The sequence below is a fragment of the Loxodonta africana genome, chromosome 23 (assembly GCF_030014295.1).
Source record: "Loxodonta africana isolate mLoxAfr1 chromosome 23, mLoxAfr1.hap2, whole genome shotgun sequence".
Taxonomy (NCBI): Eukaryota; Metazoa; Chordata; class Mammalia; order Proboscidea; family Elephantidae; genus Loxodonta; species Loxodonta africana.
This window is the reverse complement of record NC_087364.1, coordinates 25,040,425-25,162,320: the sequence shown is the minus strand read 5'-3', so window position 1 is coordinate 25,162,320 and position 121,896 is coordinate 25,040,425. Positions and strand designations below refer to the sequence as shown.

Genomic DNA, 121,896 nt, shown 5'->3' with positions numbered 1-121,896 from the left:
GCATTTGGCTTTATTAACTTTCTAAGATCTCTCTGGATATAAGAGTTTTAGATAAGGGACTGTGAATGTGTATTAAAAGTCTAGAAAACACAAAACTCCAGTTAATTTAACTATTACAAAGGCCAGACTAGGCTTTCAGTGGCAATTTTAATATCCAAAAACAAGTGTTAATTTTTAGCTTCAAAGTTGAAAAAAAGTTGAAGACCCAAAATGTAGCAGTCCCATTATTGGACAATTCTTAGTTCTTCTCTGCCTGCCTAACTTTGAAGACTTGGGCCTCAAGTATAAAGATGAGCATTTAATATCTTTTGGGGCTCATGTATGAATTAGCCTCAGACATGCCACTCAGCTTTCTACCTATAAGAGAACCATATTTAATGTATCTATTTCCAAATACATATATACACCATCTATATCAACTAATCTTATTCCTTGAAAAAGTGAAATAAAATAAACTCTTAGCTAAATCAATGAGCACCTAATAAACCTAGTATATACCAAGGACTTTATGGTCAATTAATTGTGAAAAATAAACCTGCTAAAATTTCAGCATAAAGATACATAAGAAAGTTTTAATATTTCCAGTGAACACACACATTACACATAACACACATCACACTTTAATGCAGGGAGATATCAAGTTTAATTTCCAGGAAATACCAGTTACAAGGATTTCATATGTACATTTTACTTCATTAAAATTATGGCACTTAATGTAACAGCAGAAATAATTACATGGCTTCACATCCAGAAGCAATACAGTTTTGGTGGCGCAAACATCCCTTACTACCAATAAAGGTAAAAAAAAGTTTCAACATATTCCTTAAGCCCTTAATTGCATAAAATATTATATTTAGCATCATTCACAGCCAGTACACTTATATAGACTAATTATCATTATCTTTCTTTTACATTCCGCAAAAGAAACATGTTAACGTAAATAAGTACGGTAAAACATCTGAGCATGATGCAAATTAAATGTCAGTTCTGAATCATTCATGGGGAAAATACAAGCTCATAATTTGTCTTTTGAAAACAACTGGATAATTGTCACAAATATTTTACAATTAATGTTCTCAAAGTAAAATCCAAAAAACCCCACCAAGTGCCATATTGAAAGTCAATTTTTTTAACTGCAGCACCGTTAAGACATGAAATAAAAGACTGCATTCTGTTCAACCACACTAAGCAAATTATGACACTTGTGGAAAATCTGTATACACAAACATAACGCAAGTGTTCTAACAACGGATAAATGTTGCTCTGGTGGGCAGTCTTCAGAAACAATACTAACATCTGGTTATAAGAACTGCCACCATTTTGAGTTTCCCATACGCTATCTCCATGAAATAGGAAGCCTGTAAACATAAAGTGTAAAAAACATTTAAAATAAAGATGTAAAGTGCACTCAGTGCACTCTAAGAAGTACTATCTGCACGCTCTTAATCAAGTAATGTTCAGGATTAAAATACTGTACCATTAAGATGTAAAATTGCAACAAATTCATAATCAGATCCAGCTGATAAGAAAACAATGCATCCAAAAAAAGATGCACTTTAAAAAATGATAAACTCCAAAGACTTAATTCCCCTTATTTGTTTAAATCAATGATATGTCCAGTGTTTCATTAGCTCCTTCAAAATTAGCATGTTAAAAACATAAAATCAACTTCATCCTAACCAGACATTATATAGACTCTTACCTAAGAAACTGCTAAGCTTTGGTTATGTAAAGTGCAGTTCAATAATGTGCCATCCTAGCCGTTCAGAACATCTAGCAATCTTTCAGTTCATCACCTTCAAAATAAATGCCTTTTACACTCGGCTAAGGTTTCCTGTTGGTATTCATATTAATAATAAGCCAAATTCTTCCAGAACAATCGCAGTGTACATCACAATTCTCAGATACATGACAATGAAGCTTAATGAAATACAGCAATTCGTATTTGTGCTCTGACACATGAAGGATCTAGCTCTGCTCCTTTTTTAACTACTTCAGACTTTCTGTTGTATGAAATTCTCAAGCTTTATTATTATACAAGCAGTACATTCCATCACCCTCATAGCAACCTCGGAAGTGAACCTGTCGTTTGGAATCTGTGGGAAAGGAAGCAAGTCAGGATATCTTGTTTTTAGGCTATCTACACCATAAGCTTCCAATGTATGGACATCATTTGTCAGTCCTTCAAGCTGCTGACTATACTCCTCTATTTTTTGTGCAAGTGCAGTTGGTTTCACATCTTTATCAGACTTTCCCCTTACAGCATAGTCAGCCGCAACCAGAGCTAATTTCGTAGAGAGGTAACATTTGAAGCATACCCATTCATTGGCATTTTTATGAAGGTCATTTCTAGCAGCTGAAAAATTTGCTCTAGCTTGTCTTAGCCATCTACGTGCTTCAACAGGATTACCAACAGACTTGAAAGTGGGAGGAACGAAGAACCTTTGAGAGTAAGTCTGTCCAGCTGCAGGGGGGCATTTTTCTTTATTTTGTTGCTGCCTTTCAGATTTATGGCTCGTTGCTTCTTGATTCCATGAGGTATAAAATCTTTGAAATGAGTACTTGTCTGACTGAAATCGGGATGCTGAAGTGGAAAAGGTTCGTCTTGAAGCTCTGTCTGCATTTTGATCTAGAAAAGCCTGTTTCTCTAATCTGTTGATTTCATTCTGCAAATGCTTAAAAACTTCATTAGCAATATCGTGATTCTCTGGATTTTTGTCAGGGTGCCACTTCAAATATAGCCGTCTAATGATCTTTTTTCTTTCAGATTCTGGAAGCTTCCAGGCTTGCTCCACCACTGATGTCACTTCTTTTAGGATTTCTGGTAAGGAATGAACTTTCAGCTTTTTGGGGGAAGGATGTTTTGAAGATGAGGTTTTGTGGCTCTCTCGGCCAGGGAAAAGAGGAGGAATGCTCCGTAGTCCTGGGGCTAGAAACTCTGTAGGGCTGGTTGGTGTGGAAGGAGCACTGTCCCGGCTATGAGAACTTTCATCAGGCCTTGAAAACTTATATAGATCAAGAGAACTAACTATTTTATATTCACTATAACCAATATCAATCTGATATATCTTTCCTAGAAAGCTAGAATTGTCCGCATCTTCTCTTTCAACTTCTTGTACAATAATTGCATATGTATATGTTGGCTGGTATGATCCGTAGATATCACCACCTTCCGCATCAACAAGGTATCCAACGTATTCTCCTGGGTAAAAAACATTCATTGGATCCATAAGCAGAGTATAATGGATTTCAGCAGGTATAGGAGTGCCAGGCATAGGGAGTTCAAGTTTTGATGGTTCCGAGGAGTCATATTTCACTCCTAAACTGTCAAGTTTCTCACTGATCCTGTAAATATCATTGCATCCTAGCATAGCAATTAAATATGAAGTGTCCGAAATCAAATTGTCAGTTGCTGACTTAAGTGTCATTGCTAATGCTAATAGGAAATTAATGTCTTTACTGTCCGAATGCTGTATGTAGAGCAGAATGACTGCATTACCAAATCTCTTCAAAAAAGCGAAAGTTTCACTTCTGCTGTGGGGAATTGGATTAAAACCTTTAACCCTTAATGTCGTTTGAAGCTTTTCAAAACAGGAAACTTTCAATCCTTCCCTCAAGGCTTTGCAAAGTTTTACGGCTTTTTCTTCATTGGCCAGGAAAGCATTATCATTTTCATGCTTCATGATTCTAATTAGCCCTGTAATGAACTGCTCAGAAGACAAGAGCAACTGCAATCTTCCCTGAAGAGAACACAATGCTCCAAACTGACAGACTTTGGGAGTCTCTTCATCTAACTGTTCTTCAAGAATACTGCTCAATAAACGAGGTCTGAGTTTTTGAGGGAAGAGCATTATCAGCTTAGTGTGAAATCCATGGTCCTTCCCTAAGTAACACTGGCTAAGATCAACCAACATTTGCACACCAATATTCCCCTGGATTCTACTTTTATAATGTGGTGCATCATCAAACACTAAGACATTGGACTTTACCAGTCTACCATCCTGGCTTGGAAGGTGAAGGGCAAGGTCTCGTGCATTCTCAAGGTCGTTTCTAACCTTGACTGAATCATTTTGTAGACTCCTGAACAGGCCAGAAACTACTCTCTTGACTGTCCGCATTTCATTAGGATCCAACTGTTTTCCTTCAGAATTTTTGAATATGCGGCTCAACACTTCGACATATTGTTTGGTTGAAATAATATCTTCAGTGCCTAAATGTTTGAATAGCTGATGAAATGTTCCAAGTTCTAAAGGTAGCTTGTACAAATAAGGTTTAAAATCAGATTCATATTCTAGATTTATCACTACCTCCTCAGGTTTCAAAAGTTTCCAGCCATCTTCTACCATCACAAAGGCAACACCCCGCAGTTGAAATCGGAACTCCCTTTTTTCTGCACTGAGAAATTCATATATGCTCCTTAAGACCTTAGCTCTAGTTTTCACCATTTCTTCATCCAAAGTTGTAATGTTGCATATGTTTCTGCAGTTATTAATGACCTTATCAAGAGGGGGATCCAAGTTAACATTAAGCATACTTAAAACTTGTTCAAGCTGTTCCTGTGGACCAAGGTCACTACCTTCTTGTTCTCTGATACTCAAGGGGGTAGCTTTCTCTGGAAGAATAGGGCAGGATGTCCATAATAGCTGCAGCACATCACACTGCTTGAATTTAGGGTTTACCTGTGCTCCATTGAACTTTATAAGAGGAAGTGTTCCATTCACCTCTTGATATTGAGGATGAAATCGAATGAATTCAGCTGGGGCCCGCTCAGGACATAAGAATGGAATCAAGGACAGTTCTTTCAGAAAATTTCCAGACAGCAAATCCATTCGTTCTTGGAATATATGATGGAGAAGGATATCAACTGTATTTTGCAATGTTTCTTTAGACCAATTTTCTGTATTAGCTCTCACACTGATTTCCTTAGCAAACTGTAGCAACTGCTGCTGAGAAAGTATATATTTCAGTCCAATATTCCTTAAGAATTCCACCCAGGATGTCATAAATGCAACCTGATTTTTGGGTTTTATAAGTTGTTCCAATTTTTTAAAGAAATCTTTAGGAATAAACAATTTTTCAGGAAGCATAACTTCAAAAACCTTCACAGTTCTATCATAGAAATGCTTTGCTTGCTTTAGTCGACTGTTAGCATCATGGATTATCAACAAGCTTTCTAGTTTTTCAAAGAGTTGTTCCTTAATTTCTGATACTTCTTCAATACCAGATAATCTGTTCTTAAGATAGATCAAGTGCTCTAATTTTGCATCATAAGAAAGATTTTCAATTTTTGCTAAGAGGTGTTTCAAATATACCTCAAGATCATCTACAGGTACACAGCCAACCATCTCATAGAGTTCCTTTAAGTGTACTTTTTCTTCAAGGAATGCTGATGATGATGATTGTGTCCACTTGTCCACTTCAGCTGAAGGGATACTTTTTGTAAGTACGTAGCATGTTCCAAATTTTGCAATGCTCATGTATCGACCACTGATGGATTTGTAGCATGGAAGTGACTTTAAAATTTTAATGTCATCCTCAGACATCAAGTGACTCAAGTTGCAGTTGAAATACATCAAAAGTGCCTCAAAGTCATTTTCTACTAATTTTTCAGTTCTAAATGTTGAAGTCTGGACCATATAATGTACAGCCTTCAAAATGCTTGAGGGGCTCTCTATGTTTGCCGTGTGACATGACAACAGAGGAACGAACATGCTGTCTTTGGAGCAGATTTTGTTCAAAGCAAGCTGAATACAGCCAGCTTTCATTAGGGCATGAAAAACTTTATCAGTCTGGGCATTTGGAAAAACTGCTATATGCATAAGGCTTAGAGGAAGCAGAACGTCACCTTCAGGAACCACAAGCTGATTAGCTGAAACAGTAAATTTTGTTCCTGGAAGCAATGCCCAGTCTTTTAGAGTATCAACAACGATGTCAAATGTTGGTTTTGCTTCTTCCTGGTCTTCTTTCAAACTTACAGATTCGCTGATAAAATGCCATGCATTCTTCAGCCAAGACTCACTTGCAAAATTGTCTTTCCACCGCGTACAATTTTTGGTCTTATATTCGCGAGGCAATACAGAGGATAACAAATCAGCAAAGCTGGAAATGTCAAACACTTTAGCAACATTACAGTTCAATAAAATATTACTATATTTCAAGTATAATGTATTCATAAACAAGTCTTTGCGGGATGGAATCAATTCATGATAAGTTGTTAGAAACTTGGGTCGTTTTGCATCAAAAGTTTGCAAAACACTGTCCAATGTAATGAGAAGGGGCAATCCCTCAACTTCAATCTCATTTTCTTCTGCATCCTTAAAACAATAATCAACTAAAAGTTTTAAACTATGAAAAAGTTTTAGGTTAGTCTGCTGAAGACGACAAGGCAGCTTCCCAATATGGCAATTAGTATCAGGAGAGGAAAATGTCATTAAAAAAGATCTAACATCAGCAGGAGTTACATAACTAACAGGAATATCTGCATCTATAAGACAGTGGTAAAGATTGGCAGTTTCATCACAGTTATAAACCAAGTTGAAACCAATTTCTAAAAGTAGGTGTTTTAGTCTGTAGACATTCTCTGCTACTGTTTTTCGTGTTGTGATATTATAATCTGCATTTTTTAGGTGCTGTAATTCATCCTGTAGTAAATTGTCAAAAAATGGTCTAGTTTTATTTGAAGTAGACATATTAATCCAAGTAATTATAACTGCAGAGTGTAAATCAGAACCATCAATATTTGGAGCCCGTACAACAGGTAAAAGACGTTTCATGTCTTCATGAATAAAACTATACAGCGCTTTCACTAGGCAATATAAATCTGGCTGCAGATCAAGCCTGTTGACTGGGAAAAATGACAGAAACTTTTTTAAAGTGTCCTTCACAACATGAATGGGCGTGTTCTGTAGAACTGACATTGTTGGGTCAGAGCCAGGGAAGTACCGTTTTTTCAACTGGGTGAGTAACTCAACATATGCGGGAGCTATTACTGCTGTCATTAAGCTGTTATTCCAGTCACTTCGAACACCAACTCCATTATCGTCGCGCCACAGATTCCTTCTGGCTGAATCTAGAGCAAAATGGCCGTTCACATGAAATGGCAGCCCTGTCTCCAAAGAGAGGGGCAGAAAGCAGAAGGCCCGATGGGGTTTTTTATAGTTGTGAGTGATGCAGGCAGCCACTCCACCACGCGGGAAAAGAGTAATATCTTGGTTCTTGTGAGCTGATACAACACTCTTGGATACCTTTTCCATACTTGAAAAACCTGATCTATTACAAATTAGCCATGTAGTGAGATTTCCTTCAGAGTCCTCAGTATCCATAGTATAGGTTATTTGTTGAACTGGTATGTCTTTGAGCTGCCTCTTTTTAGTAACACTGTCAATTACTGATGCATGAAATTGCTTCCTTTTCAGTCTGTCTCCATCGGTGATCTTGCCCTTTACTGAATACAGCACATTTAGAGCGCCTGTAGCTTTATCTATTTCACAAATAGAAATTTTCTCCATGTGATTAAGAAACATTAGAAGTTCTGCCCCATCTGAGCGCAATTTGTCCAAAAGATTCTGGACCATCCTGTCTGATGATGGAACTGAGGAAATTTCTGAAACTTTTGCCATATCTGCATTACGAAGCGGAAATCTAAACATTGTGCAATTATCCAGTTTAAAGTGCGTTCCCAAATAAAGATCCAGAACATCTGAGAACTGCGTCCTAAAATCTGCATCCAAGTCTCTAAACATGCGTCCAGGACTGACTGATGTGGCTCCTGGTGCGTACCGGGCATGAGGATCAAAAATGCACAGGATATCATTGCCAGAAATGAAAGAAGGGCAGTCTGTAATATGATACACAGAATTAAATCCTATTCCATACTGTCCCGTTTTACAAGGATTTCCTTCTTTGGTGCCTTTTCCAAGATTCTGAATTCCTCTGACATCATCTTCTGTAAAAGGCTGATTATTATATACACACAGTGCTGGCCCTTGCAAAGGTGCCCACTTATCATCAAAAATTCTATCAACTGGGTGCTGTCTCGGGTCGAACACAAAGCAGATTTCGGTGGCTTTTGCATCGTCAGCATTTTGAAGAAGCTCTTTCAACATTTCCTTTTCTGAAGGATAGGCATTAAGAATACTCTTAATTCTGCTGGTCAGTTTTTCTTTCTGCCCAAATTCAGTGCCAAGTGTTGTAAAGCAGATGTTAGATGCATATCTTTCCAAGGCTTTATGCCGCTTTGGTACTGCTCCTAGTTTTACAGCTACTTCCCTGGGTATATCAGCATGACAATATTTCACAGTGGTATCTTTAACTTTTATCCAGGGACAATCATTGTAGCATAAAGATTTGGCAGGGAGAAGCACTAGGTTAGTATCTGGCAATAATATTTTGCCATAATTTTTCTCACAAAATTCTTGTTTCTTTTCTCTAATGAGACTCCAAATTCCTTCACTAATTATTCGTCGGCAAAGCTGAAAATTCTCTTCAGTTATTTGCTTTGTTCCTCTTTCTTGATCTATAGATTCCAAAACAAGGGCAAAATCTTCAACAGTGAATGACTGCCTCACACCTACACTTTCAAACAGTTCACGGAAATTATTTTTATATTTATTAGGCAATTGATAAAGATATGGTGCTGCTTCAAAATTCAAATGAAAAGAAACTTTTTCTGGGTCAACATATGCATTCTCAACTAGAATGAAGCTACAGGGTTTTAACTTTTCAATAACTGATAGCTTTGAGACTTCATTTTGCATCATTGCTTCATGAAGGTATTTGTAGCAAGCATTGGTGATATTTTCCTGGTATAATGTAATTCCATCATCAACTGATTTGGCAACTTCTTTCAACTGATTTATAACCAGCTCAACTGTTGGCTTCTTAAGTAATCCCAAAAACTCTTTAACAGCCAATGACATTGAACCACAACCTCTGAAGGAATGGGAATTTTCATTCAGAATTGGTTGTAGAAGACAAATCACATCTTGATGCTCAGCTGTGTAAAGGTCAGTGGCTGCAAACATGGTTTCAGGTTTGAAACTGTTACCTTTCCATTCCAAAGAAAAACCTGCTGGTTTTGTTAGAAATGGAAGGAAAGGGATTGTTTGATATCTTGCAGCAAAATCTTTTGCTCTAGGATCCCTGATTTTTAGTTTTTCATCAATAAGACTTAATAGGATACTACTTCTTAGACAAGCAGCAACATGATCACTTTTATTAATCTCGGCTACTGACTCTGCCCGCTCTAGCATGTCATCCCATAAAATGTCATCTTTTGCCATGCCTAACTGGACTAGTTTAATCAAAATAATAGGATTAAGATAATCCTGAGTAGAGCCATAGGGAAATCGCCCATCTTTAATATCAAATAACTTTGCAACTCGTCCTTCAGGATGAATCAATCTCGATGGTAAAACCAAGGGGTGCCCCTCTAAAGAGCAAGGGATACAGGGAGTAACACGAAGAATCCCTGAGAACTCATCAATTTTTTCATTTAGAACAAAATTCATTAAAGGATCTCGAAGTTCTGCTTCAATTTCTTGAATGTTTGGGAAAAACACTTCTGAAAAAAACTGCTTCTCTGAAAATGTATTTTCAAGAAGTATCTGTCTGCAGCCAGCTTCTTCAAACCCTAATTTTACTGAAGAAGGAAGCTCAACAGCACAGAGGTTTTTCGACCCAGTCTTCTTGAGGTATTTCAAAAATATCTTGAAGGCTGCAGGACCAACATCTTTTCTTTTAAGTATAGAGTCATCTAGAAATCTCACATTCTTCATGGAAACCCATGTAGATCCATCAGAGAAGACTCTGGTCAGTTCTTTTCCTTTCCCGTGAGCTATATCTTCATAAAACCCTTGACAAATTACAGAAAAATCATCATGAACTAAGTCAGGATCAGGCCATACTGTGTAGTAAGTATAATCATCCAGCTCCCCACTGACTGCCAGGTCCCGCAAGACACTGAGCGCCTCTAAGTAAGCTTTCACCACAACATGTCTCATGAAGGTGTTATTCCATCGTCCTTTTGTATCTGTCTTCCAGATTTCCTTCCTATTTGAAGTAACAGCAAAACACCCATTGATGTGAACTGGCAAACCTGTTTTTATTCGTAAAGGTAAATAGCAGAACACTTCTCCAATGTGTGGCTTCACAATCCACTTCTGGTCCTGAATTTCAGAGAGTAGCACTCCTACTGCACCACAAGGAACAAGTCCCAGTCTCCTTCCACTTTCACTCAGGGAGAATTTTAGAGCCTCCCCTGTATCCATACTGGCACATATAAGCCACGTGGTACACTCCAAAGTCTTTTGTGGCAGCTCATCTGATGGCTTCTTTCCTTGCCCAGATTTAGCCATTTCAAAGAGAGCAGCTGGGTCATCATCTGGACCTCGAAAAAGTGGTGAGTGTAAATCAGCAATCCTTCTGAACACGTGATGGAACTCTTCAACTGTGATCTGAAGGATGCAAGATGATTTTGGTGCATCGGTGGGAAGCTTTTTATTACTGCTGCTGCAAGTCTTCATAAGTTTAGCAGCTTCTTTTAAAACACTTAAAACAGGGGCATTCAATGCTTTGGATGAACAAAATTTTTTTTTAATTATTATTATATCCTGGGCTAAGTTGGGATTGGTTTCTTCAATTTTCAAATATTTTAAATACATCGAGTTTACACTCTGAGTGAAAACGATAAGCCTGTGTCCACACAGGCTAAATTCATCCACAAGAGAGTATATATCTGCTGTGTTATAGCAAGTGCCACTGACTTCGCTCACTTTAGCTTCCTGTTGAGTTCTAAAGGAAAGTCGAAAAAGAGTTCCTTTGTAGCTGTAAGGTGCTTCTAGAGTCAAAGGTAACTGACAACCAAAAACATCTATAAATGGTTTGAACTGGTTAGGAAATTTCCTAAGTCTTTTCTGTTGTTTACTCCAATTAATTTTGATTCCAGGATTAGATCTGTCTTTAATGTGCTTACTGATATGGTTTATGTTTGGATCAAACATTATCATGAATTCTCGACTCATAATGATGGGAATGTCAGTGATATGGTACACAGAATTAAATCCAAGACCAAATTTTCCAACTTTGTCAACTTCTCCTCTCTTTAAAGACTCTCCTAATCTAGTGATATTCACAAAATCTGAATCTGAGAACTCAGAATTATTGAACGACCACAAAGCGGGGCCGTGGCAAGCGGCCATCCCGGGGTCCAGGAGATTCTCCCTTATGTCCATGTTTCTCCGCATGTCAATCATGAAACTGCACTCTGTCGCACCTGCGTCGTCAGCATTTTGAAGTAGTTCTTTGAAAATATCTGACACTGAAGGGTATTCTTCAAGGATATTTTTTATTCTCACAGTAAGTGGTTCTCTTTGTCCTGACTGCTCAAATCCCATATTTTCAGGATTGATCAATCTGGTACTAAGGCAGGGAACTTTTAACCATTCTGCAGTTTTCATGGGTATGTCCTCATGCACCAAAATGATTGGCTCCACCGAATCTTCCAGTAAGTCATTAAGGTCATCAACTTTGATGTCACAATAACAACATTCATGAATCGGCTTCATGATGAGTTTAGAAGGACCTCTGCTATGATATATGGGAACTGGAGTATTGGGGCTTGCTGGGATCTGATTGCTATACAGCCATCTGATGATATTCAACATAAGATGAAGATTTTGTTTGCTTTCTTGCTCAGTAAGCTCTTGATCACTTTTGAGATATATCTTCTGAATGACCATGGAAATGTGATCTGATGTCAACTCCTCTACAGACCCACAGACTTTAAATAACTGGTGAAATTTTGCCATGGTTTTAGGCACACTATGCAAATAAGGCTGAAGGTCCAGATCATGGATAGGTTTTATCACTGCTTGGGCAAGGGGACAAAATTTTTTGCCAGTCCAGACCCAAGGAAATTTTAAGTCCCTAAAAGAATCTTTGCCTTCATCTAGATGATCATGCATGAATCCATAAATTTCAAGCAAAATATGTTGGAACTGATAGTAGTCTTCATCACTAAAGGTTTTCGAAGTGTACCAATCCACAACAATTTTAAAGTGTTTTAAGACAGCATCGATGTTAGGTGTTGTGAAAATGCCTAATGCTTTTTCCAAGTTTATATGGATGCTTTCAACAAGAGGGATTGATGAGCCAACCAGAATTGCATGAGCTACATCGCACATATCTGGTGGTGCACAAAGATTACAGAGATCTCCTTTCCAGACTAAAGACCCTGGATAATTTGGAGGCCTTTCCTTGCAGGCTGGAACCCATTTTATTTTCCTCAATGTCATTTTTCCTTCAGATGACTGCAACAATGCCTGGTTCTTATTTAAGACCAGTAAGAGTGTCTTGGCTTTCTTTAAAAGAACGTCCTGATTTGGACAAGAACTGGCCTCTAAGGCCTCAATTCTTTTTGCCACTTGCACGACATCTTTCTCTTTGAGACCGGCTTCATTTTTCAAGCCAATCTGTCTTAAAGAGTGAAGAATATCTCGTGAGGTAAAAAGTGAAGGTGGAAAACAGATTTCTTCTTCATTACAAAAGAGATCCTGTAGTACTTCTACATCAGGATCAAAGAGCTCACTGGCTGACACCATCCTTTCCTGTGAAATCTGAATGAATTTTAATGGCATTAACCAATCAATCACATCTGAATTCTCATTCTTAAGGGAGGACAGATTCTCAAGAATCCACAACATAAGCTGTTTTACTTCTTCATTTGAGTAACATGCATTTTCAATGTCTTTTAAAACAAGCTTTAAGCAGCTAGTGGTCTTTAGCTTCTCTATTTTCAGCATGTTTGCCAAGCGAATCGTAGCTTCATCACTACTGTCTATTACAGAAATAGAAAGCCGGAGGTTAGGTGGAAGCTTGGCAGTATGATCTAAGACTTTACAACCTTTCAGTTTTGTATAAGAAGAAATTCCCTGACTAGATGAATGGTTAATTCTCTTGAATATTGGCAATTCCTGAATTATTCTTTTTTCCTTTTCACTGCTATCCGTTAAACTAGCTAAGAACTTTCTCAGAGCATCTTTGTGTGTTGGAAGAAGTGAAGCAATCTGATTACACAGCTTCTGCAATGGCATCTTCTCCATGATCTGCAAAACAGCACTTGGTAATGGTGAATGAACATACTTTTTAATAAGTGGATGCTGTATAGAGGTGTCTAGTTTTTTAAGGACAATTCCTCCAAGTTTCTGTACAATATCTGCTAAAAATTCTGGAAGCTGTGCTTCAGATTCATCATCTAAAATAACTAAGGATGGAATCCTGAGTCTAATGAGTTCCACACATGTCTGACCTTCTTCTAGTGCAGTTCTGGGGATAAGTGGCATCTCATCAAATAAAGTCAAGTCCTCCGAAAAGTGTATATAGAGATTCTTCCAAACCATCTTAAGCCATGAAACAGATGGGTGATTTCTGTCTTCACTGAATGGATACCATTGAACAAGCAGGTCTCTGCCAGGCCAGAATGCATTCATCACTTCTTTGATAAGACGTGCAAATCGTTCTGGATTTAGAAGCTGCAGCTGAGTACAGGGCCTTCCTGCAAATCATATACAGAAATGTTATAAATACATATAACATTTATTTATTTCATTTTCTATTCTCAAAGATTAGATAGTACTAAAAAGTCATTTTACGAGTTGTAAGTATACTGTAAAAAAAAGAATTTTAAATAATAATGACAGAATTTATACACAAATCCCTATTTAGAATATGGGAGAAATAATCCTTTTAGAAAGTGCTTATTTAAAATAAATGTATAAAGTACATTTAAATGTGCTTTAAAAATTATCCTGCAATATTCTGCAAATGGAGTCAATATAGGAACTAACTTTCAGTGCCTATATGTCCACAAATAAAAGCACCAAAGAAAATGCAAATAAAGTTTATATAGGTATCTTTTTATTTAAGGGTAAACAATTTATAAACAAATGTAATATGAATTGCTTTTAACTACACTATGCTGTTTTTCAACATTTCAACAAACTTCATGGCTGCACAGTGCAAAGAGGGGGGCTCTGATGTGAGGACAGAGGCTTGGGTTCTAAGTCTCAACATTTCTTGAAGTTGCGGCAACAAGGAGATTTACGTAGTTTTCTTTCAATGATTAAATGTGCAGGTTAGTATCATTTAACCCTTCTGGACTTGAATTCTCTCAACTGGAAAAAAGAGTGGGTGGGGGGGTGTCTATAGATTGCTCTTTATACATTCCTAAATATGTATATATGACCTTTCTAAAGGAGCTTTAAATGCTTCAGAGCCAAGCAAAGGGAGCAAATGGGCATTGTGACAAAGAGGGGGACTGTTCCCCTAACCAGAGCCACTCTACCTGTGTACGTTTTATAAATTAGGGAGACTAACAAGATTTTGTTTGAAGAAAAAGGTTTCTTTGCTGATTTTTTAAACCACTGCTGTAGTATAAAAATTGTACTTCTAAGGTAAGGGCACTTGTGTTTCTGACTACATACAATGTCAGTGGAAACAAAATGAAAAAGTGAAACTATGTATCTATAGATATATATTTGCCCGTGTAGGTAGATAAAAAGCCTCTCAAATTCAGTCTTATAGAAAACACTCAATTTCCTTTCTCCTTATGTGCATATAATTTCTAGACTATTCAAAGAGTAATTTTGAAAAAGTTGTAAACGAGGATACCTCAGGCCCCTTAAAAACTTCTTTACATTATTATTGTTACCCGAGAAAGGACACCATAATTTCAAAGTCTGACACATCAGAAAGATCATTTTATCTTTCACTAAGAAAATTACCTTTAGCGTTACAATGAACACTTTTTCTATCACTGAAATAGAGATTTAAGCAAGGGTACCCTTTTACAACTTTAGAACAGCGTTAGGCTGTAAACTTTACAGAAGCAGACTGTCACATCTTTTTCCTGAGAGCAGCTGGTGGCTTCAAATCGCCAAACTTTCAGCCACTTGCTTAACCACTGTGCAACCAGGGCTCCTCTAGGGTAAGCTAAGTAGTAATATTTAAGAAATTATAAAATCTTGTCAGCAGTCTGACTAGGGTAGCCTCTTTAGTCTATGAGTCCCATTAAAATATAATATTTATAATTAATTTTTAATAACAAATATTCTTTAAAAATGCTTACGAAATTGAATTAACTATAATTCCAAATGAAAAAAACCAAACCTGTTGCTGTCGAGTCTATTCTGACTCACAGCGACCCTATAGGACGGAGTAGAACTGCCCCATAGGGCTTCCAAGGAGCAGCTGTGAATTTGAACTGCTGACCTTCTTCTGGTCAGCAGCCAAGTTCTTAACCACCTCACCATTAAAAAAAAAAAAAAAAAACACCATTAGAGCTCCTTAACTACAACAGAATATCTAAATCATAAGTAAGGCAAAGATACAATATCAATGATAGAAAGCAGATTAGAAATTAAAAATCACAACACTCAGAAAACCAATAATGAAATATGCACCATACTTTGCTCTACGTGAGGAATTGTCACATGACATGCATTTTGGAGATACCCTACCTGATATCCCTGAATTAAATTTGGCAATTTATAAAACACATACCTACTTTCAGGACAATTATCTAATATTAATGTATAAATAAAATGCTAATTGAACACACACACCACATATAGCATGCAACTAACAAAGCAGTCATGCTCAAATGAAGAAACATGATAGAAAAATAAAGGAGAGAGAAAATGTAGGAAGACATAATTCTAAGGATTTAAGTCTATTTAATTTGAAGTCCTGATTTCTATTTTGTTTTGTATTTAAGCCATTTAGCTTTTACCTACAGTATAAATGTTAACACAAAAAAGTCTTCATCTTAGATTGAAAAGCACCTCTAATAGGATCAGCAAAATAATTTGAGCATTTTTATAAATTACTTTGTGTTTTTGTGACCTAACCTTTTAAATTAGCAGCACTATTAAAAGATGTTAATTATAGTACTGATTTTGTTCCTAGAAAGATTTTATCTAAACTATTATCAAATTTTTTTTTATTATCAAATATTATCGTTTAACTTAGAAAAAACTTTTAAAAGCAGGTTGTGGTTTCCTACAATCGGTTCTATCCCTTTATGCTGAACACAACCTCAACATAGTGAATCACTATTCCAAGCTGCACGATGTTCAGTACAAAGCTTGAGAAAGATTTTCAACTGGGATGGAAACAGGATATTATAGCCTGAATTTAGCTATTTTAAAACTTACCTAACCAAGAAATCTGAACGCCTGAATGGTTTAATTAACTGAGAGTTTACTATACTTGACCAGACTCCTGAAGGTGCACTGCCTGGCTGCAGTCACGGTGTTTTTTTTACTATACTTGACCAGACTCCTGAAGGTGCACTGCCTGGCTGCAGTCACGGTGCAAGGTTGCAAGCTCCTGTGGCTTTGTATACTTTCCTTGCACAATGAAAGTGACAATGGCAGTGCTGATGGTTAATGACTTCTAACAACATCCCACTGTTTACAGACACTCAAATACTTATATAAACATATGTAATGAAAGGGAAATCCCAATAAATTGATGTACTTCAAGTCAGTCAAATCCTCAAAAAAGGAAAAAAGAAGAAGGGAAGGAGAGAGGAGGAGAGAAAAGCCTGCTCCCCAGCGAGGCACCACACAGGAGCTCCGTCCAGGCGGCCAGCAGGCCCCAGGCAGGGAGATGGCACACGCAGCCCCCCGCTCTAGTGCTGTGCCCTTCCATGGGTCACAGACAGCAGCACCTGTGACCAAATGCCTTCCAGGCATCCGCGCTGGCATGCTGCTGCTTACTGTCCAATTTTAACTTGAACAGGAGCCTTGATAACTGTCAGAAATCACTGAGGTGGCTCAGAGCGTCCCTAGCTCAGGTGCTGCTTATGCCACCTACTTAAAACAAGTAGTGTTTTAACCTTTAATTACATCTTACAAAATATAAGATATACTGGTGAAGTCTTTAGAATATGATAATATTAGCTAGGTATGATAGGCCGCTTTCCATGTAAGCCTGAAACAAATTTAACATTTATATAAATTTTCATTATTACGATGAGTTGGCTTCTAAATTAATTTAATGTAGGTATAGCCTGCTTCAAAGAACTGACTCCAAAAATAATAATCACCACAAAACAATTTCTGTAGAGAAAATCTCACCATCCTCTAACTTTTCAAGTGACACTGGAACTTGGGGAAAATAATTCTGTAAGTTGAGTCAAAAATGTTTTTATTTAAAAATCAAATTAAGATGGCAGTTGGTACAAAGACATATCAGGCCTTTTAAAAATGACGCACCGGCCCACTTAGAACGGACATGTCTTCCGTAGCCAAGTACCAGGATCCTCTGCTACCAGCAGCCACATCACACACTAAGCCAGACTCTAAATATGTCACCCATGAGGTCTTGGAGCCAAAAAATGTCTCCCCTCTATCTTCTTAAATCTAAATGTATGCATATCTTATGATAGAGGTGCATTCGTATGACATTTTCCCATTAAATACCACAGCTTAATTACAGCATAATTATTTCACTTGAGATAAAATGTTCTATGAAATTAAAGTGCCCAAGTCATTTAAACATGGTTCTACTGTGGTATTTATAACAATACCTGTATTAGTATAGTTTCCTCTCTCCTTTATAGTAATAGCTGTAGTATAGTAATAGTAATCGTTATTACTATTAGAAAAAAAATTGCTGACGTAATTTCTAGCTACTGAGTAAATGGAAAAACAGGATTCAAATAACCAAATACACAAAAACACCAGGCTTCAAATGAACACATTATCCTACCTGAATATCCCCAGAGAAGTTGTTGTGCTAGAATATAATTAAATCCATTCTTAGAAAAGGCCAGCAATGTCAAAATTTTCACATGATGGCTGTAGAAACTATTCTGTATCTTAAAATAATGCTGTTTTTAAAATCTATACCATCTTTACGCACCATTATGTAAAAGAAAAGCCATAGACTTAACTCCAAATATAGCAGAATACACATTCAAGATTTAAAGATGTATTTCAATATGTATCTAAATCAAAACCAGATAAAGGTGGGTAATCTTAGTAAAGAAAAAAAAAAGGAATATATGCACAAATTACATTTCATCTACATAAATAAAGTCATTTGATAAAGTACCACTGGGCTTTTGTATAGACTATCATCAAATAATAGTCAAAGATAATATAAATACAAGTAAAGAAAGGAAGGAAATCTGATTTTTAAAATCAGTATAAAATCAATTCTGACTTCACAATAAAGAAAGAGAGATTTTATATTTCCATTGACCACTTTGGTAGCCACCAATATTTAAACATTCCTAAAACTGTTCCATTGAAATCTAAACCCTCCTCAGCTCAAAGGAAGTCATTTATTTGATCAAGTAGACCTCTGTAACTATAAAAAATGTTTTGTATTTTGGTACCTTAACACTCAACTTAGCAGCTAATACAGAGACCACTAACCTTACCAAAGGAATTTAAGTTCTTCCAAAACTTAACAACCTCCAAGTTACCTTACAGGCAGTCATTTTGTCAGTCAGTATTTACTGAGCGCTAAAAATACAGAAATGAATGAAACAGACATGGACCCAGATCTTCTGGATCTTATAGTTTAGTGGGAGGCAGATAGTAAGTAAATTATCAGGAGTTACCCGTCTGTAAGTGCTATGAAGAAGCACTCACTGCTGTAGTTACAATAGCAACTGCACTGCAGCTGCAGCAGTGCAATGAGACCAAGGGTCAGATACAGAAAATGCCATCATTAGAAGCTGGAAACTGTGGGGAACAAAGAAGACAAGCTGCCCAACTAAGTGAAGAGTAGTATCATTCTCAACACAGTCACTCAAAAGGAGGAACAGATCTGGGGAAAGGAGGAAGACTAATATTTTGAAAATACTGATTTTCAGATGATTACAGACTCCAAGCGCAAAATGATAACAATAGCTACCATTTTATCAGCATTTATGATGTGCCATGTATTATGTCAAATTATATAAAAAAATAAATTATATACAAGTATGTATAATCATTTAATCTTCAGAATAATGCCTTGTATAAGTAAAATAGTACAAAAAGCTTTTCAATACTTGCCTTACTTCGATAACACAAATTTGGATGAAATTCAATTGGTAAGTTGTGATTGCCTGCCATCCTCCACTCAAACCCTAATCTCATTTCTTTAACACCCTGAAATAAAGCACTTCTGCATTTTATGTGATTAAATTTTGGGGCCCCACATATACCCTCATGGAGGAATCTTGCTGTATTACATATTAAAACAATGAGGAAGCAAAGGCTCAGAAAAGTTAAGTAACTTGTTCAAAGTCACAGAATAAATACAAGTTTGAGCCCAAACTGGTGTTACTACAAAGTACTGGCTTTTAACCACCCACTCCACTCCACTCTGGAGACTAGGGTACAATCAAAGATAAGGAGGTCATTAACATAGGGAAGGCAGTTAAGACACAGAAATGGATGAGTATACTCAAAGACACTAAAACCAAAACCCAAATCTGCTGCCATCGATTCTGGCTCATAGTGACCCTACTGGACACAGTAGAACTGCCCTACAGAGTTTCCAAGGAGCACCTGGTGGATTTGAACCGCCGACCTTTTGGTTAGCAGACATAGCTCTTACCCAGTACACCACCGAGGTTCCCCAAAGAAAGTAAGGAACAACACAAAAGAGCTGAGGAAGGAGCCATAAGCTAACCTATCCTTAAGGGGGTGAACTGAGAATAGGAATTCACAAAAAAAACCTGACAAGCAGCCCTTCAGGTAGGAGGATACAAAAGAAAATGGTACCACGAGTGTCAAAGATTTCAAGGAGTCCACTGGACTTACCATCATGACAAAAAATCATTAATTGGTGACCTTAGCCAGGCAATTTTAGTGAAGTGAAGGTGGTGGAGTAAGGGTTAGGAGTTCGGCTGCTAACCAAAAGGTCAGCTGTTCGAATCTACCAGGCACTCCTTGGGAAGCCTATGGGGCAGTTCTACTTTGTCCTATGACGCTATGAGTCGGAGTCGACTTGACAGCAATTGGTTTGGTTTGGTTTTGGGTTCAGCCAGACAATTTTAGTGAAATGAAGATGGAAGCAATAGTCTGTTTGTAGTTATAATGGACAACGAGGACTATAGGTAATTAGCATATACTAGTCTTTCTGGAAGCCAGACTATGGTAAAACAAAAAAAACCAAACTCATTGCTGTTGAGTTAACTTTGACTCATAGTGACACTACGGGACAGAATAGAACTGCTCTCTGACGTTTCCAAGGCTGCAATCTTTATGGAAGCAGACTGCCTTATCTTCCTCTCACAGAATGGCTGGTGGGTTTAAACCACTGATGTTTCTGTTAACAGCCAAGCACTTAACCTATGTGCCACCAAGGCTTCGAGACAATGATAAAGTGCAGAAAAAGAAATCAAAATCAAGTTAAAAATGAGTCTAACTTACAGCAGCCTATAAGACAGAGTACAACTACCACAGAGGGTTTCCAAGACTGTAGTCTTTATGGCCAGTATGAGTTGGAATCGACTCAAAGGCCAATGACATATATAAAGCCTTGAAGCAAAAACACTGCCAGACAAGAATTATATATCCAGCAAAACTGTCTCTCAAATATGAAGGTGAAATTAGGGCATTTCCAGATAAACAGAAGTTAAGGGAATTTGTAAAAACCAAACCAAAATTACAAGAAATATTGATGGGAGTCCTTCAGCCAGAGAACCAACAATATCAGATAAAAACCCAAGACTAGAACACAGGACAGAGCAACCAGATATCAACCCAGATAGTGAAGTCGTAAAAATAGGTCAAAGCTAAAACACTAAGAAAACAGATGTCAATATGTAAAAGATGACAACATTAAAACAAAATAGAGGGACTAAATAGTGTGTCACATAACTTTTATATGGAGAGGAAGCTAATGCTACACCAACAAATAAAAGATTGATTTAAACTTAGAAAAAGAGGTAAATTTTAAGGTAACCACAAAGGAAACTAACAAATCTACCCATCAAAATAAAAAGAAAGAAAAACATAAAGACTCAGTAAACACAAAATTAACAATGATGAAAAGGAAATACATAAAGAAAAACAACTCAGCACGGAAAATTAAGTGGAACAAAGAAAATGTCAAAGCCACACACACACAAAAAAAAGACATCAAAATGACGGGACTAAACTCATAAAAAAAAAATACATACCAATAATTTCAAAAAAAAAAACCTGCTGTCGTCAAGTCAATTCCGACTCATAGCAACCCTATAATAATGACACTGAACGTAAATGGACTAAATATACACCAATAAAGAGACAGAGAGTGGCAGAGTGAATAACAAAAACACAATTCATCAACATGCTGCCTGTAAGAGACACACCTTAGACTTAAAGACATAAACTATGGCTCAAAGGATGGGAAAAGATATATCAAGCAAACAATAATTAAAAAGAAGGAGGACTGGCAATATTAATCTCTGACAAAATAGACTTTAAAGCAAAATCCACCACCAAAGATAAGGAAGGATACTATATAATGGTTAAAGGGTCAATACACCAGAGGGACATAACCATAATAAATATTTACGCACTCAACAACAGGGCTCCAAAATACAATAAAACAAACTCCAACATCACTGAAAAGAGAAATAGCTCCACAATAATAGCAGAAGATTACAACACACCACTTTCGGTGAAGGACAGAACATCTAGAAATAAGCTCAATAAAGACATGGAAGATCCAAATGCCACAATCAACCAACTTGAACCCATAGACATAAACAGAACACTCCACTCAACAGCAGCCTAGTATACTTTGTTTTCCAGTGTACCTAGAACATTCTCCAGAAGAGACCACATATTAGACCACAAAGCAAGCCTTAATGGCATCCAAAACACTGAAATATTACAAAGCATCTTTTCTGACCATAAAGCCATAAAAGCAGAAATCAGTAACAGAAACAGCAAAGAAAAAAAAAAAAATCAAATACATGGAAACACCTTGCTGAAAAACTATGGCAACAGAAGAAATCAAGGATGGAATAAAGAAATTCATAGAATCAAATGAGAATGAAAACACATCTTACCAGAATCTTTGGGACACAGCAAAAGCAGTACTCAGAGGATAATACAAATGAGAGTGAAAACACATCTACTCAGGATAATTTATAGCAGTAACTATACAAATTCAAAAAGAAGAAAGGACCAAAATAAAAACATTAACCTACAACTCGAACAAACAGAATAGTTGAAGAGGCCCTTAGGGACTAGAAGAAAGGAAATAATAAAGATTATTAAATGAAACAGAGAATAGAAAAACAATTGAAAGTCTCAACAAGACAAATGCTGGCTCTTTGAAAAGACCAACAAAATCAATAAACCAATGGCCAAACTGACAAATTAGGAGAGGAAATAACCTGAATAAGAAACGAGATGGGCAAGATCACAATACACCCAACTAAAATTAAAAGGATTGTAACAAAATATGAAAAACTGTACTCCAACAAATTTGAAAACCTAAAGGAAATGGACACATTTCTAGAAGCACACTACCTACCTAAATAATACAAACTGAGGTAAAAAACTAAATAAACCTAACACAAAAGAAGAGGCTGAAGAAGTTAAAAAAAAAAATACCCAACAACAAAAAAGCCCTAACTCTGATGGCTTCATTGGAGATTCTACCAAACTTTCAGAGAAGACTTAACACCACTACTACTAAAGGTATCTCAGAGCATAGAAAAGGATGGAATACTCTCAAACTCATTCTATGAAGCCAGCACAACCTTGATACCAAAGACAAGTAAAGGCACCACAAAAAAAGAAAATTACAGACCAAGATCCCTCATGAACATAGACTTAAAAATCCTCAATAAAATTCTACCCAACAGAATTCAGCAACAAAAAAAATAATTTATAATGACCAAGTGGGATTCATACTAGGTATGCAGGGATGGTTCAACATTAGAAAAACAACCAATGTAATTCATCACATAAATAAAACAAAAGGTAAGAAACTTGATCTTATCAACCATGCAGAAAAGGCATCTGACAAAGTCCAACACCCATTCATGATAAAAAGTCTCAGCAAAATAGGAATAGAAGGGGAATTTCTCAACATAATAAAGGGCATTTATACAAACCCAACAGCCAACATCAACCTAAACGGAGAGAGTCTGAGAGCACTCCCCATGAGAATGGGAACCAGACAGGGATGCCCTTTATCAACACTCTTATTCAACGTTGTGCTGGAGGTCCTAGCCAGAGCAATAAGGCAAGAAAAAGAAAGAAAGGGCATCCAAATTGGTAAGGAAGGAGTAAAAGTATCCCTATTTTCAGATGATATGATCTTATACATACAAAGCCCCACAGAATCCACAAGAAAACTACTGGAACTAACAGAAGATTTCAGCAAATTATCAGTATACAAGATAAACATACAAAAACCAGTTGGATTCCGCCACAACAACAAAGAGAACTGCGAAGAGGAAATCACCAAATCAGTACCATTTACAATAGCTCCCAAGAAGATAAAATACTTAGGAATAAATCTAACAAGAGACATAAAACACCTATACAAAGAAAACTACAAGACACTACTGCAAGAAACCAAAAGAGATCTACATAAGTGGAAAAACATACCATGCTCATGAATAGGAGGACTCAACATTGTGAAAATATCTGTTCTACCCAAGCGATCTACAGATACAACGCAATCCTAATCCAAATTCCAATGACATTTTTTAATGTGATGGAGAAACAAATCACCAACTTCATACGGAAAAGGGAGAGGCCCCAGATAAGTAAACCACTACTGAAGAAGGACAAAGTGGGAGACTTGACACTACCTAATTTGAGAACCTATTATACCACCACGGTAGTCAAAATAGCCTGGTACTGGTACAACAACAAAGACCAATGGAACAGAATTGAGAATCTAGATGTAAATTCATCACCTATGAGCAGCTAATATTTGACAAAGACCCAAAGTCCATTACGAGGGGAAAAGACAGTCTCTTTAATAAATGGTGCTGGCATAACTGGATATCCATCTGCAAAAAAATTAAACAAGACCCATACCTCACATCATGCACAAAAACTAACTCAAAATTGGTCTTTATCTAAAATAATAAAGATCATGCAAGAAAAAGCAATGACAGCGTTAGGAGCCGTCATACGTGGCATAAAAAGAAAACAAACCATAACTAACAACACACAAACACCAGAAGAGAAACTAGATAACTGGGAGCTCCTAAAAATCAAACACTTACACTCATTAAGAGACCGCCAAAAGGGTAAAAAGACAACCTACACATTGGGAAAAAAATTTTGGCTACGACATATCCGATATGGGTCTAATCTCTAAAATCTACAAGATACTGCAACGACTCCACAGCAAAAAGACAAATAACCCAATTAAAAAATGGACAAAGGATATGAACGGACACTTCACCAAAGGGCACATTCAGACAGCTAACAGATATATGATGAAATGCTCACAATCATTAACCACTAGAGAAATGCAAATCAAAACTACAATGAGGTGCCACCTCACCCCAACAAGGCTAGCACTAATTCAAAAAACACAAAATCAAAAATGTGGGAGAGGTTGTAGAGAGACTGGAACACTTATACACTGCTGGTGGGAATGTAAAATGGTACAACCACTTTGGAAATCGATTTGGTGCTTCCTTATGGCACTAGTTTTGTTTTTTTTTTTTTATAGAAATGGAAGTTCCATACAATCCAGCAATCCCACTCCTTGGGATATATCATAGAGAAATAAGAGCCATCACACAAACATATATGCATACCCATGTTCACTGCAGCACTGTTTACAATAGCAAAAACATGGAAACAACCTAGGTGCTCATCAATAGAGAATGGATAAACAAATTAGGGTACATATACACAATGGAACACTACAAAATGATAAAGAACAGTGATACACTCGTGACACATCTCACAACATGGATGAATCTGGAGGGCATAATGCTGAATGAAATTAGTATCAAAAGGATAAATATTGTATAAGACAACTTCAAGAACTCAAGAAAAGGTTTAAACACAGAAAAAACATTCTCTGATGGTTACAAGGATGGGCAGGGAGGAAGAGGGGAATTCACTAACTAGACAGTAGTCAAGAATCACCTTAGGTGAAGGGAAGGACAACACGCCATACAGGGAAAGTCAGCATAACTGGACTAAACCGAAAGCTAAGAAGCTTCCTGAATACAACCAAACACTTTGGGGACAGGGTAGCTGGGGCTGGGGTCTGGGGACCATGGTTTCAGCAAACATCTAGATAAATTGGCATAACAAAGTTTATTAAGAAAATGTTCTGCATTCCACTTTGGTGACTGGCATCTGGGGTCTTAAAGTTCGTGAGCGGCCATCTAAGATGATTGGTCCCAACCCACTTGGAGCCAAGAAGAATGAAGAACACCAAAGACAAAAGGAAAATATTAGCACAAGAGACAAAAGGGCCATACAAACCAGAGACTTTACTGGCCTGAGACCGGAAGAACTAGATGGTGCCCAGCTACCACCAGTGACTGCCCTGACAGAGAACACAACAGAGTCCCTGACAGGGCAGGAGAAAAACTGGAGCAGAACTCAAATTCACATAGAAAGACCAGACTTAATGGTCAGACTGAGACTGGAGGAAGACCCGAAGCCATGGCCCCCAGACTCTCTGTTAACCCAGAACTAAAACCATTCCCAAAGCCCACTTTTAAAAAAACAAACATTACCCTGGACTATAAAAAAATAATACTCGTGAAGAGTGTGTGTCCTAGTTCAAGCAGAAATATGAGCCCAAAGAGGCGGCTCCTGTCCGGAGGCAGGATGAGAAGGCAGGAATGCGCAAGATCTAGTTGAATGGACACAAGAAACCTGGGATGGAAAGGGGGAGTGTGCTGTCACATTATAGGGAGAGCAAGTACAGTCACATAGCAATGTGTATAAATTTTTGTATGAGAAATTGAGCTATAAACTTTCTCTAAACCACAATTAAAAAAAATAAAAGTTGTTTAAATGGTGGAACAAATCAATTAAATACAGAATGAAAAATATATTTGAAAAAAATAACTTCTAAACAAAAGTCCATAGTACTTTGTGTCACAGAACAATTAACCATTATTCAGACCAAAAAATACCAAATAAAAGCATTAACCAAACAAAAAAACTATGTATATTATATATTTGGGATGTTTCCTGCCACACAAAAGGAGCCCCAAAACATAAAATACCCTTGGCCCACACTCACTAATCTCCCCCCCACCAGATGCCCTGTATCTGTGGAAAGTAGAATGGCTTATCTGATGGTAAGTTTAGAAAGAGAGCTTGCATGTCCTGAGGAAGTCTCAAAGGGGCTGCTCCTCTGTGCAGGCTCTATAGTTAATTGGGGCAGACCTCATGGGAGGGAGCCTGTGGGCTTTCAGCACTGCCTCTGAGGGGACCAGGCATTAATCCATTTAATTCTGGGGTTTAATCTTAGAAGTCCACTTGTCTTCCACAGACCATTTTCTCAAACAACATAATTATTTGTAACAGGGAAGATTTTCTGACATTTATCTGCTTGACCTTGCTCTGCTTATCTCTTCACTACTTCAGATCTTAGGAAAGGAAAACAAAGGCACCATTTACTGGGTCCCCATAAGTCCCTACATTACAATGCTTCTAAAACATTACAAATGTTAATGGCAATAAAGTAGTATCAGAAACTAATTTTGCTGGAACAACAGTACAAAAATAACAGGGAAGACACATGGGAGGCAGTTATCCATCACCCATAAGGCCAGCTAAAAATATCCAAATGGTTAGAGATCAGGGTTATCAAGTCATTATAACAATGGTAACCTTAAACTTAAATCTAGATAAAGAAAATGTGACCATGAAAACATTCCTGGGAGGACTGAGCCACACATTATGGTGACAAAACAAAGAGAAGACTCCCATCTAGTGTTAATAGAAAACTCGGAATCAGCAATAATTACTAAGAATCAGTGACAAAAACAATGCTAACCGTGTGAACACAAAATAAAGAATCAGAATCTACAGTAGATGAAAAATGAAAACACATACAAAGTAGAAGACTGAACTTTGTAAATAAGCTAATTTTATTTAAGTTAATTTATAAATTTAACCAATCCCTAAAAACAGAACAAGATTCCTCATTCACCTAGAGCTACAGAAGAAAGCTGATTATTAAGTTCATATGAAAAAAAAAAAAAAAAGAACAGCTAGAGAAAACAAACAAACAAAAAGGCGACAGGGAAGGAGGAGCTAGGCCTAAAAAAAAAAAAAAAAAAGCCTACCAGGTATTAAATACTACAAAAAGTCTCAGTAATAATGACAGCATGTTACTGGTACATAAAGAGTGAGGCTGATGATGGAAAATGGAATAGGCTGTAAGTGCAAAAACAGACCAATATACAAATGGGCATTTAACACATGATAAAAACAGCATTTAAAACAAGTGAAAAAAAGAAGCGTTTTTAAATTAAGTGGTGTTGAGACAAACAGTAAAAGCCATATAGAGTCATATATCAGTACAGCTCCCAAATGGATTAGAAACAAACACCTTAATAGAAAAGTGAAACTATGCAGATAGCAGCAGAAAACAAAGAGTAAAATTCTGGGTGTGGAGAAAACGTCCTCAACTATGTCTCAAAATCTGGAAGTAATAAGAAAAAAGTTTCACGTTTGATTATATAAAAATCAAAAAACATTACACAAAATAAAAAGACAAATGAAAAACTGGAAGAAATTATTTGTAACTTATACCACAAAAAGTAAATGCTGAGACAGAGGCAAGATAGTGGCATGAACAGTCACATCCTCATGTCCCCCCCCCCAACAACAATGCTAGAAGAAAACAAGTAAAACATTGATGCAATCAATGATATTGGAATTATGGATAGCAACTGAAGGGCTGGAGAACCAAAGCAAACACTGAATCTAGAAAAAGATACAACCAGGTCAGTGGGAAAGCAGAGGTTCACAGACCATCCACATCCTACACCCACTGCCTGGCTCAGCATGGTCATTTTGGGAAGGCTGCAGACAGCACCTACAAACAAGGCGCTAAGGGCAGAAACAACACGGAGGACACAGACCAGGACAGAGATACTGAGTAAACAGCCCTGGAAAGGAGTGGCAAGTTGGGCACGGCATGCACCGAGACTAGGCAGGCTTCAGAGAGAACTGTGTGCAGACACAACACAAGTTTGAGTCCAGGGACCCCCAGCAAAGTGCAACCTGGGAAGAACGGTGTAAACTGGGGTGTAGGAATTCCGAGGCAAGGAACAGGAAATTCAGAGCAAACACTTCTGGGAAGTGGCACAAGGCAAGTGCAACAGTGTTGGCTTGTGCTCCTGTGTCTTGGGGAAGTGCAGCAACAGGAAAACACCAGGAATTGGACCCTGAGCCACACATCAGCCACAGATCCTGGACAACACTCAAGGTGGGAAATGTCCATCAGCCAAACAGCCCACCAGGAGTTATCTGGCTCCCCACAACCACCTGCCACCCTGGAAGAACTGGCTCAGTGCTGCTGGCCCACTGCAGGAAGGCCTTGCCCAGCACTGCCAGCCCACAGCAAAAAGGCCCCGCCCAGCCAACTGGTGGCCCTGAAGCCAAAAGCAGATCTCCTAGGCATAACGCCAGGATAACCTCCACCACTACTCTTTCCAGCGCAGCACAGAAAGGCCTGCAAAACTCCGGCAGTCACCTGACAGCTCACCCAGGACACAATGTAGAGCAAAGTACATGAACAGTGGGGCCTGGACACAAAGAGGTGAGGCTGACACAGTTTGGGCCAAGCCACCTGAGCAAAGAGAGGTGGGACAGCGCAACTAGGTGAGTAATGCTTGGATGGGAGTTCCTGGAAAGAAGCAACAAGGTGAGCATAGCGCAGAATGGTGAGCACAAACTGTGAAGACGTGGGGTGAATCAGCAACAGTTGCTGTTTTCAAGGGAGACCCTTAAGGCTGGTGTAATACAGCCAGCGCTCTTGGGGAGGAGTCATGTTGTGTATCTGTGTCAGCTGCAGCTCCTGGGTGGGGAACTAGTATCAGAGTTGTGTGGCTGAGGGAGCTCTGCGGTGAGCAACCAGGGGCTGCTAGCAACCTCAACAGGGGAACAGGTAGTAGAGAGGCACAGTGGCATCTGATACAGAGTAATACAGTCAACACCTCTAACACTGGCACAGAAGGTGACCACGACCACAGAGTTCTGTGCTGTAGTGGCTGAGCCAGTTAGGGAAACTAGAGGTGTAACAGTGACGGCTGGCACCCCTACGCAGGGAGACCAATAGTGAAGCAACAACAAATGTACCTGCATGAGGAGGCTGGAATAGAAATACAGAACTACATCTTTCAATAACATAAAATGATAATAATTACATTAATGCAGAGGAAGAACAATCTCTAGAGAAGGGGAAGAATTTATCTCCTAATTTATCAGAGCAAAAAAAAAAAAAAAAGGAATGTCCCAAAAACAACAGACAATAATAAAACATATGAAGAAACAGGAAAAGATGGCTTATGTAAATGATCAAAACAAGGGGGAAGAAACTGTGCGGAAAGTCAGATAATAGAATTTCACGACAAATACTTCAAAGCATTAATATTAAGTATGCTCAAAGAGATAAAAGGAAATTAGGAAAACAGTACAAGGATAAAACAAGAATTTCAATAAGGAGATATAAATTAAAAAAACAAAACAACTGGAAATACTGCAGATTAACAGTAAAATAACAAGAATGAACAACAAATACCATGGAAAGGAAACTGGAAAAAATACAAATATGTGGGAACTAAAACCCCCACTGCTGTTGAGTCGATTCTGACTGATAGCGACCCTATAGGACAGAGTAGAACTGTCACATGGGGTTTCCAGGGAGCACCTGGTGGATTCAAACTGCTGACCTTTTGGTTAGCAGCTGTAGCTCTTAACCATTATACCACCAGGGTTTCCAGGAACTACATAACACATTACAAAAGAGCCAGTGGGTTACAGAAAAAAATTGAGAGAAAAAAATAAGTGTCAAACAGGAAAGAAAACACAACATACCAAAAACTATGGGACTCAGAGAAGGCAGTGCTCGGAGGGAAATTCACAGCAGTGAATGCCCACATTTAAAAAGAACGATCCCAAATCAATAGCTTAACTCAACAACTTGAAGAATTAGAAAAGGAAGATCAAGCCCAAAGCAACCAGAAGAAATGAAATAATAAAGATCAGAGCAGGAACAAATGAAACAGAAAAACAATAGTGAGAATCAAAGAAATCAAAAGTTAGTTCTTTGAAAAGGTCGATAAAATAAGACAAAACTACCGGCAAGGCTGACAAAGAGAAAATGCAAATATCTAAAACGAGAGATGAAAATGAGGATGTTACAACTGATCTCACAGAAATAAAAATATTCTAAGAGAATACCGTGAATAGTTGTATGTCAACAAATTAGATAACTCAGAGAAATGGACAAACTCCTTGAAACACATAAACTCCTGAAATTAATTCAAGAAGAAATTGTTGTTAGGTACCGTCAAGTCAATTTCAATTCATAGTGACCCCATGTGACAGAGGAGAACCATCCCATAGGGTTTTCTAGGCTTTAATCTTTATGGCAGCAGATTGCCAGGTCTTTCTCCTGCAGAGCTACTGGGCAGGTTTGAACCATCAATCTTTCGGTTAGCAGCCAAGTACTTGACTTTTACACCATGTGGATCTTAAATGCCCCATAATAAGCAAAGATTGTATCAGTAATCAAAAACCTCCCAAAAAAGGAGAAATCCTAGACCAGATGGCTTCACAGCGGAATTCTATCAAACATTTATAGAAGTGACTCCAATTAGAGTTACACTTTTCAAAAAAATAGGAGAGAACAGTACCTAACTCATTTTCTGAAGCAAGCATTGCACTGTACCGAAGCCAGACAAAGACGCCACAAGAACATAAAACTACAAACCAAAATCCCTAATAAATAGACACAAAAATACTCAACAAAATTCTAGCAAACTGAATACAAAAATGAATTAAAGGAATTATACACCATAATCAGGTGGGATTTGTCCTAGGAATGCAAGGGTGGTTAAACATTAGACAATCAATCAATGTAAGAAACCACAATGTCTCTCTCAGTTACCTAGTGCTGCTATAACAGAAATACCACAAGCGGATGGCTTTAACAAACAGAAGTTTATTCTCTCACAGTTTAGGAGGCTAGAAGTCCAAATACAGGGTGCTAGCTCTAGGGAAAGGTTTTCTGTCTCTGTCAGTTCTAAGGGAAGTTCCTTGTCATCCATCATTCCTAGTCAAGGAACTACTCAGCACAGGGACCCTGGGTCCAAAGGATGTGCTATTCTCTTGGCTCTTGTTTCTCGGTGGCATGAGGTCCCCCTCCCCACCTCTCCACTTCCTTCTCTCTTTTTTATCTCAGAAGAGACTGACTTAAGACACAACCTAATCTTGTAGATTGAATCTTGCCTCTTTAACATAACTGCCTGTAACTCTGCCTCATTAACACCATAGAGGTAAGGTTTACAACATATAGTAAAATCACATCACATGACAAAATGGTGCACAATCACACAATACTGGGAATCATGGCCCAGCCAAGTTGACAGATATTTTTGGGGGACACAATTCAATCCATGACACACATTAGTAGAAAAAAGGGGGGTAAAAAAAACCAGATCATCTCAGTCGACACAAAAATGGCATTTGACAAAATTCAACACCCTTTCATGATAAAAACATTCAACAAGACAGGAGTAGAAGAGAAATTCCTGAATATAATAAAGGACATCTATGAAAAAACCCAGCTAACATTACATTGGATGGAAAAAGGCTGACAGCATTACCATTAAGATCAGAAACAACACAGGGATGCCCACACAAATCACTACTACTATTCGACATCCTTGAATAAGGTATCTGAATTAGGAAGAAGGAAGTAAAACGATCTCTTTTGCCAGATGACATGATTCTATACATAGAAAATCCCAAAAAATCCACAGGGAAACTATTCAAACTAATAAATGAATTCAGCAAAGTGGCAGGTACCAGGTCAACACACAAAAATCAGTTGGGTTTATATACATTAGCAATGAGCAAAAAGAAAAGGAAATTAAGGAAACATTACTGTTTATAATATCATCTAAAAGAATAAAATACATAAGAATAAATTTAACCAGGAAGGGAAAAGACTTGCATGTAGAAAACTCTAAAACATTGCCAAAAGAAATCAAAGAGGACATAAACAAGTGGAAGGACATTCTGTGTTCATGGATTAGAAGGCTTAATATAGTTAAGAAGTCAGCACTACTCAAAGCAATTTATAAATTCAATAAAATTTTCATGAACATTCCAACAGTCTTCTTGACAGAAATGAAAAAAAATCCTCAAATTTATGTGGGAGGACAAGGGATCCCGAGTAGCTAAAGCAATCCTAAAGAAGAATAAGGTAGAAGGACTCACACTTCCTTACTTTAAAACATACTACAAAGCTACAGTAGTTAAAACAGCCTGGGACTAGTGTGATAATAGACACATAAACCAGTGGAATACAAATGAGAGCCCGAAAATAAGGCTATACATCTATGGTTATCGACAAGAATGCTAAATCCAACCAATGGGGAAGAAAGAGTCTCTTTAATGAACAGTGGTGGGAAAACTAGACTTCTACATACAGTGCCACCACTGTGCCACCAGAGCTCCTCAAACAGCCCTTAAACGTATAAAAACGATACTGTTTCCTCCATAGTAAGACAAATGCAAATTAAAGTCACAGTGAGGTATTATTTCTCACTTATCAGTTGGCAAAAATCCAAAAGCTGAAGCACAGTGTGTGGACCCAACCATATGGAAACCCTCACATGGCTGACGGGAATGCCAAATGGCAGAGTGCCCATGGAAGGAGTGTGGAAACATCTAGTGACACTGCACATGCATCTACTCTGTAATACTGCAGTACACTTCTAACCTAGTCCAAAGACACAATGACAAAAATTTGAAATAGCATTTGTAAAACAATGTCATTACAGCATCATGGTACAGTGAGAGAAGCTTTATACACTGCTTTAGAAGGAGCAATCTCCAGAATATATATTCAGTGAAAACAAGCACAGTGCAAAACACTGCTTACAGTAGGCTATCTTTTGTGAAAGAACAAGAAGAAAATAAGAGTATATGTAAACATTTTTGCTCATATTTTCAAAAATAAACAACAGAAAGATAAACCAAAGCCTAATAAAAATAGTTACCAACAGGTGGAGGAAGGGAACAGTGGGGTGACAGGGATGGAACCCAGACTCTGTGAATTTACTGTTTTATCAATTTGACATTGGAACTACCGATACATGAATATTCTACACAATTTTTAAAAATATGAAAAACTTAAAAACTAACTAGAAAACACCTTTGGTAAGTAAACCTAGACGTCAAAACATAAATAAATCATTCTTAATCTATTTTGGTACTCCATAAAAGTGGACTTTGCAAAGGAGAACATATGGAGGCCAGTGATCAGCTTATTCACTGCGATGCTGTTCTATGCCACAGGGAATTTGAAAATTTCTGAACAAAAACAGTATTACTGTATGGCCTTCTTCCTCTTTTACCTGACTTGGCTCTGAGTAACTTCTGACCGATTTCCAAATTCATATCCACATTCAGAAACTAGCTGCCACCAACAAAAATATTCTCTTCCAAACAAAGAAATATAAGAGGTGGGGCCAAGACAGCGGAGTAGTCAAGATGCTTCCAGTGATTCCTCTTATAACAAAGACCCGAAAAAACAAGTGAAACGATTACATATATGACAAGCTAAGAAGCCCTCCACAACAATGGCAAAGTTAGAAAATGGACTGAGCAGCAGGGGAAGGGAGAGTAGGCTCAGCAGCAGCATGGAGCTGACGGACCTGATTCAGCAGGAACCCTCAGGTACAAATGCCTGGAGCAACTGCGGAGGGAGGGGGTGGTGGCAACATTCCAGACACAGTGTTCTCAGGGAGAGACAGCGAGCCACACAGCCTATTCATACCTCTAGAACTAGAGAAGAACGGCACTCTTGGCAAAAGGTAAGTACTTGAGTTTATTTTACCACATCCCCAGCCCCCGAGCCAGCTTCAGTGGCTGTTAATTTCCCTGGGCCTGAGATATGTACTGCTGAGTGTTCTGAGCCATTCTCCTGGTCTTGGAGAAGGAATAAATTCACAATTGGGGGAAAAGATATTCTGACAGCTCAACTATGCTGCAGAGCTCAGGACAGAAGTGGCTCCTGTCCAGGTACAAATGGTCCCCAGACTTTGAAAAACGTTCACCCCTGCATGGCACTGTATGGGCCCATTTCAGAATAGGCCCTTGTTGACAGACTGCAACTGTTTCAGCTGTGTATTGGAGAGGTGGGTTTTTGATGTTTGACACCACTTTGCCTATTAAACGGGGTCCTCACCTACCCACATCAGGGGCCTAAGGACTGGTGACTCCACACATATCACCTACCCACCTGTGACACGGGTCCAAGGGTAAGTGGTAACTCCTAGTCCTTACAACCAAAAGCAAAAGGTGCCCATGGTCTGGCTGCAGAAGCCACCTACCTATGTGCACTAGAAAACAGGGACTTGCTTTCCTCACAGACACTCAGGGGATGTTTGTCAGCCCCCTCCCTTGTTCAGAGCATGACAACCTGCTGCAAGCAGATGCTGGTGGCTACACCAATCACCCCTGACCCTCTAAGGCTGTAGGACAGAGACAGTACCACACACTTGATGGTCAACTACCTAGACACCTGAGCTGAATCCATACAACAAAAGTGAATGGATTCCTAGACTCATACACCTGGTAACACATCTAGCCATCTGGTAACAGACGTTAGACATTCAAAGGCCAAAATAAGCTAGCTCACTCAAGCAGCCTATTTGGGCATATCAAAACAAAACAAAGCAAGAAGACAGGATACAGGAAGCAAACATAAAATAAATTAATGCAATAACTTATAGATGGCTCGGAGAAAACAGCCAATATCAAACCAAATCAAGAAGCAGACCCTGATTGCTTCAATGAGCTCCAAAACAAAGAATGAAGTGATCTTCCAGGATGAAGGGGTCTTCCTAGAATTACCAGCTATAGAGTACAAGAGAATATACAGAACTCTTCAAGACATCAGGAACGAGATCAGGCAAAACACAGAACAAGCCAAAGAATGCACAGATGAAGCAGCTGAAGAAATTAAAAGGGTTATTCAAAAACATAATGAAAAATTTAAAAGGCTACAAGAATACACAGACAGCAATCAGAAATTCAGAAGATTAACAATAAAACTACAAAATTAGACAAGTTAAGAGAAAGAGCAAAATTGAGGAAATGAAAGGAGAATTAGTGAGACTGAAGATAAAACACTGGGCACCAATATATTAGAAGAAAAATCAGATAAAAGAATTTTAAAAAATGAAGTAACCCTAAGAATCATGTGGAATTCTATCAAAAGAAAAAACCTACGAGTGACTGGAGTACCAGAACAGAGAGGCATAACAGAAATACAGAGAGAACTGTTGAAGATTTGTTGGCAGAAAACTTCCCTGATACCAAGAAAGCTGAGAAAATATCTACCCAAGATGCTCACTGAACTCCACATAAGGTAGATCTCAAAAAAAAAGTCACTAAGACACATTATATTCAAACCTGCCAAAACCAAAGATAAAGAGAGAATTTTAAGAGCAGCTAGGGATAAATGAAAAGCCACCTACGAAGGAGAGTCAGTAAGAATAAGCTCAGACTACTCGAGAGAAACCATACAGGCAAGAAGACAATGGGATGACTTATATAAAAAACTGAAGGAAAAACATTGCCACCTAAGAATCATATATCCAGCAAAACTGTCTCTCAAATGTGAAGGTGAAATTGGGACATTTCGAGATAAACAAAAGTTTAGGCGATTCGTAAAAACCAAATCAAAACTACAAGAAATACTGAAGGGAGTTCACTGGTTAGGAAATCAATAATATCAGATATCGACTCAAGACTAGAACACAGGACAGAGCAACCAGATGTCGATCCAGATAGGGAAATCAGAAAACAAATCAAGATTAAAAAAACATTCAAAATAGGGAAACAGTGATGCCATTATATAAAAGAAGACAACATTAAAACAATAAAGAGGGACTAAAAAAATGTAGTCACAACTCTTTCATATGGAGAGGAAGTCAAAGCGATATAAAGAAATAAAACTTAGGTTTAAACACACAAACATAGGGGTAAATATTAAGGTAAGCACAAAAGAGACTAACAATACAACTCGGCAAAATAAAATACAAGAAAAAAATAAAGACTCAGCAAAAACAAAAGCAACCACAACAAATACAAGAAAGAGGCAATATATAAACTACTCAGCACAAAAAATTAAGTGGGAAAAAGAAATTGTCAACAACGCACAAAAAAAGACATCAAAATGACAGCACTAAACTCATACCTATCCATAATTATGCTGAATGTAAAGTGCCAATAAAGAGACAGTGACAGACCAGATTAAAACACACGATCCATCTATATGCTGCCTACAAGAGTACACACCTTAGAATTAAAAACACAAACAAACTAAAACTCAAAGGATGGAAAAAAATATATCAATCAAACAACAATCAAAAAAGAGCAGGAGTGGCAATATAAATTTCTGACAAAAAAAAATTGAAAGTAAAATCCACCACAAAGGATAAGGACCCTATACAATTATTAAAAGGACAATATACCAGACAGATATAACCATATGATATATGTATATACCCAATGACAGGGCTTCAAGATACATAAAACAAACTCTAACAGCATTGAAAAGTGAGATAGACAGCTCCACAATAATAGTAGGAGACTTCAACACACCACTAACGGTGAAGGACAGGACATCCAGAAAGAAGCTCAATAAAGACATGGAAGATATAAATGCCACAATCAACCAACATGACCTCATAGACCTATACAGAACACTCCACCCAACAGCAGCCAAGTATACTTCCTTTTCCAGCGCACATAAAATATTATCTAGAATAGACCACATATTAGGTCATAGAGCAAGCCTTAACAAAATCCAAAACACTGAAATATTACAAAGCATCTTCTCTGACATAAAGCCATAAAAGTAGAAATCAGTAACAGAAAAAGCAAGGAAAAGAAATCCAACACTTGGAAACTGAACAATACCCTGCTTAAAAATGACTGTGTTATAGAAGAAATTGAGGATGAAATAAAGAAATTGAAAGAATTTAATGAGAATGAAAACACTTCCTGTCAGAACCTTTGGAACACAGCTAAAGCAGTGCTCAGAGGTCAATTTATATCAATAAATACACACATACCAAAAGAGGAACGGTCCAAAATCAAAGAATTATCCCTACAACTTGAACAAATAGAAAGACAGCAACAAAAGAAATCCTCAGAAACCAGAAGAAAGCAAATAATAAAAATTAGAGCAGAATTCAATGAACTAGAGAACACAAAAACAATTGAGTTAACAAGACAAAAAGCTGGTTTTTTGAAAAAATTAACAATATTGATAAACCATTGGCCAAACCGAGAAAAGAAAAAAGGAGAGGAAGCAAATAACCTGAATAAGAGATGAGACAGGCGATATCACAACAGACCCAACTGAAATGAAAAGAATATAGATTAATACAAAAAACTCTAACAAATTTGAAAACCTAGAAGAAATGGATGAATTTCTAGAAACACACTGCCTAACTAAACTAACACAGAGGTAGGACAACTAAATAAACCCATAACAAAAGAAGAGATTGAAAAGGTAATTTAAAAACTCCCAATGAAAAAAAAGCCCTGACCCGGACAGCTACACTGCAGAGTTCTACCAGACTTTCAGAGAAGAGTTAACACCACTACTACTAAAGGTATTTCAAAGCATAGAAAAGAACAGAATACTCCCAAACTCATTTTTATGAAGCCAGCATATCCCTGATACCAAAACTAGGTAAAGGCACCACCAAAAAAAAGAAAATTACAGAACTATATCCCTCATAAGCTTAGATGCAAAAATCCTCAACAAAATTCTAGCCAATAGAATTCAACAACATATCAAAAAAATAATTCACTATGACCAAGTGGGATTCATACCAGGTATGCAGGGATGGTTCAACATTAGAAAAACAATCAATGTAATCCATCATATTAATAATAGAACAATATTATTAATATCACACGCAAGCATAATTTTGCTAAAGATCATTCAAAAATGGCTGCAGCTGTATATCGATGGGGAACTGTCAGAAATTCAGGCCAGTTTCAGAAGAGGACATGGAACCAGGGATATCACTGCTGATGTCAGACGGATCCTGACTGAAAGCAGAGAATATCAGAAAGATGTTTACCTGTGTTTTATTGACTATGCAAAGGCATTCAACTGTGTGGATTGTAACAATTTACAACAATGCAAAGAATGGGAATTCCAGAACACTTAATTGTGCTCATGAGGAACTTTTACATAGATCAAGAGGCAGTTGTTCAGACAGAACAAGGGGATACTGATTGGTTTAAAGTCAGGAAACGTGTGTGTCAGGGTTGGAGGTCCTAGCCAGAGCAATTAGGCTAGATAAAGAAATAAAGGGCATCTAGATTGGTAAGGAAGAAGTAAAAAAGTATCTCTGTTTGCAGATGACATGATCTTATACACAGAAAACCCCCAAAAATCCACAAAACTACTGAAACTAACAGAAGAGTTCAGCAGAGTATCAGGATACAAGATAAACATACAAAAATCATTTGGATTCTTCTACACCAACATAAAGAGCATCAAAGAAGAAATCACCAAATCAATACCATTTACAGAAGCCACCAAGAAGATAAAATACTTAGGAATAAATCCTGCCAGAGATGTAAAAGACCTATACAAAGAAAAGTACAAGACACCACTGCAAGAAACCAAAACAGACCTACATAAGTGGAAAAACATACCTTGCTCATGGATAGGAAAACTTAACATTGTAAAAATGTCTATTCTACCAAAAGCCATCTATAGATATAATACAATTCCCATCCAAATTCCGATAACATTTTTTAATGAGATGGAGAAACAAATCACCAAATTCATATGGACAGAAAAGAGGCCCCAGATAAGTAAAGCATTACTGAAAAAGAAGAACAAAGTGGGAGGCCTCACTCTACCTGATTTTAGAACCTATTATACTGCCACAGTACTCAAAACAGCCTGGTGCTGGTACAACAACAGATACATAGACCAATGGAACAGAATTGAGAATCCAGACATAAATCCATCCACATATGAGCAACTGATATTTGACAAAGTTCCAAAGTCAGTTAAACGGAGAAAAGACAGTCCCTAACAAATTGTGCTGTCGTAACTGGATATCCATCTGCAAAAAAAAAAAAAAAATGAAACAAGACCCATACGTCACACCACACACAAAAACTAACTCAAAATGGATCAAAGACCTAAATATCAAATCTAAAACGGTAAAGATCATGGAAGAAAAAATAGGGACAATGTTAGGAGCCCTAATACATGGCATAAACAGTATACAAAGCATTACTAACAATGCAGAAAAGAAACTAGATAACTGGGAGCTCCTAAAAATCAAACACCTATGTTCATCCAAAGACTTCACCAAAGGAGTAGAAAGATTACCTACAGACTGGGAAACAGTTGTTAGCTATGACATTTCTGATCAGGGTGTGATCTCTAAAATCTACATGATACTGCAAAAACTCAACAACAAACGGACAAATAACCCAGTTAAAAAAGGGGCAAAGGATATGAATAAGCACTTCACTGAAGAAGACATTCAGGTGGCTAACAGATACATGAGGAATGTTCACAATCATTAGCCATTAGAGAAATGCAAATCAAAACTACAATGAGATTTCATCTCACCCCAACAAAGCTGGCATTAATGCAAAAAACACAAAATAATAAATTCTGGAGAGGCTGTGGAAAGACTGGTACACTTATAGACTGCTGGTGGGAATGTAAAATGGTGCAGCCACTTTGGATATCGATTTGGCGCTTCCTTAAAAAGCTAGAAATAGAACTACCATACAATCCAGCAATCCCGCTCCTTGGAAAACGGCCTATAGAAACAAGAGCCTTTACAGGAACAGATGTATGCACACCCATGTTCATTGCAGCACTGTTTATAATAGCAAAAAGATGGAAGCAACCAAAGTACCTATCAAAGGATGAATGGATAAATAATAGTATATTCACACAACAGAATGCTACGCACCGATAAAGAACAATGATGAATCCGTGAAACATTTCATAACATGGAGGAATCTGGAAGGCATTAACCTGAGTGAAATTAGTAAGCTGGCAAAAGAACAAATATTGTTTATGACACCACTATTATAAGAACTCAAGAAACAGTTTAAACACAGAAGAAAATATTCTTTGATGGTTATGAGAGAAGGGAGGGATGAAGGGAGAGAGAGGTATATTCACTGATAGTAGACAAGAACTATTTTAGGTGAAGGGAAAGACAACACACAGTGCAGGAGAGGTCAGCATAACTGGTCTCAACCAAAAGCAAAAAAGTTCCCTGAATAAACGGAAAGCTTTGAAGGCCAGTGTAGCAGGGGTGGGGGTTTGGGGACCATGGTTTCAGGAGACTTCTAGGTCAACTGGTTTAGTAAAATCTATGAAGAAATCATTCTGCAGCCCACTTTGGAGAGTGGTGTCTGGGGTCTTAAACGCTAGCAAGCAGCCATCTAAGAAGGCTCAATCTACCTGGATCAAAGGCGAATGAAGAACACCGAAGACACAATATAATTATGAGCCCAGGAGACAGAAAAGGGACACATAAACCAGAGACTACATCAGCCTGAGACCAGAAGAACTAGATGGTGCCCTGCTACAACCAATGCCTGCCCTGACAGGGAACACAACAGAGAATCTCTGATGGAGCAGGAGAGCAGTGGGATGCAGACCTCAAATTCTTGTAAAAAGACCAGACTTAATGGTCTGACTGAGAGTAGGACCCCGGGCATCATGGTCCCCAGACCTTCTGTTAGCCCAAGACTGGAACCATTCCCAAAGCCAACTCTTCAGACAGGGATTGGACTGGACTGTAAGATGACAAATGATACTGGTGAGGAGTGAGCTTCTTGGCTCAAGTAGACACATGAGACTATGTGGGCAGCTCCTGTCTGGAGGCGAGATGAGAAGGCAGAGGGGGTCAGAAGCGGGCTGAATGGACACAGGGAATACAGGGTGGAGAGGAGCAGTGTGCTGTCACATTAGGGGGTGGTATAAAACAAGGTGTATATGAATATTTGTATGAGAGACTGACTTGATTTGTAAACTTTCACTTAAAGTACACACACACACAATGTAATACATCATACAGGGAGTTCTTATAGAACTGAGAATGATCCACAACTAAAGTGAACAATGTGAAGTCTCACAAACATAATAAGTAATAAGAAGTCAGACAAAAGAGTGCATACTACACAATTCCTTTGATATAAAGCACATAAACTGGCTAAACTGATCTGTGCTGCTAAAAGTCAGAATAATGGACACCCTTAGGTGGGTGTGACTGTAAAGTGTAGAAGGGCAATTTGTTGGGGGTGCTGGTAACCTTCCGTTTTTAGAACTTGGTTACACGGGTGTGTTCAGTTTGTAAAAATATCATTAAGCCTACATTTATGATATGTTCATTTTTCTGTATGTACATTATACTTCGATAAAAAGTTTTAAAACAAGAATATAATAAATAGACGGAGGGGTGTTCCAAAAAGTTGGAGTAAACAATGGCAGGATTATAGGAATTAGTATTTAGACTCTCAAAAAGGCTACTTTGAAGATGACAATTCCCAATCCAATGAGTCATCTAGATGTTGAGAAAAATTAGTCTCAGTTACTATCGTACACTTACACAGGCCTTATGGTAAGTAACATCTGCCTACTCATTTTTTTAAACTCTATCCTCAATTTGCCTTACCCATTCCAATTCCTGTTGCTTGTATTTAAATTAATAAAGAAGATATACAAATATTACCAACTTTTCCTGAAAATCTTTGAAAAGAAAACAAGCATATCCACACAATCCCTTTCTTAAGACAAATTCAAGTTACGATGAACTGCACTGACTAGCATGCTTTGTTTTCGTGCATTTTATCGATAGTAATATGTACTACATACAATGTTGCAACATATAATTTGCTGTTATCATTCTCAGACGCTCACTCCCAGATGTTTAATTTAATGATTTACTGTTCAAAAAAGGGCTGATGAAATGAAATGAAAACTAAAAAAAAAAAAACGAGGTATTCGACTTACGTCAGAACTGACTTACTACAGAGTCGTCAGAACAGAACCCCGTTGTCTAAGTCGGGGACTACCTGTACTACAAAAGACCCATCAGAAAGAATATGTTTTACAACCTTAATCAGTGGGACAAATCCAGAATTTTTCAAAGCAATATCTAACTTCGAAAAAAGCTCAGGCGCTAGTTTTATAATCTCCCCCACACACACAAAAATTGAAAAATAATAATAAACTTAGAAGTATGGTGATTTTTTCCCAATTAGTCTATATTTTCCTTAAAAAAAATTCTCAATAAAGGACACTCATCAGTCTACAAAGACACCAAGGAATTCTCTTTCCAAACAGTTTCAGAGTTGGTTTTGTCTGCATGTCCTTGAAGCGGATCACACCTAATACAAATCCGGAACATTCACACTAAACTGTGGAGGTCACAGTGTATGAGAAAGAGAGCCACTGCTGACAAAGCAGAAGACCTAACTTCCAGGCACTCTTCAGATGAAGACCTGAACTTACCTTCTTTCCTTCCTGTCTGTGAAACTGAACTAACAAGAGGTGTCCTCGGTACCACATGAGGCCACAAGTTACGAGTTTGAGGCTCAAATGAGAAAGAAACGGGAAAGCAGTTGAAAAGTGGTAAAGTGCTATACTGGGCGTTAAGATCTTATTGCCATAAAAACACACCATTGTACCAGATACAGGAGATTTTTAAATATATTGTTACCTTTGGATTTTTTAGATGAATGGCTATTGAAACATCTTAAAATATAACAATTATATCAGGCTGAACCATATGAAATTGTTGATTTTTTACAGGTCTAAAATGGATAACTATTGGAAATTTCATATTAACCTTCATAGAAAACTTATAAAAATTGTTTATATTTTTATAATCAGATTCATTTTAAACAACAACAAAAAAAAAACCTGTAATACCTCTGGTTTTGGCAGCTTCCTTTAAAGCAGCTAGAATGTGAGGCTTCAAGTTTTCCAGAATAAATCTTCCTTCAAGACCTGGGAAAAGGGACCTAATAAGTGGAAGAAAATACAGCAATGTTATTATAATTTTCTAATACTTTTAAGGTAGAGAAATTCAAACACAGAATTTCAAGTTAAACCTGGTATTTTAGATAAAATTTAATGCACACATCAAATCAAATGACAATACTTTCTGATCAAACATTGAGCTTTGCTTTAAAACGTGAGGACACTGGGCACCGCATCCAAATTGAGAAACGTTCTGAAGACCTTAGAATAAAATTAGTTACATTTTATGAGTCGGAATTGACAGCAACAGGTTTGGGTTTTTTAAAGGGGTTTATATTTTCTGAGATGTCAACAAACCCTCTAAGTTATAAAGGATTATTTATTTTAATTAATATAAATTACATTTCATCAAAATAAATAATTAACTAATGTCACCTAGTTATTATTAGCACTTTATAATCATCATTTTCAGTGTTCTGTCATTGAAATTTCCAAGGAATACAACTGCTTGGAAAACTCTTTTTAACCCATAAACATTTGAATGCTGTTCACTTTAAAATATAAAAACGTATCCTTTAATATCTTAACAGATTATATCTTCAAAATTCTTCCAAACTATAAAACCTGCACAGCTAACCGATGAATTGTACAATGAAGGATTCTACATTGGGAGGGGGAAGAGCCTTTAAGAGTAAACAAGGATTTTAAAGGTGCTGACGATATACCTTGGATAATCTTCTGAGGTAATATAAATAACATCTTGATCTGATACAGATGAGGAGAAGGGAACAAAATTCCCATTTTGTAAAGGCAGAAGCTCCAATCCAAGCAGTTCGCTGTAAGCTTCGTCGGAAAGCACAAATTCTAGAAGGTGGAGCTTTTCTTCAGCGCCGCCCAAGTGCGCAGACTTCCGCAGCACCTGCCGCACCAGCGCAGGCGTCACCCTCTTCACAGGCTTAGCGCTGGAGGCAGTCACCTGAACTGCGGCAGCAAGGTTTGCCGGAACCTTGGCGACCTGTTTCCCTGAGCTCTGGAGGTAGTTGAGCACAGTTTTTGTGTGTTCCAAACTCTCATCCAATTCTGAGAAGTACGCCTGCTCCAACTTCACCCACTGATTACTGATTGAATAAATAACTGCGTTCTGAAACAGTTCATTAAACAGAGGCTCTAAAACTGGCTGCCAGTGCACCTTCACTTTGTTCATATCAGGCCAAAGCCTGTAGATAATCTCAACTGACAGGGGGAAATCTGAGTATTTTTCTGTCTCCAGACGTTTTATGGACTCTAGAATCAGAGTAGCATAAGCTTTTGGAACCACATTTACAACAAGGACATCATTCCACAAGGCTGCGGGGTCTCTCCACTGGTCCAGCTCCCGCCACTTTATGCTCCTGCGGTTGTCTGTCAGGCCAAAGAACCCACTAATATGAACCGGGAGGCCTGTTTTGCTTTCCTCGCCAGGTGGTAAAGGAAGAAAGCAAAAGGCTTTTCCTGAAAAATCCGAAGTTGCTCCTTTTTCTTCATCATCTCTGCTTGACAAAGACATGGCTATTCCAATGAGTGGGATAAATTTCAATTCATCAGCTAATGAGTCAAGCTTACTACAAATCCCTCGACCACCCACACTGTTACACACCAGCCACGACGTTCTCTGTGCATCCTTAGCGCTCTCATCTTCTAAAACTATGTTTATATGATATGTTACACAGGTGATGCTATTGCTGGGGAGCTTTTTACAATAGTTGCCAATAGCAGCTCCTAGGGTCTTTATGGAATTGGGGCGTTCATGTTTCAGGGCCTTGTTCTCACTCGCTGTCACTCGAAATACCAGCTTCTCTGTTCCGTCAGCCTCTCGAACGTGTAGTGAGACGTCCTGCACACTCTTCAGAAACAGCAGCACTGTGTCCGCATCTGCTCTGAAGGACTCAAACAACTCCAGGACCTTCTGCTTATTGTAGAGGTTGCTGCTAAGCTGAGAAGGTTGTAGGCGAAGTGGGAAGCGGAAAAACGTTCCTGGGAAATTGCCATTGAGAAATGTTTCCTTGGTGCTTCCAAAAATGCCAATAAATGGCGCAAACTGGTCTGAAAGTTCACTAATTTCTTTGCTGTCATCTTTGAGATTCCAACACTGGCCAGATTCCTGTGGGCCAAAAAGTGTTTGATGAGGATCTAACATTCCAATCTGGTCACCACTGAAGATACAAGGGACATCTGTAAAGAAAAATTTAACAATCATCATCACCTCCGAAATTCAATGAGCAATTATAGCTGCAACTATAATGAATAATTACCTTCAAAATAATATATGACCCATAAAATGACTCTAAAATAGATTTTTTTTTAATTCACTTTAGCTTTGGAAATATAATTCTTTGAACATATGAGTCATGGCAGTCAGAAATCCCTGATGAAGCAAATAGAACACAATTTTCCTAGTATCAAACTTGCTACATACACTTGGAATTTTCTTCTAATACACTGTTTAACACACAGAGGCAAATGAAGCCACTCTAAAATTTAAGAAAAAAAAATAATAACCTTGTTTACTACCAGAGAAAATCTACATCAAGCCCTATGGATATTAAATGAAATCCAAACCCCTCACACAGCCCCAGACCTCTCATCTCTGAATTCTCTCCTGGCAACATAAATGTCAAGGCTGTGTATTCGAACACATTCATTCCTTTTGCAGATGGTGACATCCTCACCTCATTAGGGGCTCTCTTCTCTATAAACTCGCACCCGCACTACATAATATAAACTCCTCAGAGGTCCACTACTATATCCCCAGTGCCTGGAGCAATGTCTGTCTTTCTGAATTAATACACAAACAAGATACCTCAAAAGTCTAAATGAAGACTCAACCCTCTTCATGAGGTTTTCCTTTGCCCTCCTATCCTCTTACCCAATAATCATTTCTCTTTTGTTTAAATTCTATAATAAGCGCCAGGCATATGGACTTCCCATGATTACTGTGAAAACCCAGGATGTATGTTCAAAAACTCATTAAACGATTAAAAGATATAACGAGTATGTGGATATTCCCACTCAGTCTTCACAGCCATATGAACTCAATTAACAGAACAGGGTTGAATCATATGCTCAAAATAACTAATTCCACAAGACACTCTCTCTTGAAGAGGGGAGAAAAATAAACAATGCAGAAGATTCTGCCCACTGAGTTAGTAAGCGTATGTCCAGGGGTGACACTGAAGTGGGACAGATAAGCTGTCCCTCAGGTGATGCTGAAGTATGACAGATAAGTCTGACTCCCTCTGCCTCTCAGGGTGGAAGCATCCCATCATGCCAGATCTAATTAAAGTGCTTAAAGATATACATTTTTTGTATGATGCCCCTAAATAGATACCAACTGCTTCAATGCAGAAAAACGAGACATGTTGGATATACTGCATTGGGGGAAATTCTTCACCACGGTGCCTTTCTATTGGCTTTCCAAGAGTAATGGGGACATGGTTTTGCCTCACATGCTAATTTTAGTCTCAAAACTTCAGGTAAAAGGCAAATTCCAATGAAGTTAATCTTTACGGTCAGTCATCTGCAGATTCAGTTTTCATATTCACCAGCTCCTAACAGTAGTTCTTAAGTACTTTCAGTAGGAATCGCTACCCTCCTCTAGTCCCTGCCTGCCAAGTTATTTACAATGCACTCTATGGCACTCTCATCTAGCCCATTCCACACTGTCACACCCCATGCCTGAAATGATCATGTCAGGTACTCCTTATATCTCTAAAAATACTACCTAAGGCCTTCACCAATTCTCAAATTAGAGGACAGCATCCCATTTATGTCCCACATAAATGTGCTCATAATCTCAAACAGGGAACAAACCCACACGAGCTGCAGATGCTGGGCAGTTAGCTGGACGCTCTCTAGTGCTACTCACTCTTGCACAGTAGTCTCCACACTTGTGCAATTCACGTCTGTGCCTGAGCAAAATATAAAACTACATGTCACAAACCTGAGGGGGGGGGACTTACAAAGAGGTGAATAAATGAATATAAAATCTGCAAATGCAACAGGCTTGCTAAACTAGGCTGTAGTAAGGGTACCCTACATCCCTTTGCCTAGTGCTGTCCCAGGTCAGGCCAGTTGTCTAAGAGTAATTGTTAATGCTGCCCTCTTGTACTCTCAAGACTGCCCCGGTTTGGATGATAAATTATATGGTCAAGTTAGCTATAGCTACAGTCCCTCCCTCAATCCCTCTCTCTTCTGCACGAAACAGTTTGAAACTAAACCAGAAGGGCCAACTCCTTAAAAAATGTTTTTAAAGAAATTATAGTAAGTACTAAGAGCTTTGGATTTTGTGAGAATAGTCATACACTCTTAGAGATGTCTACACTGAGTAGTTTCCTATTACAGCTGTGAACCAGAAGCCGTAATCTTTCTAGATGCAAAACATGAATTCAAAGCCATCTTTAAAACACTCATAATTCTAACAGAATTTTTTATGAGAAAGAAAAATGTTGAGAAACCAGAGACACTGCAAAGATTTTTAGTTATTCGATACCATTAGATATTTTGCTTTCCCCTTTAACCTTCTGATATTTAGAAATTCAGGAACCCTGGTGGCATAGCAGTTAAGAGCTATGGCTGCTAATCAAAGGTCAACAGTTCAAATCCACCAGGCACTCCTTGGCAACCCTATGGGGCAGTTCTACTCTGTCCTCTAGGGTCACCATGAGTCGGAGTCAACTCAACAGCAATAGGTTTGGTTTTTTTTTGTTGTTGTTTAGAAATACATACAAGAAAATCTGAGGAAATAAGCTTATCTGACTCCTTTAAAAATTTTAAAAGAAACAATTTTGACTAGGCATTTCAAAAGCTATTTTTTAAACCTAACAAAAAATTACTTAATACATTAATCATACTGATTCCACTGGATAATGATGATGGTAACTGTCAACATCACACGATGAAGTCATGCAATGGTGCACTTACCATAGCAATTTTAGAAAACCCAGGACATACTATTTCATTGACATCTGGCCACTGATGGAATAATTTAGGAAAGATGCCCTCAAAACAGTATCATCTCTGAAGTTAACCAAATAAATTACAGCAGTTAACCTAAAATATATTTCAATATCAAAACTGAAAAACCAAATACTATACCTGTTATATGATAGACAGAATTAAACCCAATTCCAAATCTTCCAACCTTCAAAGGATCATCCTTTTTCCGGCTTCTTGCTATTTCTTGAATGCCATGCCAGTCCTCTGGGGTGAAAATGGCATTGTTGTATGCATACAGAGCTGACCCTGGGTGTCAAAATGCACATGCAGGTATTCAGAAAGAATTATGTCCAAATAATCAGTCCTATCAAGATTTCCCTTACTCAGAATCATTTAGCTGATGGGAGGATAGACAGAAGTGAATGGAGCAAAAGAATTCTGCATTATAATTCTCACTGGTGTCATTATAAAAATAAAAGCACAAATTAACAGTAAAAAATTGGCAACCAAATAAACAGTATTATTGGCTAAAAATCCAAAAAGGAAAAAATGAGAGTGTTATAGCACGTAGACACCCAAAACACAATGCAAACAAAGAAATTAATCACAATGTATTACACTTTATAAAATGTGTTTCTAAATACCATATTCAATTATTTTTTATGAACGGAATAAACAGTCTTGGTTTGCAGATGATATGGCTATGTAGAAAATCCCAAAGATTCAACAAAAAAAAACTCCTGGAACTAATAAGCAATTATAGCAAGGTTACAAGAAACAAGGTTAATATACAAGAGTTAATTGCTGCCCTATACACCAGCAATGAATAATTGGAATTTGAAATTAAAAACACAATACCAATTAAATTAACAACAAAAGATAAAATGCTTAGGCATAAATCTAACAAAATATATTAAAGCTCTATATGGGGAACTCTACAAAACTCTGATAAAAAAATCAAAGATCTAAATAAATGGAGAAATATTCCATATGTATGTATAGGAAAACTCAATATTGTTAAGATGTCAGTTCTTCCCAACTTGATCTACAGATTCAATGCAATCCTAATCAAAATACCACCAATTTACTTTGTGGATTATCAACAAACTCATTCTAAAGTTTATAAGGAAAAGCAAAAAGAACCAGGATAAGCAACACAATACTGAAGAAGAACAAAACAGAGTGACACTATACAACTTCAAAACTTCCTATAATCAAGACAGAGAATAGATAAATAGATCAATGGAACAGACTGGGGAGCTCGGAAATAAACCCACATAAACACAGTGAACTGATCTTTGACAAAGGAGCAAATACAACTTAGTGGAGAAAAGACAGTCTTTTCAATAAACAGTACTAGAATAACTGGACACCCACATGCAAGGAAAAAAAAAGAATCTAGACATGGACTGGACACCCACATGCAAAGAAAAAAAAAGAATCTAGACATGGACCTTACACCTTTCTCAAAAATCAACTCTAAATGGATCATTGACCTAAATTTAAAACACAAAAATATAAAACTTCTAGAAGATAACATAAAGGAAAACGTAGATGACCTTGAGTGTGGCAATGGGTTTTTAGACCACCAAAACTACAATCCGTCAGGGGGAAAAAAATTGAACTTCATTAAAATTAAAAACTTCTCTCTTTGAGACATACTGTTAAGAGAATGAAAATGACAAGCCACAGACTGGGAGAAAATATCTGCAAATTCATGTCTTAAAAAGGATTGCAGGGAGGCGGGGCCAAGATGGCGGACTAGATAGACGCTACCTCGGATCCCTCTTGCAACAAGGACTCGGAAAAACAAGTGAATCGATCACGTACATAACAATCTACGAACCCTGAACAACAAACACAGATTTAGAGACGAAAAACGAACAAATACGGGGAAGCAGCGATTGTTTTCGGAGCCTGGAGCCAGCGTCCCACTCAGGTAACCTTTGGCACCCGATTTAGGGCAGAGCCCAGGGGAGCTGACGGCGCAAACAAGGGGCCCAGCCCTACCCCCCTGAACTCACCCCGGCAGGGGGACCAGCCGGTTCACGCAGGTGGCGTGGCAACGCAGCCGTTGGGAGAAGTCCCCGGGAGGCAGTGACTGGTCTTGGAGCTGGGAGAGCAGCGTCCCAGCCGGGGAATTGTCCCGCCAGGATTTTGACTGGACGCTGTCACGGCTCAAGCACGGGGAGCTACTCCACTCCCCTGAACTAACCCCGGGAGGGGGCCTAGCCGGTTCACGAGAGCGGCGCGGCGACGCAGCTGGCGGGAAGAGAAGTCCCCGGGAGGCAGCAACTGATTTTGGAGCAGGGAGTAAAGCGTCCCAGCAGGGGAACCTTGACGCTAGGATTTGGACCGGCAGCGGAAGATCTGACCGTGACTTCAGTGGGCCAGACCCCCGGGGGCAATCTCCACACAGCCAGCACACATAGGCGACACGCCCCGCGGGAATCTCAGATATAACAGTCATTCCAAGCAAGACAAGGAACTCTGGCTATATTCTCCGGTGCTACTCTCCTATCTCACTGATCCCTCCCCCACCCTCCACAGGCGGCTTCATTAACACTGGAATTGCCTGAGCCAGAGGGAGAATGGCTCCGGCTCCGCAGCGGCTTTGCTTTTCCCCCTTTGTTTTTTTTTTTTTTTCTTTTGGTCTTTTCCTAACCCACTCTTTCGGGCTGAGAGAACAACAAAAAAAAAAACCCAGGGACCAAAAATCCACCCCTAATTGGACTAAAAACACAGAACCAGCTACAGCCAAGCATATATGATCCAAATCTCAGACCTTCATCCTTACAGGGAACAAGGTGGCGGTTATACTCCAAAGGCAATTCTGAAAGGGATCTGACTGCATTTTTTTTTAGCGGATTTTCTGGAAAAACTAGTTTCCCAGTGATGGCTCGGAGACAGCAGTCCATATCAAACCACATAAAGAAGCAGACCATGACAGCTTCTACAACCCCCCAAACAAAAGAATCAAAATCTTTCCCAAATGAAGATACAATCCTGGAATTATCAGATACAGAATATAAAAAACTAATTTACAGAATGCTTCAAGACATCAGAAACGAAATAAGGCAAACTGCAGAAAAAGCCAAGGAACACACTGATAAAACTGTTGAAGAACTCAAAAACATTACTCAAGAACATAGTGGAAAAATTAATAAGTTGCAAGAATCCATAGAGAGACAGCATGCAGAAATCCAAAAGATTAACAATAAAATTACAGAATTAGACAATGCAATAGGAAGTCAGAGGAGCAGACTCGAGCAATGAGAATGCAGACTGGGATATCTGGAGGACCAGGGAATTAACACCAACATACCTGAAAAAAAATCAGATAAAAGAATTAAAAAAAATGAAGAAACCCTAACAATCATGTGGGACTCTATCAAGAAGGATAACTTGCGTGTGATTGGAGTCCCAGAACAGGGAGGGAGGACAGAAAACACAGAGAAAATAGTTGAAGATCTGCTGACAGAAAACTTCCCTGACATCATGAAAGAGGAAAGGATATCTATCCAAGATGCTCATCGAACCCCATTTACGATTGATCCAAAAAGAAAAACACAAAGACATATTATCATCAAACTCGCCAAAACCAAAGATAAACAGAAAATTTTAAAAGCAGCCAGAGAGAAAAGAAAGGTTTCCTTCAAAGGAGAATCAATAAGAGTAAGTTCAGACTACTCAGCAGAAACCATGCAGGCAAGAAGGGAATGGGACGACATATACAGAGCACTGAAGGAAAAGAACTGCCAGCCAAGGATCATATATCCAGCAAAACTCTCTCTCAAATATGAAGGTGAAATTAAGATATTTACAGATAACAAGTTTAGAGAATTTGCAAAAACCAAACCAAAGCTACAAGAAATACTAAAGGATATTGTTTGGTCAGAAAACCCATAATGTCAGACACCAGCACAACACAAGGTCACAGAACAGAACACCCTGATATCAACTCAAATAGGGAAATCACCAAAACAAATTAAGATTAACTAAAAAAAAAATACTCATAACAGGGAATCACGGAAGTCAGTATGTAAAAGATCACAATAATCAAAAAGAGGGACTAAACACAGGAGGCATAGAACTGCCATATGGAGAATGATACAAAGCGATATAGAACAATACAAGTTAGGTTTTTACTTAGAAAAATAGGGGTAAATATTAAGGTAACCACAAAGAGATATAATAACTCCATAACCCAAGATAAAAGCCAAGAAAAACGTAACAACTCAACAAACATAAAGTCAAACACTACGAAAATGAGGATCTCACAATTTACTAAGAAAAACGCCTCAGCACAAAAAAAGTAAGTGGAAAAATGAAATTGTCAACAACACACATAAAAAGGCATCAAAATGACAACACTAAACACTTATTTATCTATAATTAACGCTGAATGTAAATGGACTAAATGCACCAACAAAGAGACAGAGAGTCTCGGACTGGATAAAGAAACACGATTCTTCTATATGCTGCCTACAAGAGACATACCCTAGACTTAGAGACACAAACTAAAACTCAAAGGATGGAAAAAAATATATCAAGCAAACAACAAGCAAAAAAGAAGAGAAGTAGCAATATTAATTTCTGACAAAATAGACTTTAAACTTAAATCCACCACAAAGGATAAAGAAGGACACTACATAATGATAAAAGGGACAATTGATCAGGAAGACATAACCATATTAAATATTTATGCACCCAATGACAGGGCCGCAAGATACATAAATCAAATTTTAACAGAATTGAAAAGTGAGATAGACACCTCCACAATTATAGTAGACTTCAACACACCACTTTCGGAGAAGGACAGGACATCCAGTAAGAAGCTCAATAGAGACACGGAAGACCTAATTACAACAATCAATCAACTTGACCTCATTGACTTATACAGAACTCTCCACCCAACTGCTGCAAAATATACTTTTTTTTCTAGCGCACATGGAACATTCTCGAGAATAGACCACATATTAGGTCATAAAACAAACCTGTGCAGAGTCCAAAACATCGAAATATTACAAAGCATCTTCTCAGACCACAAGGCAATAAAACTAGAAATCAATAACAGAAAAACTAGGGAAAAGAAATCAAATACTTGGAAAATGAACAATAACCTCCTGAAAAAAGACTGGGTTATAGATGACATCAAGGAGGGAATAAGGAAATTCATAGAATGCAACGAGAATGAAAATACTTCCTATCAAAACCTCTGGGACACAGCAAAAGCAGTGCTCAGAGGCCAATTTATATCGATAAATGCACACATACAAAAAGAAGAAAGAGCCAAAATCAGGGAACTGTCCCGACAACTTGAACAAATAGAAAGTGAGCAACAAAAGAATCCATCAGGCACCAGAAGGAAACAAAGAGTAAAAATTAGAGCTGAACTAAATGAATTAGAGAACAGAAAAACAATCGAAACAATTAACAAAGCCAAAGGCTGGTTCTTTGAAAAAATTAACAAAATTGATAAACCATCGGCTAGACTGACTAAAGAAATACAGGAAAGGAAACAAAAAACCTGAATAAGAAACGAGAAGGACCACATCACAACAGAACCAAATGAAATTAAAAGAATCATTTCAGATTACTACGAAAAATTGTACTCTAACAAATTTGAAAACCTAGAAGAAATGGATGAATTCTTGGAAAAACACTACCTACCTAAACTAACACATTCAGAAGTAGAACAACTAAATAGACCCATAACAAAAAAAGAGATTGAAACGGTAATCAAAAAACTCCCAACAAAAAAAAACGCTGGCCTGGACAGCTTCACTGCAGAGTTCAGCCAAACTTTCAGAGAAGAGTTAACACCACTACTACTGAAGGTATTTCAAAGCATAGAAAATGACGGAATACTACCCAACTCATTCTATGAAGCCACCATCTCCCTGATACCAAAACCAGGTAAAGACATTACAAAAAAAGAAAATTCCAGGCCTCTATCCCTCAGGAACATAGATGCAAAAATCCTCAACAAAATTCTAGCCAATAGAATTCAACAACATATCAAAAAAATAATTCACCACGATCAAGTGGGATTTATACCAGGTATGCAAGGCTGGTTTAATATCAGAAAAACCATTAATGTAATCCATCACATAAATAAAAGACAAAAACCACATGATCTTATCAATTGATGCAGAAAAGGCATTTGACAAAGTCCAACACCCATTTATGATACAAACTCTTACCAAAATACGAATTGAAGGAAAATTCCTCAACATAATAAAGTGCATTTATGCAAAGCCAACAGCCATTATCACTCTAAATGGAGAGAACCTGAAAGCATTTCCCTTGAGAACGGGAACCAGACAAGGATGCCCTTTATCACCGCTCTTATTCAACATCGTGCTAGAAGTCCTAGCCAGGGCAATTAGGCTAGAGAAAGAGAATAAAAGGCATCTGGATGGGCAAGGAGGAAGTAAAATTATCTCTATTTGCAGATGACATGATCTTATACACAGAAAACCTTAAGGAATCCTCCAGAAAACTACTGAAACTAATAGAAGAGTTTGGCAGAGTCTCAGGTTATAAAGTAAACATACAAAAATCACTTGGATTCCTCTACATCAACAAAAAGAACACCGAAGAGGAAATCACCAAATCAATACCATTCACAGTAGCCCCCAAGAAGATAAAATACTTAGGAATAAATCTTACCAAGGATGTAAAAGACCTATACAAAGAAAACTACAAAGCTCTACTACAGGAAATTAAAAGGGACATACAAAGAAAACTACAAAGCTCTACTACAGGAAATTAAAAGGGACATACTTAAGTGGAAAAACATACCTTGTTCACGGATAGGAAGACTTAACATAGAAAAAATGACTATTCTACCAAAAGCCATCTATACATATAACACACTTCCGATCCGAATTCCAATGTCATATTTTAAGGTGATAGAGAAACAAATCACCAGTTTCATATGGAAGGGAAAGAAGCCTCAGATAACCAAAGCATTACTGAAAAAGGAGAATAAAGTGGGAGGCCTCACTCTACCTGATTTCACAAGCAATTATACAGCCACAGTAGTCAAAACAGCCTGGTACTGGTACAACAACAGACACATAGACCAATGGAACAGAATTGAGAACCCAGATATAAATCCATCCACATATGAGCAGCTGATATTTGACAAAGGCCCAGTGTCAGTTAATTGGGGAAAAGATAGTCTTTTTAACAAATGGTGCTGGCATAACTGGATATCCATTTGCAAAAAAATGAAACAGGACCCATACCTCACACCATGCACAAAAACTAACTCCAAGTGGATCAAAGACCTAAACATAAAGACTAAAACGATAAAGATCATGGAAGAAAAAATAGGGACAACGTTAGAAGCCCTAATACAAGGCATAAACAGAATACAAAACATCACCAAAAATGACGAAGAGAAACCAGATAACTGGGAGCTCCTAAAAATCAAACACCTATGCTCATCTAAAGACTTCACCAAAAGAGTAAAAAGACCACCTACAGACTGGGAAAGAATATTCAGCTATGACATCTCAGACCAGCGCCTGATCTCTAAAATCTACATGATTCTGTCAAAACTCAACCACAAAAAGACAAACAACCCAATCAAGAAATGGGCAAAGGATATGAACACACACTTCACTAAAGAAGATATTCAGGCAGACAACAGATACATGAGAAAATGCTCTCGATCATTAGCCATTAGAGAAATGCAAATTAAAACTACGATGAGATTCCATCTCACACCAACAAGGCTGGCATTAATCCAAAAAACACAAAATAATAAATGTTGGAGAGGCTGCGGAGAGATTGGAACTCTTATACACTGCTGGTGGGAATGTAAAATGGTACACCCACTTTGGAAATCTATCTGGCGTTATCTTAAACAGTTAGAAATAGAACTACCATACGACCCAGAAATCCCACTCCTCGGAATATACCCTAGAGAAACAAGAGCCTTCACACAAACAGATATATGCACACCCATGTTTACTGCAGCTCTGTTTACAATAGCAAAAAGCTGGAAGCAACCAAGGTGTCCATCTACGGATGAATGGGTAAATAAATTGTGGTATATTCACACAATGGAATACTACGCATCGATAAAGAACAGTGACGAATCTCTGAAACATTTCATAACATGGAGGAACCTGGAAGGCATTATGCTGAGCGAAATGAGTCAGAGGCAAAAGGACAAATATTGTATAAGACCACTATTATAAGATCTTGAGAAATAGTAAAAACTGAGAAGAACACATACTTTTGTGGTTACGAGGGGGGGAGGGAGGGAGGGTGGGAGAGGGTTTTTTATTGATTAATTAGTAGATAAGAACTGCTTTAGGTGAAGGGAAGGACAACACTCAATACATGGAAGGTCAGCTCAATTGGACTGGACCAAAAGCAAAGAAGTTTCCAGGATAAAATGAATGCTTCAAAGGTCAGCGGAGCAAGGGCGGGGGTGTGGGGACCATGGTTTAAGGGGTCTTCTAAGTCAATTGGCAAAATAATTCTATTATGAAAACATTCTGCATCTCACTTTGAAATGTGGCGTCTGGGGTCTTAAATGCTAACAAGCGGCCATCTAAGATGCATCAATTGGTCTCAACCCACCTGGAGCAAAGGAGAATTGAAGAACACCAAGGTCACACGACAACTAGGAGCCCAAGAGACAGAAAGGGCCGCATGAACCAGAGACCTACATCATCCTGAGACCAGAAGAACTAGTTGGTGCCCGGCCACAATCGATGACTGCCCTGACAGGGAGCACAGCAGAGAACCCCTGAGGGAGCAGGAGATCAGTGGGATGCAGACCCCAAATTCTCATAAAAAGACCATACTTAATGGTCTGACTGAGACTAGAGGAATCCCGGCGGTCATGGTCCCCAAACCTTCTGTTGGCACAGGACGGGAACCGTCCCCGAAGACAATTCATCAGACATGAAAAGGACTGGACAGTGGGTGGGAGAGAGATGCTGATGAAGAGTGAGCTAATAATATCAAGTGGACACTTGAGACTGTGTTGGCATCTCCTGTCTGGAGGGGGGATGGGAGGATAGAGAGAGTGGGAAGCTGGCAAAATTGTCACGAAAGGAGAGATTGGAAGGGCTGACTCATTAGGGGGAGAGCATGTGGGAGTACGGAGTAAGATGTATGTAAACTTATATGTGACAGACTGATTTGAATTGTAAACGTTCACTTGAAGCTCAATAAAAGTTAATAAAAAAAAAAAAAGGATTGCATCCAAAATATACCAATAACTGAAAACTGATATAAACAACCCAATGAAAAAGATGTAAACAGACACCTTACCAAAGAAGATATACAGATGACAAATAGGCATATGACAAAAAAAAAAAAAAAAAGATTCTCAACGTCATCTGTCACTGTTGTTTTTGCTAGGTGCCGTTGAGTCGGTTCCAACTCACGCCACCATATGCGTGCAGAGTAGAACTGCTCCTTGGGATTTTCAAGGCTGTGACCTTTCAGAAGCCTGTCACCAGCCCTGTCTTCCAAGGCACCTCTGAGTGGGTTTGCTACCATTCACACGTCACTGGGGAACTGCAAATTAAAACAGCGATGAGATGCACTACGTAAATATTAGAACAGCTAAAATCCGAAACACCAACGACGTGAGATGCTGGTAAGGATGTGAAGGAACAGGAACTCTCACTCACTGCTAGTGGAAATACAAAATGTCAGAGCCACTTTGGAAGACAGTTTAGTAGTTTCTTAATAGGCTTACCAGCAATCACACTCAAGCTTTTACCTAAATGAGTTGAAAACATATCCTCCATAGGAATGTTTACAGCAGCTTTATTCATAAATGCCAAAAACTGGAAGCAACCAAAATGTGCCTCAGCAGGTGAATGGATAAACTGTGGTACATCAATTAAAAAAAAAAGGACCCATCAAATCGCAAAAAGACATGCAAGAACCTTAAATTTGCATTGCTTAGCACTGAGTCTGGGTGAGTCAAAGAAACCAGTCCAAAAATGCTATATACTATATGACTCCAATTATATAACATTTTGGAACAGGCAAAACTACAGAGACAGTAAAAAGATCAGTGGTTCAGGGGAGGGAAGGAAGAATGAACAGGTGGAGCACAGTATTTTTAGGAAAGTGAATATATTCTGTGTAATACTGTATTGGTAGGCACATGACATTACGCATTTCTCAAAGCCCATTGAACTACACAACACACAGAGTGAACCCTGATGTGACCTATGGACTTCAGTTAACAATAATGTATCAACATTGGTGTATGCATTGTAACAAATGTACCACATGAATGCAAGATGTTAACAGGGGAAACTGTGGGAGGGAAGAAACGGGATATATGAAAACTCTTACTATTTTTTGCCCAATTTTTCTGTAAACCTGAAACTCCTCTAAAAATATACATATATATACATATATGATATATATATAAAAGTGAGGCAAAGCCAAGGCTGGAAGCAAAAAGTCCTAGAGTTAGGTAAAATTTTGAACCAAAAATCTCAGAATTTCTTCACACTATAATGTTTTTAACTCCATGATTCTGTAGTACACACTGATGCATACATATACTATAATTAACGTGGGTATGACACCAGAGAGCACTATCACATACATGATCTCATTTAATCCTCAAAGTAAGTGGGAGATGGGTTTTGCATTTATTGCAATTTTGTAAGAGAGCAGAGTGAAGTAAAGTGAGGTTCAGGAATTTTCTTAATCACACTATAAGTAAATATTAGGATCAGAGCTGCCACTTGCCACGTTGGTACTCCCTGGATTTGTACAGCACGGTAGCCATGGGTAGAATCAAGAGTCGAAAAAGTCCCCTGAATTCAAATGTCATGTCTTTCAACAGCGGTTGTTGCCGTCGGCTGGCAACAAATCAGCCCCTGACTCGTGGCAACCCCACGTACAACGCAAGGAAATGCTACCAGGTCCTGTGCCATCCCCATGATTGGTTGTGATCAGACTGTTGTGATCCAGACAGTTTTCACTGGCCGATTTTTGAAATAGATCACCAGGCCTTTTTTCCTGGTCCATCTTAGTCTAAAAGTTCCACTGAAGTCTGTTCAGCATCACAGCAACACCCAAGCCTCCAGTGACAGACAGGTGGTGACCGTAGATGAGGTGCACCTGCTGACCATCAAACCTGGGTCTCCCAGAGGGAAGGAGAGAATTACACCACTGTACCAGCATTGCCTCTCAACAATGGTTACCTACATTAACTCACAGACTCTTAGACCAAAGGAGACTTACGGATCAATCCTCTCATTGTAAACGTAAGTCAAAGGTAAGATGCCTTGCCAAGATCACAAAGGTGGCAAGAAGTTTGAACCAGAATGCAAAGTGTACTGATAATACCATGTCACACTGTATTTTCTGGAATAAGGGAAACATAATTTTCCTATCACAATTTTGACTAAGACTGAATATGTTAACTACAATATAAAATATTTAATCAATAATGTTGACTACCCTCCTAAATTGTAAAACATGTTTTTAAAAATATTTGACTTACGGGGAGGCAGAGCCAAAATGGCAGAATAAACAGACACTTCTGGCAAACCCTCTTTACAACAAAGACCCGAAAAACAAGTGAAATGAGTATATTTATGACAAGCTAGGAGCCCCGAGCATCAAAGGCAAGCTTAGAAAATGAACAAAGGGAGAGGAAGAGATGGATCAGAAGCTGAGAGGAGTTACCGGACCTGAATCGCAGGGAGCTCTCAGGCACTAGTCCTGGAGCAGCAGCAGCGGGCTAGTATTAGCGTTCGGCCATGGTTTCCTCAGGGAGAAGCAGCCGGCCAGAGAGCCTCATTGCACCTCCAGAACCAGAGAAGAACGGCGCTCTTGGCAAAAGCTAAGTACTTGTGTATATTTTACCACGTCCTCCTATCCCCAAGCCAGCCTCAGCGGCTGAGTTCCCTGGGCCTGAGATAGGCACTACTGCGGAGTGCCTAGAGCCATCCTCCCAGCCTTGGAGAAGGAAAAAATTTCCAATTTGGGGAAAAAATAATTTGCCAGCTCCACTAACCAGGGGAGCTCAGGACAGAAGGGGCTCCTGTCCAGGCATAAAGGGTCTGTGGACTTTCAGCACCTTTCCCCTCTGCATGGACCACCGTGGGCCTATTTCAGAAGAATAGGCCCTTGTGGGCAGACTCCAACCATTTCAGCTGCGTGGTGGAGAGGTGAGTATTTCATCTTTGACATTGTTTTGCCTATTAAACAGGGTCCTCACCCAACTACATCAGGGGCCTAAGGCCTGGCAGCTCCACTCAGGTCACCCAGCCACCCGCGACAGGGGTCCAAGGATAACTGGTACCTCTCAGTCCTTACAACCAAAACCACTGGGAGCCCATGGTTCGTCTGCAGAACCCAGCCACCTCCATGCTCTAAGGAACAGGGACACACTTTCCTCAGAGACACTTCGGGGGTCGGTTCTCAGCCCCCTGCCTTGTTCAGAGCATGACCCCCTGCTGCAACCAGATACCGGTACCTACACCAATCACCCCTGCCTCTCTAAGACTGTAGGACAGAGCCTGTACCACACACTTGATGATCAGCTACCTGGACACCTGAGCTGAATTCACACAAGAAAAGTGAATGAACACCTAGACTGATACACCTGATAACAGCTCTAGGCATCTGAGGACAGGACGTCAGAGCTCCAAAGGTGAAAAAAAGCAAGGTAGCTCACTCAAGCAAACCATTTGGGCATATCAAAACAAAATAAAGCAAGAAGCTACAGCACAGTAAGCAAGGATAAACTAATACAATAACTTAGAGATGGCTCAGAGACAACAGTCAATATTAACTCACATAAAGAAACAGACCATGATCACCTCAACAAGCTCTCAAAACAAAGAATCCAGAGATCTTCGAAATGAAAGGGCATTCCTGGAATTACCAGAGGCAGAATACAAAAGATTAATATACAGAACCCTTCAAGACATCAGGAAGGAAATCAGGCAATACATAGAACTAGCCAAGGAACACACAGATAAAGCAACTGAAGAAATTAGAAAGATTACTCAGGAACATAATGAAAAATTTAATAAGCTGGGAAGATCCACAGACAGACAGCAATCAGAAATTCAGAAGATTAACAATAAAATTACAGCAGTAGATAACTCAATAGAAAAACAAGCAAAACTGAGCAAGTAGAAGCCAGAATTTCTGAACTTGAAGATAAATATATTGCACTAATATGTTTGAAGAAAAATCAGAGAAAACAATTTTAAAAAATGAAGAAACCCTAAGAATCAAGTGGGACTCTATCAAAAGAATTAACCTATGAGCGATTTGAGTACCAGGACAAGGAGGAGTAACAGAAAATACAGAAAGAATTGTTGAAGACCCGATGGCAGAAAACTTCCCTGATATCGTGAAAGATGAGAAGACATCTATCCAAGATGCTCATCAAATTCCACATAAGGTAGATGTTAAAAGAAAGTCACCAAGACATATTATAATTAAACTTGCCAAAACCAAAGATAGAGAGAGAATTTTAAGAGCAGCTAGGGATAAATGAAAAGTCACCTACAAAGGAGAGCCAATTAAGAATAAGCTCAGGCTACTTGGCCGAAACCACGCAGGCAAGACGGCAATGGGATGATATATTTAAAAAAATGAAGGAAAAAAATTGCCTGCCAAGAATCATATATCCAGCAAAAATGTCTCTTAACTATGAAGATGAAGTTAGGAATTTCCAGATAAACAGAAGTTTAGGGAATTTGTAAAAACCAAACCAAAACTATAAGAAATACTAAAGGGAGTTCTTTGGTTAGAAAATCAATAATATCAGTTATCAACCCAAGACTAGAACATTAGGCAGAGCAATCAGAAGTCAACCTAGACAGGGAAATCAAGAAAACAAAGCAAGATTAAAAAAAAAAAACTCAAAACAGGGTAACAGCTATGTTATTATATAAAAGAAGACAACATTAAAACAATAAAGAGAGACTAAGAAATGGTATCATAGATCTTCCATATGGAGAGGAAGATATGGTGATACAAAGAAATACAAGTTAGGTTTAAATTTAGAAAAATAGGGGTAAATAATAAGGTAACCACAAAGGAGACAAACTATCCTACTCATCAAAATAAAATACAAGAAAAAAATAGAGAATCAGCAGAAACAAAATCAACAACAACGAATATGAAGAAAGGACAACATATCATCTACTCAGCACATAAAATTAAGTGGGAAAAAGAAACAGTCAACCACACACAAAAAGACTTCAAAATGAGAGCACTAAAGTCATACCTATCCATAATTACACTGAATGTAAATGGACTAAATGCACCAATAAAGAGACAGAGTGGCAGAATAGATTAAAAAAAACACGATCTGTCTATTTGCTGCCTACAAGAGACACACCTTAGACTTAGAGACACAAACTAAAACCCCAAGGATGGAAAAAATTATATCAAGCAAACAACAATCAAAAAAGAAATTATTAATTTCTGACAAAAGAGACTTTAAAGTTAAATCCATCATAAAGGATAAGGAAGGGACAGTATATAATGATTAAAGGGACAATATATGAAGAAGATATAACCATATTAAATATTTATGCAACCAATGACAGGGCTGCAAGATACATAAAACAAACTCTATCAGCATTGAAAAGTGAGATAGAGACCTCCACAATAATAGTAGGAGACTTCAACACACCACTTTCGGTGAAGGACAGGACATCCAGAAAGAAGCTCAATAAAGACACGGAAGACCTAAACACCACAATCAACCAAATTGACATTGTAGATATATACAGAACAATCCACGCCACAGCAGCCTATTATACTTTCTTTTCTAGTGCACGTGGAACATTCTCAAGAATGGACCACATACTAGGTCATAAAGCAAGGCTTAGCTGAATTAAAAAGATCGAAATATTACAAAGTGTCTTCTCTGACCATAAGGCCATAAAAGTGGAAATCAATAACAGAAAAAGCAGAGAAAAGAAAAATATGCACTTGGAAACAGAACAATACCCTGCTCAAAAAAGACTAGATTATAGAAGACGTTAAGAATGGAATAAAGAAATTCACAGAATCCAATGAGAATGAAAACACTTCCTATCAGACCCTTTGGGACACTGTGAAAGCAGTGTTCAGAGGTCAATTTATATCAATAAATGCACACATACAAAAAGAAGAAAGGGGCAAAACCAAAGAATTATCCCTACAACTTGAACAAACAGAAAGAGAGGAACAAAAGAAACCCTCACGCACAAGAAAAAAAAAAAAAATAATAAAAATTGGAGCAGAATTAAATGAAATAGAAAACAGAAAAACAACTGAAAGAATTAACAAGACCAAAAGCTGGTTCTTTGAAAAAGTCAACAAAATTAATAAACCATTGGCCAAACTGACAAAAGAAAAACAGGAGAGGAAGCAAATAATCCAAATAAGAAATGACATGGGTGATATTACAACAGCCCCAACTGAAATTAAAAGAATCATATCAGGTTACCATGAAAAATTGTACTCTAACAAATTTGAAAACCTAGAAGAAATGGATGAATTCCTAGAAACACACTACCTACCTCAACTAACACACAGAGGTAGAACAACTAAACAGACCCATAACAAAAGAAGAGATTGAAAAGGTAATCAAAAACTCCCAACAAAAAACACCCTGGCCAGGACGGCTTCCCTGCAGAGTTCTACCAAACTTTGAGAGAAGAGTTAACACCACTCCTACTAAAGGTATTACAGAGCATAGAAAAGGACAGAATACTACCAAACTCATTCTATGAAGCCACCATAACCCTGATACCAAAACCAGGTAAAGACACCACAAAAAAAAAGAAATTACACACCTATATCCCTCATGAACTTAGACGTAAAAATCCTCAACAAAATTCTAGCCAGAAGAATTCAACAACATATCAAAAAAATAACTCACCGTGACCAAGTGAGATTCATATCAGGTACACAGGGATGTTTCAACATTAGGAAAACAATTAATATAATCCATCACATAAATAAAACAAAAGACAAGAATCACACGATTTTATCAATTGATGCAGAAAAGGCATTTGACAAAGTACTACACCCTTTCATGATAAAAACTCTCAGCAAAACAGGAATAGAAGGAAAATTGCTCAACATAATAAAGGGCATTTATACAAAGCCAACAGCCAACATCATCCTAAATGGAGAGAGCCTAAAAGCATTCACCTTGAGATTGGGAACCAGACAAGGATGCCCTTTATCACCGCTCTTACTCAAAATTGTGCTGGAAGTCCTAGCCAGAGCAATTATGCTAGATAAAGAAATAAAGCACCCAGTTTGGCAAGGAAGAAGTAAAATTATCTCTATTTCCAAACGACATGACACAGAAAACCCTAAGGAATCCTCCAGAAAACTACTGAAACTAATAGAAGAGTTCAGCAGAGTATTGGGATACAAGACAAACATACAAAAATCAATTGGATTCCTCTACACCAACAAAAAGAACACAGAAGAGGAAATCACCAAATCAATACCACTTACAGTAGCCCCAAGAAGATAAAATACTTACGAATAAATCTTACCAGAGATGTAAAAGACTTACACAAAGAAAACTACAGTGCACTTCTGCAAGAAACCAAAAGAGACTTACATAAGTTGAAAAACATACCTTGCTCACGGATAGGAAGACTTAACCTTATAAAAATGTCTATTCTACCAAAAGCGATCTATATATTTAATGCAATTCTGATCCAAATTCCAACAACATTCTTTAATGAGATGGAGAAACAAATCATCAACTTCATATGGACGGGAATGAGGCCCCAGATATATAATACATTACTGAAAAAGAAGAACAAAGGGGGAGGCTTTACTCTACCTGATTTTAGAACTTATTGTACCGCCACTGTAGTCAAAACAGCCTGGTACTGGTACAACAGATACGTAGACCAATGGAATGGAATTGAGAACCCAGAAATAAATCCACCCACATATGAGCAGCTCATATTTGACAAAGGCCCCAAAAACAGTTAAATGGGGAAAAGACAGTCTTTTTAATAAATGTTGATGGCACAACTGGATATCCGTCTGCGAAGAAATTAAACAAGATCCGTACCTCACTCCATGAACAAAAATGAGCTCAAAATGGATCAAAGACCTAAATATAAAATCAAAAATGATAAAGATCATGGAAGAAAAAATAGGGATGTTAGGAGCCCTAATACATGGGATAAACAGTATACAAAACATTACTAACAATGCAGAAGAAAAACTAGATAACTGGTAGCTCCTAAAAATCGAACACATATGCTCATTCAAAGACTGCACCAAAAGAGTAAAAAGACTACCTACAGACTGGGAAAAAGTTTTTAGTTATGACATTTCCTATCAGTGCCTGATCTCTAAAATCTACATGATACTGCAAAAACTCAACTACAAAAAGACAATCCAATTAAAAAAGGGGCAAAACATATGAACAGACACTTCACTAAAGAGGACATTCAGGTAGCTAAGAGATACATGAGGAAATGCTCAAAATCACTAGTCATTAGAGAAATACAAATCAAAACCACAATTAGATTCTATTTCACTCCAACAAGGCTGGCATTAATCCAAAAAACACAAAACAATAAATGTTGGAGAGGCTGTGGAGAGACTGGAACACTTATATACTGCTGGTGGGAATGTAAAATGGTACAGCCACTTTGGATATCAACTTGGCGCTTCCTTAAAAAGCTGGAAATAGAACTGAGAAATAAGAGCCTTTACACGAACAGATAAACACACGCCATGTTCTTTGCAGCACTGTTTACCATAGCAAAAAGATGGAAGCAATAGCAAAAAGATGAATGGATAAATTATGGTATACTCACACAATGGAATACCACGCATCAATAAAGAACAGTGATGAATCTGTGAAACATTTCATAACATGGAGGAATCTGGAAGGCGTCATGCTGAGTGAAATGAGTCAGTTGCAAAAGGACAAATATTGTATAAGACCACTATTACAGGAACTCAAGAAATAGTTTAAACAGAGAAGAAAATATTCTTTGATGGTTATGAGAGGGGGAAGGGAGGGAGGGTGGGAGAGGGGTAGTCACTAAGTAGTAGATAAGAACTACTTTAGGAGACTAGAAAGACAACACACAATACGGGCGAGGTCAGCACAACTGGACTAAACCAAAAGCAAAGAAGTTTCCGGAATAAACTGAATGCTTCGAAGGCCAGCGCAGCAGGGGCGTGGGTTTGGGAACCATGGTTTCAGGGTACATCTAAGTCAACTGGCATAATAAAATCTATTAAGAAAACATTCTGCATCCCACCTTGGAGAGAGTCCATTTTTTTTTAGCGTCTGGGGTCTTAAACGCTAGCAAGCGGCCATCTAAGATGCATCAATTGGTCTCAGCCCACCTGGATCAAAGGAGAATGAAGAACACCAAGGACACAAGGTAATTAGAAGCCCAAGAGACAGAAAGGGCCACATAAACCAGAGACTACATTAGCCTGAGACCAGAAGAACTAGACGGTGCCCAGCTACAACTGGTGACTGCCCTGACAGGGAACACAACAGAGAACCCCTGAGGGAACAGGAGAACAGTGGGATACAGACCCCAAATTCTCATAAGAAGACCAGGCTTAATGGTATGACTGAGACTAGAAGGACCCTGGTGGTCATGGCCCCCAGACCTTCTGTTGGCCCAGGACAGGAACCCCTCCTGAAGCCAACTCTTCAGACAGGGATTGGACTGGACAATGGGTTGGAGAGGGATGCTGGTGAGGAGTGAGCTTCTTGGATCAGGTGGACACTTGAGACTATACTGGCATCTCCTGCCTGGAGGGGAGATGAGGGGGTGAAGGGGGTTAGAAGCTGGCGAAATGGACAGGAAAAGAGAGAGTGGAGGGAGGGAGCAGGGTGTCTCATTAGGGGGAGAGCAATTGGGACTATGTAGCAAGGTGTATATAAGTTCTTGTGTGAGAGACTGACTTGATTTGTAAACTCACTTAAAGCACAATAAAAAAAAATAAAAAAAAGACTGGACTTACATCTCTGTAAAAATCTGTCTAGGAAAGTCTGAACTGATCCTTCTATTTCTCAATTAATGTCCAACACATACAATCATTCAGAATCACCCTACCGGCTTCAGAGCTGCATTAAGTTTCTGTTCAGTCAGCTCCAACTCGTGGCAACCTTATGTACAACAGAATGAAACCTTGTCCATTTTGTGCTGTCTTCATCATCTTCCACACATTTGAGCCCATTGTTATGGCTATTGTGACAATCTGTCTCATGGAGGGTTTCCCTCGTTTTCACTGACCATTCTTTTCAACTCAACACTTCAGTCGCAGGAGGTAGATATCACAGACTACTGATTATGGCTCTCTTACTGCCTTTCCTTTCATTTTCTTTGTTCCCTTCTCTCCTTCTACCTTTCTTCCCAAGCCACTTGCAAAAGACAAAAATAACACACAAAAGCATAGCCTCTTAGAACTTCTTTCCAAAAGTAAAAAATTGTTATAAAATATACATGGAAAGGACAGATAACAGTGATGGTTGCACAAGATGATTAATATAATCAATGCCACAGAAGTGTCATGTAAAAATGCTGAATTGGGAAATATGTTGTATTTTTACAATTAGACAATGTATATACATACATATACACACACGTACACACAGACATGTTACATTGCTTGTTATTGTGTTTTGAGTTTTTATTCTTTGTTTTCTAAAAACACCAACTGGTCTAGTCACCTATCCACCAAAAACAAAGAAAAACATCACAAGTAGAGCTAAACATACAAGAAGAAAACTACAAATGACAGTTATTCATTAGCAGAGTATTATTAAGCACCAAAAACCATGTAGGTTTATAAAATAAAACTTGCTCCTAATTACTGATTCTTACCCTGATATTGTGCCATATCTTTTGACCAAAGAGTCTCCGTTCCATATTGTGTTTCATCATATAAAAATTTAACTTCTGTGGCCCCAGCATCTTCTGCATTCTGTATTAATTCCTGAAAACAAAATACACCAAAAAAATTATATTTAATAATACGGTAATCTACTGCCCATCTTTGTATTTACTTACAATATTTTTAAAGTAAATATATTTAAGTAAAAGAAACTTACTATTTGCATCATTAGCTTTAAGATCCGGTGAGCATATCACTAAAAGTAGTTGTTACATGCACACGAGAGTACTGTTGAAAAGAGGATGAGTTCTTCTCTAATTACACATATGGAAGACTCCTCTTTTAATCTGCTGTTAGTCTCTGTTTACAACTCTCTCTCATATTTACAAAGCTTCTGTTCAAAAAAAAATTACTCCACTTCCAAAATGGCATACACTGCTCTGTCATGGCAATATTCTAGCACACGTGACAGGTACCTTATTCGTGAGCAGTTATCAAAAACAGACATTTGTTATCACTAGCTAAGCAAGCCTACTTTCTCGTAGAAAAAAAAATGAAACCAAATAGTATCAATCTATATGCTCCGCTTAGTACACTGCATTCTTGAGAACTTGAGTTATGAACACGTCTTTCTTCTGTACTAAGCTGAAAGCTTCTTGAACGTCAGCACTGACTCATTCATCTTTGTATCTCCCATAATTGTCACCAGAATTCCGTTCATAAAGGAGGCAGTAATATTATTTGTTTGGTGGATGGTGGGTGAGTGGATGGGCGGATGAGTGGCCAAGCCCATGTGATTTAAAAGGGAAGAAAACTACAAGATTTACATCCTTCAGTAGCTACAGAAAACTTCCCAATCCCCAATAACCCCTATCACTTCTGGACACCTACCAAAAACATTTTGGTATCTAGTCAATTTCAAGGTAACTACAGACTCTGAAGTTAGATTAAGCCCCTAAAGTCAACCCCACAAGCAGCAAAACCTGAAATAAATTCCAGAGATATCATCTAATATATTCTATTAATAGCTTCCTGGGTGAGCTCCAACTATTACCAAACCAAACCAAACAGTTATGTTTTAAACACTTGTGTCTTCACAAATGTAAGTCACCCTGCATTATTAAACTCATGAACCGCTAACCTTGGGAGAGAATGATTTTTTTACTTCCCCAAAGCCTTGGGATCACTAAATTGGCGACACTGTGGCGTTGTTGGGTGCCATCGAGTCGATTTGGACTCAGCGGTCCTACAGGACAGCAGAACTACCCCATAGGGTTTCCAACGAGCGCTTGGTGGATTCAAACTGCCGAAGATCTTTTGGTTAGCAGCTGAGCTCTTAACCACTGCACCACAAGGGCTCCAAAAAATTGGTAACAGAGGTTGGCAAAAACTGGAGAGCTTACACTGCTCCGAGAGGATGACAACAGTAAAGCCATTACCAGAACACAGAGGTGACACCATGTCCAGGGAAATGAAATAGCTGAGGGTACAGTACAGAAATAAAGGCCTGGTTTTGAGATCAAGTAAGGCTTTCAGTTCATTCAGTGTATTGCCAGGGCTGGAGAGTCTCAGCCCACCAACTGTTCAGCCTGAACATACACATTTGAAACTCGCCCTTCTACTCCCTTCTTATCAGCCACATTCCTCCCATTTACGCAACTGCTTATTTCTCAAAAGATTTTTTTCAGCCCCATCAACCTATTCAGTCCAACAGAATCCTTAAACATTAGCAATCTTATCTGTATTAGGCTATTATAATACAAAAGACAGAAATAAGAAATAGGTAGCAAAACACAATATTAATTTATAAAATAATAGGCCTTTAAAGGTGGGATTTTGTTTGCATTCAAATACCTATTTGTGACTTAAGTTGATTTTAGGGAGCAAAGGAGAAAACTGGACTGTAAATCCCATGTCTGACACTGCAACTATCAATCTCGAGTTGAACAACAACAAAAACAGGATGAGATGCTTCTCACCTAAGCCGTAATCCTCAGGGGAACTTTCACAAACTGATTCCAAGAAGTAAAGGCAATGAATTTGCCAATTTGCATGTGATCTTGGATAAGCCACAAAAATACCTCTGGACCTCAGTTTCTGCAAACATCACAAAACATGGCTGGTCTAGGTCTAGATGAGTTCTAGGATTCCTATTAAATCTCAAATGGTAGAATTCTACTAAAATATCCAAGGAACAAAGATTATATTTAGCTGGCTATGACACAGATATGTACAAGAAGCAAAGCGCAAGGACTAAACATCAGTTGTTGGCCAACCTTTCAGAATGTAAAAAGATCGTGCTCATACTGCTACCTTCTTTCTCAGCCAGGCATCCTAATCACTCACTTTTGAATTCATTAGACCCTACTCCTTGTACTACCCACTAGATCTCCATTTTAACTGCATTCTATTCCCTTCTCTTGACTTCCATAACAAACCAATACCCACACTCCTCTTCCCATCTTCACTTTTCTAAGTCAATATAAAAATCGTCTTCAAATTAACCTTCTATGAACCACTGGGGCCTACTCTGAAAGAAGAACTGAAATGACTCTAATATGCCATCATTATTCCAGTCACTATTCCAATCACTAGAGCCCTGGTGGCACAGTGGGTTAAGAGTTTGGCTCGTAACCAAAAGGCAGTTCAAATCCACCAGCCACTCCTTGGAAGCCCTACGGGCAGTTCTACTCTGTCCTATAGGGCCACTATGAGTCGAAATTGACTCGACAGGAACAGGTCCAATCACTAAAGATGCAAGAACCTTCAATTAATGCCTATCTGAGCGTGGCTATATAAGTTAAAGAGACCCAGTTCTCACTCTATAAAAATGTACCATCAAAACTAGAAAATATAAGGAGGGCTAAGATATTGAAGGCATGTAAACACTAAAGTCAATGAGAAGGAAAATGCATAAGAATTGATATAATTTTATAATTAATAAAGGAGATTTCTCACTAAGCTAAAATACAAAATCAAATTTGTGGCAATATCTTCGATAACTGTTTTTTTCCAGTGGTTGCTCCACTTTTTATCGTTTTTTTTTGTTGTTGTTGTTGTTAATAAGTATAGTCAGACTGAATAGTCTAGAAGTGGAAATAAAATAATTATCCTATTAAATAAACCTTTCCAAAATAAACCTCTAAACCCAGGGATTCAAACAGGACCCTGAATGGGGGTTTTAACTTATTTTGTTTGTTTGTGTGCTTAGGTGTTTTGTAAAACCAAAACCAAACCCGATGCCGCCAAGTCAATTCCAATTCCTAGCAACCCTTTAAGACAGAGTAGAACTGCCCCATAGAGTTTCCAAGGAGCCACTGGTGGATTCGAACTGCCAACCTTTTGTAAAGCCCTTGCAAAATGATTCATGTAAAATGTCCCTGGAGACACTGCTTGCTTACAACACACAGTAGCTCAGTACTTTCCTACGCTCCAGAATCTTTACATATTGATACTGTCTGCAACCCCAGCCCCATCCCATCCAGCATATGCAAGTAAATAAATGCAGCCATTCAAATCTAGGCTACATTTTAAAAGCTTAAACGCTAAATGGGACTTCTAAGTAATTTTACAACATCTCATTTTTATCAAAGGAAGCTCACACATGTACACACATATACCCTACCTTAAGAATCTGCCCTCCTTCTGGGTATCTTCTTAAAATGTCCTTGAGAAAATCAACAAGTGGTGGAGTTGTCTGGCCAAATCGACCTAAAATAGACAACACATTTAGAAGGATTTAGGAGACAATTCCAGGGCCTATCCCCAGGTGTGTTATTCAGTTCCGAGACTAGTATAGCTACACAAGTTATGGTTTCATACATCTCACCGCAGCCCATGTACAAAAATCTTCCCACCTAAGCAGATTCAACAGAAAGAAAAATAGCTTCAATTTTATCAAATCCCAAGATTTTTAATGGAACCACAAATTAGGCTTTTAAAAAAAATGCTTAAAAATATACTAATACACAAAGATTATTAACCTAAAAATCAAGAGTCTAGGCGGGGGGTGGGGAGCTGTTGCTATTTCCTGAAGCAAATACAATAAGTGGCATTACTTTGTGGGTGCTCTTGCTGATAAAATAGGAGCCCTGGTGGCACAATGGTTAAGTGCTCAGCTGCTAACTGAAAGGATTCGAACCCACCAGCAGATCTGTGGTAGAAAAGACCTGGCAATCTGCCCCTGTAAAGATTACAGCCTAGAAAACCCTATGGGGCAGTTCTACTCTGTCCTATAGGGTCTCTATGTGTTAGAATCAACTTGGCACTCAACAACCACCTTGCTGATAAATAATCTGTAGACAGTGGTGCTCATTAACCAAAAAGAGAAAAAAACCAAACCTGCTGCGGTCAAGTCGATTCCAACTGATAGCAGCCCTAGAAGACAGAGAATATTCTCAAACTCAACCAAGTGCTCTGATTACTCTGAAAGTCAGCAGTCACTCTGGCTGTCCAGTTCAAGTTCCCTCAATCCTTATCTAAGCTAGAGATTCCTCCTACCAATTAACCAGGTCACCCTACGATAGGTGAAGGGAGAGTGTAAGGAGAATGGGGGGAGTAAAGTAATTGCTCAGATACATAGAACAACAACAACAACAAAAAGTCTACATTTAAGTAAAAAAGAAACCTGTGCTTTAAAAAAATAAAAGCATCACTATAAATATATTTGCACTATTTTGCTACAACTGTCTGCTGAGCCCAAGCCCCTGCTCCTCCCTAATAGCACTGTTTCCAGAATATTATATCCAATGCATTTCCATAACTTAACTATCCCCATCCACCTTGTTTTCCTGTTTGCCTTAATATCCCTTCATTGCACCCCAATGTTATATGCTTTCATTTCAGTCATAAAACATAACTTTTATACAACCAAAAATGAGAAATACTACTGGCAAAGTCAGTATTATACCTCCCCCTTTTAAGCCTTTTGATTGAAGATTTACAAAAAGATGACAATTTTTGGAAGTCAGATCTCCAATCTTGATCCAGTCAGGTAACTAAAACAAAGAAAAGAAAATGTATTAATAGCAATATAGTCCCTATTACTGTAAATTCAAATCTCAATTTTTTTTTTTTTTAACATGAGGAATGCTTACTAATTTTTCTTATCAGGAAGTAAGGCATTCTAGACAAATGAATATTCTACAAAACAGAAATTTAATAAAAATCTTTATTTAAAAATGTAAAGGTTGTTTCCTTTACAGATGGTTAAAGACACAGATTTCTGCTTTAACATAATTTAAATTTATGACAAGAATCAACATAAACAAAGTTATCTTTTGATCAATATTTTCAATATGTATTCTTCAAAACCAAGCTTCACAGATATCAAGAGGGGCCCCTCCCCTTTATAAATATGTTTTTAAATTTCTTAGGAAAAATTTGCTTTTTAAGGCTTTTAATATATTAATACACACAGTAAGTTTCTTAGAAAGGATTATACCAGCTGCCATTGAGTTGACTCCAACTCACGGCAGCCTCGCGTGCATCTGAGTAGAACTGTAGGTTTTTCCACAGGGTTTCAATGGCTGTTTTTCAGAAGTTAATCTCCAGACTTTTCTCTCAGAGTGCCTCTGGGTAGACTCAATCTACTAACCTTTCAGTTAGCAGCCAAGCATGTCAACTGTTTGCACCACCCAGGGACTACTAGAAAGGACTATACTGAGCAGTATTTCCCAAGTGTTGCCAATAAAAAAAAAATTTTTAAACCATTTTCATAGAGCAACTCACAGGACAGTGTTCCTCAAAATACCCTCTGGAAAAACTGCTATCCATGTTGGTATAAAAAAGATGTGGTGCTTTCCTGACGGAAATGGAAAAGCCAATCCTCAAACTTATACAGAAGGGCAAAGGATCCTGAACAGCTAAAGCAATCCTAAAGACGAATAAAATACAACTCACACATCCTGACTTCAAAACATACTATAAAGCTATAATAATTAAGACAGCCTGGGACTGGCATAATAACAGACATACAGACCGATGGAATACAATGGAGAAACCAGAAATACATCCACACATCTATGGTTTTTGACAAGGGTGCTAAATCCATGCAATGGCAGAAGGAAGAGTCTCTTCAATAAATGGTGCTGGGAAAATTGGATTTCCGCATGCAGAAGAATGAATCAGGATCCATGCCTCACGCTATACACACACATAAAAATTCCCAATGGACCAAGGGCCTTAATCTGAAAAATAAAACCATAAAATTCATAGAAGAAAATGTAGGGACAAAGCTTTAAGACCTTTGTTTTTGTGATGGAGTATGTAACACAATAAAAGCACAAGCAACAAAAAACAAAAGGGATAAACGAGACCTCATAAAAATTAAATGCTTCTGTTCATCAAAAGACTTTATCAAAGATAAAGTGAAAAGACACCCTAGAGTGGGAGAAAATTTAGAGGAACCACATATCCGATAAAGGTCTAATATCCAAAATTTATACTCAACAACAAACAAACCAATCAAAAAATGGGTGACGGACTTGAACAGAATCTTACCAGAGAAGATATTCAAACAGCCAACAAGCAAATGAAAAGATGCTCAAAGTCATTAGCTATTAGGGAGATGCAAGGCAAAACCACAATGAGATACCACCTCACTTCCGTTAGAATGACAACGATCAGAACAACAGAAAACACTAGGCATTAATGAGGCTGTAAAGAAACAGAAACCCTCAGGCATTGCTGGTGGTTAACAGTTTGGCAGTTCCTCAAAAAGTTGAACATGGAGCCACCATACGATCCAGCAATTCCATTTCTAGGTATATAACCAAGACCTGAAAGCAGCAATGCAAACAGACACATGTACGCCAATCTTCACTGCAGCACTATTTACAATTGCCAAAAGGTAGAAACAACTGAAATGTTCATCAACTGATGAATAGATAAACAAAATGTAATATAAATACACAATGGAATATTATTCAGCCATAAAGAGGAATGAAGTCCTGATGCATGTCACAACCTGAATGAACCTAGAGGACATTATGCTGAGTGAACTCGGTCAGACACAGAACAACATATACTGTATAATATCACTTATATGAAGCAAATATATAAACTGTAAGTAATTAGTGGTTACTGGGGCAGAAGGAAGGAGAAAAGTAATGGGGGTCATGGATTGAACTGTATCCCCCAAAAACATCTGTCAACTTGGCTAGGCCATGATTCCCAGTACTGTATGACTGTACACCATTTTGTCATCTAATATGATTTTGCTATGTGTTATAAATCCTATCTCTATGATGTTAACAAGGCAGAATCAGAGGCAGTTATGTTAATAAGGCAGGACTCAATCTACAAGATAAGGTTGTTTTTGAAGCCAATCTCTTCTGAGATGTAAAAGAGAGAAGCGAGCAGAGAGACATGGGGGACCTCATACTACCAAGAAAGCAACACTGGGACCAGAGCGTGCCATTTGGACCCAAGGTTCCTGTGAGAAGCTCCTAGACCACAGAAGATTGATGACAAACACCTTCCTCCACAGCTAACATAGAGAAAAAGCCTTCTCCTGGAGCTAGTGCCCTAAATTCGGTCTTCCAGCCTACTAGGCTGTCAAAGAATAAACTTCTGCTTCGTACAGTCATCCACTTGTGATATCTGTTATAGCAGCACTAGATGACTAAGACTGGGGCGGGGGGTCTGCTCAGAATGCACTGAATGAATGTTAATGGTAGCAGGATAATTTGGGAAGAGAGAGTGAGAATGGCTGCACAACTTGAAGAATTTAAAGTCAATGAAGAACGCATGCAGAAACTGATGGAGTAATGCATATTTTATTGTATGTATATGTGCATACTGCTATTTAAAAAAAATGCGGTGTGGAAGGAAAGGACAACTGACCCTGCAGCTGCTTTGGTATATAACTTCCCTGAAATTGGCTTTCCTGAAAAACACCTGTATGTTAGTTTTGGGCAGTTTTTCTGTTTCTCATAATGGCAGGGTAAAATGTGTGTAATCATGATCTCCAGGAGGCGTGTAATACAGTCCCTTTGTTTGAAAAACAAGGTAAATAATCCAAAGCCAGATCAATCTCCTCCCTAGCAGTCAACTGCTAAGTATTAGTATGGAATGACCTCTTAGAGCTCAGCAGTCTTCAAAACGTTTGTCAAAACTTCACCTCAAGGACCACCTTTCTAACTTACACTTTGACAGTGTATGAAGGAAAGCATTTACCATTTCAAGAAATTCAGTGTATTCAACCAAACATCTCACACTGTTATCGTCAAGATTCCTAAAGTTCAGCCTGTCAAAGGGTGGACTCAACTTGCTTTCCTTCCAACACTGATCTCTCCTCTACTTAGTATTTCAATTAATGCACTCACCATCTACTTAGTCACATCAGCTAGACAGCTCGAAGAAAAGCACCCTTTCTCCAAACCACACATTCAATTAATACTGCTGTTGTTACGTGCTGTCAAGTCAGTTCCAACTCATAGCCACCATACAGGACAGAACGGAACTGCTCCATAGGGTTTCCAAGGAGTGGCTGGTGGATTAGAACTGCCCACTTTTTAGTTAGCAGCTGAGCTCTTAACCGCTGCACTACCAGGGCTCCAATTAATACTAACCTGTTGCTGTCAAGTCAATTCCGACTCATAGCACCCCTGTTGTTAGTTACCATCGAGTCGGTTCCGACCCAGAGCAACCCCATGTACAACAGAATGAAACACTGCCCGGTCCTGTGCCATCCCCTCACAATCACTACGCTTAAGCCCACTGTTGCAGTCACTGTGTCAGTCCATCTCCTCTTTTCAGCTAACCCTCTACTTTACCAAACATAGCAACCCTAGGTCCCAGCATTTCTTTCTCTCAATCTCTCTGGATCTAACTTACTCTCCTCTATTTCCAGTTGTTCAGAATCTCATAATCTCTTAGATTTTTACAACAATCTCCCATCTGGTATCCTTACTTCCTGCATACCATCTCTACTCTAGTTCTCAAACTGCTGTATGTTTATATTCCCAAAACACAAATCTGAACAGTTCATAATTTATGAAGTTTTCATATACATATTCCTATTGAATGGGAAAGCACATCTATAAAAATAGTTTCACTCCTTTGTACATGAACTAGAAAAACTCCTTACACAAGTGCTTCAGGGAACATGTAAAATAATGTTCATAGCAGTAATGTTGTTAACAAAAATTAGAAACAACCCAAATTTGTGACATATTCACACAGTGGACCATCATAAGGCAATGAAAAACAAACTGACTAAGCTGCACACAAATGGATGAATATTAATATCATATTGAGTGAAAAAAAAAAGTGAGTTCTGGGTTACTATATATAGCATAGTTAAGATTTTTGTCAAGTTCTTAAACAACTAAAATTGAACTGCATATTATCTAGGTAGTATACGTGTATATACACACACTTAAGATAAAACTATTAAAATATCTACAAAAAAAGCACCAGAATGATAAACACGAAGGGCAAGGGGAAGAGAGACAGGCGCACAGGCTAGGAGAGAAACGTGGGTAAATATGAACTACTAAGTGTGCTAGTTCTCTGGCTGGATAAAGTCATTGTGGATGTTCATTATAACGTTAATTAACCAATTAAAAAGAGCCATGCATAAGAGAAGATTATTAGTCTAATGCTGTATAGCTGTGGCAGAGGGGCAGGGAGAACGTAAACTATAATAAAAATGCAGGAGGAAATTTCCAGATCTTTAAGAAGACGACGACACCAAGAAGAAGCGTGTCTGTAAAACTGGATGTAACCAGTTACTTGTCTTTAACAATTGATGCTATTGGTAGATTGTCATCAGTGGCCTACCTACAGTGAAGTGATTGTCCAAATAAGAAGTCAAGTAGCCAGATAACGTCAGCAGTGCTTTCTGCTTTCTCCTTCTGAGCTTGCTAAGCTTTTGGGATTTTGTCTGGACTCTCTTTGCTGCATCCCAAATCATTCCAACCAAGCATAGTCACTTTGGGCCTGGTCATCACCAGACGCACTGCGCCATGTGAAATCCCAAAAGTTGCCTGGTTTCAGTCTTTATATTTTGTTTGTAAAACAGGGTGATTATAAAATAATCTGAGTATCTGGGTCTCTATCTATGCCAGCCCCAACCTCCCTTACCGACTTCAGACATGCTGACCTTCACTTACTAAAAAACCAAAAATAGAAACCAAACTCCCTCCAAATTATTAAGCAAACAATATATTACTTTGATCTAGGTCTCCCAACACTTGTTCCTTTGCTCAGCTGTCAAAGGCACACAGAGGTCCTCAAGATTCAACAGTCCAGGGTAGGGGGCAATTGTGATCAATTAAAAGAAGAAAAGTTAAGTCATTCTTCAAACTTCCTGGTTTGAGACGTATGTACATTTGCGGGGTGGAGGGGGCGGTATTCAACAATGATTTATAGCTCCAGACTCTTCCCAAGACTGCAGGTGAAGTGAAGAGCTTACCAATTCCACTTCCAGGCCAAGAAAAGCAAGAGACCAAGAGGAAGAGGTGACCCAGAAAAACTAAGGACTAAGTAGGTACCTCCTGTTAACAAAATCCAATGCCAACAAAGACCAGCTTGGGATAAGAAGTCATCAACAGCTTTTGTTTCCTGCCTACCCTGAAATATTGGGAAGTCTCACCCAAAATTCAAATCTAAAAGGCTCTGAGCAGCAGGCAAATTAAAAGGGAAAAGAAGCACGTTCTGCAGCAGACTCACTTGTATACAAAGAGCCCTACAATGGCCCACCTCCACATCACTAAGTTAGCCAGTCCCAGAGGTCCAGTCTGTGTTCTTGAGATCAGAAAAGATCTGTCCCCTCTCCTACGTTCAACAACAGTTACTTCTCAAAATTATATCTCTAGCCCTGACCTCGCTCTCTCCCTCGAGCTTCAGTCTCAGATCTGCAGCTTCCTGTCTCGTCTAGATGTTTGTTGTGCTTGTTAGGTGCCATTTCGAGTCAGTTCCAACTCAGAGCAACCCTATGTACAACAGAATGAAACACTTTTCAGTCCTGTGCTACCTTCATAATCATTATCATCTTTGAGTCCATTGAGGCAGCAACTGTGTCAACCCATCTCATTGAGGATCATCCTCTTTTTCGCTGACCCTCTAATTTAGCAAGCATGATGTCCTTCTCCAGGGGCTGATGTCTCTTGATAGCAAGTCCAAAATACGTGAGACAAAGTCTTACCACCCTTGCTTCTAAGGACCATTCTGGCTGTACTTCTTCTAAGGCAGATTGGTTTGTTCTTTTGGCAGTCCATGGTATGTATTCAATATTCTTCACCAACACCATGATTCAAAGCTGTCAATTCTTCTCCAGTCTTCCTTATTCAGTGTCCAGCTTTTGCATGCATATGAGGTGACTGAAAACACCACAGCTTGGATCAGGTATAGATGCTTACCTAGTAGAAACCTTGTTGCTGTTGTTAGGTGCCATTAAGTCGGCTGGGACTCATAGCAACCCTATGCACAACAGAAGGAAACAGTGCCTTGTCCTGAGCCATCCTTACAATCATTGTTATGCTTAAACTCACTGTTGCAGCCACTGTGTCAATCCACCTCGTTGAGAGTCTTCCTCTTTTCCGCTGACCCTGTACTCTGCCAACCATGATGTCCTTCTCCAGGGACTGATCCTTCCTGACAACATGTCTGAAATATGTAAGACGCAATCTCGCCATCCTTGCCTCTACAAAGCATTCTGGCTGTACTTCTTCTAAGATATATTTGTTCATTCCTTTGGCAGTCCATGGCATATTCAATATTCTTTGCCAACACCACAATTCAAAGGCGTCAATTCTTCTTCAGTCTTCCTTATTCATTGTTCAGCTTTCACATGCATATGATGCGATTGAAAATACCATGGCTTGGGTCAGGCGCACCTTAGTCTTCAGGGTGACATCTTTGCTCTTCAACACTTTGAAGAGGTCCTTTGCAGATTTGCCCAATGCAATGTGTCTTTTGATTTCTTGACTGCTGCTTCCATGGCTGTTGATTGTGGATCCAAGTAAAATGAAATCCTTGACAACTTCAATCTTTTCTCCGTTTATCATGATGTTGCTCATTGATCCAGTTGTGAGGATTTTTGTTTTTTGTTGAGGTGTAATCCATACTGAAGGCTGTGGTCTTTGATTTTCATTAGTAAGTGCTTCAAGTCCTCTTCACTTTCAGCAAGCAAGGTTGTGTCATCTGCATAATGCAGGTTGTTAATGAGTCTTCCTCCAATCCTGATGCCCCGTTCTTCATATAGTCCAGATTCTCAGATTACTTGCTCAGCATACAGACTGAATAGCTATGGTGAAAGAATACAACCTTGACTCACACCTTTCCTGATTTTAAGCCAATCAGTATCCCCTTGTTCTGTCCAAAAAACTGCCTCTTGATCTATGTAAAGGTTCCTCATGAGCACGAGTAAGTGTCCTGGAATTCCCATTCTTCACGGTGTTGTCCATAGTTTGTTATGATCCACACAGTCGAATGCCTTTGCATAGTCAATAAAACACAGGTAAACATTTTTTAAACATCCTTCTGGTATGCTCTGTTTTCAGCCAGGATCCATCTGACATCAGCAATGATATCCCTGGTTCCACATCCTCTTCTGAAACCGGCCTGAATTTCTGGCAGTTCCCTGTCGATACACTGCTGCAGCTGTTTATGATCTTCAGCAAAATTTTGCTTACGTGTGATATTAATGATATTGTTCTAAATTTTCCACATTCAGCGAGATCACCTTTCTTGGGAATAGGCATAAATATGGATCTCTTCCAGTCAGTTGGCCAGGAAAATGTCTTCCATATTTCTCAGCATAGGCGAGTGAGCACCTCCAGAGCTGCATGTTTGTTGAAACATCTCAATTGATATTCCATCAATTCCTGGAGCCTTGTTTCTCGCCAATGCCTACACAGCAGCTTGGATTTCTTCCTTCAGTACCATCAGTTTCTGGTCATATGCCACCTCTTGAAATGGTTGAACATCGACTAATTCCTTTTGGTATAACGAATCTGTGTATTCCTTCCATCTTCGGTTGATGTTTCCTGCGTCGTTTAGTATTTTCCCCATAAAATCTTTCACTGTTGCAACTCGGGGCTTGAATTTTTTCTTCAGTTCCTTTAGCTTGAGAAACGCCAAGTGTGTTCTTCCCTTTTGGTTTTCCATCTCCAGCTGTTTGCATATGCCATTATAATACTTTGTCTTCTTGAGACACCCTTTGAAATCTTCCATTCAGTTCTTTTACTTCATCAATTCTTCCTTTTGTTTTAGCTGCTTGACGTACGAGGGCAAGTTTCAGAGTCTCCTCTGACATCCATCTTGGTCTTTTCTTTCTTTCCTGTCTTTTCAATGACCTCTTGCTTTCTTCACGTATGACGTCCTTGATGTCATTCCACAACTCGTCTGGTCTTCGGTCAGTAGTGTTCAATGCATCAAATCTACTCTTCAGATGGTCTCTAAATTCAGGTAGGATATATTCAAGGTCATATTTTCGCTCCTGTGGACTTACTCTGATTTTTTTCAGTTTCATCTTGAACTTGCATATGAGCAATTGATGGTCTGTTCCACAGTCGGCCCCTGGCCTTGTTCTGACTGATGATGCTCAGCTTTTCCATCGCCTCTTTCCCAGATGTAGTTGGTTTGATATCTGTGTGTTCTATCTGGCGAGGTCCATGTGCATTGTCGCTGTTTACGTTGGTGAAAGAAGGTATTTGCAATGAAGAAGTTGTTGGTCTTGCAAAATTCTATCATTCGATCTCTGGCATTGTTTCTATCACCAAGGCCATATTTTCCAACTACTGATCCTTCCTCTTTGTTTCCAACTTTCGCATTCTAATTGCCAATAATTATCAATGCATCTTGATTGCATGTTCGATCAATTTCAGACTGTAGCAGCTGATAAAAATCTTCTATTTCTTCATCTTTGGCCCTAGTGGTTGGTGCATAAATTTGAATAATAGTCGTATTAACTGGTCTTCCCTGTAGGCGTATGGATATTATCCTATCACTGACAGCGTTCTACTTCAGGATAGATCTTGAAACGTTCTTTTTGACGATGAATGCAGCACCATTCCTCTTCAAGTTGTCATTCCAAGCATAGTAGACCATATGATTGTCTTATTCAAAATGGCCAGTACCAGTCCATTTCACCTCACTAATGCCTGGGATATCGATGTTTATGCGTTCCACTTCATTTTTGACGATTTCCAGTTTTCCTACATTCATACTTAATACATTCCAGGTTCCGATTATTAATGGATTTTTGCAGCTGTTTCTTCTCATTTTGAGTCATGCCACATCAGCAAATGAAGGTCCTGAAAGCTCTACTCCATCCACATCATTAAGGTTGACTCTACTTTGAAATGGCAGCTCTTCCCCAGTCATGTTTTGAGTGCCTTCCAACCTCGGGGGCTCTTCTTCCAGCACTATATTAAACAGTGCTCCACTGCTATTCATAAGGTTTTCACTGGCTAATGCTTTTCAGAAGTAGACTGCCGGGTCCTTCTTCCTAGTCTGCCTTAGTCTGGAAGCTCAGCTGAAACCTGTCCTCCATTGGTGACCCTGCTGGCATAACTTCCAACATCACAGCAACACACAAGCCCCCACAGTACGACAAACTGACAGACACGTGGGGGAGTAGAAACCTTAGCAGTAGTTAAAATTAGCTCTACCCCATTCATATGAGTCATGGGAAAACAGGCCCTAAAAACATTAATTCATGTGGTCTCTGTAAATACACCAGCATGCAGAGTGCAGGTCACCTACCTCTCAGCTTCATGCTGAGATGCTTCTTTCATGTCCCTCCAACAACTGAACAATATTTAAAGGCACATTGATCACCTCTCCCCCTAAACTAGGTCCCCCCCATACTTCCTTATCTCTGCTAATTGAACCATTATTTCCCTGGCTGACTCAAGGCTTGTAAAAACCCTTGGCAAGGCATATTTCCTTATTTTGCCCCAACCCTTCAACCATTTGGTACCAAACTGTCATAATTCTGTCTTTTACAATGTTTCCTGCATATCTTTTCCTTATAGCTTCTCCTTAAAAACCTCAGTGACACAAGTGTCTTACCTAGACACCCACCTCTACATCAGCCTACTGAATCCTAAGCACACCACTATCACATTTATCATTTTATATCAATTCACTTGTAAAAGCACTTTCAAAGCAAGACTCTCCACAACTGAGTCTTTGGGTATGGCCACTGTTAAGGGAAAGGTGACAAAGTAGATCTAGAGGAGTAAGCAGAGAAGGAGGTATAGAACCAGGATAGAGTGTGTAGGAGGAAGGTGTAGAGATGGGGGAAAGCACAGAACAAGGTATGGGTGGCAAATTTTGCTCACTTCTAACTCTAACATCCTCATTCAAGTCAATGTCTGCATGCCAGCCAACACCTTGGGGAATTGACAAAAAGGACTGATACTAGCATTAGAAAATATTAATTAGAAATCTGTTTAAGTGTACAAGAGACCACAGCACTGAACTCAGGTACACAGAAGGTCAAGATTACAGTAAAAGATTTAAAAAATCCCAGGATACTCAGGAGTTCACCATCTGCTCATATTTGTGTTGGACAACAAGGAACTCCAATACTTGAAATGTCATTCTGTATTGCTCAAGCACTCCTGTCCACCTACTCCTTTTTTGGTTCTTTTTTTAAATTCTGAAAATGCTGTCCTTTATCATATAAGAATGTGAAGATATTTATTAGGGAAAAATAGAACAAGTTAACATTTAGTCAAATGTCTTCAACTAAACTCCTCCTTTAAAAAAACTGAAATATTGCCACTAGTGTTAAAGGATAAACACACCAATATAAAATATCCCTATTTTCCAAAGTTTTGTTGTGTCGAGTCATTCATTTGCATTTAAAGAGAAGTTTTACGCTTTGCATTCCACTTTGGAGAGTGGCGTCTGGGGTCTTAAACGCTAGCAAGAGGCCATCTAAGATGCATCAGTTGGTCTCAACCCACCTGGACCAAAATAGAATGAAGAATGCCATGGACACAAGGTAATTACGAGCCCAAGAGACAGAAAGAGCCACATAAACCAGAAACTGCATCAGCCTGAGACCAGAAGAACTAGATGGTGCCCAGCTACAACCTTTGACTCTCCTGAGAGGGAACACAACAGAGAACCCCTGAGGGAACAGAACAGTGGGATGCAGACCCCAAATTCTTGAAAAAAGACCAGACTTAATGGTCTGACTGAGACTAGAAGGACCTGGGTGGTCATAGCCCCCAGACCTTCTGCTGGCCCAGGATAGGAACCATTCCTTAAGCCAACTCTTCAGACAGGGATTGGACTGGACAAGGGGATGGAGAGGGATGCTGGTGAGGCGTGAGCTCCTTGGATCTGGTAGACACTTGAGACTATGGAGGAGAGATGAGAGGGTAGAGGGGGTTAGAGGCTGGTGAAATGGACATGAAAAGTGAGAGTGGAGGGAAGGTGAGGCCCATCTCATCAGGGGGAGAGCAACTGGGAGCATGCAGCAAGGTGTATATAAGTTTTTGTGTGCGAGACTGACTTGATTTGTAAACTTTCACTTAAAGCACAATAAAAATTTTAAAGAAATAAAATATAAAGAGAACTTTTAATATAATCTTATTCATCAAAAATACTATTATATATTAAGTTATGTTCAAAGATCCTTCCAGCCCTAAATTTCTGTGATTCAGTAATGGCGAAACAATCTTCCAAGACATAAAAGCTGAAGAAATTTACTGGTAATCCAGTTAAGTTTATAAAACAATTGTAAAATTGTTCATAAAGTAATTAGAAATGATTAAGTCAGGTGTAACAATGACATCTCTAAACAAACAAACAAATAAACCCTCTGGTTATAATGCCAATCACAAAATTCTCCTAATTTCAGGAAGTGAAAATTCAGACAAAATAGTGGCACTTCATTTAAGGAGGCAAGGGGTGGGGAATACAAATGTTGAGATAGTAAATCAAGAAAAATTACAACTGATGACAATGATAGTTGTATCAATTTTCTGCCAGTGTTTTACAAAGTGTTACTTCCAAGGTACATAATAAACCTGAGTATTTGTCTTCAATTACAGTAAAAATAAATTAAAACATTCAGCGTCTCTATCAGCCAGTTTATGACCAGCACGTTTATGTGCTAAAATCCTGCACTGCAGGCCCCCGTGTTGTCACTGTGCATCAGTTACTGGGCATAAACGGGAAGGAAGCACGTTTTACCTCCTTGCTGCAGTGCCACAGCTGCTGCTCAGGCACCGGGAAGGCCGTCTCCGCGGAGATGAGCTCCTTGACGTCGAGAACGGTCGCGGAAGACAGGACTTCGAAGGTCCTGCAGCCCATGCAGCTCGGGAGAACAGTCACCCGGACCCACCTGCGCGAAAGGCAAAGGAGCTCAGAGGGGCGGGTGCAAGCAGACCGGGCCACGTGGGGGGGGCGGGGGCGGCGGCCGCGGGTCCCCGAGCCCGCCCTCCCGTCCTCCCGCCGGGAAGCCCCACCCGTAGGTTACCTGTCCCCCATCTCCGGCGTCCTCCCCCACAGGCCGCAGGGCCGAGGCTGCAGGGCCGGGGGCCTTTCCCGGGACCGCGGGGCCTGGGCCGGGGACTGCAGAGCCCCGACCGCGCGCCGCGGTGGTCACGGCCGGTGCCGCCGAGGGCGCCGCGGCCCGGCAGGTCCCCGGCGCACAGAGCCGCCCGGCGTGGGCCGGGGGCACAGGATTTTCATCGCTCGGCCGGGCCGGGCCGGGCCGCCCTAAGCGCGGCGGGTGCAGAAATGCAAGAGGAAGAGAGGAAAGCACGGCGGGCCGAGAGAGCAAAAGAAGGCGGCGCCGCGCGCTCTGCTCCGAGGCCGCCCGCGGGCACGCGCCACCGGAACCGTTAGTCAAAGCCTGCGGGCGCGCGCCCCGCCCGGGCCTCGCCCGGGCCCGCCTCCCCCACCCCGCCCAGCCGTCAATGGCTCCGCCCACAGGCTGGGAAGGCGCGGTTGGCTGAATTTGCTGCTCGCCGACCTGCGCAACCATAAAAAGTAATGTGTGCGCGCCGTGCGTCTAAAGAGAAGGTGCACGCTCCCTGAGTCCAGTAGTTCGGTTACATGCCGAACGAGGTACTTCTTGATAAGTCTCCTTCAACGTGAAGGACTTGTATCCTACGAAAGCATCTCCAAATAAGATGGACGATGGCCTCTTGGGCACAGGAGAACCGGGTGGTTGCAAAAGACAGTTTATTCCATGGTTTCGTTTCGTGTTTGTTTTAGTATCAATGGTTCAGTTTACTGAAGGAGGGGGAGCTAACAGGCAAGTGATATCTGAGAATACACATAAATATAGTCTATGACATGATGAAAATATACATCACTTTTTTGATGCTATTATATTGTTTGTACCCTGTTTCCCTATGACAAATGCAAGCTCCTTGGAGGCAGGAACTTGGGTCCTAGAGTTGATGGAGTCTCCCCACAGTAACTAACGTTCCCTTGTAATTTGAAAGTGTAATGAGTGTAAATTCAAAGACTGATGAGTCTTTGGGAATGTCAGTCCCTCCCTTTGGCTTATTTCTCATAGATAGATAAGCCACCTTGCAAAAAGGGCAGCATGTAGAAGACAATTCAAAGGCTACATCACGAACAGGTAAACTTGTATGCTTCTTACTTAAATACCCTGAATAGAATTAAATTTTAGAGTTGACTTTAAAAATGGTATTAATCTTTCTGTTTTTCAGTTAGCATTTCTCCCTCTCCCCTTCCCCCCCAAAATTATTACTCAGAACTCATTATCAGTAATAAATACATAGAATATCCTTACATACAGCTGTTCCATCCCTTCTTTCTCACCATATTTCAAAGGGAAAGTGCTGTAAATCGTGCGTACCTTTCTCCACTTGGAAGAAGTCATCGTGTTCACGCAGAGGAGAGTATGCAACACAACATAAAGATCAGGTCAGAAAACCCTAATATTTACTAATATTTACTTCTTCAATTGGCCAAGACTGTACCACCAAATGCATTAGATATCAGCAAGTAGAAAGAACAGGAGCTTTCATATCTATCAAAAGACCTCTCTCTCTGGACCAAGTACCATGCTCAGTCACTAAGGCCTGCAAACGGAGACCCTGCTGTAGTATCACAGCACACCTACCCCAGGACAGCTCCTTCATGCCTAAATCCTTCCCATTAAAATACTTCACCTTCCACCAACAGTTTTCTCTGAAGCAGACAGACATGCTGGGGCAAGCCTACCAGCTGATACAAATTATGCTATTTTTCTCTCTCCAGATTTTATGAAAAAAAAAAAAATTTTTTTTTTTTTTTTAGGAACTGAAGAAGGACCTCTGGTGGCTGCGACTGTTAAGTGCGCACCTGCTCACCAAAAGGTTGGCAGTTTGAACCCACCAGCCACTCCCAGAAAGAAAGACCAGGCAATCTGCTTCCGTAAAGATTGGAGCCTAGAAAACCCTATGGGGTAGTTCTGCTCTGTCACATGGGGTCGCTATGAGTTGAAAATTGACTCAATGGCCCTGAACAACAAGAAGAACTAAAATATAACAAAAAAAAAAATCCAAACCAGTTGCCTTGGAGTGGACTCCAACTCATGGCGACCCCATGTGGGTCAGAGTAGAACTGTGCTCCACAGGGTTTTCAATGGCTGTTTTTTTGGAAGTAGATCATGAGGCCTTTCTTCAGAGGTGCCCTGTGTAGACTCAAGCCTCCAACCTTTCCATTAGCAGTGAGCATGTAAACTATTCACACCACCTAGAGACTCCAGGAACTAAAGTTTAGGAGCCAGTCAAGGCAGGACATCTCTCACGAAATTCACCTTTCAGCCTCCTTTTCTTCTTTGCTCTCTACAGAGGGTGCTTCAGGTAAGAACCTGGCCATACTGTTTCCCTGAAGTAAAGGATGAAATCCCAATCCCCAGTATGGTCTACCATATTCCCCATGTCTGGGTCCTGAGCTGTTTCAGTAACCTTGTCTCTCTCTCTCTCTCTGCTGTCTGTTCCATTTCTCTAGAATGTCTTCCTTCCCTGGGGGTCAGAAAAACTGGAATTTTTTAAGATTCAGCTCAGATGCCACCTTTTGTATGACGCTTTCCCCAAGGTAGAATAGACTAATCTTTTTGCCACTTCTCTAAACCTAAACAAGCTCTGTTTGTTTTATTGCATACATGCATTTATTGCATTTACTTCAGTGAGATCCCTGAAGGCAAGGACTGGTCAAGCATCATTACAGGTTACGCAGCTACTAGATCTCAGCATCGTAACCAGGGGCAGATTATCCAATAGACAAAGTAAACAAGGTGCTTACCTTGCTTACCAGATCACTTGTAGTAAGCAATTTCATTGTAGTGAAATTGTTCACTACAGATTAGTAAATAAGCACAAATAAGCCTGTGCTTGCTTGTGCATACTGGGTAATCCACCCCTGTCAGGGACTGTAAATTTGAAAAGTGGCTTTGATTCTGTAGGAAGGTGCAGTGGGGTTGGAAGAGAGACAGATACCAGCCATACCTAGAAGCAGAATCTTTGATGTGGTAAAAAAAGAAAAAAGTGAAATTGTTCACTACCGATGCTTTGGTAAGTGAGGTAAACGCTATGCTTACCTTACCTATTAGATGATCCGCCCCTGATTGGAACCCGGTATTTGTAACAATGGTGACCAAACCAGACCAAGACTCTTCGTCAGAAAACAGATGTTCATCAAATCACATCATAAAGGAAAAGCACAGGGAAAGATGAAAGCATTGAGCAAGGAAGCCAAATAGATTGTGGGAAGTTCGGGTGGGAGGCAACCTTGGGAGTCAGGAAAGGCCCCCTTGAGTGTTGCTATGGATTGAATCGTGTCCCCCAAAAATATGTGCTGGAATTCCAGCCTTTATACCTGTGGATGTGATCCTGTTTGGAATTAAGGTTTTCTTTGTTATGTTAGTTAGATCATACAGGAGTAGGCTTGGTTCTAGATGTAATCACTTCTGGCTTATGAAAAGAGCAGATTAGACAGGAAGACGGGCACGGCAGAGCCAACAAACCAGGGAACACCGACGAGGAAGGAATCAGCTCAGCAGCCGAGACCGTGATTTGGGCTTTTAGCCTTCAGAACTGTGAGAAAATAAATTTCTGTTTCTGTTACAGCAGCACTAGCTAACTAAAACACGCACGGAGATTTGTGTATGTGTACGTGCGTTCGTTTTCATAAAGTAGAATCACATAGATAACTTTTTAGTTTTTCTGCTCATTATCATTATAGATTTTAATTAATCACCTAGTTTTCTCAACCTTAAACTGTATCTATTGACAGTCCACTAAAGAAGGTGAAGAAATTAAATGATATTTGCAGTGTAAGTTTTATAACTGGTTTTTGTTTGTATTTGTAATGGAATTACTTGTTACTACACTTCCCTCCCCCGTGCCACAGGATTGGGGTGGTTATATTGCTGTGTCGGTTAGTGGGCTGGCCACTGGCTTCCCAAGAGTAGCTCTACCTTGAATGGCGATTGATATTTTTGTCTATATTAGTGAGTAAAACAATGAGGGAAAAACACTGCACTCCTTCTACCTGCTTTCCTTATGCGCAAACCAGGCAAACAGGATGTGGTGACTGGGGTATGGGGCAGAGTTGAAGACCTGAGGGGCAGAAGGATGGCCTGAACCAAGAGCCGGTTATAAGAAGTGGAACAGATTTGACTGAGGAAGGAGGCTGACGGAAAGAAGCTTCGAACAGCTGGACTTTAAGGTATACATTTTAAAGGTGTAGTCGGCGCGGGAAATACAGATCTGGAACTCAAGAGATATGTCAAAGCTAAGAGTATAAATTTAGAAATCATTTATTTAATCATTAGAGTAATATTTACTGAAGCCCTGCAGTGTCCTAGGTGGACACACTTTTAAGCAACAGGGATGCAACAATGAGCAAATAAATCCCTAACCTCATGCTTCCATTCTAGTGGAGGAAGCCACACAATAAATAGACAAGTGATATATAAATTCAGGTAATGAATCAGGTAAAGATAAAAACACAGTTTCCAGCCAGTCAACCCTGAATCCTGGTGATCCCATGTGTGTCGGAGTAGAACTGTGATCCACAGGGTTTTCAGTGGTTGATTTTCCAGAATTAGATCACCAGGCCTTTCTTCTGAGGTACCTCCGGGTGGACTCAAGTCTCCAGCCTTTCGGTTAGCAGCTGAGGGTGTTAGCAGTTTGGACCACCCAGGGATTCCCAAGTAGGGATAACACACTACTGACAAAGGAGGAAGGCTGGGCATGATAACAAAGTAAAGGAGAAAGGCTGGCTATAGAGCTCCTTCCTGCGATGCGATATTTGAGCAGAGACAGGAGTGAAATGCAGGAAGATGAGATTATATGAGAAGAAAAGAGGACCAGAGCAACTGGTGCAGTCTACGCTTTCACCATCTTTGACCTGGATTAGTACAACCACCTCCTATTTGGTATCCTTCCTCTAGTTTCTCTCTTCTCCAGTCCATTCCCCAATCCAGCACAAAATCAGATTTGGAATTGGTGTCTGTTTTGTTTACTGCTGGATCTCAGGGCCTGGAAGAGGATCTGACACAGAACAAGTGGTCAGTAAATATGAATGCATGGCGAAAGGAAGGAAGGAATAGCTAGAAATTACCGAAAAGGAAATAAGCTCAAACATTATTCATAGTTCTAACGCCCCAATACAAGCAAATTTTTGGACACTGCCATTAATATAAGGCTGTTTCCTATGATTGCAATTAGCCTGTAGGTACAATTGGAAATCCTGATTTTCCTGTGTATCATTTCATAGGATTTTTCAACATTATCATGAAATAAGATTGTTTCTAATAGCTGTATGATATTCCATGGAGAAGGCATATTCTAGGTCACTAATCCTATTGCTATTCATGTGGATATTTTAATTTTTCAAAACTATACACACTTCAGTAATTTGTGCAGGACATCTATGATCACAATGCTGAGGAGAAATGTTGGGAAAATGACGTGCTCCAGGGAATGTTTAGCTGAGCCTTTGGCTCATCAAGTGCAGGACAGAAAGAGTCAAAATTTAGTCCCTTCCTTTACAGTGAGTCCAAAGTCAATAAGAAATGGGGAGTCCTGGGACCACCCTTCGAGCTTAGTTCACAGAGATGGGCAAATGACATGGTTTTATGAAACATTTGAGACTCCACAGGACAGGGCAGAACACGATTCTACCCTCTCTCAACACCCCTGCTTTAACCTGCCCTGGAGGCCGTTTCACCCCCTCTTCCCGAGTGGAGTGCTGGGCATGGTTCCCAGCTTCCCAGTTACTCTTAGATGATAAACAATCATTGTCCAGTCACCTTCGGTCACTAAAGGAGACTCAGTCAAGTCACTGAAAATCCTGTGCAGGCAAATAGTCAACACTCCAGTCTAGTCCAACGTAAAAATTCTTAAATAGCAACTGGGCTACCTTCATTCTTGTCAGTTCTCAGCCACACACATCGTGTCAACTCAGTCTGGAGGCACAGAAGAAAGCTGAGAACTTCTTCCCCCGAAGCAAAGCTCAGGGACTCTTACGGAATGGAACAGATCTAATAGCATGTCTTTCATCAGAGGCGATCAGTCAATTAGCATGTGGAGAATGCTTACCAGCTATGTAACGGACAAAATTACAACAAATGATTACTCCTTTTTTATTTTTTAAATGAGTCAGTGCAATCGTTTTGCTTTAAAACTAAAAATGTGATGATATTGTGTGTGTGCAATTCAGTTAAATCCTAAAGAATGAGTAAAAACCATAAGCCAAACTGAGACAGGGGAAGATTTTTAAGGCAGAGGAAACAATCCCTGCAAAATCATGAAGTCAAAAAATTGCACCATGGTTAAGGAACTTCCAGTAGTTTCATATGATAAAAATGGAGGGTAGAATTCATGTAAGAGTGTAGAAAAAGATGTCACTGGAGAAGTTTGCAGGAATATGGTCATGAGTTCTCCTTTTGTCACATGAAGGAAATGAGGAGCCATGTCAGATTTTAGGCAAGATTACTAGGTAATCGTAATTGCATTTACGCTTCCTCAGGCAGCAACACTGAGGATGAATTGGAAGGAGACGAGACTTAAAATAGGAACAAAACAAAACAAAAAATGGTTATCAGTGAAATTAAGTAGGATTTAACAACTTGAACTTCCTCGAAAGAATGGCCTAGCAATCTACTTCTAAAAGATCCTAGCTACTGAAAACTCTATGGGGCACAATTCTACTCTTGACACATATGGGAGTGCCATGAGTCAGAATCAATTCAGTGGAAACAAGGCCATGGTTGACTTAGTTCTGTGCTCCAGAACCTTCAAGAATTCCCCAATGAGTGTAGGATCAAGTTCAAGTCCCATGACAATTTAGCCCCTGTCAACCTTCTCAGATTCATCTGCAGCCACCCCACCACCCATACATAATACCTGCTATCTCCACAATGGAGTGATAATAATATGTAACATTCATTGAGTACTTAACCATGTTCCAGGCATCTACTAAAAGCCTTATGGAATTTAGCTCATTTTATCTTCCCAACAACCCCATGAGGTATACAAGCCCTCAATTTTCAGATAAGAAAAATGAGACTAAACAGCTTCCCTACAGTCACACAGCTATAAATGGGAGAGCCAGGATTTGAACCAAGGTAGTCCAACAACAGGGCCCAAGCATTTAAATAGTAAAATGTACTACTTATATTGCCTAGATATCCCCATGTACTACACCTGAGTTGTCACCACCTGCCTCTCCATCTAATAAACTCCTAAGTCCTAGTTCAAGAGTTACCCTTCTCTCAGCCCTCCCAACTCTTCCAGGCTATTGCTTTGCATATAACTTGTTTGCACATTGTTATTATAGCATGTATCACATTTTTGGGGGAAAAAGATGTGGCAGTCTGCTTCTGTAAAGATACACAGCCTTGGAAACCCTATGGTACAGTTCTATTCTGTCCTATAGGGTCACTATTGAGTCTAAATTGACTCAACGGCAATGGATTTTTCAGGGTTTACCACATTTTTATTAATTACAATTAATTTTTATTCATTGAAATGGGAGCACCCACATATTCCTCCTTGTATCTTGAGGGCTTACCCAACCCAGTGCCATCGAGTCGATTAGTACATAGTAATATTCAAAAAATGTTACCTAAGATGTTTGATAGTTGAATGAATAACTGCATATAGGTGGATCCTGGCTTCGCTCCTGACATCAGTCAACAAGGTTTGGTTTGGTTTGGTTTTTGGTTCTCTTAGAAATGCTTTTGGCTGCAAGTAACTGATTACCTGACTAAAACCAACCAAACCATTTGTCACCAAGTCGGTTCAAACTCATGGTAACCCCATGTGTGTCAGAATAGACACTGTGCTCCATAGGTTTTCAATGGCTGCTTTTTCAGAAGTAGATCACCAGGCCTTTCTTCTGAGGCACTTTGAACCACCGACCTTTAGCAGCCCAAGGTGTTAACTGTTTGCAACACCCAGGGACTCCAATTACCTGACTAGCAGTAGCTAAACTGATAAGAGTTTGTTTTCCTCACACATTAAGAAGTCTGTGGGAAGGCACCTAACTCAACAAGGTCAGGACGAGTATCTGGTAACATTTTGGGTCTTTCACTTCTTGTCATAAAATGGCTAATCCAGAAACCAAACCTACTGCCATCAAGTTGATTCTGACTCTTGCAACCCCATGTGTTACAGAATAGAACTGAGCTCCACAGGGGTTTTCTTGGCTATAATCTTTATGGAAATAGATTGCCAGCCTTTTCTTCTGTGGTGCTGCCAGATGGGTTTGATCCACCAGCCTCTAGGTTAGCAGCCAAGCACAAACCATCTGCTCCACCCTGGGACTACAAAATGGCTGATACAGCTCTACTATAGCCACATTTAATGTAGGAAGAAGGGGGAACAGAAGACCCTAGATTCAGCCGCCTGTTTTATCATGAAGACAAGAATTTTTCCAGCAGACTCTGTTTCTCTCTTATTGGCCAGAACTTTATCACATGGCCAACCCTAGCTGGAAGAAAGCCTCCATAGTAGAAAGTTCCAGCAAAAGAGCAGGAATTTATGTGACTGCTGGATCAGCCAACAACACTATAACGTTGCTCTAAGCTAGATGGAAAAATTATTTTTAAAGTGCCTGTGGAAATATTAGAAAACAATGTAAATGGCAAGTTAAAAAATGTCTGATTAATGACAATCAAATCACATTTTTTTAAAAGCATGGGTGGGGTGGTATATTGTACAGGTAATCTTTCCTTGCCTTTGGATGAGAATCTGGGGAGATCCCATAACTTTGCTGCTCACTCTTACATAATGACAGTCCTTAGGTCACTTCAAGTCACAAAACATGATTTGAATTCTATGATTGGAATAAATCCAGTCAGTCATTAAATAAAATTTCAACCTTCAATCTTCCTTCAAAGGTGAGCTTCCTCCTGGCTTCTCCCATCACACCTCATACATACTAAAGCCTGTAATTCAAGGCTGCCTAGCCAAAAGGTCCGCAGTTCAAATCTACCAGCTGCTACTTGAAAACCCTATGGGGCAGTTCTACTCTGTCCTATATGGTCACTATGAATTGGAATCAACTCAACAGCAACGGGTTTTTTGTTTGTTTTGTTTTGGCTTCTGGGAAGGAGTAGAGAGTTTCTGCTCTCTCTGTTCACCCAAATACTTGCTACAACTTAACCCCACAAAGGTCAAAGCCCTGAGAGGCAGGAGAGGAAGGAGGATAGGGCTGTTCTTACTTGGCTGGGTGGCTTCATGCCTGACAGTCTGGCACACGCTGAAAGCCCACCCTTTCACTGTGGGTGCTCTCTGGAAGTCCAGTTACTGAGAACCTCTCTCCTCTGGTCATCATGACCCAGCTAAATGCCTTTCTATACCAGGGGTTCCCTTGTGACTCCTTCCACAGGCTCGAGGAGTTCCCCATCACCCCCAGCTTCTACCCCTCAAGCAGACCCAATTTGCCTCCACTCTGTCCCATGTTACAAGAACATGTTCCTTAGAAGCAAAGATGGTCAGACTTCAACTCACTTACTTTGAACACATCATCAGGAAAGACCAATAACTAAAAAAGGACATGTTTGGTAAAGAGGAGAGTCATCAAAAATGAGGGAAACCCTCAATGAAATGGATTAAAACAATAGCTGCAACAATGTATGCCCCAGCATCATGAAGATGGTGCATGGCTGGGCAACTATTTGTTCTGTTATACATGGGGTTGCCATGAGATGAGCCGACTCAACGGCAGCTGACAACAGCAACAACCGCTGTCCCAGTTAGCACAGGTGTGGCCTGTGGAAAGCTCTCTTATTTCCCTTACCTGACAACGCTGGCTGTGCAGGCTGTGCTAACACGGCTGTCTCCCTCCTGCTGCCCCAGGACACTTTGACCTGAGGCACTTGTCAGGCACCAGCCCTCTGTGTGTGAGGAACGCATATTTCAGGTTCTCTGCAAGGTTCCATGGAAGCCCCCTCACTAGGCTCAATTGCAAGGAGACAGCACTCCTCTACTCCTGTTCACTCGACACCATCCCTGCAAAGAAGTCTCCACAAAACTTCTCTTCCTGTTCGTACCCTAGCTCCTTTGAAGTCTACGATCCTGCTCAGGGGTCTTGGGGTTGTGGAAGCTGCTCTTATACCCTTTGTAAATTGTGCAATGAGAGAGGTCTGTCCCCCAAACAGGGTAGTATACACTACCCTGGGTAGCACAAATGATTTGCGCTCCACTACTATCTCTGTTTTTTTTTTTTTTTTTTACTCTCTCTGTTCTATAGGGTTGCTATGAGTCGGGAACGGAGACTATCCTAAAAGTTGATGGTTTGAACCCACCCAGTGGCTCTGTGGAAGAAAGGCCTTGCAATCTGGTTCTGTAAAGATTACAGCCTAGAAAACCCTATGGAGAAGCTCTACTCTGTAACATAGGGGGTCTCCATGACTCAGAATGAACTCGATGGCAATGGGTTCCGTTTTTTTTCTTTTTTTTTTTAATCTACTGTTGCCATGGATATATATTAGCCATCAGCACAACTTAAATTGTGTTTTCATAGAGCCCAAGAGAGGAAAGAATATGAATAACATGTATATCAACAGAAATATGTATGATATATATTCATTAATTAAAAGTTCAAACACCGACTGTATGTCACAGTAATAGCAGTAAACAAAGCAAGGATCCAGTTCCTATGAAGCTTGCATTTTCATAGTGGGAAGGCAGAAAATAAATACACAGATAAATAATATGTAAAGTAGAAAATAAGCCCCATGATGGATCATAAAGTTGGCAAAGAAATAGAAGATGATGTGGGTTAGGGTGCTATATTACATAGGGTGGCCAAAGGTTTCTCTGCTCAGATGTCATCTGAGAAGAGAACTGTTATGGACTAAATCGTTTCCCCTCAAAATATGTGTTGGAATCCTAACCTCTATACCTGTGGATGTAACCCTGTTTAGGAATAGGGTCTTCTTTGTTATGTTAATGAGTCCATATCAATGTAGAGTGTGTCCTAAACCTAATCATTGTTGAATTATAAGGAGCAGCCTAGACACAGGGACAAGAGAGCACAAACGGGGGAAGATAGATGCCACTTGAAGACTGTGAAGGAATCAAGGAGCACCAGTGCTACTGAAGCGAAGCTGAGGTGAAGTTCTTCCTGCTGAGCCAACAGGGAGAGCCTTCCCCTAGGACCATGCCATCAGTTCAGACTTCTAGGCTCCTGAACTGTGAGAAAATAAATTTCTGTTCTTTAAAACCACCCACTTGTGGTACTCCTGTTACAGCAGCACTAAGAAACTAAGACAAAAATCAGATACCATAAATGAGAAAGTGTACTGAAGAAAGCTTTAGGGGAATCTTGGTGATCCAGGAAACAAATCTTACCCAGATGTACATTGCAACGATATGGTTTCTTCTTCATTAAGAAGGAAAATTAGCTATTCTAGTTCATTCTTTTTAACTTACTTCACCTTACTACTCTAACTTCTGCTTAAAGTAATTAAAACTGAAACAGTATATCGGAATCCTGTGTTTTCTACCCACTAAAAAAAACCCCACTGCCGTCGAGTCGATTCCGACTCATAGCAACCCTATAGGACATATTAAAACTGTCTGGTAGAGTTTCCAAGGAGCGCCTGGAGGACTACCCACTACACATTACTAAATGAAGTATCTTTTCTAAAGCTGACTAAACTACCTACTTAATTGGGGCATTCTTCAAACTGATGAATATTTCTGTTTAATACTGTTTTTTGTTTTTCAGTTTACTCAATGACTATTATTTCGTTAGAGGAAGCACTTCATTTTTGTTCATGCTCTTGGGAGACACTTGGTGTGTGCACACCATGGTGTGTGGAGTCACACCTGTGCGTCTCTGGGTGTATGGAAGACAGTCGTTCCCTTTTTTTTTTTTTTTTCACATAATACAAGTCTTCATGACTCTGAATCACCATGAAATGTCAGCATTGATGGGAGTTGGCCACAGGATGTTCACCTGTCTTGTGCCCAAGAGATTCCCCACATACTGAATGAGGAAAACCCACCAGCTTCCTATCAGAACCTAAAGCTCCTCATGTAGTTGGGGCTGCACATGTGGCAATGCAGGGGTGAGGGGAGAGGCAGCACTCCAGGCTCAGATCAACAGGGCTGAATAGGACTATGGATGGTCCACTAAAATTGCTTTGAGGGGCCAAGATGGCAGAGTAGTCAGACATTTCCTGTGGTCCCTCTTACAGCAAAGACCCCAAAACATAAGTGAATCATTTATATATGACAATCTAGGGGCCCTGAACATCAAAGGCAAAGTTGAGGAATCAGATTAAGTGGCGGAGGAGGGAGAGACGGTTCAAAAGCAGCGAGGAGTTGTCAGACCTGACCCAGCAAGAACTGGCACCCTGCAGGCTGGGATTGGCTGGCACCAGCGGTGAGACAAGCAGTGGCGTTTGGGACACATTTTCCACATTGAGACTGAGCAGTAGACTCAGACCTCCAGAATCAGTGAAAAATGGCACTCAATCGGCAAAAGATAAGTACATGCATCTAATCTACTGCCCAGATCAAAAAAAAAAAAAAAAAAAAAAAACCTTTGGGAAAAACCCTACTCCCACTTACCTACCTCCTTCCTGCTCTGCACTGGGTCCATGACAGCTTCAGAGATTGCCACTTCCCCTAGGCCAGAAGTAGGACCATCACACACCCTGAGCCATTCTTCTGCTCTTGGAAAGGGAAGTAATTACCAAACAGGGAAAAAATAATCTCCTGGCTCCCCTAAGCCAGGAACTCAGGGCAGAAACAGCTCCTTTTCCTAGGCCCAGGCATAAGGGGTCTGTGAACTTTGAATGCCTTTCACCCCTGCATGGACCCGTGTGGGCCCATTTCAACAGCGTAGGCCCTCGTTAGCACAGTAAATAGGGTATATACCTGAAGCCTAACTTGAATTGTTTCAGCTATATGGTGGTAAGGCAGGTTCATAACATTTACACCACTCTGCCTATCGAGCAGGGTCCTCACCTACCCACATCAGGGACCTGAGGACTGGTGGCTTCACCCACGCCACCTAGACACCCATGACAGGGGTCCAGGAATAAGTGGGGTCTCCCAGTCCTTACAGCCAATAGCACTGGGTGCCCACAGTCCAGCTGCAAAACCTACCCACCTACATGCTCTAGGGAACACGGACACACTTTCTTCACAGACACTCGGGTGGCTGTCAAACCCTACCTTGCTCAGCACGTGACCCCCTACTACAGCCAGATATCTGTGCCTACACCAGTTACCCTGTCATGTAAGACGGTAGGTGAGAGCCTATACCACATACTTGGTGGATACCTGAGCTGAATCCATACAAGAAAAGTAAACAGACTCCTGGGCTCACATACCTAGTAACAGCTCTAACCACTTGATGTCAGGACTTTAGAGCTTCAATATTCAAACTAGCGCACTCAAGCAACCTATCTGGGCATATCAAAACAAAATAAAACAAGAAGCTAGGACACAGTATACAAACATAAACGAATACAATACTTTATTGATGGCTCGGAGACAACAGTCGATATCAAATCACATAAACAGGCAGACCGTGATGGCTTCACAACGCCCCCAAAACAAAGAATCAAGAAATCCTTCCAATGAAGAGAACTTCCTGGAATTACCAGAGGTAGAATACAAAAGATTAAAATACTGAACTCTCAAGAGATCGGGAAGAAGATCAGGCAAAACCCAGAACAAGCCAAGGAACACACAAATAAAGCAACAGAGGAACGTAAGAAGATTAGAGAACAGCATAATGACAAATTTAATAGGCTGCAAGAATCCATACAGAGACAGCAAACAGAAATCCAGAAGATTTACAATAAATTTCAGAATTAGAGAACTCAATAGAAAGTCATAGGAGAAGAATTGAGGCAATGGAAGTATGAATTAGTGAGACTGAAGATAAAGCACATGACACCAACATATTTGAGGAAAAATCAGATAAAAGAATTTAAAAAATTGAAGAAACTTTAAGAATTATGTGGGATTCTATCAAGAGGAATGACCTTCGAGTGACTGGAGTCCAGAATGAGGGGATAACATAAAATACAGAGAGAATTGTTGAAGATTTATTGGCAGAAAGCTTCCCTGATATCATGAAAGATGAGAAGATATCTATCCAAGATGCTCATCAATTCCTACACAAGGTAGATCCCAAAAGAAAGTCACCAAGACATATTATAATCAAACTTCCCAAAACCAGAGGTAAAGAGAGAATTTTGAGAGTAGCTAGGGACGGAGAAAAGTTGCCTACAAAGGAGAGTCAATAAGGCTAAGCTTGGACTACTCAGCAGAAACCATGCAAGCAAGAAGGCAATGGGATGACATATATAAAGCCTTGAAGGAAAAAAAACTGCCAGGCAAGAATTATATATCCAGCAACACTGTGTCTCAAGTATGATGGCAAAATTAGGACACTTCCAGATAAACAGAAGTTTAGGGAATTTGCAAAAACCAAACCAAAATTACAAGAAATTATAAAGGGAGTCCTCCGGTTAGAAAATCAATAACATCAGATAACAAGCCAAGACTAGAACACAGGATGGACCAACCAGATATTTACCCAAATAGGGAAATCACAAAAATAAATCAAAGCTAAAATGCTCAAAACAGGGAAACAGAGATGTCATTATGTAAAAGATGACAGCATTAAAACAAAAAAGAAGGACTAAAAAATGTAGTCATAGATCTTTCATATGGAGAGGAAGTCAAGGCAATAGAAAGGACTAAAAGATTGGTTAAAACTTAGGAAAATAGGAGTAAATATCAAGGTAACCACAAAGGAAACTAACAATCCTACACATCAAAATAAAAAATATAAAAACTCAGCAAATACGAATATCAACAATGAAAAAGAGGAAACGAAAATATACAAAGAAAAACAACTCAACACAGTAAATTAAATGGAACAAAGAAACTGTCAAAAATACAAACAAACAAAAAAAAAAGACATCAAAATGACAGCATTAAACTCATACCTATCAGGAATTACACTGAATGTAAGTGGACTAAATGTACCAAAGAGAGACAGAGAGTTGCAGAATGGATTAAAAAACATGATCCGTCTAAATGCTGCCTATGAAAGACACAACTTAGACTTGAAGACACAAAAAAACTAAAACTCAAAGGATGGGGAAAAAAAAATTGAGCAAACAAGAATCAAAAAAGAGCAGGAATGGCAATATTAATTTCTTAAAAAATAGACTTGAAAGTAAAATCTACCACAAAGAATAAGGAAGGACACTACATATTGATTAAAGGGTCAATATACCAGGTCAATATAACTATAAAATATATTTACGCACCCAAAGACAGGGCTCCAAAATACATGAAATAAATTCTAATACCACTGAAAAGGGAGATAGACAGCTCCACAATCATAGTAGGAGACTTCAACACACCACTTTTGGTGAAGGACAGGACATCCAGAAAAAAGCTCAATAAAGACACAGAAGATCTAAATGCCACAATCAAGCAACTTGACCTCACAGACATATACAGAATACTTCGCTCAACAGCAGCCAACCATACTTTCTTTTCTAACGCACATGGAACATTCCCCAGAATAGACCACATTTTAAGCCATAAAGCAAGACTTAACAGAATCCAAAACATCGAAATATTACAAAGCATCTTTTCTGACCACAAAGCCATAAAAGTAGAAATCAATAGCAGAAAAAGCAAGGAAAAAAAAATCGAACACATGGAAACTGAACAACACCTTGCTCAAAAACTATTGGGTTATAGAAGAAATTAAGGATAAAAAAAAAATTATAGAGTCAAATGAGAATGAAAATACATCCTACCAGAACCTCTAGGACACAGCAAAAACAGTGCTCAGAGGTCAATTTATACCAATAAATGCACACATCCAAAAAGAAGTGCCAAAATCAAAGAATTATCCCTACAACTTGAACAGAGCAGCGAAAGAAGCCCTCAAGCACCAGAAGAAAGCAAATAATAAAAATTAGAGCACGATTAAATGAAATAGAGAATAGACAATTGAAAGAGTGACCAAGATCAAAAGAGGTTCTTTGTAAAGATCAACAAAATGGATAAACCACTGGCCAAACCGACAAAAGAAGAACAGGAGAGGATGCAAATAACCCAAATAAGAAATGAGATGGGCGATATCACAACAGACCCAACTGACATTAAGAGAATCATAACAGAATACTGTGAAAAACGGTACTCAAACAAATTTGAAAACCTAGAGGAAACCGACAAATTTCTACAAATACACTACCTACCTAAACTAACATAAACAGACATAGACTAGATAAACATATAACAAAAGAAGAGATTGAAAAGGTAATTTAAAAACTCCCAACAAACAAAAAGCCTGGCCCTGATGGCTTCACTGGAGAATTCTACCAAACTTTCAGAGAAGAGTTAACACCGCTACTACTAAAGGTATTTCAGAGCATAGAAAAGAATGGAATATTTCCAAACTCATTCTATGAGTCCAGCATAACCCTGATACCAACACCAGGTAAAGACACCACAAAAAAAAGAAAATTGCAGACCTATATCCCTCATGTACTCAGACGCAAAAATCCTCGACAAAATTCTAGCCAACAGAATTCAACAACATATCAAAAAAATAATTCACCATGACCAAGTGGGACTCATACCAGGTATGCAGGGATGGTTCAATATTAGAAAAACAATCAATGTAATCCACCACATAAATAAAACAAATGACAACAACCACATGATCTTATCAATTGGTGCAGAAAAGGCATTTGACAAAGTCCAACACTCATTCATGATAAAAATTCTCAGCAAAATAGGAATAAAAGGGAAATTCCTCAACATAATAAAAGGGATTTATACAAAGCCAACAGCCAGCATCATCCAAATGAAGAGAGTCTGAAAGCATTCCCCTTGAGAACGGGAACCAGACAAAACAAAACAAAACAAAAAACCAAACCCACTGCTGCCAAGTCAATTCCCACTCATAGCAACCCTATAGAACAGAGTAGAACTGCCCCCACAGGGTTTCCAAGGAACGCCTGGTGGATTTGGTCTGCCAACCTTTTGGTTAGCAGCTGTAGCACTTAACCAGACAAGGCTACCCTTTATCACCACTCTTATTTACCATTGTGCTGGAGGTCCTAGCCAGAGCAATTAGGCTAGAAAAAGATAAAGGATATCCAGATTCGTAAGGAAGAAATAAAAGTATCTCTATTTGCAGATGATACAATCTTATACACAGAAAACCCCAAAGAATCCACAAGAAAACTGCTGAAACTAATAGAAGAGTTCAGCAGACTATCAGGATACAAGATAAACATACAAAAATCAGTTGGATTCTTTTACACCAACAAAGAGAATATCGAAGAGGAAATCACCAAATCAATACCATTTACAATAGCCCCCAAGAAGATAAAATACTTAGGAAAAAATCTAACCAGAGACATAAAAGACCTATACAAAGAAAACTACAAGACACTACAGCAAGAAACCAAAAGAAACCTACATAGTGGAAAAACAAACCTTGCTCACACATAGGAAGACTCAACATTGTGAAAATGTCTATTCTACCCAAAGTGATTTATAGATACAAAGCAATTCCCATCCAAATTCCGATGACATTTTTTAATGAGATAGAGAAACAAATCACCAAATTCATATGGAAAGGGAAGAGGCCCTGGATACGTAAAGCTTTACTGAAGAAGAACAAAGTGGAAGGCTTCACACTACCTGATTTTAGAAACTATTATACATACCACTGCAGTAGTCAAGACAGCCTGGTATTGGTACAACAACAGATACATAGACCAATGGAACAGAATTGAGAATCCAGATGTAAATTGACCCACTTATGAGCAGCTGATATTTGACAAAGGCCACAAGTCTGTTAATTGGGAAAAAGACAGTCTCTTTAACAAATGGGGCTGACATAACTGGATATCCATCTGCAAAAAAAATGAAACAAGACCCATACTTCACACCATGCACAAAAACTAACTCAAAATGTATCAAAGACCTAAATATAAAATTTAAAATGGTAAAGATTATGGAAGAAAAAATAGAGACAATGCTAGGAGCTCTAACATGTGGCATAAACAGAATATAAAATATAACTAACAATGCACAAACACCAGAAGAGAAAATAGACAACAGGAGCTCCTAAAAATCAAACGCTTATGCTCATCAAAAGACTCCATCAAAAGAGCAAAAAGTCTACAGACTGGGAAAAAATCCGATCAGCGTCTAATCTCTAAAATTTACAAAATACTGTGAAACGTCAACCACTAAAAGACAAATAACCCAATTAAAAATTGGGCAAAGGATACAAACAGGCACTTCACCAAAGAAGACATTCAGGCAGCTAACAGATACATGGAAATGTTCACGATCATTGGCCATTAGAGAAATGTAAATCAAAACTACAATGAGATACCGTCTCATCCCAACAAGGCTAGCACTAATCCAAAAAACACAAAATCATAAATGTTGGAGAGGTTGTAGAGAGACTGGATCACTTACACTCTGCTGGTGGAAATGTAAAATGGTCCAGCTTCTTTGGAAATGGATTTGGCACTTCTTTAAAAAGCTAGAAATAGAAGTACCACGTGATCTAGCAATCCCACTCCTTGGAATATATCCTAGAGAAATAAAAGCGCTCACGCCAATAGATACACGCACACCCATGTTCACCGCAGCACCGTTTACAATAGCAAAAAGATGGAAACAACCAAGGTGCCCATCAACAAATGAATGGATAAACAAATTATGGTATATTCACACAATGGCATACTACTGAATGATAAAGAACAACAATGAATCTGTGAAACATCTCATAACATGGATGAATCTGGAAGGCATTATGCTGAGTGCAATTAGTCGCAAAAGGACAAATATTGTATGAGACCACTATTATAAAAACTCAAGAAAAGGTTTAAGCACTGGAGAAAACATTCTTCGATGGTTATGAGGGTAACTAGATAGTAGACAAGAATTGTTTTAGGTGAAGGGAAGCACAGCACACAATACAGGGCAAGTCAGCACAACTGAACTAAACTAAAAGCTAATAAGTTTCCTGAATACAACCAAATACTTCAAGGGACAGAATAGCAGGGGTGGGGGTCTGGGGACCATGGTTTCAGGGGACATCTAGGTCAACTGGCAAAACAGTTTATTAAGAAAATGTTCTGCATCCCACTGTGATGAGTGGCGTCTGGGGTCTTAAAAGCTATCAAGCAGCCATCTAAGATGCATCAATTGATCCCAACTCACTTAGAGCAAAGGAAAATGATGAATACCAAAGACATGAGGAAAATATGAGCCCAAGAGACAGAAAGGGCCATATAAACCAGAGACTCCATCAGCCTGAGACCAGAAGAACTAGACGGTACCTGGGTACCACCAATGACAGCCCTGACAGGGAACACAACAGAGATTCCCTGATGGAGCAGGAGAAAAGTGGGGTGCAGACCTCAAATTCTAGTAAAAAGACCAGAATTAATGGTCTGACTGAGGCTGGAGGGACCCCAGAGGAAATGGCCTCTGGACTCTCTGTTAGCCCAAACCTAAAACCATTCCCGAAGCCAACTCTTCATACAAAGACTAGTCAGGACCATAAGACATAAAATGATACTGGTGAGGAGTGTGTGTCCTAGCTCAAGTAGACACATGAAACTAAGTGGGCAGCTCCTGTCCCGAGGTAAGATGAGAGGGCAGAGGGGGATAGAAGCTAGTTCAATGGACATGGGACATACAGGGTGGAGAGGAGTGTGCTGTCACATTATAGGCAGAGCAACTAAGTTCACATAATAATGTGTGTATAAGTTTTTGTATGAGAAACTGATTTGAACTGTAAAATTTCACCCAAAGCACAATAAAAAAAAAATTTTTTTTTTAAATTGCTTTGACCTCAGCTAGCAGAGAGCCATGCATCTCCATGCTTATCACATAACTTTCCCTGGACCTTCTTTCCTTTCTTACACTTGTGTTACTCACCTGACATGTCTGATAAACTCCATTACAACTCTTCATTACAACCCTCTATCAAACTCACCCTGACCTTGGAAGGAGATGATATGTGCATTTTACTAAGTCAGGATTGTTAGTGCTTAATTAGCTTTCTCTTTCTGCTTTCCCAGGGCATTCCCACAGCTCCACCCTCTGCTTCCCAAGTCACCTCCCTCTCGCTACCTATCTGCTCCTGGCAACCCATCATTGCCGCCTTTCCCCTGTTGTTAGGTCAGTTAGTTGTTGTTAGGTGCCATCGAGTTGGTTCCAACTCATAGCAACCCTATACACAACAGAATGAAACACTGCCCAGTCCTGAGCCATCCTTACAATCATTATGTTTGAGCCCACTGTTGCAGCCACTGTGTCAATCCACCTTGTTGAAGATATTCCTCTTTTCCGCTGACCTTGTACTTTGCCAAGCACGATGTCCTTCTCCAGGGACTGATCCTCCCTGACAACATGTCCAAAGTATGTAAGATACAGTCTCGCCATCCTTGCCTCTAAGGAGCATTCTGGCTGTACTTCTTCCAAGACAGATTTGTTCATTCTTTTGGCAGTCCATGGTATATTCAATATTCTTTGCCAACACAATTCAAAGGCGTCATTCTTCTTCCGACTTCCTTATTCATTGTCCAGCTTTCACATGCATATGATGCGATTGAAAATACCATGGCTTGGGTCAGGCACACCTTAGTCTTCAACTTGGCTTCTTTGCTTTTCAACACTTTAAAGAAGTTCTTTGCAGCATATATGCCCAATGCAATATGTCTTTTGATTTCTTGACTGCTGCTTCCATGGATGTTGATTGTGGATCCCAGTAAAATGAAATCCTTGGCAATCTTTTCTCCATTTATCATGATGTTGCTTATTGGTCCAGTTGTGAAGATTTTTGTTTTCTTTATGTTGAGGTACAATCCATATTGAAGGCTGTGGTCTTTGATCTTCATTAGTAAGTGCTTCAAGTCCTCTTCACTTTCAGCAAGCAAGGTTGTGTCATCTGTGTAATGCAGGTTGTTAATAACTCTTCCTCCAATCCTGATGCCCTGCTCTTCTTCATATAGTCCAGCTTCTCATATTATTTGCTCAGCATACAGTGCTTCCCCCAAATCCTAAGACCTTTCTGGAAATGACTGTTCAAATGTGAATATAATTTTGACAAATAATTTTGAGTCCAGTGCATGGCTACATATGAAATGAATTGGTGATCCAAATGTCTAAATAAATCGACGTGAAAAAAAGACTGCAAGTGGCAGTTAGTGGCTTGTGAAAGGAGGGGCTAAAGAAAACTAGGGCAAAAGCAATTTAAAATGGCAAGGTGAAAATAAATAAAACAGCAAAGTGAGGATGGAATGTCACATACCAAATGCTTCCCATGTCAGTCAGAGTAGTAGCTAGAGTCCCTAGCATACAAGGGGTAGATGATCTATCTGCTCTGCTCCCCCTGCCTCATCTCCTCCTGCCTACCACCGCACAGACACACTTGCCACCCTTAAGTTCCTGACCACCAAAAGCATGCTCCGTGCCTCAGGGCCTCTGCACTTGCTATTCCTCCTGCTGATCTTCCTCCAGGTGGCATTTCTCACTCTCTTATCTCCTTTATGTTTGGCCTCAAACGTCATCTTTTCAACAAGGTCTTCCCAACCACCCTCTAAAAATTAGCAAGGCTCCCAGGGCTGTATCCCCAGCACTTCTCGTCCCCCTTAAATTGCTTAATTTTTACATAGCACCTATCACTATGTGACCTGTATTTATTTGTCTATTTGTACAATTTCTATCTCAACCTATTGTATGCTCCATGTGAACAAAGCTTTTGTCTGTTTAATTCATTGCTCTACCCCCAGCACCTAAAACAACCTGGCATGCAACTTGTGCTCAATGGATACAGTTGAGTGAATGAGTGAATGCTCACTCCTGACTGTTTCTTGGGCTCCATGCCTGATGCCTGATCATCACTTTCCCCTTGCTCTGTCCTTAGAGTCCTTGGCCTTGGATACCAGGGCTGCAGCACTGCAGACTTGCTTGCAGCGATGCTCTGTGGTCCACCTCTCACTTATGCCGGTCTCCTTGGCTGCTCCTTAGCTTTGGCCCTCAGGCAGTGGTTCTCCCGATCTTGTTCGGAGAAGCCTATGGCCTGCATTCTAGCTCAGTCTGTGCGTGCCAGCTGATGCTTACATACAGCTGACCCTGCCTCTTTCTCTTCAGGGCTGGGCCCCCACCAGAGTGAGAGAACAAGATCACACTTTAGTTCCTTCATGAAGATTCCCAAAACCTGAGTGAGCACTCACACCTACATTCTGATGACTCTCCCGGGGAGGTATGCCTTCAAGAGACTCTACAGGGGACGCTGACTTTGCTGAAACAGAAACTGATAGCTTTTGTGCCAGGACTGCTTCTGCCCTCCCTGGATCCTCACAGGCAGCCGCAGATTCCTTCCTATCTGCAGACTCTGTTCTTGTCCTGCCCCTGAGCCAGCCTGCCTGAGACAGGAAGTCCTTACGCCCTCCCAGCCACTTTAATAACCCCTGCAGTGAACCACATTATTAAATCACATTCCAGAGTCCCTGGGTGACACAAACGGTTAATGTGCTTGGCTGCTAACCAAAAAGTTGGAGGTTCGAGTCCACCCAGAAGTGCCTTGGAAGAAAGGCCTGAGGATCTGCTTCTGAAACATCAGCCACTGACAATCCTACAGTGCCCAGTTCTACTTTGACACACGTAGGGTCACCAGGAGTCAAACTCAACTTCACAGCAACTGCAGTCCCCAGTACTGTGTCACACACTGTAGTCCAGCCCCAGACAGCTGTAACCTTGTCAGCTGGCCCTTCCTCTCACCTGTGCCCATTCCAGTACCATATCTCCCTATCCTGTGGAGAAAAACCACCAAAAACCCATACAGAATTTCACGAGTACTGATACATGCTACAACAAGGATGAACCTTGGAAACATTACAGTGAGTGAAAGAAGCCAGACACAGAAGACCACATATTGCATGATTCCAATTATATGAAACGTCCAGAAGAGGCAAATCCACAGAAGCAAAAAGTAGATTAGTGGTTGCCAGGGGCTAGAGAGAGGGAAACGGGGAGTAATTGCTCACGGGTCAGGGTTTTTTTGGGGGGGGAATGAAAAATGTTCTGGAATTAAGTAGTGTTGATGGTTGCACAACCTTGTGATATACCAAAAACCACTGAATTGTACACTTAAAAATGATGAATTTTGTGGTATGTGAATTATAGCTCAATAAAAAATGTTAGTATCGTAGCTGACATGAATGCAAAAGTTTTCCCTGAGCCATCACGTGTGGAATCCATCTGAGCACAGAACATTTGAATGTGATGACGCTGGCTTTTCTGATGAGCTCAGTGGTTTACTCACTTACAAGTGTCTTCCTAAGATACTCTCAGTCTATAACAAGGATGATCAGAACTGACAAAACACAAACTGCTCATCAGAACATTCAAGTTCTACTTCTCACTCTCATCTCTCACTACCCCCAGGTCCTCCTCCCACCTCCCACCCACTGATCCACAATATGCTCTAGCCACCTCATATCAGTTCACCTCATTCTCCCACCTCGCCTTTGCAAATATTCTTCTTCCTTGTTCAGTGTTCGTTCCTCCTGATTCAACCCAGGTGTCCTCATCAGGGAAGCCGGGTACCCCACCAGGCACCACCACTCTCCCTGGCTCCCCTCTTCCAGAGCACTTGTCCCACCTGCGCCTCCTCCCCCGCCGCGAGGTCACTGAGGGCAGCTCACTGTGGAACCCTGGCTCCAATTTTAAGGCCTCACACATAGTAGTTCTTTGAAGGGATGACTAGCCCTTCCACCAGAGATGCTGGAGGTCGAGGTAATTTATCTGTATCATCCATCTTCAATAACCAGTAAGCCAGGAAAATGACAGAACTTCCTGTCTCTTTGTGCCAAGGTATACACAATTGCTTAACTGTTATTTTTAGTTACATTAAACATATCTTGGGAAATGATGTAATGTTTCTGAATTAGCAGGCCTAGTCTTTTCTCCTTCCAAAGAGGACATTATGAACTCCCTAAAGTGCTGTAAAAATCAGGAGAAAATAGCATGGGGCAGACATTGCATGATGCTTTTATTGTTAATTTTAACGAGAGCTGGTCATCTGGTTGCCAAAAAGCCTAGATTATTCAAAGACAGCTTTGCCAGGGCAGAATGAACCTGGAGGGGCCGTTTATATCATAGTTACATAAATCCACTGAGTGACCCAGGGACTCTGCATCAGAAATGCAAAGCCTGACTCAGGTCCCTGCTAGGGTGAGAGTGACACATCATGAGCTATATTGTTCATTTCTGGGAACGTTAAAACCATGTGTGGCTTCTGAATTCCCCTCCATTTATGACTACTTTTGATTAAACATCCTCTTTTGCAACATTTTATTGAAAACATGGAAATAGAACGAGCTGGCTATAGCAGTATCTCCATTAAAATCAGTCTAATGCATGCTAATAATTATCAAGTTGTAGCAGAGCTTTAGTCCTAGCCACGATAGTAGGAAAACCGTGACAAAGACCTATGAAACGTTCCATCGGGGATACTGATAAACTGAACAGAAGGTGAAGACAGTATGAGGAAAGATGTCATAATACACTGCTTTTTTCTTTTGTTTCTTCAAGCTATTATAGTTTTATGTTATATATGGATAATTTTCCCCCTGCTTTGTCTTTGATCTTGAGTTATTGTTCTTCACTTTGCTGACTTTCATCCTCCTCCACTGTTGTGTGGTCGTCAAATGAGTATGTGACTCTCAGCCTTCACACCTGTAGGCGGGGAGGATGTGGACAAGTTTCCACCCCAGGCTCATTTTCTTACCTGTAAAACTAGACTAATAGTACCTTCCTTATGGGTATTGTGATGGTAAATGATGACATCACTGGCCTGGTATGTGCTCCTTTACTCATTTAGTAAAAGTCTTAAGCATCAACTATGTGCTGAGCCTGAGGGCATTCGTGGTAGAATTGGTAGTAGAATTCTTGCCTTCCATGCAGGAGACCTGAGTTCAAGCCCAGCCAATGCACCTCAGGTGCAGCCACCACCCATGTGGCAGTGGAAGCGTGCATGCTGCTATGATGCTGAACAGGTTCCAGATGAGCTTCCAGACTAAGACAACTACTTCCAAAAATCAGCCAGCGAAAGCCCTATGGATCACCACAGTCCTATCCACCACTGATCAGGGGGATGGCACACGACTGGGCAGCATTTTGTTTTGTTGTACGCGGGGTCACTATGAGTCAGGCCCAACTTGACGGCTGCTAACAACAACATTTAAAGCCACTAGTTGCTGCTGACTGCCCAGATACTGTCTTCGACTAACAGGGCTTTTCTGGGCTAGCCACAGTGGTTTCATGTCTCCGTCAGGAAACAGACTTCCCTACCTGTCTGATTAAGTCTGGCTGTTTCTTTTCTTCGGTATTACTTTATTCCTCAGCATGCTGCAGAACTCACTTCCCAGCCAGTCTATCATGTTATGTTATTAGCTCTACCTCCCGTCTAGGCCCCACTTTTGTTCCTGACTATCCTTCACTCTCATGAGGAAAGCCTCACACAAAAGTGGCCCTGATAACTTTCCACCTGGTTCCCATGCTGTGTATGTGTGTGTTTGTATGTTTACAAATAGAGTTGTCTTTTCTTTCCTACCTCATTAATAGCAGATTTCTAGCCTTCTTCAGAAAGGACAAAGCAAACAGATAAGAATATTTAATCTTCTAAATGGCTGCAGTACCTCCCTTTGCCCACACACAAGCCAGGCCAGATTCCTTGCTCTCTATCAACTGTTGGCTCCTTCACATAGGAAGGCAACTAAAGGGCATTTCTTCACAGCTAATATCTTTCACTCAACTATATTTGTATTTTAGCAGGGGATTCTAATTTATACTGCTGTGTGGGGCATTGGGTTCATATTTTAGGAAGTTCAGTTAGAAGTCCCTGGCTGGTGCAAACAATTAACACACACAGCTGCTAACTGAAAGGTTGGAGGTTCAAGTCCACCTAGAGGTGCCTTGGAAGAGCGTCCTGGTAATCTACATCTGAAAAATCAGCCACTAAAAACCCTATGGAGCACAGTTCTACTCTGACACACATGAAATTGCCATGAGTCGTAGTCGACTCCTTGGCAACTGGAAAAAAAAGCCGGCCAGCTGCCTCTCAAATCATATCATTCTAAGTAGCAATTGGGATGGTAAGAAACTCAAAACTATACCGAATAATGATAACAGTAATAATACCTGCCTTTAATTAAGCACTTACTAGGTGCCAAACACTACTAATTCAATCCTAAATGTTCCTCAGACACTCTCTTACTTAACTTTCACAAAAATCCCATAAGGCATTTTTACTCCTCTTTTACAGATGATGAAGCAGAGATTCAGAAAGATAACTTCTCAGTACTACACACAGGGCCTAGGTCTAACCTCCTCTGCACCAGTCCGTGGCCTGGGGTTTCAATTCCATTTGGGGGAATTATTGTTAGAACTAGAGGATTTAACCTGAAGAAAAGAGGACCCAGGGGACATGTTCTACTATTCATGTAGGGGAATGGCTCTAATGTCTAACAGTTCCTGTGACTACAGAAACAATCTTTGGCTTCAGCATGAGGAAAACCATTCCAACAATTGTAACAGTGCTCATTTTCACTCATCACACACCAACTGCATGCCACATCCTTTACATCCACTATCACATTTAATTTCTAGATAACCTGTTAAGCCAAATCCATTGCCATCGAGTTGATTGACTCACGCCAACTCCATGTGTGGAGAGTAGAACTGCTCCATAGGGTTTTCGAGACTGTGACCTTTCAGAAGCAGGTCACCAAGCTTCCTTCCTAGACACCTCTGGATGGGTTTGAACAGCCAGCCTTGTGGTACCCTAAGTTCTTTCCTAAGAGATAATCACAATCTTGGATTCTCAAGCACATTGCAATTTTATAGTCTGGCTAAATACGGACAGCACGCAAGACCTACACACACACTTTTTTTTAATACATATAGAAATAGAAATTAACAGAATAAAGATATATGCATTCAGAAAAAAAGGTGTAATTTAACAATTAACTGCTACTTCTGCTTAATTATAGTCAACTGAGTCAGTTGTCTAAAAATTCATACCACTTTATCTGGTTTTGAAAATATGTCTCAGATAGAGTCCCTAGATTACGTGATGGAGAAATATGAGTTATTTGTGAAACATTAGTGGGAATCTCACTTATTTTTGTCATATTCTACCTTTAATATTTCTTTTTTACATTCAAAATTCTATAAAAATCTTTAAAAGTCACATTTTTACTTATCCCATTTCTGAATATCTGGAGTTGGAATGATGCTGTCAATGAACAGGTCAAAGGGTTATCATTATTTTGTGTCTATGCAGAGCCAATGCCATAGTAACTCAAAAATAGGAACCTTAGAAACTATGTCCACAAAATTACAGATCTGTGAATTTGTGAGGGGTAAAGCTCTCTGTGTGCATGTGTGCTTTATATTAAAAGAGGAGCGTGCTACAGTCTTCGTCAACACAAAAAACTTTCTAAATAGCTGCAGACATTGGCTGTCCCATAGAACAATTACGATAGTTGGCAAGTAGCCACTGCTGGAGGGGACACAAAGAACATGCTAGTTAAAAATAGGGCAAAGGAGTTTTTTTAAGGAAAATTGGGAATGAGTCCACAAAAAACAAAAAGACTGAATTCCACACAGTCACTACGTTGAATAGAAGCGTCAACTGTTAAAATGCTACATTCTACTCATTTCTCAAACCATTTCAAATTTTCAATAGACAGTGTGTCACTGGATAAATCAGATAATATAAAATGGAAAAAGGAGATGTCTGTTAACTCACTGATTCTAAAAATTAGTATTTTTGATGCACCAAAGACAAAAGTTTTAAATAGGGAAAGCAAATAATAATATTCAAATATACATTTTATTTAGAATTCACCCAAACATAAATCTAAATAAAGTATATAATTATTCACTATTTCTACAATCTTTATAAATATAATAGCCTAGCAATTTACATAAAGAAATCACCAATTAGAAAAATATTTAAAGAAAGAAAATATACCCAGTGCCATCAAGTTGATTCTGACTCATAATAGTTCAGGAAAAAAATTCTTAATTTTTTTAGTAGTTAACATTACGATGTGTGTGTTTGGCTTTAAGACTTTGGTCACTTTTCTCATTGTCTGAATATTTTCCATTTTTGATTTAAATAATTTGAAGATATTATAGACATAAACCAAATATTCCAAGGAAGAAATTTTAGTCATTCCCAGAATACCCTTTACTTACACATCCAACCTGCCACTATGATGGGAGGCTTGCTTATGTGTCAACTTAGCTAGATCACCTTGTTGTTGTTGTGTGCCGTCAAGTAGGTTCCAACTCATAGCAGTCCTATCCAACAGAGCAGAACTGCCCCAAGGGGTAAACAGGCTGTAATCTTTACAGGAGCAAATTGCCAGGTCTTTTCTCTCTCAGAGGTGCTGGTGGGTTTGAACCTCTGATCTTTCAGTTAGCAGCTGAGCACTTAACCACTACACCACCAGGGCTCCTTATCTAGGCCATACCCAGAAACCCAGTGCTGTCAAATCGATCCCGACTCATAGCAACCCCATAGGACAGAGCAGAACTGCCCCATAGAGTTTCTAAGGAGAGCCTAAGTGGATTCAAACTGCCAACCCTTTGGTTAGCAGTTGTAGCACTTAACCACTCTGCCACCAGGGTTTCGTCCCCAGTTATTTAATCAGACACTAATCTAGGTGTTGCCACGAAAGTGTTTTGTAGATGTGGTTATGTAGTTAACATCTACAATCAGTTGATTCAAAGTAAAGGAGATTGCCCTCGATAATGTGAGTGGGCCTCATCTAGTTAGGTGAAAGGCCTTAAGAATAAAAACTGATGTTTCCCATAGAAGAAGAAAATCTGCCCTAAGGCTGCGGCATCAAATCCTGCCTAGCTTCCATCCTGTTGGCCTGCCCTACAGATTTCAGACTTGCCAGACCCTACAACCATTTGAACCAATTCCTTAAAATCAATCAATCAAGAAGTATCTCTCTCCACTACCTGTTTCTCTGGAGAACCCTAAAACAGCCACTGTCCAAATGTTCAACTATGATGCTAAAAATCACTGGAGTCCATTCTCTCCTCCTTGTTCATATCGATTGAGGTCCTTATCCTCTCCTGCTCAGACCACTAGGTCAGGGTCCTAACCATTCTTACTGCCAACAAATGCTTTTTCCTCCAATCAATCCTTCAAATTGTTACCTAAGTCATTCTGTGATCAACAGTGGCTAACCCCTCCCAAGCATAAAGATATTTAATACTTTAATACTATACAATAAAGTGCTAGTGCTTCAAAGACAGTCTGCATAGATGCCAATTATTCCTTCACTGTCTGAACTTCCACATCTGGTGAGATTCTTCAGCCTTGTCTCTAGCCCCTCCTTCTCGAACTCCCCCCAGAGCTCTGCAAGAGTGTCCCTGTCTGTGTTCTTCCTGCACATTTCTCTCCACGTATTCTTTCCTCTCGCAGCATCCACCTCCTCCCGACATGTTAAACTCTTTACCATCCTGATGGCCCAGCTTAAATGTCACTGTGGTCGTGAAGCCTTCACTATCTAGCCCACACAATTTAAGGAAAAATGGGAATGGGTCTATAACAAACAAGGCCATGTCTCCTTTCTTATTCTCTCATAATACTTTGTATATCTACCTGTCCCAGATTTTTAACACTACATAAATAATGCATTGCACAGCGATGTTCCTCTCTGGAGACTATGACCCTCCTAAGAACAGGAAACAGGTCTCCGTATCCCTTTCTCCACACCACCACTGCCTTTCCCAACCCAATGCCTAGCACAGTTGCTGTCAAGACGACTCCAACTCGTGAGGACCGCATGTGTGTCAAAGTAGGACTGTGCTCCATAGGGTTTTCAATGGCTGATTTCTTTGAAGTAGATAATCAGACCCTTCTTTCAAGGTCTCTGGGGTAGACTTGAACCGCCAACCTTTCAGCTGGCAGCCAAGCACATTAACCATTTGCACCACCCAGGACTCCTGTACCTAGAACCCACCCCCCCCAAAAAAAAAACCCATTGCTGTCAAGTTGATTCTGACTCATAGTGACCCTATAGGACACAGTAGAACTGCCCCTTAGGGTTTCCAAGGAGCGGCTGATATATTCGAACTACCACCCTTTTGGTAAGCATCCAAGCTCTTAACCGCTGCACCACCAGCACTATAATGCATAACGCAGTGCCCAGTAAATATGGATGGAGTAAGTACTGAGATAGGTAAGCAGGGTAATTTACAAGATCTTTTCTTCTGGAGAGTTGGTAAAAATTTAAAATTTTGAACTTAGATTATGTAAAGAGAGAACATTCATCTTATATTTAAGTCCATGGATAAGGGTGTTGGAAACACTCCTTCTCATTCTGAAGAAGGTAGATATGGAAGACATCAGAGGCCAAGAAGAATCTAATAATATCTAGTGAGATTCTACCCATCAATTGAGGCCTAGCCAGAAGAGTAGAAAATTTTCCCTAGATCAGCCAATGAGAAGTGACTTCTATCTTCTTGACCATGTTCAGCCCTTAACTCATCAGTTATCACATAAAAATGAATTCCATTTATTCATAAACTTGTGGAAGCTCCCCACTGGATTACAATCTCTTATATACCATTCTATTCTACATTATTCACTGTGAATGCCCTGGTATCCACACATGACCATTCACTGTAAGCACTTGGCCACCGCTATACAAACTGAGAATTAGGAGAAGAAAAGTGGGTCTTACTTTTTCTTTTATTTAATATTCTCTAATAATTCTTTTCTTAGACAGATATTAATAAAGTGGTCACTAGATAAAATTATGAATTGATCAAACCTTGGATCACAAACTTCAAAACAAATTTTTAAGGCATAAGGGAGATGCTCACCCTTTCCCTGTCTGTAAGCTTGGGAAAGATAATGGTTAAAAAGTGGGCAGGATCAAAGAGAAGTCGAGATTCAGACTGGAAGTTCAGACAAGGAAGGAGTGGCTGGCCTCTGTGCAAGATCTCATTTTTCTTTTGCCAAAATTATTGTTAGCAATTATTGAGCACTCACAGTTCTAAGGGTTTTTTACTCAGGAGCTGAAAGACCCTTTAAAGATCAGCTGGTGAGTGTACATGACTGACATTAAGCCACTATCTGTAAATGTAGCAGTCATCTGTGTAAAGTGATTGAGTGAGTTCTGGTGATGCAGATGGTGAGAATAGCTCTGGAGTTGGCCCATTGGACACCCAGTTCAGAGGATGTCGCTCCTTAGCATGAGCTTGTAACTTAATTTGTCCCTCAAGCTTAAAATCCATGAAGGGGGCTTGTTAATGGTGCAAAATACTGTATTTAAAAGCAACAACAAAAAGATTACAAATTGAAAATGGTTACCCCATTTTAAAGACCTTAAAGTGTGGTTTAAATGGTCAACTGACTGGAAAACAGAGGTTTAAGACAACTTAATCTGTTGAAAATCCACCTGCCTTATGAGTCAAAAGAAGGGCTAAAGATCCTTAAGCTAACCCCTTGAGTGGTCTTCACTAAGTGATGTTAGTGAATTCAGGTAACATCAGTGGTATTTATTTAAGAATGCATGGTAACAATTCCCTGTGTCAAAATAGAAGATTAAGGGTCTTTACAATTTCTTCTACCACCTGTATGTCAGTTTGTCATACTTGGTCACTTGCAGTTGTGATGCTGGAAGCCATGCCACCACTATGTGAAATGTCAACAGGGTCACCCATGGTGGACAGGTTTCAGCAGAGCTTCTAGAACAAGGCAGACTAGAAAGAATGGCCTGGTGGTCTACTTCCAAAAATTAGCCAATGAAAATCTTATGGGTCACAACAGAATATTGTCCAATGTAGGGATGGAAGATGAGCCCCCTACGTTGGAAGGCACTCAAAATATACACTGGCCACAATGATGGACTTGAGCACACCAACAATCATGAAGACGGAGCAGGACCAAGCAACGTTTTGTTCTGTTGAGCCAACTCAACAGCAACTAGCAATAAAAAAAAAAAAGAAAAAAAATTTTTTTAAATAGCAACAATAATCTCTTATTGTACAATGATCGATGGATCAAAATATTTTGATAATAAAATAAATAATAAAAATTTTAAGATACTATTAATCAGTAAGATATGAATATAAAGATGTCTGTTTTTGCCTTTTTCAATGTCTGGTCAGTAGGTGGAAAGAAATTATAGGATGCCTCCACACTTAATTCAATATCTAAAAACTACATGCTTTCCTAATTCAGAAATAGTCTGTAACTCAACAAAACATTTGTGCTAAGCCTTCTCTAATTAAAAAACAGACAGTGTATATGTAGGAGGGGTATATGTTATTCTATTTGAAGGACACATTTGCTTCTCTTCTCCATGCAGATAGAACAGTAAATAAATTACAGTGTCTGAAATCTGTTCCTTTTGGCCTCTGCATTTATCCACCCTTTACTTGAAACATGAGTAGGGTCAGTTTCTTTCTTTTTTCCTATGGAGTGAGCAGTGGGGAAGGAAGCAGTTTAATTTTATGTCAAAATGTCAAATTGTTTGGCTGTGCTTACATATGCTGGCAGAGTCCCTGGGTGGCGCAAATGGTTAATCACTTGACTACTAACCAAAAGGTTGGTGGTTCAAACCCACCCAGAGGCACCTTGGAAGAAAGGTGTGGTGATCTACTTCCAAAAAATCAGCCACTGGAGCACTTCTATTCTGCACACATGGGATTGCCATGAGTCAGAATTGACTTGACAGCAACTAACAACAACATATGCTGGAGGGTCAGAATGAGATGCAGCCATTCTTACAAAGGTTTTCTGTTTGTTTATATTTCCTCAGATTTTTCAGGGGAATTTTCCTTTTCTATTCACCCTATAAGGGTTTGGAAGCTATTCTTTCTATAGAACCTATCTACTTAGTCAAGAAGAAGCTGTAGGTTTCAAATTGTGTTAGACTCTGAAAAGAATTAGTGTTATCCCCAAGAGTATGGCCCCTGAACACTCTTTTAGCTCAGTAATGAAGTCAGTCCTAATTAGCCAAAGATTAGACAGACCCATAAAACACAAGATAAAGGCGCACACTAGCCTAGGGGCAAGGGCAAGAAGGCAGGAGTAGACAGGAAAGCTGATAATAGGGAACCCAAGGTTGAGAAGGGGAGTGTTGACATGTCATGGGGTTGGTATCCAATGTCACAAAAAAATGCATACTAATTGTTTACTGAGAAGATAGCTTGTTCTGTAAACCTTCATCTAAAGTACAATTTAAAAAAAAAAGACCAAGTAGTCAGATACTTCCTGTGATCCCTCTTACAACAAAGACCCAAAAAAAACAAGTGAAACGATTATAAATATGACAAGCTAGGAGCCCTGAACATCAAAGCCAAAGTTAGAAAACAGACTGAGTGGCTGGAGGTGGGAGAGACAGTTCAGAAGTAGCGAGGAGTTGCCGAACCTCACTCAACGGGAACGTTCAGGCACGATTCCCTGGAGCGAGAATGGCGAGGCTGACGGTAGCATTCCGGACATGGCTTCCTCAGGGAGAGACAGCGAGTCTCACAGCCCAGTCACACCTCTGGAAGAATGGCTCTCTCGGCAAAAGCTAAGACCTTGCCTTTACTTTACCGCATCCCTAGCTCCCAAGCCAGCTTCAGTGGTTGTCGATTTCCCTCAACCTGAGATAGGTCCTGCTGCCACACCCTGAATCATTTTCCCAGCCATGGAGAAGGAATAAATTAACAATTGGGAGAAAAGAAAATCTGCCAGCTCTGCTAAGCTGGGGAGCTCATGACAGAAGCAGCTTCTGTCCAGGCACAAACAGTCCACGGACTGTGAATACCTTTCAACCCTACATGTACCTGTGTGGGCCAATTTCAGGAGAATAGGCCCTTGTTGGCAGACTGCAACTGTTTCACCTATGCAGTGAAGAGGTGGGTTTTTAATGTTTGAGACTGCTTTCCCTATTAAACAGGGCCCTCACCTACCCACATCAGGGGCCTAAGAATTGGTGGCTCTGCCCACAGTACCTAGCCACCCGTGACAGGGGTCCAAGGATAAATGGTACCTCTCAGTCCTTAAAAAAAAAAAAAAAAAAAATTTTTTTTTTTCTCAGTCCTTACAACCAAAAGCTGGGTTCCTATGGTCTGTCTGCAGAACCCACCCACCTATGCACTCTAGGGAACATGGATGTGCTTTCCTGACAGACACTTGGGGGACAGTTGTCAGCACCTTGCCTTGTTCAGAGTGTAACCCCCTGCTGCAACCAGATACCTGCCCCTACACCAATTACCCCTGCCCCTCTAAGACTGTAGGACAGAGCCTGTACCACACACTTAAAGACCAACTACCTGGACAAATGAGCTGAATCCATACAAGAAAAGTGAATGGACTTCTAAGCTTATATACCTCATAACAGCTCTAGCCATCTGGTGACAGAACGTTAGAGTGTCAAAGGCAAAAATAATCAAGTTAAGTCACTCAAGGAGCATATCTGGGTATATCAAAACAAAACATAGCAAGAAGCTAGGATACAGTAAGCAAACAAAATAAATTAATATGATAATGTATACATGGTCAGAGACAACGGTCAATATCAAATCACAGAAAGAAGCAGACCATGATCTCTTCAACAAGCTCCCAAAACAATCAAGGAATCTTCTGGATGAAGGCATCTTCCTGGAATTACCAGATGTAGAATACAAAAGATTAATGTGCATAACTCTTCAAGACATGAGGAACAAAATCAGGCAAAATGCAAAACAAGCCAAAGAACACACAGATAAAGCACCTGAAGTAATTAAAAAGGTTATTCAAGAACATAATGAAAATTTAATAGGCTGCAAGAATCCATAGAGAGACAGCAATCGGAGATTCTGAAGATTAACAATAAAATTACAGGATGAGACAACTCAATAGAAAGTGACAGGAGCAGGAATGATGAAATGGAAGGCAGAATTAGTAAGACTGAGATAAAACACTTGGCACCAATATATTCAAAGAAAAATCAGATAAAAGAATTTTAAAAAATGAAGAAAACCTAAGAATCATGTGGGTCTCTATCAAGAGAAATAACCTATGAGTGACTGCAGTACCAGAACAGGGAGGTTAACAGAAAATACAGATAAAATTGTTAAAGATTTGTTGGCAGAAAGCTTCCCTGATATGGTGAAAGATGAAAAGATACCTACCACATAAGGTACATCTCAAAAGAAAGTCACCAAGACATATTATAATCAAACTTGCCGAAACCAAAGACAAAGAGAGAATTTTAAGAGCAGGTAAGGATAAACGAAAAATCGCCTACAAAGCACAGTTGATAAGAATAAGCTCGGACTACTCAGCAGAAACCATGCAGGCAAGAAGGAAATGGGATGACTTACATAAAGCATTGACAGCAAAAAATTGCCAGCCAACAATCATATATCCAGCAAAATTGTCTCTCAGCTATGAATGCTAAATTAGGACATTTCCAGATAAACAGATGTTTAGGGAATCTGTGAAAACCAAACCAAAACTACATGAAATACTAAAGGGAGTTCTCTGGTTAGAAAATCAATAATATCAGATATCAACCCAAGACTAAAACATAGCAGAGAGCAAAAAGATGTCAACCCAGATAGAGAAATCACAAAAATAAATCAAGATTAAAAAACGCTCTAAAGAGGAAAACAGTGGTGTCATTATATAAGAGATGACAACATTAAAACAATAAGAGGGACTAAGAAAATGTAGTCATAGATCTTCCGTATGGAGAGGAAGTCAAGATGGTATAAAGAAATAAAAGTTAGGTTTAAACTTAGAAAAACAGGGGTAAATATTAAGGTAACCACAAAGGAGACTAATAGTTCTACTCATCAAATCAAAATACAATAAAAAGACAAAGACTCAGCGAAAACAAAATAACAATGAATAAGAGGAAAAGACAATATATAAAGATAAATTACTCAGCACAAAAAGTTAACCAGGAAAAAGAAACTGTCAACAACATACAAAAAAGGACATCAAAATGACAGTACTAAACTCATGCCTATCCATAATTACACTGAATGTAAATGGAATAAATGCACCAATAAAGAGACAGAGAGTGGCAGAAAGGATAAAAAAGCACAATCTGTCTATATTCTGTCTACAAGGGACACACCTTTAGACTTAAAGACACAAACGAACTGAAACTCAAAGGATGGAAAAAAATATATCAAGCAAAAAACAATCCAAAAAGAGTGGGAGCAGCAATACTAATTTCTAACAAAACAGACTTTAAAGTTAAATCCACCACAAAGGATAAGGGAG

The 121,896-nt window shown here is 39.5% G+C and overlaps 1 protein-coding gene and 1 long non-coding RNA gene across 5 annotated transcripts; one reads left to right on the top strand and one right to left on the bottom strand.

The window, feature by feature from the left end:
• Positions 1-303: 303 nt before the first annotated feature.
• Positions 304-85,686, bottom strand: SACS (sacsin molecular chaperone). 4 transcript variants are annotated; one of them, XM_064275341.1, is made up of 9 exons: positions 85,556-85,686; positions 85,270-85,420; positions 73,016-73,103; positions 71,732-71,817; positions 68,097-68,208; positions 48,391-48,537; positions 43,983-45,468; positions 43,207-43,298; positions 309-13,552 (listed from the first exon to the last, which is right to left on the bottom strand). In XM_064275341.1, exons 1-9 carry the CDS (start codon positions 85,564-85,566, stop codon positions 1,995-1,997), a joined length of 13,731 nt encoding a protein of 4,576 aa, XP_064131411.1. In that variant the 5' UTR covers positions 85,567-85,686; the 3' UTR covers positions 309-1,994. The 4 variants fall into 4 exon arrangements, with proteins under 4 accessions (XP_023408896.1, XP_023408897.1, XP_064131411.1 ...); XM_010593952.3 differs by lacking the exons at positions 85,270-85,420; positions 85,556-85,686 and adding an exon at positions 74,087-74,894; XM_023553128.2 differs by lacking the exons at positions 68,097-68,208; positions 71,732-71,817; positions 73,016-73,103; positions 85,270-85,420; positions 85,556-85,686 and adding an exon at positions 47,162-47,204 and having other exon boundaries at positions 304-13,552; positions 48,391-48,460.
• A 327-nt stretch (positions 85,687-86,013) lies between these two features.
• On the top strand, positions 86,014-92,912 carry LOC135228567 (uncharacterized). Its single transcript, XR_010319114.1, has 3 exons — positions 86,014-86,979; positions 87,355-87,413; positions 87,797-92,912. It is a non-coding gene; the product is annotated as an uncharacterized LOC135228567 (long non-coding RNA).
• The last annotated feature ends 28,984 nt before the right edge of the window (positions 92,913-121,896 follow it).

What these genes read in the sequence shown, in the direction of transcription:
- SACS (XM_064275341.1), bottom strand. An exon ending in TGTGGCACTGCAGCAAGGAG is followed by an intron (nt 73,104 to 85,269) that starts GTAAAACGTGCT and finishes TCTTTGTTTTAG; the next exon opens with TTACCTGACTGGATCAAGAT. An exon ending in AGATATGGCACAATATCAGG is followed by an intron (nt 48,538 to 68,096) that starts GTAAGAATCAGT and finishes TTTGACACCCAG; the next exon opens with GGTCAGCTCTGTATGCATAC.